The 144,179-nt window shown below is 41.2% G+C and overlaps 1 long non-coding RNA gene across 1 annotated transcript; it reads right to left on the bottom strand.

Moving 5' to 3' along the window:
• Positions 1 to 38,368: 38,368 nt before the first annotated feature.
• On the bottom strand, positions 38,369 to 136,926 carry LOC140896559 (uncharacterized). The gene is made up of 3 exons (XR_012154576.1): positions 136,704 to 136,926; positions 135,529 to 135,768; positions 38,369 to 38,539 (listed from the first exon to the last, which is right to left on the bottom strand). It is a non-coding gene; the product is annotated as an uncharacterized lncRNA (long non-coding RNA).
• Positions 136,927 to 144,179: the final 7,253 nt, after the last annotated feature.

Genomic DNA, 144,179 nt, shown 5'->3' with positions numbered 1-144,179 from the left:
GAGCTAAACTGAAGCCCAGTGCCCTTTATGGAATGTGAGCTCTTGCTGATTCTACCAGTTTTTCTTCCACCTGTTTTTCTGCTGTGCCATTCTGCTGGTTTACAGCTTCCAATTTTTACTTTGAGTCTGCCTTTAAAGGGTTTACAAAAGAATTACAAAAATGATAACAGAATCAGCTCTCTCAGAATGGAAAGTAAGCGGGAGAAGTCTACATGATACGCACAGGTCAGCATCCATCAACCAGTCCTCATTCTTCTTGCTATACAAAGCAACGTGGACACCTGTCAAAATACACAGGGTTGTAGTAGCAGACTCTGACTTGTGCTGTACAGCAGATCAGTATAGTCCTGCTCATAATTTTCTTCAGTGCATATTTACACACTGATTTGGGCAAAGAAATACCAGACTCTATACACAAAGAGGAGATTAACACTGAGTTTGCTTTATTAACTTGATTTTAAAGATGTGCTGCAGAATAGGTAAATAATACACTAAGCCCCACTACTGAGACATCTTTGCCATGTTTGCTGTCAAATCAATCTGCAGCTTTGAAAGGCTTCCTATTTACTAAATTTTGCCCATTAGATGCATACCATAATTGTAACATTGGATTTGAGAGGATATATACTGTGACAAAGTTCCTGCTCTACCTTGGTGGGTCTTGCGCTTATTGGAGGATTTGCTCGCCTTGGAGCTTCACGGCAGCCCTCAGCTTGGCCGTTTTTCTGAACCCACAGTCCAGGTCGACTCCTCCTGTGTCTGACCAGGAGTTAGGAGGATGTGGGGGGAACCCAGGCCCGCCCTCTACTCCGGGTTCCAGCCCAGGGCCCTGTGGAATGCAGCTGTCTAGAGTGCCTCTTGGAACCGCTGTGCGACAGCTACAACTCCCTGGGCTACTTCCCCATGACCTCCTCCCAACACCTTTATCCTCATCATAGGACTTTCCTCCTGGTGTCTTGTACACCTCAGTCCTCCAACAGTCCGCGTTCTCACTCTCAGCTCCTAGTGCCTCTTGTCCCAGCTCCTCACACGCACATCACAAACTGAAGTGAGCTCCTTTTTAAAACCCAGGTGCCCTGATTAGCCTGCCTTAATTGATTCTAGCAGCTTCTTGATTGGCTGCAGGTGTTCTAATCAGCCTGTCTTAATTGTCTCCAGAAGATTCCTGATTGTTCTGGAACCTTCCCTGTTACCTTACTCAGGGAAAAGGGACCTACTTAGACTGGGGCTAATATATCTGCCTTCTATTACTCTCCTATAGCCATCTGGCCCAACCCTGTCACAATACTTTGAAAATAATAGATTAGACACACTCACTAATATATGGAGTTGTCTTAATGACTTCTTGAAGTAAAGTGTATGAGAATGTAACATCCATTGTGTGAATAATTTATAATTATATATTTTAATCTTCACATTTATATCTAGAGTCAGTTATCCATGTTTTTCTAGTTTTACTGTAAAATTTTCATAAGTACCTAAGTGACCTACATCCCATTTCAAAAAAGTGATTTAGACACTTAGGAGGCTAAATCTCATTGAAAAAACTCAATCGTATTTAAAAGATTGAGTCATTTGACAATGAGACATAGGCTCCTAAATCACATAGGTGCTTTGAAAAATTATACCTTTTTCATTCTTCGAATTTATGCTCTATAGGAAATGCATCTCAAGTGAACATTCAGAAATCCCGTGAATTAACACAATCACATACACGATATGCTTTCAAATTGATAATTGTTCATAGTAGTTTTTTAAAGGCTTTTTTTCCCCCCATGGAACACTACAGGGATGTCTACACAACAAAGAAAAACCTGCAGCTGGCCGGTGCCAGCCATCTCAGGCTCGCAGGGCTTGGGCTGTGGGGCTGTTTCACTGCTGTGTAGAATTCCAGGCTTGGGCTGGAGCTCAAGCCCTGGGAGCCTCCCATCCACCAGGGTCCTGCAGCCCAGGCTCCAGTCTGAGCCGGAAGTCTACACTGCAATGAAACAGCCCCGCAGCCCGAGCCCCGTGAGCCTGAGGCAGCTGGCACAGGCCAGCCGTGGGTTTTTCTTTGCTGTGTAGACACATAGGTGCTGGAACTAAGTGCTGGGGGTGTTGCTGCCTCCCCTCCCCCCGCGGCTTGAAGTGGTTTCCATTATATCCAGGGTTTACAGTTCGGTTCAATGGCTGTCAGCACCCCCCCTATAAAAATTGTTCCAGCACCCCTATGTAGACATGCCCTAAGTGTATATCATATTTAATATGTGGTCTCTGATCTTCGATATGTCATTTATCTGAACTGCCCCGACAACTGAGATAGCTGTTCATGGATGAGCTATCATGTATTTGCACCCTAACAGATTAGGTATATTGCCTTCCCAATGCAACAGTGCATCCTAATACACTTAGGTCTTTCATTTGGCGCATTTCTCCAGTACTGTGTGATGCATTACAAAGCAATTCTCTCAAAACCACATTATGTTCACTGTCCTGAAGATTGTAAATTTCATGTAATACTTTGAGTTGATCAATTTACAATTCCCACATTTGAAGAAGGTGAGGAAATCTTGGTAATGTATACTACCCCTTACAAGAAAGGCAATTACTTTTTATGTTCAAATCCTTTTTGCATTATGCTGGAGTCTACAATAAATCTTCACCTTTTTATTGTTCCACTTGCCATATATAGCATATCATCACTTATTTATAAACAGATACAATCCTGCTTGAATAGAATAATTATGAATAACATTGAAGGTAAGATTTTAAAAATAAGACCATACCCTTGAAAATAAAAGATGCATGCCTTTGTCAAAAAGACAGGACATTTTAATGCCCTCAGTTTTCTTCCATCCATGTTTCCTCTTAATTGTACAGCAAGATGAGGGTATTTTCATCATTCCTTTGTTTCAAGGGAAGTACAGGGGTCAAACAATAATTTCAGGCATATTATCCATGCCCCTTTGAATCCTCCAATATTTCACAAGTTTAAAAACATTTTTACTGCAATATAAATGCTGTGAGGTCTGTCCTGATTTATGTATATGTCAACACTATGCACTAAAATGAAGAAAAAATTTCAAGGTGGGGAGTGAGATATTCTTAACAAGATTATGTATCTACAGATTTTATGCTTTTTACACAAGGGATCTTTTTATATCTTTAATTTGACTGATTAGTGTTAACACCAGAGTTACAAGGGGACATTAAAGTCAGTCCTTTCAGATATCTCTTTTTTAAAATCAAGAAAAGTTCAGAAACAACATAGATTTAGGGGAGAAGTATAAAAAGATTCCAATCCAGTTAATGAAACCACTGCCAGATAAATCTTTCCAACCTGTAATAAAAACAGCTCCATTTAATTTGTTGGAATGACTTTTCAGTAACAAGAACTGATATTGATCATAACTTCCATTTATTATGGTACGTAATTAAAGAATTAGAGTGAAAAGGTAAATGAGCATTAAGAGATGATCTACTGTAAATCAAAGAAGTTTCAGTTAGTATAAATAAACTTTAAGGCACAAGTACTGTACATCCATGGGGGCTGCAAAAATGTATAATAAATTTTTCCAGTTGCGTCTGATTCCACTGAAACACCTACAGTATAACCTTGTGGGTTCCTAATCACAGGTGAAAAGCAATTATCTTCATTCAAAAGAGAAAGGTTAAAAATTCCTTTACCATTTGACTTCTAGTGACACGAAATTTATCTCAGTTCAAATTTTTAGTGATCTATTATTTTCTTTATTGGTAAAAGACTTGCTTGAGGGGATACTTTATTAAGTGACAATACTGTATGTGGAATTTGATAGTGTTCCAAGAACATTTCTATATTCAGCATCTGAAGCAGAATTCTCTTCTTCATGGCACAGAACAGCTACTGCTCTCGCAGCCTCAGTGGAAGCTTTGTTGTCAGTGATCTGGAAGTTTTACCCTCTGAAGACAGCAAGTTGCAGCTTCATGCAATGGTATAAAATAGTGTCTGCCTCATACACATGGCCCTTCAATTTGTTGGAAATAATAGTGGAAATGAGAACCAGACATTATTATGGTTAGTTTAAAATGAAAGCAATGGCCATATTGAAGCATGCAGAGGCTGTGACCTGGTGTAGAAGTGCAAATACATGACAGCTGTTCATGGATGAGCTCTCTCATTTGTTTGGGCCAGTGGTTCTCAACCAGGGCTACAGGTACACTGCGGTGGGGGAACAGAAGTCTTCCAAGAGGTACAGCAACTCATCTAGATATTTGCTTAGTTTTACAACAGGCTACATAGAAAGCACTAGCAAAGTCAGCACAAACTAAAAGTTCATACAATGACTTGTTTATACTGCTCTATATACTATACACTGTAATGTAAGTACAATATTTATATTCCAATTGATTTATTTTATAATTATATGGTAAAAATGAGAAAGGAAGCAATTTTTCAGTAACAGAGTGCTGTGACACTTTTGTATTTTTATGTCTGATTTTGTAAGCAAGTAGTTTTTAAGTGAGGTGAAACTTGGGGGTACGCAAGACAAATTAGACTCCTGAAAGGGGTAGAGTTGACTGGCCTGGGCAGTTCAGATAAATGCCATATCAAAGATCAGCTACCACTTATTAAATATATGATACACATTTAGGGTACATCTACACAGCAAAGAAAAACCCATAGTTGGCCCATGCCAGCTGACTCAGGCTTGCAGGGCTTGGGCTGCGGGGCTGTTTCATTGCTGTGTAGACTTCCAGGCTCAGGCTGGAGCCCAGGCTGTCAGACCCTGTGGTAATGGATAAGAATCCTTAGAGTGACTTTGTGTTTTCTATAGTCCACACAGAATCTGGTGTTGCTTTTTTTTTTTTTTTAATCAGAACTATGGCTGATGCCCAAAGACTTGCTGAAGGCTCAATTATATCTTCCTAACACATTTCCTTAATGACTGGTAACATCTCTTCCCTCTTTGCTCCTGGTAAATGGTGATATGGCTGTGTAAAGGAGTTGTTTCCCCCCCAATATCAGTCTTGTGCTGGACCAGTGCAGTACAACCCATATCTTTGTTGGATTGGGAGAACAACTCCTAATTCCTAACCAGAAAGCCTCTTAGACCATTCTTCTGCTATTCATTTCAATGTATATTTATTGCATCAGAGCGACTCCAACAGAAACTCTGGGAGATCACCTCAATCCCTTTCTCTCTTCTGGTTTTCTTCTCTACCTACATTTACTAGATCCACTGGTTGTTTCACATTTTGCAATCATGGTTCCATTTTTTACTATTTGCTGTTTATCACGTATAGTCAGCAAATGAACAGCAATCTGCTCCTGTTTCTGATACACAAGAAATTTAGCAGCTAAAATTCCCCGGAGAACCTGGGTCTCAAAGTAGGTTTAAGCCATTCTCCTTCTTTCCTTTGCTGGAAAGCTTCTGCAGCATGTAGCTGTTATGATAGTTTCTGTGCCCTGGAGGCAGAAAAACTTGCTCACTGCAAACCAATTGTCTACAAACTATTTGTTTCATCTAGCCACATTTTCAGAGGGAATTTCCACAGATGGAATTTGTAAAATTCCTTCCCTAGCATATATTAAAGCTATTAGCCACAATTATTAGATCATTCACTATCTTAGCTATCCAGACTTCTTGCTCTAATTCCAGAGGTCTTGCTTCAAATCCAATTTTCCACATTTTTGGATGGCTGCCTGTTCCCCACACACTGTCTCCATTTGAGACCACGTAGATGGTTCATTTTTGGTTCTTCTATTCCCTATCACTATTAATGTGTTTGGTCTAATAACTTACATTTGAGCCAAGTCCACCAGTCCCACACAATTTAACGATCCTATTGTGTATTGAACAACCAAATTCCCATTGTTGTTGTTGTTGATGATGAACTGCCCACACTACCACCATTGAACAGCACTGTTTCCCTTATTTTTTTGCATTATTGTAAATCTCCTTGTTTTACAAAGCAATTTTGACAATATTTCCAAGTGTTCAAAAGTGCCATGAACTGGATTAGAATCTCGTTTTCCATCATGCATACTAAACACAGATCAGCATTTACAGAGATCATGGCAACCAGCTCCCATCTTCCTCGCTAGAGGCTGATTTGAAGAAAGATTCAAGTTCTCTGACCTCCTTTTGCTGATTTTGATCTGTGATTCCAAGTCCAGCTGAGGATTTATAAATTGGTCCATTACTATTTTATCCCGGAAGTTGTCCTTGGTATCTGGATATATCAGAAACATAAGTCTCCTCAGATCCTCTGCCAGTTCCAGAGGGATTTCATTTTGTTCTTAGTGGTTAGCTGTGCCCTGCCCAGTTCAGATCGATGTCTGGCTCTGAACAGCATATCAAGAATACAGCTCTGGATAACTCAGGGTATCCCTATACTGCAATTAGACACTTGCAGCTGGCCTGTGCCAGCTGACTCAGGCTACGGGGCAGACATTCAGGCTCAGGATCCAGCTAACGCTCTGGACCCACCTCACAGGGTCCTAGAGCCCAGACTCCAGTCCAGGCCCAACCATCTGCACTGCACTTAAACAGACCCTTAGCCTGAGCCCCACAAGCCCAAATCAGCTGGCATGGGCCAACAATGGGCTTTTAATTGCTGTGTAGACATACCCTCAGTCTCTTTTCCGAGAGTGAATTCTGCAGCATGATAGGATATGGACCACTTAAGTTGCTTGCTACAACCCACCCCACTCACTCTTCATCTCCCCAGCCATTCATTTGGGTTATAATGTTGAACTGACTCAAATAAACCACTCAGGCAGCTAGCTTCCACTATAATCTCTGACCCTTTTAATTCCTTCTCAAGCTTTTTTAGACCCTTAAGTCATTGCTGAGACTCACCTCTGTTGTCCAATTCCAGTTTAACCAAAGCTTTCCTGGTCCATGATGGTCAGGTTACTGATCACCTCAGTCAGTCAGTTTGTAGCTGGGTTTTTAAAGCTGCCCCAACACAGAATTTATCTCCATCCACGAGTCATCTCTGAGTCCTTGCTGAGAAACCTCCACATGATGTTTTAACTCCTTTTGCAAAGACTCCAGCTCTTGTTTTTCAAATTCTTTTGGCCATCTTTGAGTTCTGCAAACACCTCCACTATTCCATCTTGGTTCAAAAGGAAAGCCAGACCACAATTTCACTCCTTTGTAGCTGGGTCCCACTTCTAAACCCACTGTTGCTCCTTGGCCCAAGCAGTTGGCTCATATTCAGGGCCTAACCAGGCTCTTTGCATTAGGAGCAAAAATTGACATGAGACAGGTATTTCTTTTATTTCCTATTTATTGTCAAAGAATGTTCATGTTTCCCTGAACACAACAGAAACAAGTAACATGAAGCAGCTTCCTTGCTTACTATTTCCAAGCCCGTCTTTCTAGAAAGTCCTGTGCCCCAAAGAACTCTGTACTCCTTTCTTGAAGCCACACCCACCACTGTTTCTCTGACTTTGCACTGCTCTCTTGGCTTGCTGGTCTCTTTCCACCCTGATACACACAACTGCAAATAATCAATTCCCAGGCCCTAAATTTGCAGTCAGTTCCCACAGAAACCCCTCAGCTCATGTGGCTTAGCTTCGGTTCATGCCTTGCTGCATTGGCCAGTGGCTTCTATTATTTCAGCTATCACCACACAAAGGGGAATTTAATTGCAGCTTCATTTAATCTGAATGAAAGTTACTTATAACACCGATTTTAACCAGATCTGTGATTGATGGCAAGCCATTAGCACCTTCCAGCAAAATATCAGTATGCAGTGAGGGAAAAGAAGGTTTGTGGAATGTTTGCCATACATATGGCATAACCTCACAGGCTCCTTTTTAATTAGTTGTATGCAGTAACTCAAAAGACTCTGGGGATTTTTTCCATCCCAACATCAAGAGACAGAAGGGCACACAGAAAACACTGGTTCAGATACCTTAGTCCCAAAATGTCTAAAATAAGAGTGAATATTGACTAGCATAACTTTGATGCCCCCATCAGAAAGGAAGAAAAGAAAAGATCCCTTGAATTTCTTCATGGAAAAAGTTAGTTTTCAGCCATGAGTAATGTGACTAGTAGAGCAACCATCAGAAGGCTACTAGAGACAAACCCCAACAAAAACTACATTTGTGATACCTGTGGATTTATTATTTGAACATATCTTTTCATCTGAAAAATGTTCCAACAGGTCCTACTGATTTTTACAATGCAGTGAGAGTAATTTGGCTTTTCTACCTTGCTGGTTTGCTTTGATGGCCTATTGATTTACTCAAGTGGCTTCCTGAAACATCTGTGGTAGACAGATATGGCACTGAACCATCTGAGGGAGACAGGATTAAAGCTGAAAGTTTGGAAGTGACATTTCATTCAGCAAGATCTGAAAATATTGGGTCCTTTGACAAAAGTATCAGTGCAGCCCAGCAAAAGGGAGTTACAATGATGAGTCTCAACAGGAACTGGAGCTCTTCACTTGGTTTTACCAGTTGTTATATGTGCTGAATTAAAGAGTTTGTTACAAAGACATGGCCCGTGCCTGATCTTGACAACTGCTGTGCCAAAGAATCAAAGAAGAAGGTGGGTGATAAAAAGTTTGTGAGAGATTTATGCTGAGACTGTGGAACTAATCTGGAGAGTTCAAAGTCCAAAGTCACCAGGGTAGCTGAGTAGAGCAATGGAGACTATAGGCATCTTTAGGAAGGAACAGCCACTGTGCATATAACCATGGCCACTGCACTTGAAACAATAAATCAGAGAGAGAGAAAGCATTAACAAGTAGTGCCTAGAACTAGCTGGGACTGGCTGCAGATGTACAATATTCTGCATTTTTAACACATCTGACCATACACACAAATTCACAGAATGAGTCCCAGGTGCCAATACAAAACTAAGCCCTGGTCTACACTAGGACTTTAGGTCGAATTTAGCAGCGAATTAGAAGCTCAAATGTGGCGGCAGCGTGATGAGAGGAGGCAGGATTCAATGCTGAGGCTGCTGCAGGACCAAACCAGAATGTTCCAGTGTATGGTTGAGCTGCAGCAAAGGCAGCTGGAGCACAGACTGCCACTGCTGCCCCTCTGTAACCAACCGCCCTCCTCCCCAAGTTCCATAGCCTCCACACCCAGACGCCCAAGAACGCGGTGGGGGGGCCTCCGGCCAACCAGCCACTCCACAACAGAGGATTGCCCCAAAAAAAGAAGGCTGTCATTCAATAAATTTTAAAGTTGTAAACTTTTAAAGTGCTGTGCTTAAAGTGCTGTGTGGCATTTTCCTTGCCTCCTCCACCACCCCTCCTGGGATACCTTGGTAGTCATCCCCCTATTTGTGTGATGAATGAATAACGAATGCATGACTGTGAAGCAGCAATGACTTTATTGCCTCTGCAAGCGGTGATTAAAGGGAGGAGGGGAGGGTGGTTAGCTTACAGGGAAGTAGAGTGAACCAAGGGGCGGGGGGTTTCATCAAGGAGAAACAAACAGAACTTTCACACTGTAGCCTGGCCAGTCATGAAACTGGTTTTCAAAGCTTCTCTGATGCGTACCGCGCCCTCCTGAGCTCTTCTAACCGCCCTGGTGTCTGGCTGCGCGTAACCAGCAGCCAGGCGATTTGCCTCAATCTCCCACCCCGCCATAAACGTCTCCCCCTTACTCTCACAGATATTGTGGAGCACACAGCAAGCAGTAATAACAGTGGGAATATTGGTTTCGCTGAGGTCTAAGCGAGTCAGTAAACTGCGCCAGCGCACCTTTAAACATCCAAATGCACATTCTACCACCATTCTGCACTTGCTCAGCCTGTAGTTGAACAGCTCCTGACTACTGTCCAGGCTGCCTGTGTACGGCTTCATGAGCCATGGCATTAAGGGGTAGGCTGGGTCCCCAAGGATACGTATAGGCATTTCAACATCCCCAACAGTTATTTTCTGGTCTGGGAAGAAAGTCCCTTCCTGCAGCTTTTGAAACAGACCAGAGTTCCTGAAGATGCGAGCGTCATGCACCTTTCCCGGCCATCCCACGTTGATGTTGGTGAAACGTCCCTTGTGATCCACCAGAGCTTGCAGCACTATCGAAAAGTACCCCTTGCGGTTTATGTACTCGCCGGCTTGGTGCTCCGGTGCCAAGATAGGGATATGGGTTCCGTCTATAGCCCCACCACAGTTAGGGAATCCCATTGCAGCAAAGCCATCCACTATGACCTGCACATTTCCCAGGGTCACTACCCTTGATATCAGCAGATCTTTGATTGCGTGAGCTACTTGCATAACAGCAGCCCCCACAGTAGATTTGCCCACTCCAAATTGATTCCCAACTGACCGGTAGCTGTCTGGCGTTGCAAGCTTCCACAGGGCTATCGCCACTCGCTTCTCAACTGTGAGGGCTGCTCTCATCCTGGTATTCATGCGCTTCAGGGCAGGGGAAAGCAAGTCACAAAGTTCCATGAAAGTGCCCTTACGCATGCGAAAGTTTCGCAGCCACTGGGAATCGTCCCAGACCTGCAACACTATGCGGACCCACCAGTCTGTGCTTGTTTCCCAAGCCCAGAATCGGCGTTCCACAGCATGAACCTGCCCCATTAGCACCATGATGCATGCATTGGCAGGGTCCATGCTTTCAGAGAAATCTGTGTCCATGTCCTGATCACTCACGGGACCGCGCTGACGTCGCCTCCTCGCCCGGTATCGCGTTGCCATGTTCTGGTGCTGCATATACTGCTGGATAATGCGTGTGGTGGTTGATGTGCTCCTAATTGCCAAAATGAGCTCAGCGGCCTCCATGCTTGCCTTGGTATGGCGTCCGCACAGAAAAAAGGCGCGGAACGATTGTCTGCCATTGCTCTGACGGAGGGAGGGGCGACTGACGACACGGCTTACAGGGTTGGCTTCAGGGAGCTAAAATCAACAAAGGGTGTGCCTGTACATCAAGGAGTATTTCAGGCAGGACTGCACGGAGGGTTCCAATAAGAAATGGTGCACCAAAGTTATCGCTGTTATTGGAACAAGGAGGTTAGCCTGGCCTCTGATTGATACATGGCTAGATTAACCTCGCTGCGCCTTCTCTGTGACTGACTGCAGTGTGATCTAGACAGGGGAGGAGGAAAATGAGTCCAAAACAAATCTGGTCTATTTCTTGTTCTGACCCACTCCATCGATCCTTTACATCTTTGGCTGGCAGCAGACAAAAAAGGCGCGAAATGATTGTCTGCCCTTGCTTTCACGGGGGGAGGGAGGGTGGGAACGGGGTCCTGACGATATGTACCCAGAACCACCCGCAACAATGTTTTAGCCCCATCAGGCATTGGGATATCAACCCAGAATTCCAATGGGCAGCGGAGACTGCGGGAACTGTGGGATAGCTACCCACAGTGCAACGCTCCAGAAGTCGACGCTTGCCTCGGTACTGTGGAAGCGCTCCGCCGAGTTAATGCACTTAATGCACTTAGAGCATTTTCTGTGGGGACACACACACTCGAATATATAAAACCGATTTCAAAAAAACCGACTTCTATAAATTCGACCTAATTTCGTAGTGTAGACATACCCTAAGTTTCTAGAAGGAGGGACCTTAGTAATGTGTAAAGCACTATTACATTAGAATTAAAATGTAAAAATGAAAACCAAAGCTTTGGAATAAATATTGAAAAGAGCAGACACAACAGTAATTAAATGTAAATTAATACAAAGGTAATAGAGGGGAAACATTCACTGCTTAATGGATTACAAGTTACAACACACAGCCCTCAATATTTACTCTCAAATACAGGTCATGAAGTTGAACTATGAAACAACAAAGGACACTTCTTCATTGAACTGAAACCATTTTAAATGTCTGCTTCAGAGCTAGAAAGTGAACACAATGTGACCAATAAAATTTCTTGGACCCAAATCTTTGCTGCCTGGCACTCTGCAAAGTCCTTTGCATCATTAAACACAGAACTCCATCAGAGCAGGATATCAATGATTAACATCCCCTTTGTAGTGGTGTAGGTGATTACATAAGGAGCAATGCAACAGAGAAACAGTGTTCTCATGTCTTATTCTGTGGATCCTCAGATATTAAAAAGATATTTAAGAGTATGGAATCCGAAGACTAACAAAAATAAAATCTCGGTCTGTTAAATCATCTCTTGCCTGGTTTTCAAAGATGTTTAGTACCTGCTGCTCCATTAAAATAAACAGGAAATACAGGTGCTCAGCAACTCTCAAAGCCATGCTCTATGAAGAAGCCCTAGTTAAGGTTGCATTGAGATTTACATTTGAAGCAGGAGTCAAAGATTTTTCTTATAATTCTATAATATACTGTGTCTTCCTTTAACTTAAAGCACATACCCTTTGAAAACAGAATTAATTTTCTGAGATTTGCAAATGGGTTAATTAGTTTAAGTGTGATTTTTCATCTCACACATCATCACACAAGCCAGCTTCAATAAGAAATGTTTGTCATGGTCAGAGGTGCAATTCAGATCAGAGAGAGGTTATGTCACCACTTATATTTTATTCCTGAGTGCCCCAAAATGCTTCTGCTACTTATGGCTCCTGCTCGGGACATATACACACCCAACAGCCAATATTCACTTCATGTTCTGTATGCTGTACAGTTCTGGTTCAGCCACTTTGAATCCAATACCCTGCCAGATACACTTTTGTCTTTACCAGAATTGGTTAGTGTTAGCAGGTAACCCCCAACCGATCCCCAGAACTTCCCCAGACCCATGTGCTCTGTTATGTCTAGCCCCCTCGTGCAACATTCAGAGGAATGATAAGATCTGTTTGTTCCTTTAAGGAGACAAAACACACCAGTTTGCCACGTTAACTAGAGTTGATATTCACTTTAGTACAAACATAGCACTGTTGGTTTAGATTAAACATAAAAACAGGTTTATTAACAAAAGAAGATAGGCTTTTAAATGAGTTCAAGTATAAGAGATAAAGTTAGAAATGGTCACAGCAAATAAAAGTGGAAACATGCATCTAAAAGTTTAAAATTTAATGTAGCAAGTTTTGGTTTAAGGTTTTGTTCAAGGTGGCCTTTCTCACTCACAGTCTTCTGAAAGACAGTGACTGACCCTTTCCTTGGTCAGGATCTCTTCCAGAGGCCCAAAAGTGCTGGTGCCTTTGTCTTCTTAGTTGAAAGAGATAACCTGGGGTTCTCTGTCTCTTTCTTTTGTAGTCCATTGAATCCTTGAAGTGGATTCTTCTGATGGATACTATTCAGAGTAAAGTTTACTCAAGCTGTGAGGAAGGTGACAGGGACAGTGGTGGTGAAGACAGCTCCATGCTCTTTCTCCCCCTGCCCCCTTGTGTTTGCTGAAATGCAAATTGTTCTGTTTCCTGCCATCTCCTCTCCAGGCTATCTTGACAATCCTGTTCACTACTTATATGTAAATTGAGGTAAGCACATTCCTTTGTTTAGAATACACCTGTTGAACAACTTTTGCCTAGGCAGGGCTGCACTGGTTTTGAACATGTGCAAATAACATTATACAGCTGGAATTCAAACTTTGCTTATAATGTTGCTACATACATTTCACCATGATATTATTGACCAGTAAGTACTAGTTTCCAAACGATACCTTACAAGGCATATTTTGTACACAGATTATTACAATAGGATAAGGTGTGAATACAGGTGTGCTTTGGGTCACAATGTTGCAAACACATTACAAGACAGTGTCATTAGTCAGATGAACAAAGTTATCCAGGTGTCTATGTGATTGGGCCTCAAGAGTTGAAAGGTCTACCCAGCTCAGTTTTGAGGTCACATCAAAGTAGATGTGTCTGAAACCTATTGTGAATCCTTATCCCAGTCCACAATCCACAAGTCTGTAGTGATTCAAATTCACAGCACTGAGATGAATAAAATGAAGCAGAGCAGATTGGGGTCCTACATGTAACTGTTTGAATGCTGAAGTATAGCACCAATCTGAGCACTGCAATCTGTGCCTTGTCAAAATGTGTTCATTGGATCATAAGAAAGAACAAGGAAGAGGGGAATATGAGGGACTGTGCATCCAGACTTGCACTTCGACTTGTTGAGATTAACTAACTGGATTTTTGGCTTTTGATCCCTTTCTGTGTCTTCCAAATTAAACTTGATCTTTTTATCAATTATGTCCATACTCCATTCTTCCCCTATCATCTTTCCACTGTTTTGGCCTCTTTTTGATTCTGTTGAGCCAACTTAGCTCTATTTTATCTCACTCCCACAAGAGAGCTTATAGTTGTTATTTCATGTCACTTCTATAATCGTGTTAGAACTTTTTGGCGCTATTTTTCTTTTCTTTATTTTTAAAAGTTTTTGAGGTTGATGCATCTTCTACCATGGCTTTCCAGAAAAAGAAATTCTATTATTACTTTTGGTGTGTAAATATTTCCAGCCAAATCCCTAGAGCCTAATTAAGCAAAATAACACAAAAGCACTTCATATACTGGGGCTTCCATGCCATACCACTCCCTTATTTCCATCTTTTGCTCATGCATTGTGACTGAGGATTAAATCCAGAACTCTTATAATTTAAAATATAAGAAAATACATTTTGGAAATTATGTGTCTTTTTCCAATCTCACTCTCCCCTCATTGTTTATCTTAATTATATTTATAACTATTACTATTTTCATAATTAAGGCCCAGGTCCTGCAAGCTGATCTAACTGGGTGGATCCTTGCACTCATGCAGAGCCCCATTGATTTCACTGGGTTCTGCACCTGTGTTTAAGCCCATCCATGAGAATCAGCTCGCAAGATAGGGGCTAGAGCTCTGTAGAAATTTCCATTTTGCAGGAAATCCCGCAATTTTAAAATGTTTTCATTCCAAATAGTAACAAAAACATAGAATTTCAAAATCAAAACATTTGATTTCTATTTTTGTTTTAAAATTCATTTATAATATAAAGTAAAACAAAAATCCAAAACTAAAAGTTGTTTTGAAATGAAAAAATCAAAACATTTAATTCTGAAAGTGCTTGTGCCCTCTCTTTATTTAAGGAAAACAGCTGTGTAAGTTGACTCTCCTTAGAGAAAAATAGGTCTTCCTGACAATGTATAGAGTACAGCCCTTTAACCATCTCCATCCTTAAAGGAGATATAGCATTCTCTCACTGTGTATGAAATTCACCTCTGTGCCCTATTTTGAGGCTTAAGCTCCATTTAAATGGTGCAGAGGCCTTGTGATGGCCTTTGGCACAGGGAGAATTTGACTCTAGGCCTATTGCACAGTTTTTATATGCCCTTAAAGGGAGTACAAATATAAAGAGGAAGAACAGTATTGTTAGAGCAATGGACTGAGGCTCAGGAAATCTGGGTTTAACTCCTAGCTCTGTCATAGACCTTGTGAGCTTGGACAAGTCATTTAGTCTCTCAGTTCCTCAATTCCTTATCTGTCAAATAGGGAATACTTCCTTTTCCCTATTCTATTGTCTGTTTGGTGTACTTACATTATAAGCTCTTTAGGGCAGGGTCCTCTAGGTGCTGCTGTAATACAAATAATTAGAAGTAGTCAGGAATTTTCCATCAAAATGTTTATTTGATGGAAAATGCAGTGTCCATAAATCAAAATTTTCCACAGGAAAACTGATGTAAGCTTCAGCACCATGGACACTGTATCTTTCCATTTATCTTTTAACCAAACTGTTATTCATGCCTTATTCCCAGGCACCGAATGGCTGAATTTTATTAATTTTCCATAAGGAAAAAGCGAAATGAAATATTTTGTTTCATTTTGGGTTAACACTGATCAAAACCTTTTTTTTTTCAAATCAAATCAAAACATTTAGTTTCCAGTCAGTTTGGCATTAATCTGTGTCAACCTGAACTTCTACGTTGTCTCACAAGAGTTGTAGTTTGCCCTTATTCTCCTCTATGGACCCAGCTCCCTCACTGGACTATAGCTCCCATGATGTACCACAGTCTTTTCTCTGACTGAAACACCACAATGCATCATGGGAGTCCCATTACTGTGGTGCATCATGGGAGATGTAGTCCAGCTGGAGAGCCCAGCCCAAAGGGGCATAAAGCAGGTTCCTCATATCACCCAAGAGTCATTGCAGCAGCTCAGATAGACTCAGTCCAATAATTGAGTTGAGCTGAAATGAAATGTTGATATTTCCGAATCAATTTTTTTCAGAAGTTTCTGTTTTAAAGAAAAAATTTGATATTTCAACTTTTCATTCTGATTTGGAGCAAAAACAAATGTTTACAAATATCAGAATTTCCTAGGTTGGAGATAGAAATAACAATTTTCAACCAGCTCTACAAATTAAAGTTGGAGTAGACATCACTATTAAATGTGTTATTATTTAGGTCAGTATTGCTATATTTGTTTATGAACTTTTGATGAGAGTAGGCCCCCCAGTGCTTTGTTCTGAATCAGCATGTCAGAGATTCACTCCTAAAATCATGTTTGTAATTTGTTGTGAATGCTAGTCTTCCTGCTGAATACCACTTCTGCATTTAGCCTTTGAAGCGGTAACATTTGCTCAAGGCAAAACAGAATATAAACAAAGAACAAGTTATATTATCTGTAACCATCTAACAATTTAGTGTCAATTATCTAATAGAGATGGATGTAGGGAACATTGTGGGCAATTGTTTCAGTTTCCATCCTGACCTTCCCTACAGTCATAATCTACATAGTTATTCATATTAAAGCATCTTGTAAGAGAGATAAATGCTAGAACCGTGGGTTTTAAAGTTTTTTCAAAAAATAATTGAAACCAGAACTTCATAAAATTTGAAAGGAAGCTTCATGAAATGCAACTGAATGCCACAGTGTTGCGCCGATCAGCTAGGTAAAATGACAAGGTTTTGAAGATTTGATATAGCTACAAAGTTCCAAGTCTCTCTCATGTCAAAGCAGATTTCATCCATATTTTGAAAGTTGTTTTTCTGGAGGTTTAGGACATCATACTGTATTTTTATCTTTGCCTCTCTCCCTCACACATTTGGCATTTCTTGCACTTGCAAAAGGCTGAGCGGAGAGATGAAGTGATAGCAAAACACTTGCTAATCACTTCAGATCACAGCTATCAGTTATAAACTTGATGATCAGAGTAAATCACACCAAAGGGATCATTTTCTTGCTTCAAAAGCCTGGGCTTGTCCTGAACCTGGGGATGCAGTTTAAGGTGGAGGGGTCAGCGTATCACCTCCCACTAGGGTTTTATGGTCTCGGACAGAAGCTGATGCATGACCTTTATTTAAAAGGACTTTATAAACAAGCACTGCTAAATCCCTGTGAATATTGAAATCCTGCGTAACCTCTGAAATGTAGGAACCACCTTGAGGTCCAGGCATTAAGTAGTGGATAAAGAGCCCTAAATAATTTCCAGTATTGAGTGTGTACTGCATGCCCTAACTGAGCATTTTCTCTGTACCAAAAGAGAGCTACTCATAGGCTCAAGAATATCTCAATTTCACTATTTACATTATCATTGCTCATAGAAAAACATTTTAATTAAATAGTGTTATGGCACTCATGAGCTTTCACCCTGATAGTTAACAAATCCACATACTCCATTTAGAATTAACTTAATCTAACCTCAGCTGTCGCCTCAGGGAAGGCACAGATAAAGGAGTGGAATCAGCACCCAAGGATTCATTTTTACTCCCAGCAAAAACACACATTTACTAGTGGAAAACAGACATCTTAAGAAAAAGACATGTAGCGGAGAAAAAGGAGGGGTTGTTTATTTTATAAACCTTCTTTAACCCCAAGTTTATCTTCTTCTTGATCAGCATGCAACACGCACCGTTCCAATGGAACGAGGAGAGGAAAAACAATACTACAAACCTTTTTATACTGACATTTTTTGAAAAATCAGTGAATTTAAGATGACGGTGTAAGATTTTGTACAAGGAGACAAGCTGGTATCACACACTTCCTGCCAGACCTTGTGCAGTACGCAACAAGAAGGTTGTGCCTGACCCTGTGCTGCTGTCAGCGGGCACAGCTCCAGTGGCTTTCATTACCCCAGCGGAAAATCTGCCCCTTTCCATCTGAAGCACCCCTCCCCGACCCTATCAAAGTGACTGGTGTCCTATAAAATCAGACAAGAAAAACATCCTCACTAAACTACCTTCACACACTTCACACAAGAAGACTGAATGGAGACTAGCCCACTGTTTACTACCAGTGCCCTGTTTTGTTTGTAGTTACTGCATGCTGTTCCACGATAGTTTATTTCTATTGCGAAGCAAAGAATAAATGAAGGATAAAGAGAGTCATTGCCACAAACTTCTGTGGGAGCATACACATTCCAGAGCATACTTTATAGAATAATACAAATGCCACAACTACCATTTCACCATAATTCAGTTTCTAATGTCTCGCAGTAGCTTCACCTCAGCCTTACTCCATTCCTGCGCTTTATTCCTTCCTTCCCAATTCTTACCCGGTCTGTCCCTCCTCCCCTCCTTCCCCTGTTGTTCTGTAATCCAACCTAACTACAGGTTTCAGAGTAGCAGCCAAGTTAGTCTGTATCCGTAAAAAGAAAAGGAGGACTTGTGGCACCTTAGAGACTAACAAATTTATTAGAGCATAAGCTTTTGTGAGCTACAGCTCACTTCATCCGATGCATACAGTGGAAAATATAGTGGGGAGATTTTACATACACAGAGAACATGAAACAATGGTTGTTACCATACAGACTGTAACAAGAGTGATCAGGAAAGGTGAGCTATTACCAGCAGGAGAGCAGCGGGGGGGCTGAGGGGGAAGAGGACCTTTTGCAATGATAATCAAGGTGGGCCATTGCCAGCAGTTTACAAGAACAGTAGGAGGGGAAACAAACAAGGGGAAATAGTTTTACTTTGTGTAATGACACAACCACTCCTAGTCGTTAGTCAAGCCTAAATTGATTGTATCCAGTTGGCAAATTAATTCCAATTCATCAGTCTCTCGCTGGAGTCTGTTTTTGAAGTTTTTTTTATTGAAAAATTGCCACTTTTAGGTCTGTAATCAAGTGACCAAAGAGACTGTAGTGTTCTCCAACTGGTTTTTGAATGTTATAATTCTTGATGTCTGATTTGTGTCCATTTATTCTTTTACATAGAGACTGTCCAGTTTGGCCAATGTACATGGCAGAGGGGCATTGCTGGCACATATATGTAGATGCACAGGTGAATGAGCCTCTGATAGTGTGGCTGATGTGATTAGGCCCTGTGATGGTGTCCCCTGAATAGATATGTGGACACAGTTGGCAATGGGCTTTGTTGCAAGGATAGGTTCCTGGGTTAGAGTTTTTGTTGTGTGGCATGTGGTTGCTGGTGAGTATTTGCTTCAGGTTGTGGGGCTGTCTGTAAGCAAGAACTGGCCTGTCTCCCAAGGTCTGTGAGAGCGATGGGTCATCCTTCAGGATAGGTTGTAGATCCTTGATGATGTGTTGGAGAGGTTTTAGTTGGGGGCTGAAGGTGATGGCTAGTGGCATTCTGTTGTTTTCTTTGTTGGGCCTGTCCTGTAGTAGGTAACTTCTGGGTACTCTTCTGGCTCTGTCAATCTGTTTCTTCACTTCACATATAAAGTGGGTATTGTAGTTGTAACAATGCTTGATAGAGATCTTGTAGGTGTTTGTCTCTGTCTGAAGGGTTGGAGTAAATGCGGTTGTATCGTAGAGCTTGACTTTAGACAATGGATCGTATGGTGTGGTCTGGATGAAAGCTGGAGGCATGGAGGTAGGCATAGCGGTCAGTAGGTTTCCAGTATAGGGTGGTGTTTATGTGACCATCGCTTATTAACACCTTAGTGTCCAGGAAGTGGATCTCATGTGTGGACTGGTCCCCTGAGGTTGATGGTGGGATGGAAATTGTTGAAATCATGGTGAAATTCCTCAAGGGCTTCTTTTCTATGGGTCCAGATGATGAAGATGTCATCAATGTAGCGCAAGTAGAGTAGGGGCTTTAGGGGATGAGAGCTCAGGAAGCCTTGTTCTAAGTCAGCCATAAAAATGTTGGCATACTGTGGGGCCATGCGGGTACCCATAGCAGTGCCGCTGATTTGAAGGTATACATTGTCCCCAAATGTGAAATAGTTATGGGTGAGGACAAAATCACAAAGTTCAGCCACCAGGTTTGCCGTGACATTATCGGGGATACTGTTCCTGACGGCTTGTAGTCCATCTTTGTGTGGAATGTTGGTGTAGAGGGCTTCTACATCCATAGTGGCCAGGATGGTGTTTTCGGGAAGATCACCGATGGATTGTAGTTTCCTCAGGAAGTCAGTGGTGTCTCAAAGATAGCTGGGAGTGCTGGTAGCGTGGGGCCTGAGGAGGGAATCTACATAGCCAGACAATCCTACTGTCAGGGTGCCAATGCCTGAGATGTTGGGGTGTCCAGGATTTCCAGGTTTATGGATCTTGGGTAACAGATAGAATACTCCTGGTCGTAGTTCTAGGGGTGTGTCTGTGCAGATTTGTACTTGTGCTTTTTCAGGGAGTTTCTTGAGCAGATGGTGTAGTTTCTTTTGGAAACCCTCAGTGGGATCAGAGGGTACTCCCGCCCCAAACATGCCATTTGCAGCCATCACACTGATCACTCTGCTTGTGTGTCTGTCTGTATTATCTGTTGTTATTTGTATCCCAGTAGTATCTAGGGGCTCCAGTTAGGAACACTACCCCATTGTGTTAGGAGCTGTACAAACACAGTCCCCACCTTAAACAGCTTACAGCCTAATTGAGAACAGCAGTAGGAAGGAGTAGAGAGAAGAAATAATAGGGGTAGCAATAAGAGTGTATAATGCAGAATTATGCATAGGAAGGTACTAATATCTTGTGGATAGGGCAGGAGGTCAGGCAACATGGGTGCTATTCCCTGCTCTGCAACTGGCCTGCTATGTGACCTTGGTCAAGTCATTTAACCTCTGTGCCTCTGTCTCCCCTGCTACCTGTTGTTCATCTGGTCTATTTAGACTGTGAACTGTTTGGGGCAGGACCTGTCTCTTATATTCATGTACACAGTGCCTAGCACAATGGGGTCCTAATCTCGGCTGGGGCCTCTACATGCTTTTGCAATATAAATAATGAATAATATGATGTGCACACAATTTATTCACAGAAAAATCTAGAAGGCACCTAATGTCAGATTGGAATCAGAAGTTCCTTCAGGACATCAGCCCACCTACAGTCAATTGGTTATTTATGGTCAGCCTCTTGGCAGAAATGGGTCTTGACCAGAGAGAGAGGGGACAGAATAGTGGAAATACATACTAGATCAAGACGGGTGCTCTATACACAAGGGCAGATTGGAAGAAAGTGACCACTGCATTGTGGTTTTGTACCCTGTCTCTGTTACACCTCCGTTGGATTTTATGTTCTTTTCTTAAGTGCCAAACACACTTGGGGAGTTACGAAGACTAACTACAACAGCTTTCTCTGCCCCACTTTGATTTTCCCAGAGGAGATTTATATTAGTTTAAAAATTACCTGATTGATACATAATCAATAATGTGTCACTATGGAATCCATTGGCTTGATTTTTTAATTTCTGGGTCAAACATATGTTCCTTTTCACTTTCAATTCAATGTAAGATGCATATTCTCATCTCTTAGCAATTCATGCCTACCACAGCTTAAGCACTCACATACCATACCATGGCAATGAGTGTGGCAGAAATACTTAGACAGATATATTGCATAGTCTCTTATAAATTAAAACCATATTCTAAATATCAGTCTGTTTTACTCTGAAGTAATCCCTCATCATCTTATGTAGGCTTTGTTTGAAAACGTACCCATGGTTTGGAGAATTTTTAGCGTGCATAATGTGGCCTGACTCTTAAGAATGTTTTGAGTAACATTCAGGAATTCTGGAAGAATGGCCGCAGCTTAGAAAGATTTATATCAAGTGGAGTGAAGCTGAATATTGCTACTCTCATTTTACTTCTATCCTTTTAAGAATCTGATCTAAAATATGTGCCTAACATAGTTCAAAACATGATATCATATGAACTTCCCTATGGATATTTTTACACTCTCACAGTTTGGATTTTATTTGTGTTTGTTTTCTACTTCATTTATAAAAATAGCATGTCCGTTTTCCATATCAGAAAAAGAAGGAAGGACAGAGACAGTTCTACAAAAGGGAAAACAACCTGGGGACAAACTCACAAGGTGCTATCAATGGCAGAACAAAGTATTCATCTGTACGTTATGTAACTTACACACTGTGGGCAAAAGAGAGGAACATATCAGGAGAAGCAACTAACAGAACAATGGGAGAAGGTGAACATTAAAGCAGGGTGATACTGCTCATTACTGATTCACCTTATGTCTTTTATTAATTATTATTTATTGCAGCAGTGCCTGGACCAGGACCCAATCACGCCAAGGGTGACCAGGTACAAACACAGGACAGAAAGACGGTGCCCTCCCCAAAGAATCTATAATCACATGCTCTCTCATTAGCTCTTGTTCCTGATATGTTCTTCACTTTCACTTCTCAGCATGTTAGTAGAGTGCACGAGCACACACGCACATTTACTTCTGAAAGTAGCCATCACTGTTTATAGCAAACGAAAAAGATGGAAGGTAACATTTTCAAAAGCACCTAAGTGAGTTAGGACCTAAGGTCCATTGAAGAGTCAATAAAAAACTGAAAAATTTACCTGGGAGCAAGATTTTATCCCCAACCACCCCTATATTTTAAGCTTTCAAACCATTTGTTTATTAAAGCTTATGGTACATCACAGACTTATTTACCCATCACCTTGTAACAAAATCAATACTCTCATAGCATGGCTGAGGTGGAAATGGCTTTACAGTCATTTGGATTTCAACTTATCAATTCTATAAGATAAGATCAGAGAAACCAGTCTGGCAATAGAAAATACTTCACTCAGCAATCCTTCATTTCTTGCTTGACACCAGTCTAACACAGCTGACCTATCTCCTTTCTCTACAACAGGCCTTCCCTACTTAGTGAAGTGGATCAGCATAAACACATTATGCCTGTGCTCCCTGCACTGCACTAACTTCCCACCTGCTCCTGGGTTCAGCTCAAGTAACTGTTTTAAAAATCTATAAATGCTCTGTATGGTGCTTGAACCTGGTTACCTTAGAGGCCAACTCTCTCCCTGTGAGATCAGCTGAATATTTTTTTAAACCAATACTCCTCAAATGCATGATCTTGAGGAGTAGGAGGGCAAGGAATTTTCAGTGGAAGACCCCCCAGCTAACTCTAGCTGGTGGTCATTAAGACCCTACATTTGTTAGCTTTCCAAGCACACTGCAGGGCAGATCTTCTCAGCCAAGGCTTTGTGTTGAATACACCTAAAGCAAATCAATGTATTTCCTGTCTTTCTTTTGTGATTTCTAAATCATTGGCTTTTGTATTTTTTATTCTTTAACTCGTCCAGATGCCACAGGGAGGAACACTGTAAATTTGTGACTACATAATGAACATGACTGATTATTATTCCTTAAATCTGTAAATAAAAATTAATAACAGATATTTGGGTTCCTTTTCTTAAAAAGTGCACTTATTCTGCAATTAAGAAATGAGATTGGTGGTTGACAGGTCTGGCATTAGGAAATGCCAGCTACACATCTCCACCTCCAAAAAAAGATTTTGGGAGCATGACAAATGAAATAGGAGAAAGAGTTTGTTTTGAGCAGTTCTAATAAAGTTATTAACAGATCATTGGCAAGGTGTATTGTCACAGGAAAAAGATGGCCTATGAGATCATGTTAAATGTCAGAAGAATCCAGCTTCTCCATTTCCACTTTTAAATTTATCTGAAAGTGTTTGTTTAGGCTCCAGTCATGGCATTATCCAGACCCTGATTCTAGCTACTAAATCTTGCACTCCTAGTGTAGGTAAAACTCCCATTTACTTCAGTTTTTCCTACATAAGGACAGCAAAAATTCAGGCTTCAAATGGGTAATTAGCCCCATCAGCAATCACACACCTTTGCCTGCTCATGCATTTAGGCAGTGAGTTTTTTTAGAATAGAGATATGGTTCTATTTATTCCTTTGCTTGACACATGGTATCTCGCCTGTGTAAAATACCAAGTGGAGGGGAATTGGAGAAGAAGTCAGCTTAATGCAGGGTGTTGTAAAATGCCATTTACAGTTATGGCATTATATAGATTCTAAGGTATGTGATGGAATTCACATGGGTCTAGAGTGCTTCCTCATTAAATAGAGTGGGGGCAAGGTGGCTTTATAGCTCTCTTCATCTGCCCTGCATCTAATACTTCCCCTGTATCTCTTCCAAAGTTTTCTTTGACAATGATCATCAAGGAGCTAGCTCAGGAAGCTATATTCAGATAGCTTATTTCATTCATTGGTGGATTTTTTTTTTCTATTTGTTCGTTTCTCTTTCTTTCCTATTTCACACAGAATTGCTAGGAAATTATTTGCCTCTAAGCAGCACATGACATCCAATTTGCACTCATTTTTGCCTGTTGGTTTTTCAGTGTCTGATCTGCACATGCAATCATAGTAATTTGCACACATACATTAGGTATTTGCATGTGCAAACAGCCAGTTAGGCACATGAGTTAATACAGAGAAGACAGAAAATCACAGTGGAGTTAGATTTCATTGGCTATTATAACAGGTGAGAGAAGGTAAGCAGGAAGCCATTCAACCATTAGCTTCTCTGCTAGGACTACCAACAACGGTGCTAATTACAGTGGTGGTGTTGCTGTACACGTACAACTGGCAACTCAGAATAGGATAAAGACTGTATATTCATTTCACATCAGTCACAGGATTAAACCAGCTCTAGTACATATGCTGTTATAGCTCGTGATTAAAAAGTTTTGTACTTATTAAAAATAATTTAAGGCAAGCACTAGCCTTTTTTTAAAAATGAAGCTTTGACCTTTAGGGCCAAGTTCATGCAAGAGTTGAAACTGTGTGCCTGAGCACAAACTAGTCCTTACGGCCCAAACTCTTCCCCAATGCCAGTTTTGACATCAATTTTAATGGGATCAGGAGCAGGCCATTTGCCCCAAAATGACAAAAGTAGTTTGTTAAACAGAACAGATTTATTTCATATCTGAAGCGTAGCAATGGGGCTACAAGTGTAGATAAAGGGGGAGCAGTTGCCTGGAAAAGGTTAAGAGATCTCTGTTCATCAGACAACTGAGTGAGATGTATAAGGCCAAAAGGGGAGAGAAGGAAAGGGACAGGTATGTCCCCTTTCCCCTGGCTGGAGGAAGCAAAGGAAAGGCCTCCAAGAACTGTAGCCAGCCTGTGTCAGTGAGTTCTTTTATTTTGTGTTATGTATATGTTTTGTTTAAGAACATAAGAACAGCCATACTTGGTCAAACCAAAAGTTTATCTAGCCCAGTATCCTGTCTTCCGACAGTTGCCAATGCCAGGTGCCCCAGAAGAAATGACCAGAACAGGTAATCATCAAGTGATCCATCCCCTGTCACCCATTCCCAGCTCTAGCAAACAGGAGCTAGGGCCATCATTTCAAATGGTAAGCTGTGCCCTGAGGCAAGGGCCTTTAAAGGACACAGGTGTGGCATTTACTTCCTTTCCAAGTCTCGTGAAATAAGGTCCAGTGAAATAGGCCACCAGCTTAAAGGCTGCAAAACAGCATCTCAGTCCACTAACTTTAAACCAGAAAAATCTCACTGTAGCTGAAAAGATAGCCAAACAGATTTCTTTCATTAGGTTTGATAGAAATCATTTGCTTTGGGGTTCAGGCTCGTCTGGGAAGCCTCAGCCCTTAGCAAATTTTAATAGACATGGTTTATTACAAATCACTGAAGAGAAGAGTGTGTAATGGAAAGGTTGACTCAGCTTTAACTACAGTAATACCAATGGTCAGAATAGTATATTCATGGGACTGAAAGACTAATCTGCTAGAATGAGAATTCTGAAGATCAAGTGGAGCGTATTCAGGATAAGGCTTTATTATACTGTTTGTTGTCAGCACATTGTTCTTCACATCATGGATTTCCTAATATGGGCTCAGTCCTGATTCTGCCATGAACACAAAGTAACGGGAAGTGTATTGTTGGACAGGAAGGAGATTTTGACTCTCAGAGGATCTATATCTAGCCCAATATACATCACCTGATGCACTAGTACAGAGGTTCTCAAACTTTTGTACTAGTGACCCCTTTCACATAGCAAGCCTCAGAGTGTGACCGCCCCCCTTTTAATATATTTGACACCATTATATATGCTGGAGGCAAAGCAGGGTTTGGGGTGGAGGCGGACAGCTCACGACCCGACCCTCCCCCCCCGCCATGTAATAACCTCACAACCCTCTGAGGGGTCCCAACCCCCAGTTTGAGAATCCCTGTGGGAAAGAGAGTGCAGATCCATCCATTCCCTTCCCCTTCCCTCTCATTCTATGGAACATGTTTTCCCTCCAGCACAGAATGACAGTAGGTGTAGCTGGCACAAGGGAGTAATGGGCAATTTATACCCTCTCCACCAGCACACAGAACAGACTGCAATCTAGCCCTTGGGGTGGGAGGGAAGAGATATTTTTAAAGCAATATAGGCCGATTTTTCAAAATCTGGTTCTTCTTTTGCAATCAAATAGTTTAGTTTTCCCCAGCATTTGTTACTTGGGCATCAAAACTACCTGAAATGGAAGTGTAATTAGAGGCTTAGGTGGCCAAGTACATCTAGTGGGGCATGTAACTATCCTTGCAATTATGTATGTTGTCATTATTTGCACTACACACAGACACCTGCAAGGCCCACTGTTGGTTCACACATTTGTATTTTTAAGGGCTAAGAGCCATAGCAGACATGAGACCAATGAATGTGGTTTAGATTAGCTCTTCACTTGAAAATAGGAAATCCGCAAAACTACATCCTCAAGTCTTTACTCAGGCAAAATGACCCCTGTTATCAGTATGAGTTTTGCTGCCAACTTTGGTCCTAAATTAATATGATTTAAAAAGTCAAATTCTTAGATTCTGACCCTGTAAAGAGCTCCACAGGAATCCACCTGGGCAGTGTTCATTGAAACATCTTTTTTCGCAAGGGGATTAACTTTTAGATGTTGTTCAGAAATGAGCATCAGTATAGGACAAGAGAGTGGATAAATAATGCCAGTCCTATTGCATGTTACTTTATCACCAATTCTCCCCAGGTACCCTGTTCTATGTGAAACACTGATACTTTTCTAATTCCAGTGTGCCACAATGCATCTTGCCATTGTTAACAGATGACTGATTGGCTCACAATCTTCTAAATGATAGAGCTGCATATTATTTACTAAAAAGAAAAGGAGTACTTGTGGCACCTTAGAGACTAACCAATTTATTTGAGCATAACCTTTCGTGAGCTACAGCTCACTTCATCGGATGCATACTGTGGAAAGTGTAGAAGATCTTTCCACACTTTCCATAGTAATGCATCCGAAGAAGTGAGCTGTAGCTCACGAAAGCTTATGCTCAAATAAATTGGTTAGTCTCTAAGGTGCCACAAGTACTCCTTTTCTTTTTGCAAATACAGACTAACATGGCTGTTACTCTGAAACCTGATATTATTTACTGAAGCCCTTCAGTAACACTATTAAAAATGGATCAGGGAGTAATTGTTTCCCTGTGATTAATTTAATATAAATTGGTTCATTTGCCATTCATCCAGAAAATCCTAATCACAAGGAAGAGTAATTTTCTCCACTCCCCCACCATCATCATCCATCAGAGCATGAACCATAAATATATCTCCCACTAACCTTGTTTGCAGTAATATCAATACTTTCAAACACAAGTGATGGAAACGCTATTACCTGAGACATTAAAAACTGCACTGGACAGGGAACTGTATATATGGGAACAATTTTGTACGAGCAGAAGGATGGAGAATGTAAACAACCTCGTCCATAAATTCATTACTTTTGCTGTTAAAATAATACTTGATTTGTACTCAGCCTTTAAATACAAAGGATCTTTGTAGATCTTTGGATTGGACCAAAAAGCATTAGTTCTGGGGACCCGTGCAAAGGAGGCTAAAAGCTCAGATGTGCATGGCCCTAATCCTGATGCTGCTCTGTACATGGCCATTCCCTCTTTGCTTATGTTAGGCTTTAACAGCCACTGAAACAACCCCTTTTTGCGAACGGCAAGTGGCACATGAACCTCTACGTCAGCTCTATTGCCCTGTAGGATCACCCTTGGAATGATCCTCCCTGGGCCAATCACACCAGGTTTACTAGATTACGCCAGCACTGCACAGCAAAAAGTGTTTGTACCACAGCTAATCCTTAGTTTCATATTTTTCATCATAGACGCTCTAGTAGATATCAGTACTTGGTAGTCATCTGCGTCACACTCCAGATATGATGCACATACTATGACATGTTGCTCTCAGCCTGTGCGAGGCACCCGAGTCCGAGTCCTGCAGTCTTTATGCAGGTGAAATTCCCTGTCATGCAAATAGGAGTTTTGCTGGAGTAAAGTTCCATCAAATACCGCAGGATGTGAGGAATATGAGAGATGCAGTAAAATGTGCTGAAATTAAAGTAGTGATGAAAGGGAAATAGAGGTTATTGCTGCTCTTAGAACATGTCACAGGCATATTTCCATTTTAATAAACAAGCTAAGCCTTCTCTCTCTGTGACTGAGCATCACACACAGCTCAACCTGTCTACCTGGCTGATCTAAGTTTTGAGCACTCAGTGGGAAAATTTGACTGTTTGTCTGTAAGTAGATATTTTACACCAACTAAAAAAGGAAAGCCACTGCCAAGATCACCATCTACCATAAAATACCTTTCATTAAGCCCCATCTCAGACTCAAACAGCATGGTTCAGATTTTCTTTTAAATGTTGGTTACTCGCTCAAAAACCTCTCTTCTGTATTCATATTTCTAGGATGTTTTTCAGTCTTCCTACGCATTCCTTTTGTTCGCGTATAACTTAGCTGGATATGCATGTATGAAAAAGTTGCTGCAGGTGTCTCTTAGTTCTTCATAAAGGACTCAGTCCCCAACCCTTCAAAGTCAATAGGAGTGTCATTACTCACTTCAGTCGTTTTGGAAGCAAGGCCAATGTGTTTCCCTACCTCCTTCAAACTTTTTAATTTAAATATTGGTGGCTATGATGCACTGGACCTCAGAGTAGCACCCTGTAACCCCCATATTAATCATTTGTATGTGGCTGTGATATTTCATACAAAGCATGCCATGTAAGATACCATATGAAAGGTCATGATCTGCTGAAACTCTTTGTTCTGTCAAAATATGTGTATTGTTAATGTATATCAAATTATGAGATTTGGCTTTATAGTTGTTATTGAAATACGTTGTGAGTTTGGGAGACGCCCACTGCTAGTTTTTCAGTGACAAAGGTGGTGACCCACAACCAAACAGGCATTAAGCAACCATCACAAGCCATTGACAGAAGGGAATTGTAAACAAGAGATTTACAATTCTGAGAGAGACAGTTGCACAAACTCCACACAATGAGGACTCAGCAAGGCCCACCAGGACATATCTGAGCCAGTATCTTTCCTGGGACATGAATTGAGGGTATGAAATAAGGGACAGCAGCGTCATGAGACCACCTCTCTCCTCCCCCACCTACTCTGAAGGCAACAAGAACACTGGGAAGATATAGACTTTGAATGGAGGAGATTGGTCGCAGACTGAGAAGGAAATTAAGCTTGTGTATTAAGAACTGTAACCTGCCTGCAATGTGCAATGGTATAAGAAAAGTTGTTTGATTCAAATCTTGCGTAGTCTGAAAGTTTAGGATTTAAAATGCGTATTTACTTAGGTAAGTTTCAGAGTAGCAGCCGTGTTAGTCTGTATTCGCAAAAAGAAAAGGAGTACTTGTGGCACCTGGCACCTGAGAGACTAACCAATTTATTTGAGCATAAGCTTTCGTGAGCTACAGCTTATGCTCAAATAAAATGGTTAGTCTCTAAGGTGCCACAAGTACTCCTTTTCTTTTTACTTAGGTAAATATTTCTGACCTTCATACCTACCACTTACTGTAACGTAAAATCTATCTTTCTGTAGTTAATAAACTTATTTTAATGTTTTATCCTTTCCCGTGAGTTTTTGAAAGTGCTTGAGGAATCTGCTCAGATTACAAAGGCTGATCCATGTCCATTATCCTTTGGTGAAGTGGCGAACGAATTAATGAGCTTGCATTGTTCAAGAGAAGGTCTTGAGAGCATAAGATGGTAAATTACCGGGGTATAGGGCTAGGGGGATTTGCTGGTGTTTCCCTAGGTATGGTTCATGAGAGCATTCATGTAACTTAGCTGGATGTGTCCCTGCATGCTGTTGACTGAGTGACTAAAGCACCTGGAGAGATTTGCTGCTTTTCACTAGTAAAGCATTGTGAGAGACAGCCCAGGCTGGAGAGTTAAGGGAGCACAGCAGTCCTACGGTACCCCAGGAATCCCATCACAGTGGCCATGAACTGAAAAACACTAATATGTCAGCTGATATTGTATTTTTTTTGTTATGTTTCAGGCTTTTAACTTGCTTCATGACAAGCATGTCATTTTATTGAAACAACATCTCAGAGAGATGTAGATGGACATATTTCTGAAACATGTTCCATTGGGTTTTGTTTTGTACCAACCCATTGCCATATAAGAAACAGAAGAAACCGATCTCTCTTTTTATCTCAAGATTCCTTGTCATCAACAAGGAGCACAATAAACATACAGGGTGAAATTCTGGCCCCATTTAAATCAATGGCAAAATTTCCATTGACATCAGTGGGGCCAGAATTTCATCTACAGTCTTCAGTTGCATACTATGGCCTTTTTTAACTTGACTGAAACACTAGAAACCTCTCTGAATGCTGGTAATCACGGACCAGGAACATGGTGACTTGTGCAATCTATCTGTGTGATAGGCTTAGACCAGAACCAAATATACCGGATCCTGGGTCTACAAGTCTGGACTTCATGGTTTGAAAAGATATGCATGCACGCGCACACACAAGCACACTTTGAACCATTAAACATTGGATATTTGTAATCACTTAAGTCATCTGATATTTAAAAACAGAATTCAAACTTATCCAAACCCTTCTTCCATCTCCAGTGTGATTGTAGAGGATGCTGCCTCCTGCAGAACTAGTGCAGATCTGCTAAATGGGAGAACGGGCTTGCCAAATTCTGCCCTCTCAGGGATGCTCCACCCCATATACCCAGGAGGGGAGTCCGATGGGGGCTCTCTTGGTGCCAGCATCCAGCAGTCAGTAGAGTGCAAGCCAAGGTGAAAGTTGAGGCAAGGGCAGTGACTCCAGTGTTAAACAGACTCACTAGCCATTGTCCATGGATTAGAGTTGCCTTAGGACTGTAGCAGCATCTGTACAGCAGCTTTGAGATGAAGGAAGATTCCTTTCCTCACCTTCACAACCCCCCATGCACCAGGTTAGGCCTTGCACAGGAAGGATAGGCCCTAGAGTGTACTTTTGTTACTTGGAATAACAGGCCCATCTCCTGAGCTGATGTTAATAGACATAGCTCCATTAACATCACTTGAACTATGTATATTTACGCCAGCAAAGGATCTGGCTCAATGCAATTTCATTTTAAAAATATCCCAGCAAAACACATTTGTTTAAATGGCAATAAGTTACATTAAATGACTGTACGCTTGTTTTTACAACAATTTTATACGGAAAACTGATTTTAATGTTAACTGTAGGGGTTCTTCCCCCTTTTTCTTACTCTTTTCTATTTCAAATAACTACATTCACACAGAGAGACAGCAATGGTGAAAACTTGTTTGATCCTAGCTGTTGCTGAGGTCCAGTACAGCACAACGGGAAATCAGAAACTCCATACATTGCTCTGTAGCTGGTACTAACCAGGTAGTCTCTTCTTCCTTTCAATTTACTCAAGCTACATCTCTAAAATCTGGTTCACGTACCAATGGAAGTCTCATTTATGACCAGTCAGTAGAAAACTTTGTAACGTGTGGATGTGATGTCAAATCCATGACTAACCAACCTGTTCTCTCAGTCAAAAATCTTGTTAATTATTAGATGTGATATCATATCCAAGAATAACACCATTTTGATTGACAGCTCTGAATAGGAAATAATAAACAGAAAATATTTGAAACAGCAATGACATGCCTTAACATAATACTTCATATGTACTAGAGTTAAAAAAGCCAACAACTAGGTGACATTGCAGTACTTGTATGTAGAAGTTCTAATGACAAACACTTCAGATTTTCTCTCATTTTGCAATACTAAGAGAACTCTATGGAATTATGTCTCTGTGCCACACAGCTTATTTAAGGTCTACGCTCCATGTAAAATGCGAATTATCAGTGAAGAAATATCTTCTGTTTACAGCAGGCATTTTGTTTTTAAACAAACCAAACAACTATAAAGCTCTGTACAGTAATTGCTATCCTGGGTTCTCTCAGAACGATGAACTTGCAGGATTAGTGGCCTGACTGATTCTGAGTTTATATCTAATTCTATTATGATCAGTTCTAGTTACTGATACATAAAGGTGGCCTGATGACCATAGTATACGAAGGGAATATTGGATCCTCAGCTAGAGTGAATTGGCATAGCTTCATTGAAGCCAGTAGAGCTGTGTCAATATACACCAGCTAAAGATCTGGCCCAAAGAGTATGTTGTCACAGTTCTTGCTCGGGCATAACCTCACCTCTGTTACAAGCTATGTATTTGCACCCATCTGTTCTGTGCAGGAGAGGGGAATTATATGTGCCATTGGCATTGGAGATAGGGAAGAGGAAGTGAGAATGTCCAGCATAGTGCATAGGAAATTAAGACACATATACAGCTCACTTCTATAGGTCCATACATTACACTTAACTCCCTATGTATTGCTCTGAAATTGTACATGCAGACAAAGTCTCTGCTGCTATCTACAATTAAGTGACTACCTTTCGTTACTACCATCCAAATTACTTTCTGGTAGTTCAGTTCATCTCTAAAATACAATATCCATTTTCCTGAAGTCACTGAACTATCACGTTTATTGCACACAATAAGCTATTGAGAGTGTATCTGCGTAAGAATGCACTACTCATTTCTTGGATTTGCCATCCTATGATCAGGTACACAATCACAGAAAGGAGATTGTGCAACAATAAATTGTCTTGCTGGGTTTGGTTTTGTTAGCCAGAAGTGAATGAGTTTTAAGTTCACTTATTTATGAGTTGCAGGTAGTCCACAATATAAATCTATAACTAGGAGTGAGTGTTACAGATATATTTAAGAGTGCACAGTGAAGATTATATGCATCATAATTCAGTGGCTTTCAAATTTGCTGCTTTACTGCACACTCTTTTAAAGCTGAACCTCTCACCTAGTCCTATATCATCAGTGCCCCACCCTCCTTCCATTGCTTTAGCTCAGTGGCTCTCAACCAGGGGTACGCATATTCCTGTGGGTACGCAGAGGTCTTCCATGGGGTACATCAACTCATCTAGATATTTGCATAGTTTTACAACAGGCTACATAAAAAGCACTAGTGAAGTCAGTACTAACTAAAATTTCATATAGACAATGATTTGTTTATACTGCTCTACATGGTATACACTGAAATGTAAGTACAATATTTATATTCCAATTGATTTATTTTATAACTATGGTAAAAATGAGAAAGTAAGCAATTTTTCTGTAAGTGTGCCAAGACACTTTTGTATTTTTATATCTGATTTTGTAAGCATGTATTTATTAAGTCAGGTGGCGGTATGCAAGACCAGTCAGACTCTTGAAAGGGGTACAGGAGTCTGGAAAGCTTGAGAGCCACTGCTTCAGCTAACACTTCTCACTGCCTTAGTGATACATCAGATGCACATCATTTAAAGTCAATTAATTTGTTTTTATCTTTTAAAGTTGTAAAGCTTTGTCAGAAGGCAAAGAGAAAAAATAGAGAGGTACATGAACTCCACAGTGTCACTTAGTCGCTTTCAGAATAGACCTGTACCTTTAAACAAAACCATGTAATCACATGTTATAACTGTTTTGAATGACCAGGAAATCCTGAGGGGTCTTAGTGTCAGTAATTGCATTCACACACGTTTTCAAGCTGTGAACGTCTCCAGGCAGTTGGTAAGGAAGAATGGCATTGAAGTCAATGTTCGTGAAAACACCATTGTCTTGGGTGGAGCCTGACCTCCCGTATTCTTTGCCTTTCCCATTTCCTATCAGAAGAATATGGCAGGCTACAGTCATCATAGTGATTTTCAAAGACAGACTGCAATGTTTCTATAGTGCTCTGGCTGGCTAGCTACCCAGAAGGTCTATGTGACTCTGGGGCAGAGACTGTGTTGCCCTATAAGTGAGCACACTGTTTATCACAGTGTTCCTGCTTACTTTCCTGAGCTGCTCTCCCCCTTGCTGTCTGGGTAGGCCCTCGAAGTTTCCCTGGTTCAGCTGCACCTGGGCTACTCACAAAATTTATCCAAAAATCTTTATTTATTCAAAATGAAATTACCTCAAACAAAAAAGCTTGATAGCAAAAGTGCTTCCTGGACAGTGCTTTCCTGGGCAGCAGGGGCTGGTTTCCATCCCTCCGCCAGAGCCTCAGAAGATGACGCTGGGTCACCCCTTTCCCTCCTGGGCTTGAAGGTCCACTGGTAAATTGTCTCTCTGTTTTATCTGCCTTCACAATGAGAGCAAAGAGCTTTCTCCTCCCTCCATGGTTTGTGTCTTGATTGACTGGGGGAGAGGGGAGCCTTGCCACACCCTACACTACAAAACTCCTGGCTCCAAGCCCTTAAAGAAACAGTCATCTCTTCTCTCCAAGACTCATTCTCCCCATTTCCTCTCTGTGATGGGGCATTTTCCCCGCATTGGCCGTGATAGGGTTAAAACCCAGCCTGGAGGGCTGCAAGGAAAACAGCCAATTAGAGCAGTGGCTGCAGCCAATTAGGCAGCAGCTGGACCAGCCATTCGGGGCCCAGCCAGTCCATATAAAAGGAAGCTGCAGGCCAGAGCTGGCCAGTCTGCTGCAGAAAGCCCAATGGAGGGGACCAGCTTCCTAGAGGACTGCAGAACTAGTACCATGAACAGGGCTGCTAGGACATGCAGGCCCGAGGCCCTGGGAAGAGGGCAAAGGAACCAGTAGCAAGAGCCAAAGGTGCCAGGGCTATGGGGAAGTGGCCAGGGAATTGAGACAGACTGATGGAGAAAGAAAGGAGGGGCAGCACGAAGCTGCTGTTTACAGGGTCCCTGCGCTGGGACCTAGAGTAGTGGGCAGGCCCTGGTCTCCCTCGCACACACCACTTGCTGCTGAAGAAGTGGCCAGTCTATGGCCTGCTAAGCTGCTGTGAGGAGCATCTAGACTGCTGTGGAAGGAGTCTCCCAGAAGGGAGGACCCAGATTGTGACACAGCCGGAGGGCTGTGCCACAAAGCAGAGGCAGTGAGACTGAAATTGCCGTGGAGACAAGGACGGGAGAGCTACCACCACCGGAGGGCACATCCACTGACCAGAGCTAATCCTGAAATGGCCAGCAGGAGGTGCCAAGGCGGTGAGTGACCCCGTAACACTCTCCTTCCATGTCTCCCCGAGATGTCCCCTGCCCCAGGGTCTTTGTTTGGGTGAGACTACTTGGAACGGGGTAGCCTGGACACCCTCCTTACCCTAACTACTCTTCTCCTTAAAGGGGCAGTATACACTGTTAAACTCTTCAATACAGATAAAGTGCTGATGGAACTACTGACTAGGGATGGGACTTTCAGAAGCATTCTGCATTGTCTAAATGCCCCCTCTTGAAGACACTGGTACAACTGTGATGGACATATTGAGAGCAGAATTAAATCAACACAGATCCCTAGGAACATCCCATCTTTCCAGATCTATAGGGTCTGAAATATTATTTTACCCTCTCTACCTGCTCCCATGTATAATAAAGAAAGTAGGGGTGTAATGGACCTGAGGAAAGAATTCAGGCACTTCAATTCCTATACATAAGGTGACCAGATAGCAACTGTGGAAAAATGGAATGGGAGTGGGGGGTAATAGGCACCTATACAAGAAGAAGTCCCATAAAAGGCCCTGTTCCTTTTAAAAATGGAACATCTGCTCACCCTACCTATACACTGTGTCTGATAAGTTTTGAGATTTTTCTCGAACTGTGGCTGCAATAAAGATCTCACCCCATGAACCTTTCTCCATCTGCATTCAATGACAAGGATAAAACAGTATAGTTTTCTCTAACTTCCTTGGAATAGTTTTCCATAGCACATGTACACTGGTCAAGTCTATTTCAAGGGATCTCACAAGAAATACCTGTCTAGAAGCTAAACCTATATAAATACAAAAAGATTTATCTTTTGGAGATGGTGCTAAGGGCACGACTACACTTGCAGATATAGAGTTAAACCCGCCTTCGGAGAGCGCAGTAGGGAAAGCGCTATACTCTGTCCACACTGACAGCTACAAGCGCACTGGCGTGGCCACATTTGCAGCAACTGCAGCAGCATTGGGAGCACTGCATTATGGGTAGCTATCCCACAGAGCACCTCTTCCCATTCTGGCGCTGTGGCTTGTGGGAAGGGGGCAGGAGGAGTGGGGCACTCTGGGGCCTATCCCAATGCCCTGTGATGCATTGGTTCACATCCCAGCAATCCCTGTGCTTCCGTCCACATTTGGCACCATCTTTCAACATTTTTTGTACTGCGAGCTCTGTCTTCCCTTTCAGTCTTCAGGAATGGAGCCTGAACTGCTGAGGAGTATGCTGATGAGTCTTGCCAGCACGTCACGTTTGGCAGTCAAGTTATTCCTTATGATCCAAAGGGACAGTGAGGGCTGCAATGATATTGACTCAAGTAATGCATATGACATGAGTTTGATTGTAGCATTCACGGACATGCTCACCACCATGAAATGCCATTTTTGGGCTCAGGAAACAAGCACTGAGTGGTGGGATCACATCATCATGCAAGTCTGGGATGATGAGCAGTGGCTGCAGAACTTTCGGATGAGAAAAGCCACTTTCATGGGACTGTGTGAGCAGCTCGCCCCCACCCTGCGGCGCAAGGACATGAGATTGAGAGTTGCCCTGCTGGTGGTGAAGTGGGTGGCTATTGCAATCTGGAAGCTGGAAACTCCAGACAGCTACCGATCAGTCGCTAACCCATTTGGAATGGGAAAGTTGACCGATGGAATCATGTTGATGCAAGTTTGCAGGGCCATTAATTGCATCCTGCTCAGAAGAACCATGACTCTGGGTAATGTGCATGACATTGTAGATGGCTTTGCACAAATGGGTTTCCCTAACTGCGGAGAGGTGATAGATGGCGCACACATTCCAATTCTGGCATCAGCCCACCTAGCATCCAAGTACATTAATTGGTAGGGGTATTTCTCTATTGTTCTCCAGGCACTTGTGGATCACCATGGGCGTTTCATTGACATTAACGCAGGCTGGCCCAGAAAGGTGCATAACTCACGCATCTTTTGGAACACTGGTCTGTTCAGGAAGCTGCAAGCTGGGACTTTTTTCCCCAGACCAGTAGATCACCATCGAGGAAGTCAAAATGCCCATCATGGTCCTTGGAGACCCCGCTTACCGTTTAATGCCATGGCTCATGAAACCCTACACAGGGAGCCTTGACAGCAGCAAGGAGAGGTTCAACAACAGGCTGAGCCGGTGCAGAAGGACTGTGGAGTATGCTTTGGACCATTTAAAGGGCCGCTGGCACTCTGTATGGGAAGCTGGACCTGGCCAATGACATCATCCCCGTGGTTATAGCCACATGTTCTACCCTCCATAACATTTGTGAAGGGAAGGGTGAATGATTCACTCAAGCATGGAACTCGGAGGTTCAACACCTGGAGGCTGAATTTGAACAGCCAGAGAGCAGGGCTACTAGAGGGGCCCAGCACGGGGCTGCAAGGATTAGGGATGCCTTGAGGGAGCAATTTGAGGCTGAAAGCCACCAGTAATGGGAGTGAAGTGCAGTGGTTCCAATGTTAGTAGGAATCTGTGTTTGCTACGCTGACTTGTAGTGCCTGTTTCTTTCCTGGGCTACGGTATCTTTTACTTTATGCAATAATGTTTTCAAAACCCAAAATATCCATTTATTTAAAAGAAACAACTACTTGGGGAAACAAAGGGCAAGGGGGTGGGGTGGGGAATGGTACAATCACAGATTTGCGTATGTCCTGTTCTCATATGCAGCCTTCCTGTCTGGAGTGCTGTTTCATGAGTGCTGCACTTCAGGATGGCTACACTGCATGGTGATGGGGGTTGAGTGCAGTGGGTAAGGGTTGTAGTTGTCAGGGCTGGGTGGTGAAGCTACAGGTGTTGGAGGCAGCTGGTGTCAGTAAGATCCCAGATGTTGGGGAAAGTGGGTTGGAGGTGACATGGGAGCACAAGGGAAAGTTTTGGGACAAGGGCTGTGGGGGGGGGGGTAGGCATGGTAATGCTCTGCTTGCATGGCTACGAGCACCAGGATAGAGTCCACTTGGCGCTTCATTATGCTTTGCTTTACTGCTAGAGCATTGCACTTCTGTGCCAGCACTCCTCATTCTGCTAGCCGATCCTCCTTTCACTATCCCACCACTCCTGGACTTTTTTTTATTTTCATTACTTGCATGCTGCATTACTTCATGCAACATGTTTTCTTCCTTGCTTCTATGTGGCCTCTTTCTGATTCTTTGGCGTCTTTTGGCAGGTGTTAACATGGACGGCTGAGATCTCAAGGTTGCAGCTGTAAAGGCAAAAATGCAACACTTAACAGAGGCAGCATTGTTCACACCAGACAGAGCAATGATTCCCCCCTACTTAAGGACAAGTACAGTCTACACAATAGCATAATTTGCCCATCCCAAAGCGAGTGCACATAACCCACAGGAGCCCCAAAATGGTGAGTAAGCACAGGGTCAAGTGTGACTGATTGTTTCACGGCTGTACTGTCCTCTGGGTTTCTGTACCTTGGAGAGCCAACAGCGGCAGGGGCCCCCTATACTGAACACTGTCCCCACATTTTCCACAGGAGTTTGTCCTGGAAGATATCACACTGCTGAGGGTGACCTGGGAAGCAAGGGAGGGTCTTCTACTGCAATGCGGCTTCTGCCCTAGCCCATATGCAGCAATGGTCCCCCCACCCCTCACGGCACAGTGGCGCTGACATGTTAGCCTTACTGGGACAAGGACCACAGTGGCTCTCCCGAAAAACCTGTGCAAGCACATTTCCCAAGTTCTGGATGAGACCTTTGAAGAGATCACTGAGGCTGATTACCACCATGGGAGAGAGCACATCACTGCCCTATTCCGCATCTAGCCCTAACCCTCCTCACCCCAAGAGCCCGCACTGAATAACTTCCTTCCCAAAATAAAAAACACTTAGCAGGAACCTCCTCTGGTTTTTGTCCTTCCCCAAGCACCTGCTGCCACAACTGGCTACCTTCCTGTTGCCTTGAGAACAGCTCCCTGCTGTATGCAGGTAGGTCTTCCTCCGCCTCAGCACCCTCGCGCCTGCTTTGCCCCTCCTCCTCCCGCCTTGTTGAACGAGGCTCTGAAGTGTCCAGACTCGGAGTGGAGGTGGGGTTGCCCCAAGTATTGCGTCCAGCTCTTTATAAAAACGGCAGGCAGTGGGGGCAGCACCAGAGTGGCGGTTTCCCTCGCGGGCTTTGTGGTAGGCACTCTACAGCTCCTTCACTTTAACCCTGCACTGTAGTGTGTCCCAGTCATGGCCTCTTTCCATTATGTCCCTTGATATCTGCCCAAAAGGTATCATAATTCCTACAGCTGGAACACAGCTAGGACTGGACAGCTTCCTCCTCCCAAACACTGATGCGGTCTAGCACCTCTCCATTGCTCCATACTGGGGCTTGCCTGGCAGGTTGAGGCATGGTCACCTGGAAAGATTCACTGAGAGCACTCCACACCTGGCTGAGCAAAGAGGAAGGGGAATTGTCAAAATTCCCAGAGAATTTAAAGGGCGGGTCTGACGGTTGGTCACCTGAGGGCAGGGCAGTAGAGTTCAAAGTGATGACCAGAGTGGCTAGAACAGGCATAGTGGGACACGATCAGAGCGTGCTAACAGACCAGGGCATGCACACTGGTGCCTCAGCACTCCAGCAGGGGTGCACATAACGTTATTCCACTCGCCAAGGTGGAGTACCAGAAGCGCTCTAGCCATGGAGTCAGAGCGCTCTATGTGTCTTGCCTGTGTGGACAGGTAGTAAGCTAGGGCGCCCAGGGTTCCTTTAATGTGCTCTAACTTGCAAGCGTAGCCAAGGCCTAAGTATTTATTTTTAAGCAACAAGGTTCCCATGTTGTGTTTTATTGTTTTAGAATATTTCATGGTTTATTCATAGAGGTTATATATTTTACCATCTATTATCTATCCTGGATTCACTGATACCAGAGAATCAGTTTACTGACTTTAGCTGGAACACACACTGGGGTGGTATCTTTCCTCTAACACCCCAGAGCACTCTGGATCTTGACTTTAATATCAAAAAAGCACAAAGTACAGGGTTTAATTGTTAAGTTCTTTCATTTTGAGTGATTTAAAAAACAAAAAACTCTACACTCAATACATCTGTGGGCACAAAGTTCCTGTGATCTGTTTTAGGCATTATGTCTTCCTATGCTAAAAGGAAATAGAGATACACAGAACAGTCTGCCAAGACAATAAAAATCAGGCTGCAGAGAAATTCCAGCAAAAGAAATAGGAATGCAAAGTATTAGGGTTTTTTTTTTTTAACCATAGATTGATTCCAGGAGATAATATAATTCCTTAGTATCTCACAGTTCATTTCACTAATTTTATTTTCTAGAGAATTTTTTTTGTTCCACATAAAACAGACTCAGTGACATCTCTCATTTCATGTAAAAGGTTTAAGTCTTAGCTAAACGTTACTAAATCTTATTACAATTTTAATGAGCTGACATAGATATAGCCCATGTTTTATTCATGACTTTAGGTAACCACAAACAGAACCAGGTTGCATTCAGGAACTAATGGGAGCCAGTCATCATTCAACCCAATTACTGGAAATACCACTATCAGAATCATTGTATGCACTAGCAGGGATACAAATGTGTCAGCTAACTATATTTTCAAATTGGTAGGATATTGCTTCCACCTTTTATGCAACCCTCTTGGGTCTAACAAAATTGGCCAGAAAATATCATCATGAGTACAAGTTTTCTTACAAGATTTCCACTGGGTTCCAGTGCATTTGGAACTGTGTTGTAGCCATGTTGGTCCCAGATATTAGAGACAAGTGGGTGAGGTAATTTCTTTTAAATGGACCAACTTCTGTTAGTGAGAGAAACAAGCTTTTCAATTTATACAAAGCTTGTCTTCAGGTCTGAGAAACTATCTCAGTCTCACTAAGTATAAGGTTTGAACAGACCGTTTTTAGCATAAGTAGTTAACACATTTCAAGGTACCATTCAAGGTGAAGTGACCCATTAACACCCATCCAGTTATAATCATGAAAGAAAGGGGGAAGGGGAAGTTACAGATTGTGGGTTACAGATTGTAATAAGCCATAAATCCAGTGTTTCTCTTCAGTCCATGATTTTTAGAGTCTAGCAAACTTATGAATTTTAGTTCCCAGGCTCATCTTTTGAGAACGTTGTGCAGGTTTCCTTTGAGGATGAGGACTGGTAGGTCAGATATAGAGCGATCACTTTGTGAAAAGTGTTTACCCCCAGGTGATAGGATGTTTTGTCTTTTATCATGTTCCCATGTGAGCTCATTGGAGAGCACAGCAATTGTCTGGTTTCACCCACATAGTTGTTATAGGGCAGGGATTGGCAAACTGTGGACCATGGGTCAGATCCAGCCTGTCAGGGCTTTGGATCCGGCCCACGGGATTGTCACCCAGGTAGTGCTGCGGGGCTAAGGCAGGCTCCCTGCATGCCCTGGCCCCACTCCACTCCCAGAAGCGGCTGGCACCACGTCCCTGCGACTCCTGGGAGAGGGGGTGGGTAGAGGGCTCCACGCACTTCCCCTGCCTGCAGGCACTGCCCCCTGCAGCTCCCATTGGACGGAAATGGGGAACTGCAGCCAATGAGAGCTTCGGGGGGAGGTACCCGCAGGCAAGGGCAGTGTGCGGAGCCCTCTTGGCCCCCCCACCCCCCAGGGGCAGCAGGGACGTGGTGCTGGCTGCTTCTAGGAGTTGTGTGGGGCCAGGGCAGGCAGGGCCTTCACCCTGCTGCATGCAGCTGCCACCCTGGAGACAGTCAAGGTAAGCAGCAGGAGGTCAGAGCCTGCACGCCCAACCCCTTCCTGCATCCCACACCCCAACCCTCTGCCCTGAGCCCCCTGCCACACCCCACCCTCCTGCCGAGCCCCTCCTGCACTCTGCACCCCAACCCCTTGCTCTGAGCCCCTTTCTGTACACCCCTGCTCCCACACCCTGCATTCCCTCCTGCACTCCAACCCCCTGCCCCCAGCCCTACATTCAATTTCCCCACCCAGATGTGGCTCTCAGGCCAAAAAGTTTGCCCACTCCTATTATAGGGGCATTTAGCACACTGCATGAGGTATACCACATGTTGTGGTAGGCATGTGTAGAGACACACAACCTGTGCTTGCTGATAGTGGGTGGGGTGGGCAGAGTGCGGGCAGCTGATTTCAGCAGTGTTACTGAGCATCTCAGTACAAGCCAAGCAGCAAATCTGTGTGGCGGGGGGGGGGGGGGGGGGCCGGAAGAGAGGGGAACAATCCTCCATGTTGTCCATCCCCCCCCATGCATCACCTCTGTGCAGAGGCATTGTATTTATGGCGTGTTATAACAGCCTGTAACCCACTAACAATCCCCGCCAGATGCTTCAACTTTTCAATGACTGGAGGGGCATTAACAGGCCACTTCAGCTTGAAAAGCTCTTCTGCCAAGAGAGCACTGCCCACACCAGTGCTTGGGTCACTGTAATTCACGTTGCTCAGGGGGTGGTTTAGACACAACCCTGAGTGACGTAAGTTATGCCTCAGTAAGCGGTAGTGCATACATAGCCTGAGTTTTCCAGACCTGAAGAGCTCTAACTTCAAAAGCTGGTCTCTCTCACCAGCAGAAGTTGGTCCAATGAAAGATATTACCTCACCCACCTTGCCTCAGAAAATATTCTAACATTCTTTGGGATGTTTCAGAGAGGCTTGACCGTACTTAGGCCTCCTAATCTCTATGGATTTTTTCTGGGTGTATATTCACCAGAGACATTTGCTGGTAATGTTTTGTATGACCCGAGCTGCCATAATATAAAGGGAAGGGTAAACCCCTTTAAAATCCCTCCTGGTCAGAGGAAAAATCCTCTCACCTGTAAAGGGTTAAGAAGCTAAAGGTAACCTCGCTGGCACCTGACCAAAATGACCAATGAGGAGACAAGATACTTTCAAAAGCTGGGAGGAGGGAGAGAAAAAGGGTCTGTGTCTGTTGGTATGCTGCTTTGCCGGGGATAGATCAGGAATGGAGTCTTAGAACTTTTAGTAAGTAATCTAGCTAGGTATGCATTAGATTATGATTTCTTTAAATGGCTGAGAAAAGAATTGTGCTGAATAGAATGTCTATCTTTTTTGTAACTTAAGGTTTTTCCTAGAGGGGTTCTCTATGTTTTGAATCTAATTACCCTGTAAGGTACCTACCATCCTGATTTTACAGGGGTGATTCCTTTGCTCCTATTTACTTCTATTTCTATTAAAAGTCTTCTTGTAAGAAAACTGAATGCTTTTTCATTGTTCTCAGATCCAAGGGTTTGGGTCTGTGGTCACCTATGCAAATTGGTGAGGATTTTTACCAAACCTTTCCCAGGAAGTGGGGTGCAAGGGTTGGGAAGATTTTGGAGGGAAAGACGTGTCTAAATTACGTTTCCCAGTAAACCCAATTAGAGTTTGGTGGTGGCAGTGGTTATTCCAAGGACAAAGGATAAAATTAATTTGTACCTTGGGGAAGTTTTAACCTAAGCTGGTAAAAGTAAGCTTAGGAGGTTTTCATGCAGGTCCCCACATCTGTACCCTAGAGTTCAGAGTGGGGGAGGAACCTTGACAAGAGCTATTTCGTATTTTTTTGCACTGTATTACAGTACACAGTAAAATAAAAATGTTGCTGATGGATCTGACACTACAGGGATTCACTGTCCAACATGCCCATGTCAGAAGTGGGTTGTGCAGGTCCACATAGGCATTTGCCATTGAAATTCATCCCCCCTCATAACAGGCATGGCTCAGGGAAATTCTTTGGTCTTAGGAACTTGGTTTTAAGAAGAGATTTTCAAGTGCATAGTCCACAAAAGGAAGATACTTGTGCACAGGAGAAATTAGCTGCAGCCTCTAAAAGAGGAGGTATTGTTGCTGGGCTGGGCTGCTACTGCTTAAGAGTCCAAAAGAAGGTGTGATTTCTCATAAAGAGGAGTCTCAGATCTACACTTCAGTCACTTACTCCAAAACCCCACCAACAAAAAAAAAACCCCCACATGTAGCCATGACATTTCATATGCATAGGGCATTTAATGTACTTTCTGGAACCTACACAAATATGAGGCAACATGGTGCTCAGCTGAAAATTATGAAAACCACAAGTAGGCACTCAGACTTAACAGTAAAATCTGGTATTTAGACACCCAATGAATTTGTGACAAGGGGAACGGGGACTCAGTCCTTACAACAATGAATGGAATACAAACCTACTTTGTTATATATTATTACTTTGGCACCTTTTAAGGTCCTTTTAAGTCAAATCTACTACTTGTCACTATTTAGAATAATGAAACAAAACCAGGAGCAATCACCAGATAACTCCAGCAGAAACTCCACTCCAATACTCCATCTTCCTTAAACTACTGTCCTATTTACACCTCACCCACTTCAGATGCCTGGACCAAAAAAAAAAAAAAAGACTGGCCTTACAGTTTGCCCTGAAGATGAACAATCCCCCCCATCATCTGGAACCAAGGGCAGAAACTCATTCCACAATTGAGAGCTCCATATGAAAGGGAACTCTTTGTTTAACAGAGAGCTTCAACTTGAATGCCTCTGCTGAACACAACTGTGGCAGTCTGATGCAGAGAAAGAGAGGGTCTACAAAGTAGGTAGATCCCCAAGTCATTTAAGACTTTCTAGCTTTAAAAAAAAAAAAAAAGCACACACCACAATTTCTACCTGCATTTCAACAGCCAACTAATACAGATCACAGCAGCACTAGTTTCATCTGATCTGTATGAGTCTGTTTACACTGCAATCAGAGGGGTGACTGCAGCATATGTAGATTAAGCTAACTCTGATCTTGCTAGCTCCAACAATAGCTGTCATACCATGGCAGCATGGGCTAGCCGCTTGAGTTTACATCTAGGGCTGGGGATGGGGTGGGGCTGTACAGCCTGTGCAATACAGCTAGCTGTATTGTTATTCAAGCTAGCACTAGATGGAGACATACCCGAGTTAGTGTTTATGTGCTGCCGTTACACCTCTGATTGCAGTCTTCTTAGCATACGTGCAACATGTCTTAGGAAGCACGTGACCAGGATTCATCACTGACTTTGGTCCACTGGTTGCAGAGGTGAAAGTAAGCCGGTACGCCCCGGTATGGCGTACCGGTGAGAGCCGGTGTGCCGTACCGGGACTGGCTTTTCCAGGGGGCAATTAAAAGCCCTGGGGTAGTGGTGGCGGGGCTCTGGCGGGGATTTAAAGGGCCCCGGAGCTCCAGCCGCTGCTACTGCCCTGGCCATTTAAATCCCTGCCTGAGCCCTGTTGCCGAAGCCCTGGGGTAGTGGTGGTGGGGCTCTGGCGGGGATTTAAAGGGCCAGGGCGGTAGCGACTGTTGGAGCCCCAAGCCCTTTAAAGCCCCACCTGAGCCCTGCTGCCTGAGCCCTGGGGTAGCAGCGGCGGGTCTCCAGAGTGGATTTAAAGGGCCGGGGTGGTAGCAGCGGCTGGAGCCCTGGGGCCCTTTAAATCCCCGATGGAACCTGGCCGCCGCTACCCAAGGGCTTGGGCAGCAGGGCTCAGGTGGGGATTTAAAGGGCTCAGGCAGCCGCTACCACAGCAGAGCCCCAGACCCTTTAAAGCTCTGCCTGAGCCCAGAGCCGCAGGGTAGCGGTGGCAGCTGGGAGCCCCCAGGGCTCCTCAGTGATTTAAAGGGCCGGGGGCTCTGCTGTAGTAGCGACAGCTGGAGCCCTGGGCCCTTTAAATCGCCCCTGAGCCCGAGTTCCTGCCACCTCTGCAGCTGGTAACTCAGGGGTGATTTAAAGGGTCCCGGGCTCCCAGCCGCCACTACCGCAGCTGGAGCCCTGGCCCTTTAAATCAAGATTTAAAGGGCCTGGAGATTTAAGGCCCTGCCTCTTCCAGTTAAGGTCATGCCTCTTCCGGTTGAGGCCATGGCCCCTGCTCAGGATGCCGGTGTACCAGTAAGTCCTCTAACTTACTTTCACCCCTGACTGGCTGGATCATTTACTTCCCTGGCTTGGGTTGTGTACTGACTGGCAGTGCGACATGAACACTGATACATGCCCCCCTCAGATTGAAGTGTAGACATACGCTAAGATAAAACACTTAGCAAACAGGCTACCACATTCTGCACCAACCTCACTTTCCAGTTGGAAAAAAGTGTGGCCCCATGTATGCTGCATTGCAGCAGCCTCTAAAGGGAGAAGCTATCTCAATCTCCTGTGAGTTGCAAATGAAAAAAGCCATTCTACCTACAGCTGCAGTATCATCTTCTAGCTGGGGATGTAACTATATACGAGATTTTTTTTTCATCTGATGGACATTTATAAATATTGCACTCAAAATAACAGTTAAACACAGCAAAGTTAAACACAAAGTGAATATTTCTCACACCATGAATGAGGGAAAAGGACTGCAATACTTTTGTATTAGCCTCTGGCTTGTCCACTGGGGCATGCCACGCCTGAAAATCCATTGGACAACATTGACTATGGCCTCCGTGGGGCAAATTTTCACCTAATATGATCAAAAGTATCTTTTTTGAAGTCAGCAAACTTGCACAAACGTACATTAGGTCTGTATTTCACTACATGGGCCTACCTGGTTTGGTTCTGATCAGCAACTTTTTTTTGCAGGGAACAGTAACTCTTAAACTTTCCCAAAGAACAATGTGACAGAATTTAGCTGCATTATTCCAATTTACATGACTTCAACCTCAGGCACTGCTGTGAAAGTTTGGGGGTTGTGCTTTGACTTTTCAAGTATTGTTAGCCTTAACATGACTGGCAGGAGGACATACAGCTGAGATTTTTTTAATATGCCACTAGGATTGTATTCTCTTAACTTGATTTATGCGACGTGCAAAGGTTCCAATTTATAGAAATTCTGCCAAAAATTATACACTAGCCTGCTAATGGAGTGCAGTCTGAGTGATTGCATCGTGGTGATGTTGCATCCACAGGGCACTTCCAAGTACAATATGCTAACTAATCCTACCAGTAAAAAAATCACCCTTTTGGTTTTATATGCTCTGTTCATTAATTTTATTATGGGCAATGCAGCTAATTAAGTATTCAGTTGAGCAAAGAGTGCAGTCACCTGGCTCTCAAGGAAATAGCACTGCAATGGTCTACACATACTAAACACAACACAACACAACCCTAGGAATCATAGGAACAAGAATCAGGTTTCAGAGTTAATATCACAGGGCATGAGACTCCTTCAATTAAATTCAAAAATTCCTACAGCAGCAGGATCAGGGCCTTTTAACCTGAAGAGGAAAGAGAATGCTTTTTGGAGAAGGCAGTGAAGTGTGCACATTTCATTGCTCCAAAGCACTGCAGTCAGAGATTAGAAGTTTGAGCACAAATGCATGTGTGTCAGATCAGTAAACAAACATTAGTATTAAAGTATTAAAGTACAACTTGAATTATGAATAGGAGGCAAATTATTTTTTCCCCACTTGTGCCATCTGTGGCTAGGAGTCCAAGTCTAGAAGGTCTCTAGATGTTTCATTCATTCTCTCTCTCACACACACAGTTCTGTACAGTTCTTATATGTAAAATATTACTGCAACTGAGTAGGGTGGGGAAATGGATTTCTGATGAAGTCTTTGTATCTATTATCTTTTGTGCTGCAGGGGAAACAAGAGAAACAGATCACTTAATAAGATGAAATGTCAAGAATACACAGGCATCAACAGAAGTTGTAGTCTCTGAAGAAGGAGAGGTAATACACTTACTGATATGACAAGCAAAGGATATGTTACTGCGGGTAAAGCAATAGCATTTTTCTCATTGATTTCCTTCTGCTCACATCCTTAAGGTATGTGAAATGTTAAGCAGAACTGGTAACAGGCACATACAAATGCATGAAGGTTAAAAATGGCTAGTGTAATGAAGTTTTACAGATTTTAGAAAATCTTAATTTTAAAAAGAAAAAACCTATTTTGTCAGACTGTTCATACTAACTTCTTTCTGGTTTTAATCACTCTAGAAAACACCTTCAGAAGACTTTCCCTAGCAAATCATCTAGATTTAGGTCTTATGTTGTAGTACTTCATTTTCTTAATGTTTTATTTTATTTATATGTTCATTTTCAGTGGCGCCAAAGGAAAGTATCAACCATCATACCAGTTATAAATGTAGAATGTGACTATTTTCTATATAGACTCATAAGTGCTATTCCATTTCATAGCTCTTAGAATACAGTTCCCTTATCCTAGAAGGTAGATTCCTTTGGAAGTATCTTTTTCCCCCCACCCACCCCAAAGTTACTAAAAAAGCTAATGGAAATCTCTGCTTTTATTGAAGGAGCAACTGAGCTGATTTAGGGCAAATGGAATTTCTTTTATTGTCTCTAAGCTTTTGGTCAGGTTCATCATCATTCTTTCCTTTCGAAGGAAAGCTACACAGTTAGCAGTGAGGCTGTGTGGTAATGAGGGGAAGAATCATCCCTGATTAAGGCACTTTCTAATTCAGGAGGTTTATGTTCAGTTCCTGGCTCTGCTCCAAATTTCCTTTGTGACCATGATCAAATCACTCATGCTAGTCAGTCAGCAGCTGCAAATAATGGCAGGTCTCTGAAGCTGAGGAAGTTAGGGTTAGATGTATAGTGGGCATCCTTAAAAAAAAAATCTGCCAATTCAAGCAGCTCTAGGATTTGGTCCTCCTCACTGAAGTGCAGATTGACTTGAAATGATGCTAAAACTTCAAAATGGATAGGACTCCTAGAAATAGCAAGGTAAACTTCATACTTTCTTTAGGGAAAAGCTAACCAATACTGGAAGTAATAAGGTAATGTCAGTTAGTTATCAAAAGCATCTTGCACTGTAGTTTTTGGATAGGTGGAGCAGACAGTTGTATGATAAATACAACAAATCACATGAAATCATTGCCACATATATGGGTCTCTGGATTACAGTTACAGGGTTTCTTTGACAGTTTGTTGTGGGCAGCAGGCCAATAGAGAGAGCAATCTATTAAGTGTTCAGACCCCAACCTCTTATTGACTCAAAACACTTATTATTGGCCCCCACCTCAAGAGCAAATTTTTTTTTAAAAAACGAATCCCTGAATAACTGTATGGCTCCAACGCATTATTAAGGATCTCCAACCTATCCTGAAGGATGACCCAACACTCTCACAAATCTTGGGAGACAGGCCAGTCCTGGCCTACAGACAGCCCCCCAACCTGAAGCAAATACTCACCAACAACCACATACCACACAACAGAACCACTAACCCAGGAACCTATCCTTGCAACAAAGCCCGTTGCCAACTGTGCCCACCTATCTATTCAGGGGACACCATCACAGGGCCTAATAACATCAGCCACACTATCAGAGGCTCATTCACCTGCACATCCACCAATGTGATATATGCCATCATGTACATGGCAGAGGGGCATTGCTGGCACATTGGTCAAACTGGACAGTCTCTACGTAAAAGAATAAATGGACACAAATCAGATGTCAAGAATTATAACATTCATAAACCAGTCAGAGAACACTTCAATCTCTCTGGTCACGCCATTACAGACATGAAGGTCGCTATCTTACAACAAAAAAACTTCAAATCCAGACTCCAGTGAGAAACTGCTGAATTGGAATTCATTTGCAAATTGGATACTATTAATTTAGGCTTAAATAGAGACTGGGAGTGGCTGTTTCCCCTTGTTTTTTCCTACCCCCCCCCAGACGTTCTGGTTAAACTTGGATTTATGCTGGAAATGGCCCACCTTGATTATCAGACACATTGTAAGGAAAGTGGTCAGTTTGGATGAGCTATTACCAGCAGGAGAGAGTTTGGGTGGGGGGGGTGAGAAGACCTGGATTTGTGCTGGAAATGGCCCACCTTGATTATCATACATGTTGTAAGGAGAGTGATCACTTTAGATAAGCTATTACCAGCAGGAGAGTAGGGTGGGAGGAGGAATTGTTTCATGGTCTGTGTATATAATGTCTTCTGCAGTTTCCACAGTATGCATCCGACGAAGTGAGCTGTAGCTCATGAAAGCTTATGCTCAAATAAATTGGTTAGTCTCTAAGGTGCCACAAGTACTCCTTTTCTTTGTGCAAATACAGACTAACACGGCTGCTACTCTGAAACCTGTATGGAGTCACTTCACAACTACAGGAGCAAAGCCAGAAACCAGTTATCCAGGCCAAGGTTATTACTGTGCACGCTATCCAGAACTCTCTCTCTTCCACACACAAATCTAGAAAGGAAGTTAACTAGAGACTAGCTTTTCCATTTGATATCAATTTGTGAGTATCCAGCCCTACTGGTTTAGTGCGCAGGACTAATCAGAAACCAAGACTAGAGCTGGCTGAAATTTTGCTAATTCATATCAGTTTTGCCAAATTGTTCGTTTAAAAAAATTCAAAAACATTTGAAAAATTAGTTTTTCCATTTTGAAATGACTTTGTTGCAAAATTTCCCTTAATTTAATTTTTAATTAAAACTGTTAAAGGTCAAAATCAATGTGTTTTATCCAACTCAAAATGAATTTTTTTTCAATCTTTCTAATCACTGAAAATGTTGGTATTTGGTCAAACCCAAGACAACGATTAAAAAAAACCCACACATTTAAAAATTGCCAGCAAACTAAAAAAATCTGTTATTCACCAAGCTTCACTCCGGTCTCCCACTGACTTGATCAAGATGCTTACTCACTCTGGACCTCAGCTGACTCCCCTGTAAAAGGGGGATAATGGTTACCTATCTTATATGGGGGTCTTATGAAGTTCAGTGATCTGATTCTACACATATTTTGGGGTCCTTCGGATGAGCAGCACTACAGAAAGGGATCTCAGCTTGTTTCTTTCAGCCACAGCATCTGGTTTATATCATTTTATATTTTCAAGGAAAAGGGCTTAGTTTTTCATGTTCCATTTTCATTTTCTTGAATCAGAGGCCTGCACTGTAGCTATGGGATACATGGGACTTGAAGGCCAACTCTGCCCCTCTCTATTCAATTCTCCCTGCTGGAAATCCCGATGGAGAGAGTATGGCAGTAACCAAGCCTGAAGATAATATTTTTGTTTCAGATCTTATTTACATTTAGATGTCAGTTAAAAATATTTTTAGCCTGGAAACATCTATCATTTGACCTTGACTGTGCCCTCTCTGTCTCCTAACAGCAGTTCACTCATTGGAGTCTGAAACAGAAATATACTGAGGAACAGTGATAAAATACCAAAGTATGGATACCAATAACACACAAAAATCAACAGGCCATGATGGTTATGAATATGTATTCAAGCGCAGCAGTGGCAATATTAATTTAAACATTTTCATGGGAAAAACAACTTGAAATTAATCTCCTAACCAGTATATCATACATATTAACAAATACAAATTTAGAACTAATTTGAAAAATTTGCATTTTTGCCCTTAAGAATCTTTTGTTTGTATGTAATGTCAAGAAATAAAAGAAACTAAGATCATTTTTAGAGGGGCTCTCCACCTAATCAGTCAGCAGCTACATCCCAATAGCACCCATGCAGCATTCATGAGGGAAAGGACATGGACCCATTTTCACATCAGAATTTTAATTTGGCGTTTCTACAGAGTAAAATTCACCTTTCACTGCACAAAGTCTGGGTGACTAGGCTCAGGCTGAAGGGAACTTCATGGGGCTGGGGCAGGGTGGGGGAAGGCTGAAATTCATGGACATAATCCCAGCCTTTCTAAGCTGACTAGACAGATGCCACACAACCTCTCTATAGCCACAGAGCTGGAACAGGAGCTGCTTCTGCCCCTCTGCACAAACTCAAGTGTGGATTTTGGACCACAGGATCCAGATGGACCATTTAACTTTACAGACATATCTTTTCATGGCAGCATGTCCTCAGATACATACAACAGCCCATACAACTAGAAAGTCTAATGAGCATGGTTGGAAAACCAGTAAATTCCCTGAAAACATAGTATTCCAGTCCGTGTGGCATTATAATGTGTATACCACAAACAGGCAAAAAACAAAAGCCACTACCACAGTAACAACTGCTAATGCTTTCCTGATATGTAGTAGGAACAGTTGCTGGACCTGAAAGCTGTCTAGCAGTTCCTGAGCAGAACTACAGCACTTTCTGTCCACTTTGCACTTGCTTTGCAAAATGAAACTGTGCAAAGGCGTAAATAGCAACTGAGGTACAAGGCAATGGGGAATCAGTCCTCTGACTTTTGCATAGTATCATATGTTCCATATTACATGTCCAGTGCCTCCAAGTTTTGTTTAGCTCATGCCCTACCTGTAGGATCATATTTCAGATGCCGTTATTTTACATAGCACAAATACATGAGTAGTAATTTCACTAATACATGTAGCATATCATGTAGCCTACGCATTCCTATGGATGCTGTTTGCTAGACTGGTTAGGCCTGTCTCCTGACCTCATTCCAGGCAGTGTAGCATGCAGTCAATGAAAACACGTGGGCCTTAGTGAACAGCTCAGAACTCAGCTTACTGAGTTCTTCGGTGACTCCAGTTTCCACAGCTCCTCTAGAAGTTTTAAAAAAAAAATAGAAGAAATTCAGTGAATGAATGGCTCCATCCCGTGGATACCCTCAGTCTAATACGATGGCTTATTTTCCATCATTAAGTTCCTTGTGTCCCCTTTAATGTGAAAATGGCATAAGTCAAACAAAAAGCCCTAAAGGTCCAAGCTTGGAACCGGATACGCTGACAAATGTTCCTAGAGACATTTAGGGTTCTCAGCTTCCTCGGGAGGCAGTAAAAACAATAGTTCTGTTCTCAAGTTGCAGTGGGGGAGGTTTAGATTGGATATTAGGAAAAACTTTTTCACTAAGAGGGTGGTGAAACACTGGAATGCGTTACCTAGGGAGGTGGTAGAATCTCCTTCCTTAGAGGTTTTTAAGGTCAGGCTTGACAAAGCCCTGGCTGGGATGATTTAACTGGGAACTGGTCCTGCTTCGAGCAGGGGGTTGGACTAGATGACCTTCTGGGGTCCCTTCCAACCCTGATATTCTATGATTCTATTTCTGCCACACTCTGATGAATGCTGTACAACTTTCTCAGAGGTTATCCTAAATATAACACTACCATAAATGTTACAGACCATGGCTCAGCTGTAAGAGGAGTATATGCATATCTGTTTCTGTTTATGATCACAAGTTTCCTTCATTCCTAAGGCTTTGGTTTCTCTACGGTCATCTCTAGCCAGATCATTTCTGAAATGCAGTGGCCATGATTTAGGGATAGCACTAATATACACAGATGCCCTATATATGGTGTTCCCTAAAATCTGCCTGTTATGTCTCATCGTTCTTGTAACCGTACCAGTTTCAAAAGTTTGTCTTATGTATTTCTTTGTTTGGTTCTCAGAAAGAGGGAACTACTCGCTCTTTCTGTGTGATTCCTGCTTGTTTATTGCACCAGCTGTATAAGCTATCAAAATAGCCTAAAGCAATAGACTAACATTTCAACCAAATCTTCAGAGATGCTTTAATCTGCTATTATGTTTAGTTACTTGTCAAGAGTGTTATCTTCATAGAAGCATGACATTCCTTTTATGCAGTCCTACAGACCCTATCCTAATGTCCTCATGGCTGTAGATAACAAAGCAACGGGAAGCGCAGGTAGAGATCTCCACATACAGCACCTGGATCTAAATACCTCCAAATTCCCGAGTCAAGAGATGAGGAATCTCTTTCCAGACTGTTATGAAGCAGCCTGGTGCAACAGAAGTATGACTGAGGGACTGACATTTAAGGGAGATGCTTTTTTTTTTTGCACAAATATTTTTTAGCAGGAGTTAAAGTGTGTAACACTGAGACAGGAGAATCCATATGAGCATATTTCAATGTAATTTAAAGCAAGGTTTCTTAAAAAAACTATTTGGGAGAAAGGGATGATGGGAGCTATTGGCAGAAAGAGGTGAGGGAAGGGCATGAGGGGAGCAGGAGCAGTTTTGGGGGACAGGAGTTAATGGGGGGCACATGAGCTGGGGGACTAGTGCCAACCAATAGCCTCCTTCCCACTCTTACAGGTTCTCTCGTGCCCAGCAACTGCAAATCCCACCCCCCCGACACAAGCACTCCACTGATTACCTCTAGATCCACCCAAGCTGTCTCTAGCTCACCACAAGAACGTGCCCCTTGTTGGTGAGAGGTATAAGTATTAAGGCTCAGCATCCTCTACACCTGCTGCCATTGGCTCCAGGAGCTCTGTATGGAAAGTCTAGTTTCACCAGCACTCAATCCAGTGTCTTGTAAATGATGTTTTGGGCCATATGTAAATTTGTAAATACATAATTAGCTGATCATATAATTTGTATACATGTCATACATGGAGCTGCTCAAACCTTGGCAGCTGAGCATAAACTGAGGCCTTTAATGGACTAGAACTTAACTAAAACCCCAACAATTTCTTCATGTTTCTAGTGATTTCTGCCAACCTCTTTTGGCTTCTAAATATTAGGTTAGTACAGGCCAGCGGTAAATCACTATCCCTTGTTCCCCAAGCCAGGAAGAAGCAGTGAAAGGACTGTCTCTCAAAAGGTGTTTGAATCAAAATACCTCTTAGGGCTACTCCTGAGGTGGGGCTTATTTTCTAGCCCTTACTTAGGATGGTGTCTAATGTTAAAATCTAGCCTTAAGTGACCACTAATGTTGGCCATCCTTTCGCTTGACTTGAAATTTGACTACTAACGTCATTTGGTAACCTAGCTAGGGTTAATGTATGGGTGGAAGAATCAGCGGCATAGTCACTATCATGTCTAGAACTAAAATGTTATTTGCAGCAGAATACTGTCGGCAATACTTTCATAAATGGCAATAAGCTCTGGTGTGGGAAATCCTCCTTGCCTTACTCAGACAAAGTCAGTGTGGGCTCTACTTCCTAACAAATACAGGAGCAAGCCCAAGATAGCTGAATTCTCATTGTATTTTTATATGCTCTGAAGAGGAACTCAAACCTGTTTTTCATCCACATCATGTGCTACTTTGCCTACGGATGCTGGATAATTTCTAGAATCCTGGAGAGAAATAGGAAGTGGGTAAACATAATTTACTCTAGTTGCTTAGTTATAAGTGACACAAAGGACACTGGTGTTAAAGAAGTTCAGTAGTGATTTAGAAATAATATTGAACAGATCTTATGCACTTCCCCTTTCTTCTTCTTTTGTGCCATTTGTGTATGTACACACACACGTGCTCTTCCCCCTCCTGTTATGCAAATATGAATGTAAATAGATGAGAAGTTGGAGCTATTAGAGTTACAATATACTTGAGAAAGAAGTTGCCTGTGTTTTATCAAAAGAATGAAAAAAACTTTACTAAAAAAATCTGTAACCATGGGAAATGAGTCTTAAGTGTGACAATTCTGTGAACTCAACTCTCTTGTCAAACTGCACCATATGGGCTACAAGGTACAGAGAGCCACTCCCCCATTGCATCCATGCAGGAGCCATGCAAAATGATTACCTAGGGCTCCATTAAGTTCTATGTGAGATCCCTAAGAGTATGTCTACCCTGCAATAAAACACCCACAGCTGGCCTGTGTCAGCTGACTCGGGCTTGTGGAGCAGTAAAAGTGCAGCGTAGCTGTTCAGGCTTGGGGTGGAGCCTATGCTCTGGGACCCCACGATGGGGAAAAGTCCCTGATCCTGGGCTCCAGGCTAAACCCAAATGTCCACATTGCAATTTTATAGCCCTGCAGCTTGAGCCCCAAGTCAGCTGACATGGACCAGCCATTGGAGTTTTATTGCAGTGTAGACATACCTCAAAGTAACTTGCCTAACCGTGCTTCCCAGCCACCAGATAGTATGGCTAGACGTTTGGGGTTGTGACCAAACCACCTTTGTCTCCTGTGTCCCTGCTATTGTTTGACAGTAAGCAACTTGCTTTTTGGGCCATGCCCAGGGAAGCCTGCTGAATGGGAGATGCCTCAAAGACTGCTTAAGTTATTCTGCCTTGCATCTGTCCTGCACACACAGAAAGGTTCAAGGGACCTCTGCTCAGCTACCACAGCCCCATTCTGCCCCCTGTGCAACTTGGGGAAAAGGAGCAAGAATTTAGTCCTAACATCTTTTTGGTGTGTAAAATTAACTGCTCCTTTGTCCAGACAGATTTACCTGAGCTATATCCCTTCATATGGACAATCATCATCAATTACTTGTATTACTTTAGCAACCCTAACAAAACGCCAGGCCCCATTCTGATTGGTACAGTATCACCTCATAAGACAATCCCTGCCCAGAAGACAGGCAGAGAGTATAGAGGAAAACAGAGGTGAAGTGCTTGCCCCAGGTCACACAGCAAGCCAGTGTCAGAGGTGGGAATAAAACCCAGGTCAGTACCCCATGAGGTCCCCAATATGTCTGTGCCTATTGGGCCTCATCTCTCCCACACACACTCCCCCCATGATACAATTGAAGGCAAGATTGCAGCATGCATAGACATACCTAAGCTAAGTTCCATCCAGGTTTGCTGCCTGAGTACTTACCCAGGCTCCCTTGAGGGCCTGTATTCAGGCAGCTAGCTCACGCTGCTGTGACTTGACTGCTGTTGGTACCTCAGCTACCGAGACTGTACATACGACAGTCACACTCCTGACTGCAATGTGGACATTCCATTGGTCACCCCAGATCCTCTCTCAGGGTACGTCTACACTACCTGCCAGATAGTGATCGATCCCTGATCGCTCTGCCGTCAACTCCTGTACTCCACCGTGGCAAGAGGCGGAAGCAGAGTCGATGGGGGAGCGGCAGCAGTTGACCCCGTGCCATGAGGACGTGAGGTAAGTCAACCTAAGATACGCAACTTCAGCTACGAGAACAGTGTAGCTGAAGTCAACGTATCTTAGGTCGATCCCGCCCTTTCCCCCCCACCCCCAGTGTAGACCAGGCCTCAGCCTCCTTACATCTCTTTTACAAACTTTCTTCTTCTCTTTCCTACCTTGATGTTCCCAGAATCACTGCTCACTATGGATTTAAATGGGGGTTTGTAACAGGGTCAGCACCCACCTTTCATGCATGCCGTCTTTTCCCTGGCCAGTAGTGCCTGCAAACACATTTCTTTTCACACCCACCTCTCGTGGATGGCCCCCTTTCTCTCAGTTAGGTGTGAGCCTGCTTTTGTTCTTTCAACGGGATGGCACCTGCCTCTTGCGAGTGCCCTCCTCCTCCCATCCAGTACTTCTCTCAGCTGGTCTTTGGTAGCTCAGCCCTCCAGCCAAGCTATACATGCTGTCCCCCCTTCCAGGGTGTACAGCCAAAGTTCTTTCTCAGCCCTGTATGGGGCCACAGCTCTAAGGCTTCTTCCCAGAGGCACTGTCTTCTTCAGCCACCCAGCCAGTGCCTATCTCGGCACCCTGAGCTGGTGTCCTTTTCAGCAGCCCACCCTGGAACAAGACCAGCAGGGCCAATCTCAGTACCCTTGCCTGCCCAGGTCCTGGGCTCAGTCCCCTAGGCTTAGCCTGCACACACTGACCTTTTCATGGTCCTGCTGCTACTCTCTCCAGCCAACCAGGCACCTGGTCTTTGGCAGGCTTCCCTGGGCTCAGTTCTGCCTGGTGAGCTCTCTGCAGTGAGCTGCCTGTGGCCTGCTGCTCATCTAGCCAGCCAGGCACCTAGACCTCCCTCATCAACCTCCACACAGCAACTGAAAGCTCTGCTCTGCTGCTTGCCTTTTATCTGGCCATTCTGGCCCCTTATTGGTCACTCCAGCAGCCCCTCTGATTGGCCACTCTTCTGCGGCCACTCTAGGTTGCCTGGAGGACTTCTCACAGATCTATTCTGGGACAGGGTGATGCAGGGCCACAAGGCCTCTGGCAGGTGACCTCCGGACCTAGTCCACCCTGCCACAGAGTTTATCTAAAGTAAGGAACAGTGCTATCTGGACACCATGTAACAATCAGACAAGCTACTCATACCTAATTTTAGGGACAGATTTTATACTCAAAATTATTTTAAAAAAATATAATTGGGCAGATAGATACTCTGACCTTCTGCATAAGTACCAGCGAAATAAATGTGTTAATGTTAGTTGCCTAAACCTCTGCAACAAAACAAAACAAACCCTACGTTATCTCTGGGTGATGAGGATACCAAAAAGTCTGGGTAAACTCAGTCCTGGGCATTTCTCAAGTTTAAACTAGTGGCATGGACATATCTGGTTGAACTGGAATATGAATAGTTTCCTGTTAGAAGCAAGAACAGCCGTTTCTTTCAGGGTTGGATCTGAGCCATGGCTGCAGGGCTTGACTTATCCCATTAGGAAGTCGGGGGCGGGGACGGACGGACTGTTTTGTCATTTTATTTTTAAATAAAAATAAATAATTGTGCTCCATTACTTATAATCCTGAAAAACGTTGATCAGTATTAGACTGTGCACTGCGTGAATGAAATACCTGCAGTTTCATAAGATCACAAATAACTTTGCTCTTTAAAGCCTTGCTGAAAAAACTTGGCACTTTATTCATCTTAGAATCCAATTCTTATTTTACAAAGTAAGTACGCAAGTAGTCTCTTTTGTTTAAATGGTGATTACTATACCATCTTCGAGTAAAACAGTTTAACAGCAATTTCAGGGTGTGCATACCATTTAATAGTATTCCCCTGAGAATGGAGTATATTTGGTCACATACATAAAATCTATTATTTTGAGTGAATGAACAAACACTCTTTATCTGAAAATCCATACACAGCTACCTCAGAATTTACATGTGATGCGTACATATGCAACACACACAAAACACAAATATAAATGTGAGTTTTTATATTTATTTTATATATGGAGGGGGAGAGGGGTTGAGATTTTAAGATCTTTCCCATTTGCAACTATTATTCCCTTAAGTCTAACGGTAAATGGAAGGAATCAGACAGACAAGTGTTCATCAAGTGAAGATCATGATTTGACACTTCTCTAAGTACTATACTGAATTTGCCAGCCCTTAGAGGCTTTGTTACAGAATATGAAGCAATATAATATGTATTGAGTGAGGATGCTGAAACTCAGACTGCAGTTTATTTTAATCAATATTTCTCTTTTGATGCCACTGGCTCTTGCATAGCGCTCATCTCTGACAGCCTTTGACGTGAACAGCATTAATAAATGTTGGCATTTAGGATGATTACTCTCTCAGTACAAGCATGGACCAGCCAGACACTGACTAATCCTGTCATTCCTTCTGTCCGAGCTGCTGCTGCTTCTATCCTGTTTGCTTGCTGCTGCTTAGTTTTATCTTTAACTTTCAGAACACCAAATATTCAGGATTAGAAAACCTGACATTCACAAGATACACAATGTTATTAAACACTAACAGAATCTGTAAAAACTGCACTGACAATGATAATTAGCATGACACATTCACCACTAATGGCTATGCAATCACCCTGAAATCATCAGACCCTCTTTCATTCCACTCTTACTAGACCACATGCATGAAATACAGAATTCGAAAAGCATCTCTTTGGGCTAAACTGTGACTTTACCACAAGCTGTGTGTGTGGTCAGTACATTGTTCCCTGCACTGCTCCCAAGAAGGTGCAGCAAACTGTATCTCTGAGAAGCATGATCCTCCTCCTGCTTCCCCCTTGATTTGGAAGCCAATACCAGCAGCATAGAGACACCCCCTTGTAGGCTGAGCTGCACTGTCTGCCACACTGAGGGGCATGGTGGGATGCCATGCCTCCACCCACTCCCAATGTTCCTGTTTCCAAGGCAGGAGATGAATTAGTGGGTTTACAATATCCACTTACTCCTGAATATCTGGTCCCAAGGTCGTGGTTTCTCATGCAGGGATATAAGGAGAGAGAGGCCTGTCTTACTCTCCCATTTTTAGTTTGTTTGCAACATGGGCCTCCTGGAAGACTAGGACACCAGAGTTGGTCAACTTTAACATTTTCTCCAAATAGTTGCACTTGGACCATCAGAGGACTTTAACATTCGATTGACAGATCTCTACCCAAGAAGCACTTAATGGACAATGGATCTTGGAAGGCTCCAATCCACATAAGAAGTCTACATGAGGACGTTCAAGTTAGCATGTGAACCCTGGCTGCTACCTGTAAGTTCTGCGTCATGCATGGACATGTGACTTGCCCATGTGACTCCAAAACTCCTTCTTGTAGCTGGAATTCTACACAGGGGAAGGGAGGGGTATACACCCACAAGAGAAAGTCTATTTAAATCCCTGGGAGACCCCTCCATTTTGTCTTCATCTAGCTAAGGAAATAGCCTCTCCACTTCCAAGGATACCTGAAAGAAACTGGAGCAAAGGACAGTAACTACAGGGGGTGTGAGTGATTGCTGGACCAAGACTAGAAGGAGACTAGTCTGTAAAAGGAAGCTTACTGGAACTCCTCTGAGGGTGAGGTTTTATCTGTATTCAGTTTTCATACTGTATTAGAAATAGACTTGCGTGTTCTATTTTATTTTGCGTGGTAATTCACTTTGTTCTGTCTGTTACAACTTGTAATCACTTAAATCCTACTTTCTGTATTTAATAAAATCACTTTTTACTTATTAATTAACCCAGAGTAATTAACCCTAAGCTGTGCATACCTCTCTATTAATGTTATTGAGGGCGAACAATTTATGAGTTTACCCTGTATAAGCTTTATACAGGGTAAAACGGATTTTTGGGGGGTTGGACCCCATTGGGAGTTGGTCATCTGAGTGTTAAAGACAGGAACACTTCTTAAGCTGCTTTCAGTTTAAGCCCAAAGCTGTTAGGGGATGTGGTTCAGACCTGGATCTGGGTTTGCAGCAGGCTAGCAGGTCTGGCTGAAACCAGGCAGGACATTGAAGTCCCAAGCTGCCAGGGCAAGAAAGCAGGGGCAGAAGTAGTCTTGGCACATCAGTTGGCAGCCCCCAGGGCATTTCTGTGATCCAACCCGTCACAGCCACTTTCACCACGACTATGGAGAATACAATCTCCTGCATTCCCCCAATGCCAAAGACTTTTGACCGTTTTATTGCACTCCAAATCTCTACCACAAAGAAGAGCATCCCCAGTGGACACAGGTCATCGTACATTCCTTGCTGGACTGCAGAGAACCAATAACTCCTCCACAAATATAACGAGTGCAGAGACCCAGAAAAGCCCTCCTGGCATCACTGGATCATCATGCAGCAAGATGGTAATTGTGGCTTGAATGTGTAGAAGGTCTAAATTTCACACACTGGAGCAGATGCGCCTAGAACCTGCTGACACACCGGGGGGCTGTAAACCCCATACATGCCACTGGGCTGCAGGTGAAAGCCAGTGCCATATTTGCAGACATCAAAACAGGTAGTGGACAAACTAACACAGACAAGTCCAGCATCAACTCTGGCAGGTGTTGTCCACCTGCGTTCCCTCATCCCAGTGGTCTGGACCATTCACCAGTAAGGAGATTGATACAGCCATGAAACTGGGAAAAGCAGCGGGAAAAGATTATATCTATCCTGAGTTCCTATATAACCAGGGTCCAGTAGCACAAAAATGGGTGATGCAGCTTTTTCACCAATATCCTAGAGACCATGAAATCCCATGCATGTGGACAAAAGCCAAGGTCATTGCGCTCCTGAAGACTGGAAAACCTGCAGATCACCCTTCTAGTTATAGGCCAATCTCCCTCTTGAGCACCATCTACGAGGGAATGGAGCATATGCTTCTGAACTGAATCGGGCTCCGTGTGGATGCCAGCCTATCCAAGGAGCAAGCTCGTTTCCGATTGCACAGAAGTTGCTGCGACCAGGTCCTGACCCTAATTACAAATGTCAAGGTCAGATTCCAATGAAAACTCAAGACTGGTGCTGCCTTCATCAATTTGTCAGTGGCAGATGGCACAGTCTGAAAGGATAGACTGCTACTGAAACTGGCCAAAGCGATCCCCTGCATGTGGATTCTCCAGCTGCTGAACACCACATGCTTAGCAGCTGGAGGATGTGCGTATACCTTGGAGATCAAACCAGTAAGCCTCACACTTAGAATAATGGGCTACTACAAGGCTCTGTACTTGCTCTGACATTCTTCAATACCTACATGAGTGATATGCCTAAAACAATAGAGCAGAAGTTTGCATAAACCGATGATTTGGCACTTACAACTCAATCCTGTAGCTTTAAAGAATTTGAAGGAACTCTTATACCTGACCTTAAGCTCATGGGGGAGTACTTCCAAAAGTGGCAGCTGAGACCAAATCCGAGCAAATCGTTAGTCTCTACTTTCCACCTTGACAACAGAATTGTTGAGTGTGTGGTAAAACCTGTTCATTATGACCCAAAGCAACATATCTCAGTGTGATTCTTGAACGTACACTCATCTTTCATGACCACCTCAGGAAAGTAGCCTCAACATGATCCAAAAGTTAGAAGGAAAAAGCTGGGGATCAACTGCCCTTGTACTGCAAACATCAGCCTTGGCCCTACTGTACTCAGTCGCAAAGCACTGTGCAACGGTGTGAACAAGAAGCTGCCATACCCAACTTGTAGGTAGGCAGCTGAATCAGACCATGTGAATCATCACAGGAACTTTAAAAACAATGTCTCTACCATGGCTTTCTGTATTAACAAACATCAAATCTCCAGCTGTCCTATGAGATATAGCCACATAATGAGAACTTAAACAAGCCAAAGAGTATCCTGAACTTCCCATCCAGCAAGTTACAAACAACATACCCCAATTATGCCTGAAATTGCAAAAACCACTATGGACGTCACACAACCACCTCAGTTCTCTGGATCCTGCCAGGCAATGGCAAAGTGTCTTGACCTCATCCACCATTCTAAACAAGCACATTATCCCTGCCCTCTTGGTTTCAACTTGCCACACAGAGTCTGGGCCTCATAGAACCACATGCAAACAAAGCAAGGAAGATGCAGCTACTTGATGTACAAGTGGAAAATCAAAGACTCCCCTGCATGTGACCATGATAAGAACATCCAAAGCATTGAACGTATCATCATGCAGTGCCCCAAACATGAATTCAAAGTTGAAATGGATGATACCCATAACCTCACAGAGGCCTTGAAATGGCTTATCGATAGAACTGGTAGAACTTTTCTCTTCAGATGCATATGTGTGAGTGAGACTTCCCCAAAGCAGATACATAAGTCAAGGGACAAATTGAGACCTTGGACTTTTAGTAGTTCTCCCACCCCCTCCCCAAGGCCCATCAGGAGCAAACTCATGGACTTTACCATCAAAAAATGCGTGCTCTTTCCTTTTCAATTGTCATTAAGAATAGTCATTTTTAGTTTAGAAATACAGTTAATACCTTATTAAATATTATAGAAAAATGTATGCAAAAGTCAGTAAGGCTTCTGGAAACTTATCTGTGCAGAGACACATCAGTGAGTTGGGAATTCTTAATCTCTTCATTAAAATCTCTTAATTTGTTGGATACTAAAATCCCTACTGTAGCACTGTACACAAGTCATTTCATCCAAAATCCCAGCCCAAATTTCTCATTTGCCTCACATTAGTTTATTTTAGCTTCAATTATAAACGCATATAATTGTGACTAAAAATGTGTTGCTCTTCCAAAAATGAGTTCTGGCACCTCATGGCAATTTTTTATCTGACGTTACAGAATCATACATATTAATGGAGTAAAATAACAAATTTAAATATTGTGGGCAACCAAGACAGTACACAGTAATTAGAAAACAAAAAAGTTTGGTCGTTGTTAATGTACTGAAATAGAAGCTATCAATCTCATTTACACACCGGAACAAGTCTCTTCAATTCAGGGTACACAGAACCCTATCCTGGCCTTATTCAAGTAGTACCTTTCTCTAAGTAATATCATGCCATAAAGGTGAATAAGAATGGCAGATCAGGCCCAATGGTTTACTGTAATTACCGTTGACGAAAAGAATTAGAAACTATTTTGGTTCCAAACTTTCCGAATCAAGTCTCTAAGGCCAAATACTGCTTTCAGATGTGCTTGCTCAGCACCCAGTGATGTCAAAGGGAACTCCTGCATGCACATCAGAAGGGGCGCACACAATATTGTGACATCATTGATCAAGAAACATATAACGGAGACTGCACTCTGTTATATAATACTCAAGTTCTGACACATTAATATCCAAAATACAGAGAACAGCTGCAAAAATTAATAGGTTACAGGGATTAATGTCTGAGGAAGGATAAAAAGAAGAAGTTAGCTTGGTTAGCCATTAAAACAGGGTAAAAGAGCAGCAATGGGATGAAAATTAAGAAAATGTAGGCTGAATAAGTTTGTATATAATACTTTGCACTTGTACAGAGGTTTTAATCTAACAAGTTTCACAAATATTCAATGAGCTAATTCACATAACACCCTTGTGAAGTCACTCCCATTTTACAGACGGAGAAACTGAGACAGGGAGATTGATGATTTCTTCAAGGCTAAAAAGGAAGTCTGTGGCAGAGCCATGAATAGAATCTGGATCCCCAAATCCCAGTCCTATGTTTTAGCCAGAAGACAAGCGTCTCCATTCCATAAAATATCAGGAAAACCTTAACGATAGTGAGACAATTTTGGACTAAACTTCCAGGGGAAATATCAGAAAACCTCATCACTTTAGACATTTAAAATTAGACAAGATAAAGCACGAAGAATGAAATCTTGCCATGGCAATAAGCTGGACTGAGTCATAATGCTTTTCCATCTCATTACTATGCTTCTTTGTAAATGCATGTGGTATACAAAACAAGCTGGTGTGGCCAGCCATCTGGGAGGGTCTCAACCCCTCTGTACAGGCAATTCTGGTACATATTCCTGCTACACGTAGTTCAGATCTTACCTTTACTGAGTTATATCCCTTTTTCAAGTGATGTTTTAAACCACTTCTCTGGCTACAGCTGTAAGACAAAGCTAGCTGCCTTCTGCTTAAGGGAAAATGAGGTTAGTAAAACTATCCAATATATTTGAGACAAAAAGGTCATAAGGTTTCCTGAGAAGACAACAGCTGTTACACATCTAGTTTTTGATTATTTTGAGAGACTTTAAAATTTCTCACCCATTTTTCTAGCAACATGCCTAGAGGAGAAAGTTCACTTGTGCATGCACACACAAAATCCCCACAAACCTACATTTCATCACAAAGCCTACCAAATGATATGACTAAGAAATTAATATACTGTACAATAGACAAACACTGCAGAACCTCAAATTGACAGTATTTGTCACAGTAGTGAGCTACAATAACCTCTGGAATATACACTAATGCATACAAACAAACCTATCATCAGCTTTCCAGATTTAACCAAAATAGTTGGTATTGATTTACTGAAAGCTGAGGTTGAAATCACAGAATTCCTCTCAAAACTAAGAAAAAACTAAGTTATAAAAAACAGTTTTCTCATTGCCAGTTTTAGCATAAAAAAATATCATACATAGCTTTGCATATTACTGTGTTCCTTTCTGTTTGCTAACCTATGCGCATGCAGGTGATAGATTCCAAGATCTGTGTGTGTTGGCGTTACAATTTTAATCCAGAAAACCCAGTCAGACCAATGGAGTTTGCATATGCAAACCATCAACTCTCTTTGCCAACCAGCAACTCTGCAGGCATATTTTGAGATCTCTTACACCTGTGTGCACAGACACTAGTATACAGGCAGCATGAGAAACCTCAAAATGAGACTGGGTTCAGTCACCACTGAAGATCAGGGTATATTCTTTATTTTCACTTTGCTATGTGCTTACAAACACAAGGGTGTGAGCTGTGATGCATTGAAGACTGTGTTGGAATTGTAAGCTATCACAGAGTGAAGAAATTCCCTGGTACTGCTTGCAGGTTACTGGGCTCTGTAGTGAAGCTTGGATCTGGAAGCTGTCAGTCTGGAAAGTGCAGCCTAGAAAATGAATTGATCCTCTCTGCCTTAGCAAGCAGCCTGCTTTCTCTCTCTCTCTCTCTCTGTTTTTGGGTTCTTGTGTGTAATTGTTCTGAATTGCAACCTTCTGGCAAAAGTATTTATGTTTTCATTTAACTTCTCTATGTGTATGCTGTGAACATAATACAATTACTTTAAAAAAAAAAGAGTCTTTCTGACCAGTGGTAATCCAGGATAAAAATACAACAAACAAGGGTGAGATGACTGCTCATGGGGAATAGAATTGAATGAGAATTATTATTGTGTAGCTATAGAGAAGATGATTCTCTGCCTCTCACTGAATCAGGCCTTTGTACCCTTTAGGTAGAGTGTCCTGGTACCATGATCTTTGGGTAATGATTAATTGCAAACATAAAGATCACTTGGCATCTCATGACCAGATTTTCAAGACAGCTCAGCACCCAACAGTTCCTGGTTAGCCACCTAAATAAGTGGCCCTGTTTTAAGAAGAGAACAATTGTCCCATTGTTCACAACAGGAGCCACTGAGTGCTCAGCACTTTTGAAAATCTGGCCACTTCATTTAGGTGCCTAACTCGCAGTTGAACTTTTATTAAAATCTGGCCTTAAAAAGTTTTATAGTCACAGTTGGGATGAAGGTACACATTCAAAGGATATCTTTCCTGATCACCTAAGTAAGACATATCTATCTTTTTGCAGCTGAGTAATAGCCTTATAAATTGAAATATCAAATATCACTCCAGATGCATTTGACTATCCTTGAAATAAAAATCTTATTAAAATCTGTCACAGTAAAAATTTCAGATTTATCAAATGGTGTGATTAATTATTCAGCATATCTGCAAACATGGATTTTTAAAAAATATCTAAAGCAATATAATTTACTATAGAAATCAATATTTTAACCTCATCATTACCAGAAGCAACCTAATTCTTGTTGTACAAGACTAAAGTAGTCTTTATTCTGGAGCAAATTTTTGTGGCGGAGTTATAATCCCCCACTTAAAAACAGGGGATAGTTTTAGAATGGGGTCACTGATGAAACATGACAAACCATTTGCAAACAACTTTGCTGTAATAGTAACACACTAATAAATGAATGGATTATGTGAAAAATAAGAAGCACAGTAATATTTTAAGTGGCCTAATGTGAAATGTATTCTTAACACAGCTGACATTTGTCTTTTGTTGTTGGAATCCATGCCAGTCACTGGTAATTAAAATCTCAGGGGGCTTAGACAAGGCTTCTTATTGTATTAGGCATTGAAATTTATGAAGAAACATGTTCAGTTACAAAAGATGACAAACAAGTACAGCAAAGGTATTCTGCCAGGCAGAGGTATTTGAACACAAACTGTGTAATGGCACTGTACCGAAATTTACATACCACTAGGCCAGGTGTGGCAAAGCAGCTCTCTCACTGGGTTAGCACCCTCTGCTGATGGTCACTCCAGCACTGTGGCAGTTTCTCTGTCTGGTAATTAGGCCCTCCAGTGGGGTCAACTTCTTTGGTCCACCCTTTCAAGGTTCCAAATTGTCCCAAACTAAAAGTCCAAAAATGTCCTAAACAGAAACAAAAAATTCCTTCCACCCTCTCAGGGGCTTTTCCTCAGCCAGTCCTCAGCTCAGCCTGCTGTCCCCTTGCTGCGCTCAACTACACTTATAGTGGGCTTGTATGCCACCTTCTTTGGGACAGTTGGCAAACCCAGTACCACACCCTGCTCTGGACCCTGTACCAATCAGCTAGGTCTTCTCCTTTACCTGTACTGTGGTTTTCCCTGGGCCACTTTCCTGTGTCTCTTCTCAAGTTCCCCACTGGATCTCCCAGTCACTTCCCTGCTTAGTCAGAGTCTCTCTCAGGCCTCTCTACCTGGAGACCTTTTCTTCCTCACTCTGAGAACATAAGAATTGTCATACCAGATCAGACCGATGGTCCATCTAGTCCAGTATCCTGTCTTCCAACAGTGACTAGTACCAGATGACTCAGTGGGAATGACCAGAACAGGGCAATTTATCAAGTGATCCATCCCCCATCATCCAGTCCCAGCTTCTGGCAGTCAGAGGTTTAGGGATACCCACAACATGGAGTTGTGCCCATGACAATCTTGGCTAATAGCTATTAATGGTTCTATCCTCCAGGAACTTGTCTAATTCTTTTTTAAACCCCATTATAGTTTTGGCCTTCACAACTTTCTCTGACAACAAGTTCCACAGGTTGACTGTGTGTTGTGTGAAGGAGTACTTCTTTAGACTTGTTTTAAGCCTGCTGCCCATTAATTTCATTGGGTGACCCCCAATTCTTGTATTATGTGAAGGAGTAAATAAAACATCCTTATTCACTTTCTCCTTCATGATTTTATAGACTTTTATCATGTCCCCTCTTGTTCATCTCTTTTCAAAGGTGAACAGTCCCAGTCTTTTTAATCTCCACTCATATTGAAGCTGTTCCATGCCCCTAATCATTTTGTACGCTTCTCTGTACCAACTCTTTTTCTAATACATCTTGTTTGAGATGAGGTAACCAGAACTGCATACCGGCTTCAAGGATGCCTTTTTGTCTCTAATTACCTCTTTTACTCAGTTGTTTAGGCATGGTGACATTTTTTTTTCCAACCTAGCACTAAAAATTTCCCAAATCTGGTGAAAAATTCTGAGCCTCTGGGAATTTACCAGTTTGGGAAATTTTTGGCGCTAGCCAGTGCTTCTATATCCTGGAAAATTTCCCAAAATCTGGGAATTTTTGAGTAAAATGTTTCACCTTGTGAAATTGCATGGCAAATTGGGAAACTGCAGGGCACATGCTGTTAAAAATTTCCAGATTTTGGGAAATTTCCCAGGATATAGAAGCACTGCTTTCCTGCAGCTTACTTTCCCACACTGAGCTTTTCCCCTGACGACTCGGAACCCTGCAGGAGCCTTCTTGCTCTCTAAGTCTGGACAGTCAAAGCTGGAATCTCCTTGGGTTTCCCTCTTTACCACAGCCACATTCTGCTCTTCATGGAGAATTGCTTGATTCCTCTCAGGTGGGGCTCATTCTGTAATCAGGTTGACTTAGCTGCAGGCTCTCCAAGACAAGCCACCCTGTGACAGGCACAAACCCTGCTTTAGACATCTCAATAAATGTTCTACCAAAACCAGACAATTGCCATGAGAACAGTTCCACTAATATAATTCTTGGAGACAACAGATAACACATTTAAAAGGATGATATTGTTTACCATTCTTTTAAAAGTGAGATAAAACTGCTTCACTAAAATGCGTAGGCCCTTGGAGCCACTAAGATGAATATTTAGGGAAAGCTAAAATTAAATAAAAAATACATTCATGCTGTCATGTATAAATTGACAGAAAGCTGTGCTGGTAGTCAGCAAGTGATTCCTAAGGCCAATGCCCATCATGTGGCCTTGGAGAAAAAAACTGTAGGGAGGAACCAACCAGGCTCAAGCCAGTAGGAGCAGCCACAGAAGCAGCCAAAAGCAGGAATTGCTGCATTTTTGAGGGGTGGGGGAGAGAGTAAAATGGGGCCCAGCTGGGGTCACCCTTCCTCCCAACATCTCTTAGACCCAGAACTCTTCAGGGGAGACCCCCCCACACACACACACTCTGGGGAAATAATGGAACCCAGGTCATGCCACCTCTCCCCACAACTATGTAGATGGGGGGGGGTAACTGCAGGGAGCAACCAACCAGACACTCCAGTTATTCGGAGTAGCCACAGAAGTAACCAAAGAAAGGACCTTCAGAGAACTTCCTCTACAGCCTTGATTGGACATTCTCCATCTTGTGCTGATTGGCTGTTCGCTCCAACCCTCTCCCTACTCCATCAGTGTCTCTTACCATCTTCTCCCCTGCCCTGCCCACCTTCCCACATTTCCCTTCAGTGTCCCCTTTGCCTCCCAGTTAGCTGATCCCCTCCTAACTAAGCCCACCACAATAAACAAACAAAAGGTCTTGGAACTAATGTGACTTTGCTGCCATCACATATTTCACTCTTCCCACCCCATACCCGTCTTGTCTAGGTAGATCTCTGGGGCAGGAATTGCCTAGTCCTCTAGGTTTGTACACTGTCTTATAAAATGAGGCCCCACCATTCTTGTTTAATCCTCAGGCACTGCCATAATGACTATGATTACTAATTCTGGTCCATATTATACAACTGTTTTCTATGCACAGTGGTCATTATCAGCAACATTTCAGCAAAAGTCCCAGGTCCAAAAGAAACGCCATTTCCTGCCTGAAGAGAAAATGGCACACAATGGAGATGCAAATATTGTGAGCCTGCATTGAGATACTGCACAGCTACCCACTTCAGAGGCAGCTCTGGGAGGAGTGGAGTATCAGGAAATACATTGCCGTGCAGAGGAAGTGTGCATACTGCACTATGCTTTAGGATCTGCAACCTGCTTCTTCAGTTCACCCAACCAACTTCAAGATCCAGTGATGAAAGGGGAAAGGGATGCATAATCCTTGCTCCTCTTTCTCTTTTGGAGCCTGCTCTTTCCAGGCTGACAGCTCCCAGACTCTTATTATTCTAAGCAAAAGTTAGGATGATAATTAGACATATAACATCAAACTCCTTTAGCAAGGATCCATTGTATTAGAGCTAAAAAAGAAGGGAACTCAATACAGTATGACAGCTGCCCAGAATAGCAGACCAGGGATCTGATTCTGCATGGTGTGCTGAGCTCCCTCAACTATCAAAGGCAATGGGAGTTTAGGGCTCGTTGTATCCCATAGAATTGGGCCTCAGATTTGGGAGAACTAAATAAATAAAACAAAGAAGGAGGCAAGTTAGTTGTAACCTAGTTTCTGAAAGCAACATCCGACACTTTATTTATGGAGGGCAAGGGGTGATGTTATGAAGCTAGACTCCTATGTGCTTTGAAAGTTCTTGCAAAAAAGCATCCCTTAAGTAGGGCAGACGGAGATAACCAAGGTTTCCTACTGCTGAATCCCTAGCGATGCACTCAATATAGGTCTAACTTTATACGCACTCTAACATCTGACTACTAATATTAGAATTCACACCCTCATACAAACAGATTAAATGGTATTCCAATGATTTATAGTCTACCTTTAAGCAAAATGCCACAGTTTATCATTATATCCAGAAGACTCTTACTGTCTACAAGTTTGGCCAGTATTGCATTTTTATTTATTTCAGAACCAGAGTACGAAAACAACCTGTGAAATCCAAATAAATAAATAAATGAGCATCTTTGACCTTTTTTTTCCATTTCAAAATATCAAAGTTAGCCATTTATCGTGGTTTCAATAAAACAAGCTAGGATAAAAGTGCGGCACAAAGAAATAAAAAAAAATGAAAATAGTATTTATTCTAAAAGTAAGAGTTTAGTTGTGTCACTACATTTTTTTTTTGCTATAAGAAAAATGTTACCAGTATGATTACAATCTCTGTGGAAAGTGTGTGTGTGTTGAAATAATGAAAATATATGGAGCTAAACAGTATGGTGTGCTGGGTAGAAAGGCTGACTTAAGGGCTTTGTTATGAATCTGTTTTTCCTGCTGATTTTGAAATCAGTTCCAAAGACATACTACCTTTTAATAACATTTGCTATGCTTGACAGATGCTGGCCATTAAAGTTTGTGTTTATATGATTTGATGTTACCTTGAAGTTTGCCAATTTGTTCTATGACTGACTTTGCACCGGACCATAGCAATCTTACTTACGTTGAATGCTACTCTACTCTGCATAATTCCACTCACTTCAATAGGGCGACTTGTGTAGTAAGTTTCTAATGAATTTGGGTAAGGGTGGTACAAGTATCACAGCACAAAACTGCTATTTCAAGTAATTCTCCATTTTAAGTTTGGATTCTGCAAATATGGCAACAAAATACAGTAGAACTTAGCAGCTCATTAGATATTGTACTCAAATGAAGAGAAACAGTTTCCCTTGCATCAGAAGGACACTGTTCTTTAGTTTTCAAATACTGTACCTACCTACAAATAAAGGCCATATCATCCATTGTTTTGCATGCAGAATATCAGTAGAAACCATGTGCAGTTTTGCATGTGGATGAATGGCAAACTCACTTTCTCCAATTTGATAAAGAAAGGTCTGATAATTTTCTTTCTGCTGTGATTAATTATGCTTTTCCTACATTTATTTTAAGAAATAAAAAGAGAATCCAAAAAAGAGGCTGGGAGTGATCTTTAATGCAGTCAAGGACAAGGACAACAGGAATAAAAATACTGTTTATTTATCAGATGTTCAACAGAGAAAGGAAATGTTGTAAGCAACACTCAATTAAATAGAATTCAAAGAGAGTTAATAGCATCTGTGTCACAGTATTGTAGTTCTAATTAATCTCCTGCACTCTTTCCATGTTTTATGGACGACAGCCATATCATCTGTGATAGAAATGGTGATTAGACATGGTTTGCAGTATTCAAATTTGAAATACACATCTCAAGAAGAGGGGGGAAAAGGAGACTTGCCCATTTTTCATAAGATAATTGAGACCTACTACATCCAAACAATACTAGATTTATATTGCCTAAGTTTGCATCAACACAGACTTTTCGTGCTATTATAAGCAACAGGAATAAAGCCAATCATTAGATCTCTGAGCTTCATTCATAGCCCATTTGAATCAACAGGTGTCTTTCAACTGACTTAAGTGGGCTTTGGATCAGGCCATTACAGGAATGAAGGGCATTATGGAGCTTGAGCTTCATCTTGTGTGCCCTCTGCATAGGGAATTCCCTACACTTCAAGTAGAGTTCTGTGAGCCAGAAAGACACAGGACAGGCACTGCAGTGTGCAGTTCCTTTCTGACACTAAGAAGCATGCAGTGTCAGACACTTAAGTACTCTCAATTTCTTTAGACTGTTTGATTAGCTGACATTATTCACCATTGAAAATCACAGGAAAATCCTAAATTCATTGTCTCCTCACCCCAATTAACCTAGACTTGAGTTACAATTTTAGGATAAAGTCTCATTTTCAGGATTTCAACTGCTTGATTCCAAAACTGCATTGAGAGCCTTGTTAGGGATTCCTGGAGGTGCTGTGAAGAGGAACTAAAGGTCAGACTACAGCACACCCTGTACTGGGTATTGACAGAGCAGGAGAAACCATCATCCCACTTTTGCTTTTGTGCATGGGCTAGTCACGTAAAGCAGCAAGAGCCTTTCCAAAGGAGATAGGGAAGGAAGGGGCTCTGGCAGGCCTATGTCCAGAACCGGCCAGCAAAGGCACTGGCTTTTCCAAGGGTCTAGCAGGAGGCATTCTGACCAGAATGCCTTGGAACTCAGACACACTGGGCATGAACCACTAGTGCCTTTTCTTTAATGTCCAAATCCTGCAATTCATACTCAGTCCTTGTTAATGGGAGTTCTGCCTGTGTAAGGCCCACAGGCTTTTACCCAAAGAGAACAATGATGTCAAAGTATCAGAGACAGTGAGAAATACAGCTCCTCCAGACCATAATGGGAAAGTATACAGGTCTAGAACTTCAAACTAGAGCTGGGCCCAAATCCAGACATGGTTTTTGCACATGTTTCTCACCACAAACCAAAACCAAGAATCAGAAGATCCCAGAAGCTTTCTGATTTCACACCCCTATCTAAATTTTGGATTTGGGGCCATCTCTACTTAAGATTCCATGTGCTATGCTAACAGGTGTCTCAAGTTTCTAGATTCTGAAGCTCAGAACCTGCTATGTTAATCTACTTTGAGGCTTTCCAGAGGCATCAGCTGAATTTAATGTTTTTTTTAAGCATCAGAGGGCTAGTAGCTGTGTTAGTCTGGATCTGTAAAAGCGGCAGAGTCCTGTGGCACCTTATAGACTAACAGACGTATTGGAGCATGAGCTTTCGTGGGTGAATACCCACTTCGTCGTTTTTAGTGTATGGCATAATCTCTCACTGTGGTCTGTGTAGTATGTAAATAGCAAAGAATTTTTCACCTTCATTCATGTTAATTTGGTATGATGTCCATCCGTTTGCATGTGGAAAGGAAGATGATATCTGTCTGTACTTGTGCAAGTTTCTTCATGAGTGGGTATTCACCCACTGAAAACTCATGCTCCAATACATTAGTTAGTCTATAAGATGCCACAGGACTCTTTGCATGTTTTTTTGGTGACTATTTTCAATCTGAGCTTTTAATGACAGAAGATAGAGGCTGTTACAGAGCAGAGAACATTGGAGTTTTCAGGTGAGGAGGAAGCAATCTGAGGCAAAGAGCACATATGAAGTCAGAGATTCTAGGCTGTATTATGGAAGGGAAGGAATGAGTATCAAAGAAGGGAAATGAGGTTGTGATAAAACCTAAAGGAGGTGAGACTGGTGGGCCAAATGGCCTACCCTGCTTAGCATTGTTTCCTACTCTTCTTCCTACTTAGTAATGAAACACTGATCCAAATTTAGCAGTTATCCTGTTTCTAGAGAACTGTGAAACAAGACTGAATTTAAGAGACATTGAATCAGGAAATGTGTAATATGTTAGTATAGATTTGTCCCAGGTGTTGGCAGTCAACTTTACAGTTATCTAACAACCAATATTACATGACCTTTTCATGACAGTCTACACAATAACTCATATAAGCCTTGGAGCTTTCAGATTCCAGCACTTTTTTAAATCTTCCACTTCTAGAACAATCATAATAAAGTTACAAAACATCTGACTTTGAAAATAATACTGAAAGGCAGACTACTCCGACAATAACAATGACCGTAAGTAGATAGATTGGTAAGATAGAAATTCAAAAGGACATCCTCCTACTCAGGTAAACCTGACCATTTATTTCCATTATCTGTCTGAAATGATTTTTTGGTAACTGCGGGGAGGGGTTCTCCCATTGGCATAGGTGGGTTAGTTTGGCTTAACTGTGCTGCTCAGGTGTCATGCCAACTTAATTTTCTAGTATAGGCCAGGCCCTAGTAAGCATTTGGTAAGAGTTCATTGTTCAAGCTCTAGGCAGTTTATTGCTCTCCAGATGTTATTTCATGCTAATTTTACACACACAATATAAAAAGTAACATTTTAAATTGTGTGAAGCCATTTTTCCCCATTAAGAGGACCTACTGTTGGAAACAGGACCTACTTTTAGTCCTGTTTCCTTGTGGCAATACTATTGGACTGATACAATAATAGCATTTTCAGTAAACATATTATATATACACAATTTTTTTTTCCATTGCACACAAATGGACTAGAACATAGTCACTAGACTGATCCCTCTCATAGAGGGACCAGGAATATGGACCATGAAATTCCACCAAGTTAAACTCAAGAGTTTCTGGTGGAGCTATTTAGAACCACAAAATGGGCAGGGGCTATGCTGCAGTTCCCCAGAAAGGAAAGTTCCCCAGAAAGGAAAGTGCAATGCTGCAGTTCCCCAGAAAGGAAAGTTCCAGTACCCTATACACATAGATGTCCAGGGGTGCTGGAACAATTTGTATAGTGGGGGTGCTGAGCCATTCAACCAAACTGTAAATCCTGTCTATAATGGAAACTACTTCAAGCCAGGGGGTGCTGCAGCACCCCTAGTTCCAGCACCTATGTAGGTGTCTCCCTTGAGGGATGATCCCTCCATATTGCTCTACTTGTCTCAGTTTCTCTTGGGATTATAGCTGCTTCAGTAGCCATTACAATGACTCACTGGCAATACTTAAAGGAACATTATCTCTCTATTATGTAGTTTCTTGGATATCCGCAGGGGAATCCAAAGATAATGCTGTGGAGAGTAGTCCAGCCCTGTTTCCAGGCTTAATCCCAAAACAATAAGGAGGGAAGATCTACAGAGATATAGGAAAGGAGTCTAAAAGGGTCCTAGGACATAGGATGATGCTGCAGCCCCATAGTTCCACTTTCTCTGACTCTCTTCAAGAGAGATCCACTAGATTTAAGTCTCCTCCATTTGTAGAGGTGGAAGGGAGCATCAGGCCCACTATTAGTTAGTGATAAGGATGTACAGCAGTCAGCTAACTAAAAGTGCCACAAATCTGACCTTTTCTCTGTACAGACTACTAAAGCTCTTTTCCAGGCCCCCCTACATTGTTTGCTACAACCTCCTCCTCTGTGGCTGCCCTGATACCCACATCACATCCATATAAATACAGCTGTCAATATCCTCTTCCTTGCTTGTTGATATGTCCACATCACCTAGCCTCCCTGATTCCTTTCACTGGTTTCCCCTTGTCCACTGCATCCAATTTAAGCTTAATTTTCCGTCTTAAACAAATGGACATTCTCTTCCCATCTCTACACCTACCAGAGTATTGCCTCTTGTCTTTTTTTGCCTCATCCTCCTAATCCATTCCATTCTATCTATGATGACAGCTTTCTTTGCCCTCTCTATCTTATTCTTCCAGAACCATCTTTGTACTTTTTTCCCTAGTATATGCTCTCCATGGAATGCTCCCCCTGAGCGGATACATCTGGCCACTATCTTGGGATCGTTCAAATCCCTCTGCAAGACCCACTTTTTCTGCCACAACTATTAGAAGCTAATAATTCCCAAATTGTGCACATAAAGAACAATACAGAAAGTGGAACTAGCTGTGTAAGGCAGCACCCTGACTATTCTGGTTGTGTGTGCTGCATTCTTTTGAAGCCACCCCCACCCTCTGTTAACTTGTCTTTAAGACTTGTACGCTCTTCGAGACATGGAATTTCTTATATGTTTGGAAAGTGCCTACCATATTGTAGATGCTATTGCAACAATCCATAGAAGTCATAATAAGAATTTTAATATTAATTGCAATTAAACGAAAAGGACACGAATCGCTGAACACAAATTAGTCTTGATGGAAATGAACCTTTTCAAAATTGTAAATGATTTCAGATTCTGTGGGCAGTATTACTGCTGCTAATAGCTCAATCAGTGAAGGATTTAACACTAGAAACGGTAGCATTATTGCTGAATGCAATCAGTTTACTGGGGTCTAGGAAAAAAAAACATGCTTCATAGTGGCATACAGAGCTGCAAATTGGGGTTGCCATCTGTCTAGAGGTAATCAAGACTGTCCTGATTTGATGAATGTGTCCTGCTCACAGCAAGGGAAAAAGCAATTGTCCTGATTGTACACAGAATAAACAAATCTGATTTCCATCAGGGAATGGCCAAGGACCTGAATAAATATAAGAGGCAAAGTTGGAAATATTTTACTTAAATTTGGTTGGTTTCTCCTGCACCCCCATTATTGACCTTAATCTTCTGAGGTGAAAAAAAAATCTCCTATTTTTATATCAGATATGTGCAGGTGTACACACACCCTACCTATTTTGTCGAGAGAGATCAGCTGGTTTTCCCTGTACGAGGGTATAAAATGGGAAATTACATTTATTCAGTATTCCGACCCTGCCGTATTTCTGTGAAGCATTCAGAAGTTAGGCATTTGCACTTTCAAACAGGAAGAGATAAGAGACTTGTGGAAAGTGAGTAGCATGAAGCCCATACTGCATCATACATACATGCATCAGTTCTTTGGACTCTAAACTTATTCTCTGGTATAAAATTTGTGTTCTGCTGACAGGAGTCATTGATATGCACAGAATCAGAACTGACCGCTTCTTTAGTTCCTCTGCTCCTGATTCATTTTTACAGTGTAAGAGCTGCAGCAATTCAAAGTTCCAATGCACAGATCATTCCTTCTCTACACAAGAAAAATACAATCTCTGTAGACATAACTATACAGTATCTCTATAGCATGGCTTTTACTGCTAGGTACTGCCAGCCTTCCTGTGAGCTCTCTAAATGCCCGTCTTACCTTTCCCTAGTTTTGTTGAGAGACCTAGCACTTCTGACAGTTGTGGTTCTCCAGAGAGCCAAATGTTCAACTAAAGTATCATATGCTCTTAGGTATATATCCCAACAGCACACGGAATTCAGCTTAGTATAGAGAAAAAGGCTTGAGGCCTCCCTGAAGAACAAGGATTGAGCTAAGGAAGCATCCATCCACTTCCAAAGCTACCACAATGTTGGAGTGAGGTCTTTGGGCTTGCCTAATGGAAGCCATGTTAATGGTCACAGGACAGAATTACTTGAAACCTAACCTGCCATTGATACAGCTGCCCAGAGGAGAGGAAGGGGGCTATCCAAGTATAAGATGGGGGGTTTTCTCACCAGCCCAGGAAGGAACCAGTGCCACAGACAAGTCTGTTTTAGGACTTTGACTCAGGGCAGTTTATTGTTCAAAACACAAAACACACACAAGTAACATCAAAACAAAGCGATTCCTCTGACCAACACAGGCTGCAGCCCCCACAGGCTTTCCCCTGGCCTCTCTCAGCCCCCAGAAAGAAGACACATTTTCCCCTTAAATACCCTGTTGAATCATGTAACAGACAGATCACGTAACCCTTTTCTAGCTGTTTTACCCTAACTTGGTGTGACAGAGAAACCCAAGAGAAGAAACTCCGGATGAGGACGGGGGCACAAGGGCAGGAGATAGATAGATTTAGGTCCTGTCGAGGGAGGGAGTGCCACTACAATGAAGTGCTGCTACAGAGCGGGTGGGGGGATGGAGCGGAAAGAAGAGAGGTAGCTTCAGAAAGTTTAGATCATTCATATATGCTTTTAATAAGTAATCACGATTGGATCGTTACGTGAACTGAACCTCAGAAGCATGTAAGATTCAGCCCTTGCTAGCTAACAATAATTACTGTCCCCAGTTGAAGAGTTAACTTCCATATCTTTACGACATTGACTTGTTTCAACATGAATTTCCTTTCTTTAGTGCAATAGTGGCTCAATAAGGCCAGCAAGGATGATAAAATAATCTTAGCAAAATTATATATAGTGCCCTGCAAGAGTGACAGAACTATGATTGCAGCAGGAAGAAATGCTGACAGGAAGAATGGGAAATGATTGGTAGCATTCACCAGGGCTGTAGAAGAGATTCACAACACAAGAGAAACCATCAAGTCCTAATGCATTCTGCCATGTTCTTCATGAGGGGAAAAAAAACAATTTTACCGTTTCAGTTTCACTTGTTCTGACCCTCAACAAATCAGTTCACACGAACTAAACTACTCTGCATACAGCAAAAAACAAAATCATTGTGTCATAGAAGGAAGAAAGGGGTGTTAATGTTAACGGGTCAGTTCTGACTGGGATATCTTTTTATAAAGTGATCACTTATACCCAGGCACTGTACACACACTTACAGCACAAGGAATTTGAGGAGGGAAGCCATAGCTAATTGGTAAAATAAGAGACCAAAAATTGTCTTTTTTGTAGCAATGGTTTTCCTAATTAGTTGAGAAAGAACATAGGAAAGTGGGTTGGTGAGAGGTCTGAAGAGGAGGAGGGGGTTAGTAATATGTATGTGTGATGAAAGAGGGCAAGATGGTGGTAGAGAGCATAAGAGAAGAGAAGGGAAAAAAGAGTAGGATTATGATCCCATTAAAACAAAACTAAGGGAAGGGAAGAGAAGACAACCAACACCCCAGCACTGGACTCTGTTGTGACCCTTGTTGTCTGACACACTCACTTTTTTGTCTTCTTTAAAACAAAGTCATTTGAACTTTTATAATTCTATGTATCTATATTAAAAATTAGTAATTAAACTATGAATATATCTGGGAATAATTCATAACCAATTTATGCAACATATTTTGCCTCTTTTGCTGTCCATGAATGGGCCATCCGGATCACAAGTTTCTATTTATATATTTTCAATAAATATCATCCCAATAATTCTGAAAATATCTTGGTCTGTACTTTATTTGCAAACTCAGCATTGGGAGTACATGCGATTGTAAAACTTGTTGTGGTTGAATGGGATGAATTGGTCACATTGTAATTATTCATTACCTGACTGGATATGTATAATGTACATCCAGGTTTCTGGCATGAATACACATTGTAAACTGACCTGCCATGAGTATTCTGCAGGATTCAATTAAAATTAAGTGTTTCCACAATGTTTCCTGTCAGTTAACTTAATCATTGAAATACTCAGCGACACATAAAAGGGCCACAAATTCACAGTCACAGCAAATTGCTTATTAAGTTTGAGGAAATCTTCACAGTGTTTGCCCAAATCCTATTACAGTTCACCTATAATCCTCTCACCCATTCAGAAAAAAGAAAAGGAGTACTTGTGGCACCTTAGAGACTAACAAATTTATTTGAGCATAAGCTTTCATGAGCTAGAGCTCACATTCAGAGATACCCTTAGCAAAGGAACCATTGTGAATCTTCTGTGCGTGGGGGAGGTAGGGTTTCTTGGGGTAGGGGAGGCTGGTGTGAAAGTGTGGGAGGGCTTCCCGGGTGGCAGTGAGAATGCATGTGCATGTGTGTGGGGAAGATGGTGTCCTCCACTAGGGGAGGGTGACAGAAGGAGTTAGCAAAAGCAACTCCATGGCACAGTGGGAAGTTCCTCCTCCCTGCCTCTCCTCCCCAACATACAGCCTGTTACCTGGTTGCTAGGTTTAAGATTTGTCCATAAATGCTTGTGTATAGATTCTTTGAATGGCTCTTCTAACACCTGATCCAGTGTTCCTGTTAAACTAAAACACCACAGTAATCCTTGGGAAACTGTAAAACGATGATAATCATAACTTTTCCAAGCCCCATCTTGCTCCATTTCAACAGCAGGAACAGCAATATAAGAACCTTTTTAAAATTGTCATAGTAGTGTCTGTTGTATTGATCTCAGTTCACATACGTTTTTGTTTTGTTTTGAATGTTGCATTGCAATTCAAAGCAAAATAGGGTCTATTTTACTATGTTTAAATGCTAGAATTGCTGTCACATTTTTATCAGCCCAGTTTATTATGGTTATTGTAAAGGTGTTAAAGAGATTCATTCTATGGTTTATTTTTCTGCTTATCTTTATTAAAAGCCACAATGCATAGGATACCATAGACAGCCATGAGAGGAATAGCCACAACACTAAAATGTATCCGAAATATGAAATTCGCCTTCCATCAAGCAATAATACAGAAGGCTGCAGCTGCCTAACCTCATAAATCCCATTGAAAGTTTATAGGAGTTTATCACTTTGCGTGACAATTCAGTTTATTCAAGTTTGAGAACTTTGCATGAACATTTAATTTAAATTCAAAGTGAAATTTTCAAGTGGTATCAAAATGTGACAAAAACCAACTCCTATAACAAAAAATGTAAGACATTAAACAAGTGCGGGTGAGTCTTGGTTATAAAAAAATAAATACGGAGATTTTGTCAATTAGGATCAAATAGTATCAGCACACTACAAAGAGCGCTCCTATAAATATACTTTCTAAACTGTCAATGAATAATGTAAATCCCTTTCCCAATTTGGCAGGTAAATTCCCAATTAAATATGCAAAGCCATAAGAACCTGCTTATTAACAAACCCAATTCCCACTGGATTAATCCTGTTCATACCAGCATAGAAATAACAAAATCAAGACCACAAAGTTACATGGATAATAATTGACTACGATTAAATCATATTGGTGCTTTGCAATTGATTTTGGTGGATCTAGATATTCCCGTTGCTTTGTAAATCTATAATCTTAGATATTCTCTTTCCATTCGCCTCTTCTATTCCTTCTTTTTCTATCCTCCTCCCTCCAAAAAACATGATTTGAATTCCAAGGTAGTTCTTTTTTTAATGGTTGACATTAAATACATTACAATGGTAAAATCATGTTATCTACAGTCCCTGTTTCTGTTCTTTGGACAAAGAAATCTCTACATCTTTAAGAGGCCTGCAGCTAAAACATGAATTATAGCTTCTGGGACATCCAGTCCCATCCCACATGCACAAAAGAAACTAATACATGAGATACTCAGAAATGATACACTTCAAAATTATTGTAACGTGACAAAAGCCATTAGCTTGCATCAAAGTCTCTATAGGGGTTTCAGCCAATGTAATCAGGTAGAGATAGTTTGCATTGTTGGGTTGTCAATATCAATTTAGACCACCCACTGGTTCTTATTTATTTTTTTAATCAATGATTCTGCATCTTTTTGCCAATATTGTGCAGCTAAATTCTCTCTAATATGACAAGGCCTTAAGGATTTATAGACATTTTGTAGCAAATTGTTATTCTAGTAGGGGTCCAGCCACAATCCACACTGGAAAAATGTTGTAAGAGAGATATCATCAAAGTGATTCCTGGCTGCTGAGATAGAAATGAACACAAATCATTTTTAGTTATCATCAAAAAGGGGAGTGGTGGTGGTGGTGGTGTTTAAGTCATGATCATTTATAAGAAAGAAAGAAAGAAAGAAAGAAAGAAAGAAAGAAAGAAAGAAAGAAAGAAAGAAAGAAAGAAAGAAACTCAGTCCCACAGCAGTGTTAACAGTTTTGGAGGACTGTAAATATCTGGCTTAATATGGCAAATATAAATAACTGTTAATTTATTAACATAACATAACATTAACACAGGACACAGCTGGTCTCTTCATTATAATTAACACAGCTGGTCTCTTCATTATAATTTTCCAGGTTTTCATCAAAAGATCAAAAGACCCAAAATCAAAAACTGTAGATCTCCCCACCCCGCCGCCGTGGAAAAAAATCTGTTTTGTCAAAAAGGTCATTTTCTGCTGGAAAAAAACAGTTTGACAGAAAATTTTCCCAGCTCTACAAATAATGCAGAAAATATGACATTTGGTTTTAAAACAATAGAGGTTGTTGTATCCAGCTCTGGTTACCTCACCGCAGAAGAAATGTCAGTGAGATTGAAATGTCCCGAAAATGCTTAGTGATCTGCTGTGTTTTGCATCCAATGAGAAATAGCAAAGATTAGGGCTATTCTACTTGGTAAGAAGAAGAGTTAGAAAGCTGTTCTTTTATACCCTGCTCCGTGATACAAGAAGGAATTACTTGGATGAGATTAAAGTGAGTAAATTGAGGTCCAATGGCCCAGATCAATGCCTCTTACAGTAAAGTCCACAGCAGGGAGGAGTCAGGGAGGAGATCTCTATAAAAACACTCTCTTGCACTGCCTGCCAAGGAAGCTAGGGTAAACCTCCAGGCAGCAAATAGCATTGAGTCCACATTCAATTCTCCAGGAACCCCAGTGACCTGTGGAACACTATGGCTATGTAGCTCTGTCTCCTTCTGCATCAGAATGGCCCAATCAGAAGGCATACAGCAACATTATTTTACCTTTCAAATTCACCATCACAAAAGATCATTGTGGCAAATATGAAGGCTGAATTTAAATGAAAGTCTAGATGGTATGCTATTACCAACATTTGCCAGTCTAGAAGCTACAGTAGTGACATGGATAATGAAATCTCATATTTCGGGCCATAGAACGGTAGCCTGCAGGAATCATGAAAGACCTATCCTGTATGTTGTCCGACCCATCCTGTGCTCTGAACAATTAGCTTGGTGAATAGTGAGAGTTTAAAGGCTTCTTTGTCTTCTCACTTAAAATCAAGGGCAACGCTACTGAAGTCAGTGGAATTACACTGATGTAGAACTGGTGTGGGAGAGAGAAAAATCACAGCTTGCCACCTGCCTAGCTGTCATGAGGTTGCACTTTACTATTTACATTAGGGAAGAGGAGAGACTAGCAAGAGGCTAATAGGGTGGCTTTATAGATTTGGGCTGACACTTTTTCCCCACACAAAAGGAGCATCATGGGAGAGAGCAAAAGTGCTCGTCACCGAAATGGAGAATCAGCAGATCAATGCTGGCATCACTGGCTGAGCAAAGGTAGGAGTTTCCCTTGTGATGAAATTAAAGGTCATATAAGTAGGGTGGGGCTAAACTGCAAATGGCTTTGAAATAAGGACAAGAAGTTTGTGTGTGATTGAGTGGAAGAAGGGGAGCCAGTAGAGGGACTTACAGAGAAGAGTGACGTAGTCAGAGCAAGGACCCAAGAAGATTATTTTAGCAGCAGAATTTTGAATAGAATTGAAAGGGGTGAGGTTGGAGAAGACAGAGACATGGAGATTACAGTATTCAGGACATGCCATGATCAAGGCTTGGACAGGGGTTTTGGCAGTATGGGCAGACACAAAAAGGTTGGATCTATGTGATACTGGGGATGAAGAAATAGCAAGATTCGATAACAGTCTGGATGTGTTGGTCAGCAGAGGGTTGAGTCAAAGATGAAGCAGAGATGCTGGGAGGGTGAGGATGTCCACCATGACGGAGAATGGAGGGGATAGAAGAAGTTTTGCAGGAAAGAGATGAAGTAATAGAGATAATGACACAAGAAAAGGAAGTGAGGAGGAGGAAATAATCAATGGGTAACAAGGTTAGAGAAATCAAGGGTCAGGTTCTACCTTAATATATACACACAGTCCACTTCCACTGTGTTCAGTATCTTCAACAGCTTACAGAATTTATAAAATCTTAAATTAAGGGACCATTTTGCACTGAACACATGGTCCCATATCAAAGACTTTATTTTTTATTATATGCTGCACTTGCACAGGAGAATCTGCTACCAATACTTGACAATGGTAATTTATCCCTGTAATTATCCAATATCTGATGCTGCTCATCAGAAATCCCTGTACTGCAATCAGCAAGAGGACCTAGGAGATTTACTAGCTGATATTGCACCTCTTTTTAGAATGATTTCAGAGGTTCACTACTTTTGTCTGGCATTAACACCAAGGGAAGCCGAGCAGATCAGAAGTCTCTGTAAAGTAACACTATTAAATGTACAGGCATTACCAGGGTGCACTGAAAAAGACTACAAAACTGCCCACCATGTAGAATGTCGAGCAACAAAAGACTTAATTGACACAATTATTAGACGTCTGAATAGCATTTTTCAACAAAATTTAGGTCATGAAAGAGCATAAATTCCCAGCAATTTAGGTTGACTTTTCCCATAGTTTTCAAAAGCAGAGCTATGTCTTTTGACACAGGAGGATATGAAACAAGAAATGTGGTCACTAAAAGTAGAAATTAATGGAGTAAAAATGTGATCAAAATATTTATATTGTCTGTACACTTGCAACTTGCCTCTAAGGGCTTGTAAATGGAGCAATTGGGTAAATGGGTTAAGGCTGGCAATATCAGGACCACAGAAATTGATGTGCAACTGTAAGCTTTTTTTTTTTATCCTTCTAACACTCATAAGGCAAAGGGGAGAGAAAATAACTGATTTTAAAAGAAAATAAACTGACATGATTGGTGGGGATACAGAATTTGCAGTTCATTTCCTTTCTTTAATTTTTAATAATTCCAAGGAGTGTGGTCTAACTGGGAGTCAGCAGATCCAAATTTCATATCCATCTGTGCCACAAACTTGGTGTATGGCCTTTGTAACTTACCCTCTCAGCTTCTCATCTGTAAAATGACAATTCCTTACTTCACAGGGCTAATGTGGGAGGCATAAACAGTCTATTTATCAACGTTCCTTCAGACCCCTGGATGGTGGGAGCTCTGGAAATTATATTTGTTCCTTGGTTACTCTGATAGCAAAGTAACAAAGGTTTGGCAACAGATTTGACCACAGGTTATTATGAACACAGGTAGGAAGCAGTAAAAGTAGGAACAACATTAAGCTTGTATTCTCCCATTGCATGATTATTTATAATCAGAGATATTCTTCGTACAAAACAGATATGAACCTGAGTCACAAAAGTCATATCCAAATCCAAGCTTCCCCAATGTGCAGCACTGGGGTTGGAGTCAGTGTTTCATTTCGTTTCATTTCATTCCAATCTAGAATGGAAACCTACAAGCATGAAGTTGAGAATATTGCCTGGCTTTCCTTTCACCAAAGTAGTTCCAGTGGATTTTTTCCTGATTTAGACAGGTGAACGGGAGAATAATCAGACAGTATAACTAAATCAGAAATATTAGATACTGGTAATAAAATAAATTTATAGTCTGTGGGGTAGATACTCTGGTCCAGCCAAACTTCACCCAGCAAAGGACTGGATGGAACTAAGGGACTGGGAAGGAGAAGATTGGCCCTAAATAACCATTGCATCATGTTTCCATTCCCCACTCCCAGGGTTCCTAGGATCAGGCTGGTTCCTGTGTAAAGGAGAGCAGCCTAAATAGCTTCCCTAAAGTGATGTCCCAGCAGCTGGGACCTATACAAAACAGAGGGGAAATCTGAGAGGAAAAGGTAGTATTTTTTATCCTACATGATGACAGGCTAAGTAGAATTATAGTTGGACCTAAGCTGCAAAATTCAGAGCCTGTTCAGGGTGCTTTGCTTGTACTCAGACACTAAAGTCGAGTGAAAAATTCAGACTGATAGTCAATCAGATTCTGAATCAGCTTGCAATATGTAATTTTAAAAGATGTTAGTAGGTGTTTGGATGTTTGATTTGGAGATTTTGAAACCCATCTCCATAATGAAAAAAGAGCTGCTTGTGAAAGCTGGAAAAGATGGAAGTATAAATGGAAGAAGCAGAATACAAAGAAACCTTTTCACTTGGCTGAAAAGAGGGTGAAATCCTGGCCCCACTAAAGTCAATGGCATTGAGTGTTGGGGTTCATGATGACTGAAAATGGTGGTGGTTCTATTTTTTGGTGATATATTGGTTCTTGTTGATGTCAGTGGGGTCAGAATTCCATCCCTAGCCCAGGTTATTGCTTTGATCCACATGAAAGTAGTAGACCATAGTGCAGATGCATTAGCTGATACTCGCTTGTCACTCAACAGCCGAAGGTGCAGCCCATGCTGAATTTGCATGTCTACCTGAAATGGATTAGGTCCACAGCCACGAGCTGAAGCTAATCCCATTGTAAAAGTTATCTTCTTAAACCTTCCGGCTGAAAATTAAAATGTGGAAACACAAATTTAAAATATTAATTGAAAGGCAACAGAGCAGCAGAGCAGTTGTAATTTACTACCTAATCTTTTAGACATAAGGAAGACTAAGAACAAATATAACCAACAACATTTTCAATCATCATGGACCCCAACACTCCTGTACAATTTGTGTGGGGAGACTAAGAGAAAAGGATGGTGTTATGCACCCAACACTTACCATTGATTTTCTAATACAAAATCTTATGCCCTTTTGAACTTTTAAAGTTTAAAGAAAAGGAGTACTTGTGGCACCTTAGAGACTAACCAATTTATTTGAGCATGAGCTTTCGTGAGCTACAGCTCACTTCTGATCTGATGAAGTGAGCTGTAGCTCACGAAAGCTCATGCTCAAATAAATTGGTTAGTCTCTAAGGTGCCACAAGTACTCCTTTTCTTTTTGCGAATACAGACTAACACGGCTGTTCCTCTGAAACCTGTCTTTAAAGTTTAAATAACTAGACAGAAATATACTCTGATTTTTAGCACTGTTTGGCTATCACTCTTCCTAATGCACAGGACATTCCCTCAGTCTTCTTGTCTCTCCAAAATATTGATGCAAATCACATGGGTATCATTCAAAGCAAGGCTGGGTCAAGGAGGTTACAAGGAACCACTTCCCATAGATCAGCTTTCCATTTCTATCTTAGTGCTGATAGCTTTTTTAATGGGTTTTGTAAGGTTGGTTAGCTTTTAGGTTTGAATCATGCATGCAAGTTAGTTTAAGCTTAGGCCTTCATTCTGGCCAAAAGAAAGCTTTTCAGATAACCAATGAACAGCACGGAGCAGTGCTGAATCCACCATAGTTATATGATTTCTAAATTCTATCATCTGTCTGCCTGTCAAAAGCAGATCAAGTTTCCAAAGTCCCTTTCCTCCTATTTTTTTATTGTTTACTTCGAGGAAGTGGATACTGCTTTTTTCCCCTGTAGTTGCAATATGAATAACATGTAGGGCAAGATCCTGCAAACCTCTGCTTATACTTTTAAGAGCAGTCCCATTGACTTCGGTGGTCCTTTCTCATGTGAATAATCAGACCCAATCAGATGACTAAGGATTTACAGGATCTGCCAATTAATAACAAGAACTAGTTCTTATAAGCTCTTGTCATCAATGGACCTAAAAACACTTTACAAAGATCAGTATCATTATCTTCATTTTACAGATGGGAAACTGAGGCACAGAAAGATAATCTTGCCCAAGGTCACCCAGCAGACCACTGGCAGAACTGGCAATAGAACCCAGGTCTTCTGAGTCCTAATGCAGTGCTTTTTGATATCCATATGTTATAGTAATTATTCTATAATTTAGTAACAAAGTACAAGTAAATAATTTTGAAACCCATTTTATTGTTTAAAAACAAAAGAGAAACAAACAAACAGTTCTATTTTGAACACTTTGAAATGACGACGTCAAAATTTACTCCCAAAATAGATTGTTTTTTGGGGGGGGGGGAGGGGAAGGGGCCAGCTGTAAGTCACCAATGGTGCAAAGTCACCTTTGGTGAAAACAGTTTATGAAGGGCCATATTGTGAGCCCTCTAGGGTAGGTCTAAACGTGGATCGGGGAGTGTGATTCCCAGCTTGAGACCTATCCACACTACCTGCTAAAAATAGAGTGTAGCTGTGGAGGTACGAACTGGGGGACGGGCTAGCCACTTTGAGTATGTGCCTCGGGTCTCTGACAGGCTTATTACTTAGATGAGTCATCCCATGAGTCAGAGCTAGTTAAATGAGTCATCCCAATAAAATCAGTGAGTTTACTTGTATAAATTAATGCTCAGTTTGTATAAGGGATTCACAATCTGTCACAAGGAAACTGGAAGTGTATTCCCATGAAATATTAAAGCTTGCCATCTGCCAGTACGTAAAGGAGACCAGGCTGTTGAGACACTGTTTGACCCTGTAAACCTTGGCCAGTGGAAATTCGCGATGGGTAAATTAAAACATGAGCTGATGATGTATTTGATGGAGATTGATTGCTTGGGGGGGGAGGGGCACAAGGGAGGAGAAACATTTTAAATTTTTTTCTTCGTGTTACATAACAGAGTACTGTATAAACTCTTCAGATTTCTGAAGTTCTTATAAATGTCAAAATAAAGAAAATATGAAAGAAGGGAAAAGAGAAAATTAGTCCAATACAATGCATTTAAAAATAATGGTCCAGATCTGTAACTCCATTGAAATCAATGGGTCTATAACAACTAACACCAGCTGAGGTTCTGGCCCAGTGCTTCTGAACTGCATTTTGGTCAGATTCTCTACTTCAGCCAACATTTGCACAGATTAGCTTGAGGAACTTGTTAAAAATTAAATACCAGAGACAAATCAAACTTGTTCTGCATTCCAAGGATCAGGATGCACTTAGCCTCCCTTCCAATTCATAAGGCTAAATTCTACACTCAGGAGGGTGGGAGATGGGGAGAAATTTCTGCAGATCTCAAAGGTATAAACAGCCTGTAATCTGCATTTTTATCATTACAGATTTTGATGCGGGGCGAGGTCTCTGGGGCTACTTCTAGCAAACACAGTCAATATTTAATTCAATATATTTAAATGCTTTTGTGACTTTTTCGGATTCACCAACCTAGTATGAGCTTAGTCTTTTTTTTGGGGTGGGGAGGGGTGGGCTGGGCTGGACACATAGAAGGCAATATTGCAGCCTCAGTGGATCATACATATCCACACAGCCATAGCAATCACAGAACATGGGGGGGGTGGGTAGATTCTGAGTAACCCTGAAAAGGTGCAGACCCTTCACTCCTTTCCCTGAGCTCCAGGCTGCATTCCACTGTCTGAACACAAAGGCTATTTATGGTTAATGTCAAAGGGAAAGGTAGAAAGGTAAAAGCACACCCACTTTATAGCACCTACCAGAGCAAGGCAAACACAGGAAGTGTGTGATGCACCATTTTAAAGCATGCAGCAGGGATGGCTCTGACCTTGGTCCTCCTTGAGGCTCTGTATCAAATAACTATGTCAGGTCTGTGGATCTTCAGCTACTCTTGCTCCTAGAGCCCATCAGTTACGTTTACTGTCCAGTGCAAACAGGTAAGTGAATACCATCATCCGTACTGGGTCAGAGTCTGGGAAGGACCCTCCAGATCTGCAAGCCCAGTTTAGTTCTAGTAAGTAAATGGAATTCAGTTCACAATATTAAAGACCTAACTACCTGGTTGATCCTTCAATTAGTTGTAGGTGAAAAACAAAGGACACATTGGGTGTGTCTACCCTGCAATTAAACACCCAAGGTTGGCCTGTGGCAGGCTCACAGGGCTTGAGCTCACAGGGCTGTTTAATGGCAGTGTAGATGTTTGGGCTCGGGCTGGAATCTGGGCTCTGGGATCCTCCCCTCTCATGGGGTCCCAGAACCCAAGCTCAACATCTACACCACAATTAAACTGCCCTGCAAGCCCAAGTCAGCTGACACGGGCCAGCCGTGGGTGTTTAATTGCAGGGTAGACCTACCCACTGAGGCCCTTTCCAACGTTAGAGCCTATCACAGATAAGATAACTGTGTATGGCATAATAGTGAGCATAATCCATTCAGGGTTTTCTGGTCCTCAAAGACTGCACTCTTGGAAATTTCACAAATCTTCATGATATGCTAAGTAGGTAGATTTCATATTTGGATCTATAACATAGATGAAAGATGTATGTGTTTAAACTGAATGGATATGAATCTACACCTCTGTAGAAGGCCAGGAGTACTGTTTACTCCAGAAGTAGCTGTAATGAATGGCACACAATAAGTTCACAACAGACCTTCCTGTTTTAGGCAACAGCATAGCAAAGAAATGTGTAAACTGTTTCTAACTCTTTGCACTGTTGGTCAAAACTGTTCTCTCCCTTTTTCAGATTTGCCAGCCCGTAACAAGGTAGCGGGACCTTAAATGAAGTTTGGTGTAATAAGGAGGGCGGGGTTGTTCCTAGCAGATAGCCAAAAGGCAAAAGAGAGTTCAGAACACAGAGATAACTGAAGACGGAGAGCAGCAGAGGAAGAAGCCTGCTAGCTCTCTGAGAGGCGAGAACTGCAGCCACAGGGCCAAATAGAGCTGAAAGATGGGGTGAGCCTGCTGAGGTTTCCAGGCGTGAGCTTGAGCCATGCCTGCTAATGAAACAGGATGGAGAAGCAGCCCAGTTAGGGAAGCTAGGATGAGGCATGGTGAAAAACACCAGAGCTGAGTCTGGAGTGAGGCCTGGCAAGAGATGCCAAGAGCCTGAGAGCCTGTGTAGGGTGAGATACCAGAGCTTTATTTGTTGTGTTGATGGACTCCTGGGAAGATTTGGACTGTACCTGGGGAAATCTGAACTATGGTTGTGGGACTTTTGTAATAAATTAACCCTGCAACGGACTATTTGTAGTCTGAATGCTTGAATGGAGTTACCAGGACTCCAGAAGGAGGAAATCTAGGCAGGAGGCTGCTTGCAGGGGCATCCTGAAGGTCACAGCCCAAATGTAAGAGCCGTATACATTGAGACCCATGTATTTTGTGAATGGCAGAACACTAGTGGATTGATTTTTCTTTTTTAATCATGGAAGCGTTTGACAATGGAGCTCTCTGAAAGTTTGCAAAGGATCCTCAGGCCATGCAAAATTCAACTGGGAAAGAGTTTCATTACAAAAAAAAAAGGACCCACAAAGAGAATGGTGGGTGGAATGGCTTACCCCCTTATTAGTTTGGTTACTAATTAAACCCATTTCCAAAAAGCCAAACATGGCATATCTAATTCTGTTCCTACATTTTTATTTATTTATTAAATCTAACCTCAAGACAGTCCTTGAACCATATCAGTAGGCCTTTTTGTTTGAAATAATTTAGTCTGTCTGGTTCTCTTGCACCTGTTTATAACATTCATTATTAAAAACAACTTAACTTACTTTCCTCTACTGTTAAATCCCAAGCAGGCACAAATTATAGGTCCAATTTCACAACAAGCCCTAACTATGGAAGATGACAAGGGGATATATTTAATCAGTTCATCTTCCAGCTAGGCTGGGCAAGCCCACTCCACCCGGTTCCACCCTCCCCTGGAGCTCCATTGGCTTGCTCTGAGTACCCCAGCAACATAAAGGATGCAGACACTTGATGGCTTTGAGACAGAAAGGAAGTCTATTGTTCAGGCCTTAAATGTGTAACACTGACAAATTCTCTCTCTTTTGACATATGCTTTTATATTTTACAGTTTTGGTGATAGTAAGGTAAAGTGGGATCTCAATATTAAACAACCCTGCTGCCATTGGTGCTTGCCACGGTCACAGATGAACCAGTTATAACATGAGCACATAATATGTTTAAAACACTGTTCCCAAACTCAGTTTAAAGATGTGTGTAGACATGCCCCTTATGGTGTAATAACCAAAACTGGCACTGCAGTGTTCCATGGCTGGAGAGCAGTCTGTTAACAGCAGGCAGAGCATTAGCAGAGGTGGTGAAAGTATATATCTCCTTTGATTCAGATTTACTTCATAACTAAAAATACCCACGTGGGATCATGAAAATGGAACCAAAAGAAATGCTGCTGAGAGCAAAACTTCGTTGCTTTTCCCTTTGTTTGTTAATGTTAACATGCTGAAGACTGGGCTTTTTACTGAGAGGAAGCCAACAGGAGAGATAAGACTTCAGAAATATAAAAACACAGGAAGAATTTGACATGACAACGCTGTACTGGTAATTTGTAATTGAGAGATCTTGCAGTGAGGTGCACCGAACAGTCTATTTAAATCATTGCACAGTGTAAAACTACAATATGTTAAATGGCCAAAATACCTAAAAACAAAAACAAAAAAACCCCACCTATTTTCATTTTATTACCTTAATGATGTAGAATTTTATATGAATGAGACAGACTTCTCCCATTCCATATTGACAACTTATCCCAATACACATTTGGCATCATTACACTATACATCAAACTAGCTCCCAGATTTTGTTGTCCTATCATGCCTGGTATAGCCTGGCCAAACGACAGCTATCTGTGGAGTTGAGAAGGACGTTTCCCCCAGATCAGATTGGCAGTGACCTTGGGGGTGAGGGTGGGTGGAAGGGTTTGGCTTCCTTTGCAGCAAGTGGGTGCAGGTCATTTGCCAGCATTATCTGGGTATATCTCATTTAATCATTTCCCTGTCATTGCAAGGGTCTCAAGCACTGGTGCACCTCAAGTCCCTCTAAGACTCTCCCTGTGGCACAAAATTGTGTAGTCTCCTGTGAGTTGTAATACTTTGGTCTCATTTTCAGTGGTTGTGTTTAGTGTGTGGGTGTTGAGTGGGGTTGGTGGCTGTGATGCAGGAGGTCAGACTAGATGATCAGGTGGCCCCTTCTGGCCTTAAACTCTATGACTACAACTTTAATTTGTTAACTGTAGCCTCCTGTATGCTGGAATGAACATGAATGGCTTTCTCAATGCTTCCATTCTCTCCATGAGCTACTTCACGGGAGATGTATGGTATTATAGTAGTAAAGTATTTAGCCTGGTTACAAGGCTAGCAGCCTCTTTAACTGGTCTCCTTGAGGGCAATCCCCTCATGTGTTAGGGCTTTTCCATTCACCGGTCTTGGGTTGTAATCCAGCAATTCTCCCACTCTCAGATCACTTTTAGGGCTTCAGTCCCCATGAACAGGGTATGGTGCTTTAATTCATGAGGCCAACTTGTAAACATTTAGTTACAGTGTTTACAATTGAAAAATACAGACTGAACTTGTGTGAAATTGACAGGTGTCATTAATTAATATAGCTATAATAAATGTATAAAACTGGCTGTAGGTTCAATGGCCTGTTGTTTTCAGAGAACACAGGTCCTGCAACAAACGAGAGAAGTCAACTGCTTTGTAGCAGCAACTATTTGGCACAGTCAGTGGGCTGATAAATTCAACATAATTATACATTTCTTCCTCCTTGATGTAATGAGGAAGCCATTCTGCTTAGTTCAGCAGAGTCCGGCTCTGAGGGAATAAAATTTTCAAGTACATCAGGGAAAAATCCATCCCGGGGTATCAAAGGAAGCTGCCAAACGAGATAAGAAATTAAGTACAGTACTCATAGCCATTTGTTAGTGTTTTAATGATTCTCTAGTTAATAGTTCCTAATAGAGCTATAAGGAAGGGAGGCAAATATTTTTAAGACTGACTTTATCACTAAAAGGAAAAAATTGTTCACTTGTGCTTAATGACAGAAGCTATCTGAGGATGAAGACTTATTTGCTCACTGAGATGTCTTAGGTGCTGTATAAACAGCTTAGAGAGTGTAATAAAGATACAGAAAGATCAAAGTGCATTATATGATGATGAAAGAGATTTGCAACAATTAGGCTAGGCAGTATTATTTCTTCCTTTATCATAATCTCAGAAATAAAGACAACAGTAGTACAGTGATTTATTATGGCCTTCGTGGTCACTGTAATTATTGTAATAAAGATAATGGAGTATAGATAGCTGAAAATAATTACCAAAGTGTAAGTGGTTATTAATGAGTAATAAAAGTTAGTCAATTAAGGAGTGAGAAAAGGAAAATGGCAGCTGATACTATTTATGTAGATTCTAATTTTGGTTATTGTGTCAATGAAGCCACATTAAAAACATTTTTCAAATGTAAAAGGAAGGAAATTATAAAATTTACTAAAATAAATCACATTTCTAACATGGAAGTTCTTTCAACAGTGGCTTGGTTAATGTATTTGACAGCACTTTATGCCTTCACCCTGCCATACCGTTATTGGGAACCGTTTATAACATTCCCATTTTGTCTGTGAAAAGACATTTTAATTGAAAAATCATTTGCACATAAAATTATTATCATCAGTTCACATTCTACAAAGGGGCTGCATTATGACCATAAAACAATTTGTAAGTGGATTCATTTTAGCCACTAAATCACTTTACATTATGCTGTGAACAGAATGATTAAAGCAGGTTAGCATTTTGTTGGCAAAGCAATTAGGTTACTATGCATTTCATCTGCACAGATACTTATAATGGTTAGTGCGTTTATCTTGTTGACAGAACATCTATACGTATTGGACAGAATGCATTTTATTTTGTTGATGCAATTCATTTTATTCACAGAACACTTTTAAACTTAAGCCAAAATTTTGTTACCAGGACAGATTTAGCTGTAAAACAACATTAATCTTGTCCACATGAGCAGCAGTCAGAATTTGTTGGTAGACAACTTTAAAAAGCTTTAAAACAAAACCCCTGGGAACAAACAGCAAAGTAATCTGGAGGGACTTGATCAGGCCCTCTGCACAGGAGTGAATTTCTCCCATTGATGCAGCACAGCAGGGAAATCAGACACTTATCTACAATTTAGCATTAGCTAATCACAGGCCACACTAGTGTTCAACGTATCATAGAACACTGTTTGAAGAACAACCTGTCAGATGGTAGTTCATTGTAATACCAAATATTGGCCATCTAGGCCAGGCTAGCCTTCGCTGCATCTCTTCCAGTCATGACCGTTGGAGAGTTGGCTGAATGCCTCCCAGACCCCACTTACTTCAATGCAAGGATCAGGAGATTTAGCAAAGGGTGCCCCAATCTCTGCACAACATTGAGTCACACATAGCCCACTTCCTGAGACCCATCCCTATATCTATCTCCTGGTATCTCATCACTCCAGCACAAACTGCCTGCTTGACAAAGTTCAGACAAACAAACAGAAGAGCATGGGTTATTGCATCATTCGCAAATGACGCGGATATTTTCCATGCCTCTAGAAAAAGGAAGCAAAAGAGAATGCTGGAAATGAGGTGGCTGCCGTTTGTCCTGTTACAAGAGTGATATCTGTGACAAACATTTTTTTAAAAACAAACAATGCTGGTGTGGGCATTCTCCTCAGGGTTGCTCAGTCAGTGCAGTTTTCAAGTAGGAGTTTCGGTAGTGTAAGGACTGCATGATTGGGCCTGAAATGCATTTAAGAAATCGATTTATGTTTCATAGTTAGAATGGAAGAGCATTGAGATGGCCAGTTCATACATCTCCAGATGTTGAAAAGTTCTTATTTAACTTTCAAAAAAATGTGCAAAAGGCAAATATTTACTGGAAAACTGGCTTCATTTTAAATATTTCACAATTAAAAATTCTCTTTAAAGTCTTTAGTCATACAAAAAAAGAAGATTAGTGGGCATACGTTTAGAAAGGAGGGCTCCCTGTTTCATTAGCAAAGAGTGAGGGTTGAATGTACACTAAGTTTAACAAGCGGAACTCTATTAAACCCTGTGGACTGCGTTGCTTCTAGCCAAACTCCCTGCTTTCCTATCAATCACAGTTCCTCCAGGGAGCATTGGTTCTCTGACTCTAGTTTCATTGATCATGATACTCCATCCCTGTTTCACAAGCATTTTATATGAACATTAAAAACAAACACCACCCAGAAGCCCTCCCCTCGTCTTTTTCTCCAGAGTCTTCTGGCACACATCTGAGTTGGAGTCTTGTCTTTACCACAGACTCAGTTGGTTACGAGAAAAGGAGGACTTGTGGCACCTTAGAGACTAACAAATTTATTTGAGCATAAGCTTCCGTGAGCTACAGTGCATGCATTCAGTGGAAAATACAGTGGGGAGATTTATGTACACAGAGAACATGAAACAATGGGTGTTATCATACACACTGTAACGAGAGTGATCACTAAAGGTGAGTTCTTACCAGCGGGGGTGGGGGAACCTTTTGTAGTGATAATCAAGGTGGGCCATTTCCAGCAGTTGACAAGAACGTCTGAGGAACAGTGGGGGGTGGGGGTGGGGAATAAACATGGGGAAATAGTTTTACTTTGTGTAATGACCCATCTACGCCCAGTCTTTATTCAAGTCTGAGTTAATTGTATCCAGTTTGCAAATTAATTCCAATTCAGCAGTCTCTCCTTGGAGTCTGTTTTTGAAGTTTTTTTGTTGAAGAAGTACAACTTTTAGGTCTGTAATCCAGTGACCAAAGAGATCGAAGTGTTCTCCGACTGGTTTTTGAATGCTATAATTCTTGACGTCTCATTTGTGTCCATTTATTCTTTTATGTAGAGACTGTCCAGTTTGACCAATGTACATGGCAGAGGAGCATTGCTGGCACATGAGGGCATATATCACATTGGTAGATGTGCAGGTGAACGAGCCTCTGATAGTGTGGCTGATGTGATTAGGCCCTGTGGTGGTGTCCCCTGAATAGATATGTGGACACAGTTGGCAATGGGCTTTGTTGCAAGGATAGGTTCCTGGGTTAGTGGTTCTGTTGTGTGGTGTGTGGTTGCTGGTGAGTATTTGCTTCAGGTTGAGGGGCTGTCTGTAAGCAAGGACTGGCCTGTCTCCCAAGATCTGTGAGAGTGATGGGTCATCCTTCAGGATAGGTTGTAGATCCTTGATGATGCGTTGAAGAGGTTTTAGTTGGGGGCTGAAGGTGATGGCTAGTGGCGTTCTGTTATTTTCTACATAGAGTGCTTCTGCCAATGTGCACAGGCTGAAATTGTGGAAAAGCAGCATCACTTGCCCCATAACTTCAGCCGTGCAGAACACAATGCCATCCACAGCCTCAGAAACAACTTTGACATCATAATCAAAAAGGCTGACAAAGGAGGTGCTGTCGTCATCATGAATAGGTCGGAATATGAACAAGAGGCTGCTCGGCAGCTCTCCAACACCACTTTCTACACGCCATTACCTTCTGATCCCACTGAGGGTTACTAAAAGTAACTATACCATTTGCTCAAGAAACTCCCTGAAAAAGCACAAGATCAAATCCACACAGACACACCCCTGGAACCCCAACCTGGGGTATTCTATCTGCTACCCAAGATCCATAAACCTGGAAATCCTGGACACCCCATCATCTCAGGCATCTCATGGCACCCTGACAGCAGGATTGTCTGGCTATGTAGACTCCCTCCTCAGGCCCTACACTACAAGCACTCCCAGCTATCTTCGAGACACCCCTGACTTCCTGAGGAAACTACAATCCATCGGTGATCTTCCCGAAAACACCATCCTGGCCACTATGGAAGTGGAAGCCCTCTACACCAACATTCCACACAAAGATGGACTACAAGCCGTCAGGAACACTATCCCCGATAATGTCACGGCAAACCTGGTGGCTGAACTTTGTGACTTTGTCCTCACCCATAACTATTTCACATTTGGGGACAATGTATACCTTCAAATCAGCGGCACTGCTATGGGTACCCGCATGGCCCCACAGTATGCCAACATTTTTATGGCTGACTTAGAACAAGGCTTCCTCAGCTCTCATCCTCTAATGCCCCTGCTCTACTTGCGCTACATTGATGACATCTTCATCATCTGGATCCATAGAAAAGAAGCCCTTGAGGAATTCCACCATGATTTCAACAATTTCCATCCCACCATCAACCTCAGCCTGAACCAGTCCACACAAGGGTTCCACTTCCTGGACACTACGGCACTAATAAGCAATGGTCACATAAACACCACCCTATACTGGAAACCTTCTGACCGCTATTCCTACCTACATGCCTCCAGCTTTCATCCAGACCACACCACACGCTCCATTGTCTACAGCCAAATGCTACGATACAACTGCATTTTCTCCAACCCCTCAGACAGAGACAAACACCTACAAGATCTCTATCAAGTGTTTGTTACAACTACAGTACCCACCTGCTGAAGTGAAGAAACAGATTGACAGAGCCAGAAGAGTACCCAGAAGTCACCTACTACAGGACAGGCCCAACAAAGAAAACAACAGAACGCCACTAGCCGTCACCTTCAGCCCCCAACTAAAACTTCTCCAACGCATCATCAAGGATCTACAACCTATCCTGAAGGATGACCCATCACTCTCACAGATCTTGGGAGACAGGCCAGTCCTTGCTTACAGACAGCCCCTCAACCTGAAGCAAATACTCACCAGCAACCACACACCAAACAACAGAAACACTAACCCAGGAACCTATCCTTGCAACAAAGCCCGTTGCCAACTGTGTCCACATATCTATTCAGGGGACAACATCACAGGGCCTAATCACATCAGCCACACTATCAGAGAGTCGTTCACCTGCACATCTACCAATGTGATATATGCCCTCATGTGCCAGCAATGCTCCTCTGCCATGTACATTGATCAAACTGGACAGTCTCTACGTAAAAGAATAAATGGACACAAATGAGATGTCAAGAATTATAACATTCAAAAACCAGTCGGAGAACACTTCGATCTCTTTGGTCGCTGGATTACAGACCTAAAAGTTGCACTTCTTCGACAAAAAAACTTCAAAAACAGACTCCAACGAGAGACTGCTGAATTGGAATTAATTTGCAAACTAGATACAATTAACTCAGGTTTGAATAAAGACTGGGAGTGGATGGGTCATTACACAAAGTAAAACTATTTCCCCATGTTTATTCCCCATCCTCACCCCCCACTGTTCCTCAGAGGTTCTTGTCAACTGCTGGAAATGGCCCACCTTGATTATCACTACAAAAGATTTCCCCCGCCCCTCCTGCTGGTAATAGCTCACCTTAAGTGATCACTCTCATTACAGTGTGTATGATAACACCCATTGTTTCATGTTCTCTATGTATATAAATCTTCCCACTGTATTTTCTACTGAATGCATCCAATGAAGTGAGCTGTAGCTCACGAAAGCTTATTCTCAAATAAATTTGTTAGTCTCTAAGGTGCCACAATTACTCCTTTTCTTTTTGCGAATACAGACTAACACGGCTGCTACTCTGAAACCTGTCAGTTGGTTACATAGTCTTTCAGATAAATTGATTTCCTCAAAAGGTGACCACACTGGACGTGAGCTCTCACTGTCTCCCTATCACTTGATTCTAAGTCCAGTGAAAGCTATCTCCCCAGGGATTTGGCTTCCGATGTTTCTCTATCTCTCCTTGCTGTGATGATCTCTATCACCATAGGTGGTCTCTGGGTGTTGTGTTTTCTGTCTTGTAATTGCCTCCTGTTCCTTTGTATCACGTGTCCCTTTGATGTAGTCACCTCCTTCCATCCATCTGGTTTACTTGACACTCATGCATTAATAACCACTTTAATTTTTCCTTTGTGTTAGACATACTCATTTTTTATTTCCCCTCAGAATATTTTCAACAGATTACCAGGCCTACAAACATTTTAGAGAAGGGGTGTGTCTGTACATGTAGGTAGATGCCCTTATGACTTCAGTGAGTGGGGAGGGCTCATGTAATGACACAGCGTGTTAAGAAAGGGAAGAAAATACAAATTCTCTTTGTGCCATGAGCTGGCATCTAATTTAATGTGAAAATTTTAGTTAGTGTCCCATTTTGTTCCACGACAAATCACTCTTTCATAAACCAAGGTCCCAGTTCAGTAAACAGTTAAACATATGGTTAACTTTAAGATGTTTGTAATTCCATTGCCCAAATTAAGCACATTTCTAAGTGTTTGCAGGATCAGGGCAAAAGGCTGTAAAATACCTTTTGGAGCAATGCTTAGACCGAACATAAAGCATGGAGTTCAACCTCATTCTCCATTTCCTGATGTTAAATTGACTTCAAAGTTTTATTGTTAGAAGACCCCATATGCCAGGTGTAGCAAAAATAGTGGCAATTACCTGGCTACCATTAGTTAACAGTTTTATGAAGTAGTATGACATGCAGTGCAGAAAAATGCAGTAACCTTCCTCTTGGTATGGCACTGATTCTAAGGAGGGGCTTTGGATCATTAGTCAGCATTGTTGCCAAAACTAAAAGAAGAGGAGCTGATATTCTTCTGAAATTTTAGCATCAATTTCCTTTTTGAAATACATCTCTATGCAATAACAAATCTGGGATAACCCTTAGAAAGATTTACTGGTCACTCAGAATTAGACTCTGGCCCGCGGTGTCATAAATGTGGTCCCTAGATAACTTATATAAAACCTTGATTAAAGGAGAGCGCTAGCCAGTCAAATACTTGATAAAAAGTAAACTCTCATGCACATTAAAGGTGTTTTTCCAGTCTAAATCCAAGTACCTAAAGACTGAGCATAAGACACATATGATTTCATAATAAATTCCCTTTTAAAGAACTGCAATTATCCCTTCAAGAGAAAAGCCATAATCATAACCTGAAAACAAAAAATCTAATTTAAACAGGCAAAGTGACCGCACTTTGAGTGACCTCAAATGTTTGCAGATATATATTTAACTGTAACCTTTCTTTTCAGAGACTGAGATTCATATCAGTACAAAGCAGAATGCAATTATAGTAATACACCAGTGCTAGAAGATCAAAAGAAAATATGGGTTTTAACTATATTCCAAAAGCTCATGCACGTTAGAAAACCAACATTAATTTACTTTTTCATAGTATTAGAGAAAAAGAAAAGATTCTGTAGTGCAAGAAAAAACCCCTATACTTCTATAGTTCAATGAACTCATTAATTATTTAGCACTACACTGGTGGAACATTAAGGGTGCAATGGATGTTGGCAAACAGCACAATATTATAATAGTATGTATTTCACAGGATGGTTCTATAATAGCTAAGTCGATTAATGAGAGTGCAACCAGTTTTAAGACCTCACATGAAAAATAACACAACTGCAAAATGAAAAAAACACTCATCATTTAGGAAGTCACTTCATTAGAAAATAACCTGTGATGGAAAGGACGGCTCAGGGCACTGGAAGTGGGATTTAGAGCCTTTCTCCTCTAATTTACCAGCTCAAAGTAAGACTAGATCACTAGTGGCCAGAAGTCATTCTTAACAGATGTCAATCTAGTGACATGTGAAATGACTTGATGGTCTAAGTCTACGTGCTAGTGAACAGCTGTTCAGATCACAATTGGCAGAGATGCCCAGGACTGAAAAGACATGAAGACTGATTTGCTCTTTCACCGCTAGAAGTGGTCTAACCAAAAAAGAGTTGAAGTACGCTGGTAATATGCTCTGAAGAAGTTTGCATTACACCACTTCCCATCCCATTCTAATGGCGTAGACAAGAGCGGTCAGTCCAACCTTTCATCAATATTAAATTCACTAAAAATGTGAACATAAACTAAAACTTTCATTGCAACCAAGCAAACTCCATGGCCAGATTGACCATACTATGACTACACTCACTGCTTTGTCTTAAGCCTGCATGGCATTTGTCCTCTTTTGGACCCATTCATTTATCCAGTTTTGGTTATGAGAGTCACAGGGTTTCCACTGCATAACCATTTGTCCCATAATAAGGAGCAAGAGCAGACCCAGATCATCATCCCATTGCTCCATGTTTTCCACCCACTTCTGCAGCATAACAGTGAGGAGAGATGTGAACAGCACTAATACTCGTATCCACCACAGCATACATGGATGCTTGGCGCCGTATGAGGAGCATGCATGATTATGTACACAATCCAAGTACTTGAGTGTAGACATAGGTTTCGTGTTCTGAATAGCACTGTTGGGAATTTTCCGATGTAATGATATTTTGTTGTTGGAAAATGCCAAATTTGTTCAAATAGAAACTGTTCGTAGGTAATGCTGGTTTTGACAATTTTTTTTTACTCAACATCTTTGGAAAAAAAGGAAGTTTTGAAATTGTTGAAATGTTTCATTTTGATATTTTTTAAACAAAAAAGTCAGGTTTTTGTGATTCAAAACCACTTTTCATTTTGAAATGTAAACTAATTATAGAAGGAAAGATTCAAAATGATCAAATCAATATGAAATGTTTGGAGTGATCTGATCTATAACTTCCTTTTTGAGGGGTGGGGGTCAGGGGGGAAAGATATTTTTAGGGTAGTGAATATTTGAAATTCACTTTTTGTCCTTATTTGGGATGGAAAATTTTCACAGGACAGGAAAACAGTTTCCAATCCAGCTTTGGTTCTGAGTCACTTTGAATAAACATTCATCTAACCAGGGCAGTGAAATAACTTGACTGTCTCAGTACATTCTGTGCTGGATAACTGAGCAGCATCATATTAGACACAATCGTTGGCAGAATCAACACAGAGATCAAGGACTGAAACATAGGTAAGCAATAAATCCTGTTTTTATTTTGCAAGGAAATACTGGAGTCCAAGCAATTGCCTACTTTGTCTGAAGTCTTCATATGGTGGAGAGTGTCAGGATTACTAGAGGCAGAGAATTTTAGTTATGTCTTTAGAAAACAAATAATCAAGAAGTTTTTATTCAAATAATTTTAAGCCCAAATTAATAAGACATTGTAAGTATACAGTTTGCCTCTATTATGCTGAAATATTCTTTATAATACAAAATATAGGAATTTCATATCACCTGGTGAAATGGCAGTGTTGCTCTTTACAGGGCATGGTGTATGAACCGTTGAGTTCTTTGATGGATGCTGAGTTCAATGCGCATGTGACAGTCCCATCCACAGGTAGAGCATACCCGCACACTAGCAAAGCTCTGAATCCAAGCAGCAGATTCTTTCCTCCTCTGACACTGGTCATCACAAAGCTTGATCCAGTCCGCCTCACAATGCCTCACTCCATCTACAAGCTGACTCCGCCAACCAGAGCAGCATTCTGCACTCCTTTCCCAATCATCCACAGAGATTCCAAAGGATACTAAGTCCTTGCAAATATCCCGAAATCTGTGCAGTGGTCGGTCTCTCTCTTTCTAGACCCTTTGCAAGCTTCAGAGTACGGTACACTCTTTGGGATCCTGTAATCCAGCATTCGCTTGACATATCCAAGATGCCTGTTCTTACTAATCAATATTCCCATGAATGACATACCAGCACAATTTAACACTTCCACATTTGCCACTCTGTCTTGCCATCTTATTTGAAGAATTTTACGCAAGAATCTGATATGAAAGCTGTTTAGTCTTTTGATATGTCTGACTAACTTATCCATGTTTCTGAGCCATATAGAAAAATGGATAAAACACATGTCTCATAAATACAGATTTTCACTTTAGTTGACAATTTGTTATTGTTCCAGACTCTGTCTTTCAAAAAACCAAAGTTCCTGGCTGCTTTACCAATTCTACTAGTGAGCTCAGCATCAAGATCTACATTGCTGATAACAGTAGAGCCAAGGTAGCAACAACATCCAGATGAATACCATCTAAAGTGATATCTGTAACTGGTTCTGAAGACTCTTGGTGCATGATAGGTCTTCTTCAAGCTTATTGCTAGCTCAGAGATTGTGCATGAGTCAGAGATTTTGGTAACAAGATGTTGTGCGGCATCAACACTGTGAACCATGATGCTGCATCATCTGCAAACAACAGGTCCCTTACTTTCACCTTCTTCACCTTCATCTTAGCTCTGAAACTTGTAATATTAAAAAAACCTCCATCATGTCTAGTGCTAAGATAGACACCCTCTTGAACATCAAGGAACACATGTTGAAGCAAAAAGAAAAGGAGTACTTGTGGCACCTTAGAGACTAACCAATTTATTTGAGCATAAGCTTTCGTGAGCTACAGCTCACTTCATCGGATGCATACTGTATGCATCAGTATGCATCCGATGAAGTGAGCTGTAGCTCACGAAAGCTTATGCTCAAATAAATTGGTTAGTCTCTAAGGTGCCACAAGTACTCCTTTTCTTTTTGCGAATACAGACTAACACGGCTGTTACTCTGAAACATGTTGAAGCAGGAATGAGAATTAAGTATGAAAATGTGGGACCCAGTACGAAACCCTGCTTCCCTCCACTGATGATGTTAAACGAGTCAGACTCTTTGTTTTAATACATTACAGTTGCCTTCATGCTATCCTGTAAGGATTTCACAAGGTTTAGCAATATAGGTGGACAACTCAGCTTCTTCAGAACAATGTAAAGCTCTGACCGACTAACCGTGTAAGAGACTTTTGTTAAATCTATAAAAGGCATGTACAGTGGAATACACTTCTCTGTGCAGCTGTCTCAGAGAAGACCAGAGCGGAAGCCACACTGGCTCTCGGGATAGATTCTCTCAACTAAAGTTTGAAGTCTAGATAGAAGAATACTTAAGATTTTTCTCAGAATGTTAAGAAGAGAGATACCTTTCTGATCATTACAATCACTTCTTTGTTTTTTATTGAGTTGGATGAAACAAGCATCCTTAAAATCTTGTGGAACAGTTTCTTCCTTCCAACAGAGTAACAATACCTTGCGCAATCTTTGCAGCAAGTCTTTGTTTGCACATTTGTAGATTTCAGCAGGTACACAGTTAGATCCTGAAGCTTTGGTTTTGGGAATCTTTTGGATGCTTTGTTCATGTTCCTCTAGTGCAGGTTTGGCATCCAGCAAAGCCATAACTTCAAACCCAGGCAATTCGTCTAGCACACGATGGTCTACTACAGACTCCCTTGAGTATATCATTCCATAGTGTCAATCCAGCTCTCCAGTTGCTTCCCTTTATCTGTTATGATTGCCACCCAGATCTTTCAGTGGAACTGTCTTGTTCTTTATATTTGCCTTCTATTTCTATCTTTGTTCTTTGCCATCTAGGATGAAGAAATATTGTTTATAATACAGAATATAGGAATTTCACATCACCTAGTAGGCTCCAATAAATGAGCTCTTGACTAGGAGAGATAAGACATGATGAACAAAAGTTTGATTCTGCTTCATAATAACTTTGTCACTTCGGTCATTTAGCTTAAAGTCAGAAATGTATCTGCTTCCATGATCTAAATACATGTTTCTAGCAAATAAGTATCAGTCAGATTTGTTTTGAATTATCTACATTTTATGCATATGTTAGTACAAAATTACCAAACTAATTGGAGCAATAGACAAGCATCAGACAGGCAGATATAATAGCGCATTTTTATTTTCTATCCAGTTCATTTTATTATCCAAAGGAGTTGCCTGTAGCAGTGGCTTTCCTATTAAGGGAAAGGAACCCACAAAGTGATTTCATTTTTGTGACTCCAAAGCCTTTGATAAACTGACAGCAGCATCACAGCTCTCCAAACACATTCCATTTTCATTAAATGGCTAATCTAAAACCAATCAACCAAAACACATAGAATTACTGCACAGAATAAGAATGTTTTACTCCTCACCAAGAACTCAAATTAAAACAAATCTACAATAACTACTCAGGTATAAGTGGCCTGCAAAATGAGTTTTTCTCTAATGCACTCGGTAAAATACTGAAGATGTTGTTCTCAGGGTTTTAATCTTTTATCTGTTGACTAACATTTGTCCCATGAAAATAAATCAACTGCATTATTTATTGTACATTTCTGAAAACTCTTAAGGCTACCCAAACCAAGAAATGGAATCAGACAGCTCTGTCCAATGAAGTCTGACAGCTCTACCACTGAAATTAATGCAGCATAATGCATGCATGTTTGTTTAATCCTGCCTTTCAAATTACTTACTGTACAAAATAATAGAAGATGAAAAGCCAAATCTTGTTTTAGTAGCATCAACTTACTGCTGCTAATTACCCAGAAAAATAAAATATTGCACCCAATAAATTTCAACATGATCACTGTATTAATGCCCAGCCAAGTTGACAAATTTCCAAAAACATCTTGAAATGAATGTTCAAGATGTAATGATTACTATTATGAGTTAGCAGATTGAGTTAAAAAGTAGGCTTCCCAACAGTCTCTAACTCAACCTGTTAACTTCTGTAGCAAACTGCCTTGTCTACACTAGGATAATAATTCAAGTTAAGAACACACTTTTTCCCCTATGCAACAAGTCTCTGTAGTACAAGAAGCAGCTCTTTGAGGTTCCCCATCCTGGTAAAGGTGGTCAAAAATATTGAGTCAAAATTCTAGATTTTAACAAAACACAGATCACAGGATAACATTTTCACAGAAGTTTCATCTTGCTTTTTAATCAGATCTACTTCCTGGTCAGGCCATCAGAGCAATCCTTGTTCTCCATCGTGACAGGGCAAAGAATCACTCCATTACCTTTTCAGCACAATGGCCTAGCTAAAAACAATAAGGTTCCTTTTATAGCAGGGGATCTAAGTAGTCAGAGTCTGTTCTGGAAAGGAGGAGAGAGCGCTGGGGCTGGGATTTTCAATTCAGGGCTCTAGCCCTGTTATCTCAGGAAGCTCCACTCCTCCTCCCCACCAGGAACACCAATTCCTCTTGTCTTAATGAAACACTAAGTCTTATGGCTTTCCGTTCCCTAGACATCAGCTCCACCCTGCAACTTCCTGATAGACCACTGTTCTCAGCTCATTTTACCAAAGCTAGCCATGACAGTTCCTAGAGGCTGGGCTCTTCCCAGATGAACCACGAAGGGATTGCACACCTTTATTAGATTTAACCCCTTCATGGTACAGCTAAGAAAAGAGCATATACACTGTGCCACAGTGACCAGTCATGCACCTCAAACAGACGGGGCTAGATCTTAAGCTGGTGAAAATCAGAGCAGCTCCACTGACATCAATTCACACCAGTTGAGTAAGTGGCACAGAATCTCGGATACATGAAAAATAGTTCATGAGCAATCAATTGGCTGAAATATGTTCACACAATCAAACAATGATGAATACATTTGCAAAAATCAATGTCAGTTTATGAACAACACAAGAAGAGAAGACATGGCAAAATCTGCCTGACTGCTGTTGCAGTGAACAATCTGTATATTGCAAAGAAATGGAGGTTCCAATAGTCTATTGCTACAGAAAGTTAGGAGTTCCTGGTTCACGCTCCTGTGGGCTGAACACACCTCTAAATAAAAAGATACTCCTCAAATCAGCAGCTGCTAGGGCTGTGTTAGCAAAGCAAACGGGCTGGCCTATTTATTGCATGTCTCTGTTGCATGCTCCGCTGTGTCTATGTTACAAAATGTTGCTGTAACACTGACTTTTCATGCAGGAAAAATGACCCTCCAGAGCCATGTCAGGGGGAGATTCTCAAAGGCAACTAAGAGGAGTTTCAATGGGTGTTGACTTTCAACTGGAGTTGGAGGTCTAACTGCCCTTTGTGACTTAGAAAAATATCCCCCTTATTGTTTCTCATTTGCTAGGTTTTTGATCATGTAAAACAAGCAGCAGCAGCATATTTTGCTTTCACTTCACAAAAATATTTTGCCCTTCTAAATTAATATCACATAAAGGCTAAGACTTTCTCCCTTCTATATTTGTTACTTTAAGATTTCCCCACAGCAAAGTGTTGCATAGTGTGATTCTACTCTGAAAAGTGACCACAATTCCTCTAGTTATAACCCTTTGAAGCCAGCCCTACCTGGGAAGGTACATATGTACTAGTTCAAAATCGATTCTCCAAAGACCAACACAGACTCAGAAAGATTTTTTGATAAATAACATGTGTTGAGACTGACTCAGGGCCTTCTTCCTGATCCAGAAAATGGACAGGACATCAGGTTCATGGAAGCCCCCAATCTGTAAGGAAGGACTGGAAGCACTTGTCCTACTGAGATCTCATAAGACTGAGGGCTTGTTCTGAGCTGAAACTGTGAGGAATTTGTAACCATAAGGAGATCCCTAGGGTGGGGTATTGAAGGCTTTTCCTGCCAAAGCCCATGTTAGAGAATTAGAATGAACTCTGGTAAAATTATTAGCATGCATGTAGGTTCTTTTATTGTTTTTAATGTGGTTTAATGCTCTTTACCTTAAGAATAAAGTAGGCTTGCACAGAAAGAACTGTGTGGTAACTTATATCTGTAGCAATCTTATCAGTCTCTGAAGAAAAAGCAAGCAGGTCTATTTAGGCAGACTGTGGCTGGAAAACACACGGTGAAGGCAGGGAATTGTTTAGCCTGGACATACCCTGGTCAGAACGGAGAGAGATGCAGGTCTCCACCCAAAAGAGGCAAGAGCTGGGGAGCCAGAAGCCAGAGATTAGATGCTCTTGCTGAGCCACTGAGTGGAAATACAGGTGCAGTTGCCCTGAACTGTAACATTGGGTCCACAATGGGCTTGGTCCTATGTGCCATTTTCACTGTGCAGTAGAAAGGGTGACATCAGAAGCTGAAATACATATCTAAGATAAATATCAGTGTCTGTGCTTAGCCCACTTCTTTTTAGGTCCTTCTTTCTCTACCTTCCTTCCTTTTGCAGATGCATTTTGATGTAGCTTAAATGCTATTTTCAGTTTATTTTCTCTGAACTTCCTTTCTTGGTCTATAAAACATGGTTTTAAAAAAATTGCATATGCTGTTTTTGGCCTGTTTGTTCCTCCTTCCTCTCTCACTCTTATGGACACTTTTCATTGCAGCTGTAATTTCCAAATCCTCATTATTCAGTCACTCTACATTCTTCTCACTCCACCACCAAATATACGAATTGTAAGAAATTGCCAGCACCTTTTATAAACAAACACTTTTGTCAAAAGCTATATTGCTGACATACTCCTGAAGGAATTGTTACGATGAATCTCTAAGTGCTTGTCATATAAATTAAATTTAATGGCTTTCCTGACAATGAGCGTCTACATCATCAGTAATAGAAACTTTCTGCCAGGATCATGTTCTGGTCATTATTTGACCTTACATATGTGAAGTTGATTTGATTTTCCTGGACTATTTTAAATAGAGATTGGCTGCAATCAAAATAGCAAAGACCTACTCAGATTCAGGGCCCTTAAATTTTTGACTGCTTCTTGTAGGTTTTCCAGCCACCTCGTTGCCACTAAAATTTTGGCGAGGCCTTTGGGAAACAATCACCATTCAGACATGATCAGGCGGGGATAGAATATGCATCCCCTCATTACAATTCAACACTGGTGCCACAAAATTAAGTTAAAAAGAAACCAAGAAAACCCCCCAGAGATGCACTGTATGTGGAGGAGAGGAGATGAAAGGAGGGCAGCGAGAAGGAAAATAATGCTGCTTCATTCTGCTGAAAATCCTTCCTCAGTGGATCCTTCACCCCAAATTCCCTTCAAATGTGAAATCGGTGTGTGCCGCACATGGAGCTGAACGGATGAACAAAACCAGTGCACAGATGTTGAAGTTCTATTCGCCAGCTACATCAATGGAAAACCTCAAACCAACTGCTCTAATCAAAGGAAGTCAGAGACAGGACCACCTGGGAACAGGAAAAAATATGGCTACACAACACTTCTGTCACACGGGGGTGAGTCGACTGATTTAAATTGACTCCTGATTTACACTATTGTAACACAGAGCAGAATCTGGCCCATTATATGTGTTTTCATATTTTGCTCACTGGGACAGCATCATGACATGTATCTCTCATTTCTAGGACAGTTTCACAAGAACAGCCATAATACTTTTTTATTCTAGCATATTTCAGTATGACACAATGCAGGACCGTCAGTAATATGGTCAAAGAAAACAAGCCCAAGAGCCGCCTCTGAGATGAGGGAACTGAATCCTTGAGTTTTAAGTAAGACAGTAGTCAAGGAATCATATGGCAGCTGGGAGTGCTAAGGATACCATAACAACAGAGTCACAACTGAATTACAAACCTGTTTACACACCAGCAATGAACTATCTCAGTAAATGTTCAGCCTGTTTAGACCAAAAATGTGTACTTCACTCATAAGTAAATAAGAACTGACCCAAACCTTAACCCATCGCCAAAATGGACCCAGTGTCCTCACCCACCACACTCTCTAATAAATCCTATTTAAAGAATACAACTTTGATGCAATGGGATAAAATGCTGACCTCCCCTTTTTCAAGGGCATGGGGTGCAGAGTTCAGTTCCACCGTGCACAGGGAGTGGGCTGAATTCATTAGTCAGGTAGCGTAGAATCCTTTGCAGGTTCTTCAGTGGTGAGGCTGGAATCATCTCTTTGGAGTGGCTCTGCTCCCACCCACCTGCACAGGAAACTAGATTATTTTCCCTCTACCTCTCACAGAACCACCCAATGCCTAGCTGAGTTGTGCAGACAGGTCAATGTGTAGATGATTTACTCAATTAGGTCTCTTCAGTTAATGCCTTTTTTTATTAAATCAGTGAGGGGCATGTGATATATTCCTCTAGCAATGTATTATAAAACCCAGTTTCCTACATACACAAGGGCAAAGCATGTTATCCTGCAGCAGTTTTCCATATGGGAAATATTCCATTCTTTTCTGAATACATATTTTACATTCATCTAGCTTTTGCCACCCACTATTCCAGCCACTTACTCTACCTAAATCCTGTTTTGTCTGAGATCATTCATTGTTCCTCCCATTTTGGAATCAACTACAAAATTAGTATCTATTTTAATACCAGCAAATTAACAAAATAATTAGCTGTGAACTGCATACCAATTGTCAATTTTTGTCTGTTTGGTTTTAGCCTATACAACCTTAATTTGTCCCCCTTGTACATATGTCCTGTCTTAAACTACATGATCACATACTATTTTCTCCACAGAACCTTTGCTTCATTCAGTGCACAGAATGGACACTGCTCAATTAATGAGCATCTATTCAATATTTTTGTTTTATCCTCATTGTTACAAGAAGTAATTCTTCCACTCCTCAGCACTAAAAAGGCTTGAACTGGAGTAGTGTGTCCAGTTCTGGGAACCATGCTTCACGAAAGATCTAGACAAATTGGAGAAAGTCCAGAAGAGAGCAACAAAAATTATTAAAGGTCTAGACAATGTGACCCACGAGGAAAGATTGAATAAACTGGTTTTGTTTAATCTGGAGAAGAGAAGACCAAGGGGGGGACATGATAGCAGTCATCAAGTACATGAAAGGTTTTTCTAAACAGGAGGGTGATAAATTGTTCTCTTTATCCACTAAGAACAGGACAGAAGTAATGGGCTTAAACTGCAGCAAGGGAGATTTATGTTAGATATTAGGGAAAACTTTCTAACTGTAGAATAGTTAAGCACTGGAACAAAATTACCTAGGAAGGTTGTGGAATCTCCATCTTTAGAGGTTTTTAAGAACAGGTTAGACAAACACCCGTCAGGGATGATCTAAATACTACTTAGCCCTGCCTCAGTGCAGGGAACTGGACTAGATGACCTATCGAGGTCCCTTCCAGTCCTACATTTCTATGAGTCTATGATTCAATGCGTGGCCATACGACTTCTCACTATCCAAACCCTGCTATTTCCAGATTGCACAGTTCCCTGCCTACACCATGAATTTCCCAACAATGCAGACTGTCTCAGCAGGCCTATTTTGCCTTCCTTCATCGGAGGCTCTAAATAGCATAACTGTCACAGTTAGTTACCACACAGCTCTTTCTAAGCAAGCACATTTATTCTTAAAGTAAAAGCATTACAGAGAAAACATACCAAAAACAATAAAAGAATCTACTTGCATGACAATAAGTTTACCAGCGATCACCCCAACCTTAACAAGTGCTCTGGCAAGTGAACAGTCCTTCAAATCCCACACAGAGATTTTCCTGTAGTTACAAGTTCATAACGCCTTTTGCTCCAAACAAAAACACTCAGTCTTATGGCCCCTTGGTGGGCCGTAGTTCTTCCAACCCTTCCATAAGGATTCGGGCCTCCTTTGACAGAAGATTCTGTACATTTGTAGGATCGGAAAGAGGGTCCCACATTAGTTTAAACTCAGACTACTTAGCCAAAAATCCTTTCTTTGCCTATTAGTCTCTGGAGAATGCAGTTTGAACTAGTATATGCAAGCCTCTGCAAGTGATGGTGCTTCTCTGGAGGTGCTGCAACCTGAGCAAATTTGCCAAACAACCCCCACTGTTCTCGATTCCTGGAGGAACTGTAGCCACCCTTCCTCGTGAAAATACATACAATCTCTGTCCCACAAGGATATACAAACCGTTCATTTCATACAATGGACTCCAGATATATCAGACTTAATTCAATAAGATCCAATCCAATCCAATGAGGTCTAACTCAATTCAACAACACTTGTCCAGAACACCACAGGAAATTGCCACATCTGTCACAATCAGCACTTAACTTTATATGGGCACAAAAACTGAGAGTATTTGGTTCATGTTTACCTGCAATTATCCACAATCTGTAACAGTGTAGACACAGTAAATTGTGTTTGATTAACTCTCAACTTTTCTATGAAGTGCTTATATATAACCAGACTTGAGTATAATTTGCAAATATTATCCCACTTCTAGTCTATAAGGAATTTGTATGAGCACAAGATTGTGCAGCTTTCCCACTGATAAATTCAGTAGCACTACAGAGCTTCCTACTATGCCAGCCGTATTAAGCAGGTTTTTGTGGGATTTCATTTGGGATAAAAACCTGTGCTGGTTTAAGCTTCTTTTAGACTAAATCATAATTACAGATGTGAGAAGCTGAGAAGATTCACCTGGCAGGCAAGCTAACATTAGATGAAAAAAGCTTGCCAAGCACAGTCTCACTGGAGACTGTAACAAACCAGAGTTCTGACAGAAAATGATATTTTGGAATTCAGCCAAACTCCCATTCTCCATATCTCTGATGATTAAGGCTAGACTAAGGTCTGTTGGCTCAATGGCTTGCCTTTCACTCACTCCTTATTGTGAGCCTCTTGGGCTGGTGTTCAAACCTCTGAGCAGCTTGTGGCAGATTCCACAGGTAATCAAACTAGCCTGATTTCCTTCCCCAGGTCAAATCAATAATTGCAACAAGTACATTCAACTTTGCAACACAACTGCAACAAACTGTGGGATCCTAGCTAATTATTGTTCTGCATATTTGTTTCTTTTAGCAAGCCGCTCTAGTGAATATTGATTAACATGACTCCAGATGTGCTAGCTGCCAAATAAAGCCATGATGCTCCTCCTACGTGAAACATTAAATGTGGCACTTGCAGCAGTTGTCTATATTATGGTACGCACACACTCTCTCTCTCCCTCTAAAAACACAATTCTAAAATCAATTGAGATTGTTTCAAAAATTCCACTGAGCTAGTATGGAGCTAATATGATCCCAATGTAACTCTAGAATTCAGTAGCCACAAGAGCATGTCAAAATTTTTCCATTTGTAAATGCTAATTTCACAAAATCAACACTTTTTTCAGGAACATCTATTTCATTAAAATTTTCATGGGAAATTATCAAAATGTTTCATTTCCACTGTACTAGTTGTGTGGGAAATTTTAATACAAAGTTATAATTCAAATATATATCAGGAAGCTCTTTATGATTTGATATGTGAAACATGAAAACTCAGTTTCAAGCATTTAACTATCTTTCAGATGAAAAATTGTTAAAGCTGATGTTCACTACTAGAGTACTTGGATGAAAATTGACAGGTTTCAGAGTAGCAGCCGTGTTAGTCTGTATCCGCAAAAAGAACAGGAGTACTTCTGTCACCTTAGAGACTAACAAATTTATTAGAGCATAAGCTTTCATGGGCTACAGCCCACTTCATTGGATTCACAGAATGGAACATATAGTAAGAATACACACACACACACACACACACGTACAGAGAAGGTGGAAGTTGCCGTACAAACTGTAAGAGGCTAATTAATTAAGATGAGCAATTGCAAGTGTTCTGTTTGGTTCAGATGTCAATGTATTGCATTCTATGTAATGCAAGATCAATATACTTTATGATCAAACAATATTTTAAAAATATATACACTGGCACAAAATAGGAAACCATTACATTAGGTTGGTCCTAAATGTTTCAATTCAGAAACTATGGCCGCAAAGCAAAAACTATTGGGCTAGAACCCTAGTGTGACAGAACAATACTCAGTGCAGCTGGCAGGGGGTAAGGGGACATAGATGACTTTTATTCAATTTTCTCCCCCTTCCATCCCCATACCTGGCAGCTGCTGGATCTGAACCATCCCCTTGGCACACGTTAGAGCAGGCTATTATGGCCCAGGATGTAGGCAGTCTGGCCTAGTAGCCAGAGCAGGAGTCAGGTCTAGTAGGCAGAACTGGCATCCAGGTAGGGGAATGAAGCCAAGGGTCAGCACCAGAGTCAACTGTCAGTTACCAGAGCCAGGGATCAAGCCAGAGTCAGAATCAGGAATCAAAGCTAAGGGTCAGAGTGGAGGTCAGATGCCAAATGCTAGAACCAAGGGTCAAGCCAGAGTCAGGGTCAGAAGTTGGAGGCTAGGCTGGAACCAGGACGGGTAACTGAGATTGGAAACAAGGTAAGGGCATGAGGACAGGCCAGGATCAAGCAAGGACCAGGAGCACAGTGCGAACAGGAGCGAAAGTTGGGGTTAGGCAGGAGCCAGAAGCGGAGAAGGAAAAAGGAACAGGGTTGGGCAATCCTCCAATCAGAGCTCCTATGGGTGGTGCCTTGGCTGGGGCTATAGCCCTAGTATCTTCTCAGCCAACCAGGTTTCAGTAGACATTGCAGAGAGGCCAGGATGTGGTGGCTTTCTGGGGACTCCCAGGCCTGGCTTCAAGAGCCAGGACATCACATAGTCTTAGGGCTCCTCTAAAGTTCACTGTTGGAAAATGGTGCCCAAGAGGCCATTCTCTGAACCAGAATTTCCAGAGTGCATTATACTCTGGTCCTGCCCTCTCCTGCCAAAGACTCAGCCTCAGAATGCCAAGTACAGCAGGAGAAGATGTCACGGGGCAAAAATGGTTACCCCATGTAACGATTAAGATGCGGATTATGTGAAATGAAGTGGTAGTCTCCATCCTGTTACTAATGAACCAGTGTGTACGTATCATGCCTTTGTTGGCATCTTAGCCAAAGGCAACTTAGTAGATCTGGTCAGAAAAATTCTGACAAACATTTTCTCACTGGAAGCTGTTGATTTGTCAAAACAGAAACATTTAGCAGAGATGGTTTGACTTCTACGACGCGCCAATGGAACCTGCCTGCCAGGCAGATTTCAGAACCTGCCAGGGTTCCAGCCTGCCTGCTGGACTTCCTCAGCATTGGGGACCACAGCTTCCCCAGTCTGTGACTCCAAAGCAGTCCATTACGTGGACAGCTCAGAAAGGGGCTCCACTGCCTTTCATACAGAATTTTGAAATTTTGGGTGGCAGGAGGAATGAAACCAAATTTCAAAACATTGAAATCCTCCATGAAACAGAATTACCTTTCTCTGCACAGCCCTGTAAATAAATCTTTTACATCTTTAAAGTGGTTGCCTACAGGTCAAGGCTGGGGTACATTTTTGGGGTAGTGTGAGATAAGGGAGTGTGTGAGAAGCTGCTAGTCAATCATCCTCCATGAAGTCTAGTGTTCTATAACTTTTGGAAAAAATTGACGTGTGATTCTAGGCTGGATTCATCAGTCTATCTTTCACTGAATTTAATTTTTCTAATAACCTTTAACTTAAAAGCTTGAATACTTTATATCAACGGATGTCGCAAGTACATCTACTGTATATGTACTGTATATGTACTGTAATCTGTGTAAAAGTACAGGCAGTTCTATTTAATTTATATCATTTTTGTTTCATTGAAAGATTTAAACAGTGTCATAAGGTCCTATTAACTTAAGTGCTCTATAGTAAAGATTCACTTTATTGGGAATAATGAAGAAAGACTGCCTTTCACATAATAGTCAGTAGATAGTGCTTTGTGCACTCGAGTGACAGTCAAGCATACAGTCATGAGATGGCATTATATAATGGGCTATGATCTGCACATAATTACCTTTTATATATTTTAAAGGTATGTCTTTACCTGTCACACTCTGGGTTATATCTCTGCCTGGACGTAGTTAGTTTTATACTAGGATTTCTTTCTTACATGAGATAAAAATCAGATAAGCAGCATTTGCAGCCTAAGGTTATTTAACACATGTGCAGCCTACAGTTATTTATCGCAGTAACTGTCAAAATCTGGGTTCCAGTGGGTGGTCCTTAATTAAATTATTGAAAGATGTGTCATGTCACAATGGCAAACCAGAGCATTGCTAAAAGGGCCAGGCTTATTTGCATATCGCACCTAACCTTATTTTAGACCTTCTTCAGGGCAGAGACCGTCTTTGTGCTTGGAAGACACTCAAACATTTTGGGTCCTACCTCAGTCTAAATAAATGATAATAAAAATAGGCAAACCTCTAAAAGCTTAGAGTTTGGCTGTTTTACCAGACCTTATCTGAACCTCCTGAATATGCAGAATTGTGATGGAAATCTCACAAGCAAAGAATTTCTAGTGAGATTCCAGGTACTGTCTGTAGTATTTAATATACTCTGCGGAATCTGACCTGTAAGGAAGAATCTACAGCCCTTTTTTTTTTTTTTTTTTTTTTGTATAACTGCATCAGCACTTGCATGAGTAACTCTGCTCATGCTTCTGGAAATACTTATTTCACACTGGACATGCTCAGACTCTTAACAGCATTCAGCATAGCCACTTTCACACTAGCATTACAAATCCTATTTGTACAGCTATGCACACGTTAGTTACATGATACCTATCCTTATATTTCCTGTTTCTAGTAGGGCAATAAGTACTATTGGGGTCCAATCCAGTACTGAATCAAAATTTCCCATTTAGGTCAACTGAACTTCAGTGGGAGTTTTTGCCCAGACAGAGTGCACAGGTCAGCTCTAAAGCAGTATTTTCGTGGTATTTTGGACTCAAGAAGGGCAGAAAATGAGGGTCAAGGATAAACTAAGGCAAATGTCAACTTTTAGGCAAAATTCATGTTGACTTTATTGTTGACCTGATCTTTCCAGAAGTAGCAGCTTCTAAAAGTGGTTCATCACTACGTGGAGTTTGGAATAGGATGAAAGGACATTTTTAGATCTATGGTGTTGCTAGTATGAAGTTTGATTGAGAGGCACTAACTACCCAAATGAGGAACTCTTTAAGCCTCTTTATTTTAAATTTTTAACTTTGTATAATAAGGGAGGAATCATAGTCCAGGGACTGGGGCACAAAATTAGGAGTCAGAAGACCTGGGCACTGTTCCTGGTTCTTGCACTGACCTGCCGGGTGACCTTCCTTGGGCAAGTCATTTCACCACTATGCTTCCACTTCTCCACCTGTAAATGGAGATTATGATACCAGCTTTGCTTTGAAAGGACTCTGAAATCTATTAAAGAATGCTATAATTTTTAGCATCGTCTATTTTATCCTAGAATTCTATAGTTATATGGAGCTAATTCATGGCAGCATCTCAAAGAACTCAGTGAATTTGACTCCTCATCTTCTTTCTTTCTTGTACAAGGAACCCTCATTATCTTCATTATATTCCTAATATGTTACTTATAATTGCTCTGTGGTGGCAGCAACAGTCACAGCGATCTAGCTGTTTGTACATTTGTGAATACAAAATCAGGATAATTAAAACTACACCTTGGTGAATATGCTACCAGGAACATTTCAGTTAGGGGAAAAATTACTCAGCATTTGGGCTGAATTATTTTCCCCTATCAAGTTGCTATTCATATTTAATTCTGTACTATTCTACTCAGCAGATGCCACTGCATTTCACTATGAAAGTACCTTTGCAAAATATCTGAAGGAAGGTTAATATTAGAGCCAGATCTTCGGCTCATGTGAGGTAACCTGGCTGCACTGAAGTCAATGGAGCTACACCAATTTACGCCTTCGGAGGACATTTTAAAAGAGAATATCTTATCTTGGGGTTTTGTGCTGCCACACATCAGCGTAGGATTTGAGTGCTTTCCACATAAAATAGATTAAAGAGGAATATACTCTACCATATTGTTTAAGAAATCCATAGAGGTGTTCAGGATCAAGGAAACTAGTAGTCATAAATAGGATTACTGGTACAATTCTTATTTCTCTAGAAAAACACGTTTTTATTTAAACCAGGCAAAAAGTCAAGCATCATCCCTCAGTGGAATGTAAAAAATGTAAAGGAACAGAATTCTGGATGCTTTTATGTCGATGCTCAAAAACTATGCTAAATCACTCCTTAGAAAAATGATTTGGTGTTTTTTCATTCAATCACTTATTTAATTATGAATAAAGTGCACAGTGCTAGAGCTGTGAAAAGCACAGATACACTTGGAGGCCTTAAAGGGTAAATACAATTATGCATTGTAATGAAACCTAGCAAAGATCTTTTCAGCCAATGGTTCAAAGCACTCAGATATGCTTTTGGAGAAGCATAAACAATGCAAAAACCTATAATTGCAATGTCAGTCATGGTGTCCATACAGAATACCAAGTACAAAATCATATCTTACTTGATTTATTTCCAGAGCTCTTTGGCAAAATAAGAAACAACAAAGCTAACTGCGGGAGCACAGTGTCCTCTACTGGGGAAACTGACTTTGATTTCTTACCTGAACATAAAAGAAACCCTGTGACTCTCAGAACCAAAACTGAACTAGACCAATCAATCATTGTTACAAAAATCCCATTTTTCACAACACACATAAAAATAGTCGGAGATAGAACACCATCCTAGATATTGCTTCAGTGACTTTAACATTTCCTACTTGATTAATGGCTCAATAGCCATTACTTATATAATTCACCATAAGTGATCTTAAAATGCTTTACTTTCTCATGCACACTGTCATTATTGAAAAGAGACGATTGAACCATTTGTCAAAGCTAACTAAAAAAGCTCTAAGCAACAAATGTCCTTAATCATTTTTTTATCGCAATTCAGCTATAATATGTGCCATCTGTAATTTCAGAATGGAACTAGGACTGCAGCATAAGTCAATAGCTCCATTTGATTACTGGATGTTATCAATTCAGCTGCAGGTCTAAAGAGGCTTCAGATTGTTCTGTGGAAAAAACAAACAAGGAATTTCATACCAATAGCTAAGGAACTAAAACGTGTACATAAAAGTCTCCCATTTTAAAACAGAGACAGCCAAACTGCAATACAGAAAAAAGGATTCCACAACATACACAACTGAGTGATACAGTACAATAACATAAGCATTGCCTCTTCAATATTAAAGGAAAATACAGTATGTTTCAGATAAAATGAAGTAACCAAATGGAAAATCGAAAATGACAAAGAAAACAATAGATGCTTTAAGTTTAATTTCACAGATGACAAAAATGGCTTTTTATGTCTAAAAGAATCCAGAGTCATACCCTATAGCAAATGTGAATGTTAAAATATAAGCAGTAGGAAATACCTCTTTTCAACAATGTCTTATGTACACACAAAAAGAAAAGGAGTACTTGTGGCACCTTAGAGACTAACCAATTTATTTGAGCATGAGCTTTCGTGAGCTACAGCTCACTTCATCGGATGCATGCCATGGAAACTGCAGCAGACTTTATTTATACACAGAGAATATGAAAAAATACCTCCTCCCACCCCACTGTCCTGCTGGTAATAGCTTATCTAAAGTGATCATCAGGTGGGCCATTTCCAGCACAAATCCAGGTTTTCTCACCCTCCACCCCCCCACACAAATTCACTCTCCTGCTGGTGATAGCCCATCCAAAGTGACAACTCTTTACACAATGTGCATGATAATAAAGTTGGGCCATTTCCTGCACAAATCCAGGTTCTCTCACCCCCTCACCCCCGTCCCAAAAACCACACACACAAACTCACTATCCTGCTGGTAATAGCTCATCCAAAGTGACCATTCTCCCTACAATGTGCATAATTAAGGTGGGCCATTTCCAGCACAAATCCAGGTTTTCTCACATCTCAATTTATTTGAGCATGTAGCTCACGAAAGCTCATGCTCAAATAAATTGGTTAGTCTCTAAGGTGCCACAAGTACTCCTTTTCTTTTTGCGAATACAGACTAACACGGCTGTTACTCTGAAACCTGTCATTATGTACACACAATTATCCTACTAGATCTAAGCCATATGATGTATGGGCTAAATTTTACTTTCAGTTAACCAGTGTAAATCTGGGATAACTCCACACTAGTCAATGGAGCTACTCCATATTTACACTCGAGTAACTTGGAGCAGATGTGTAAATTTACATTAAATAACTTCTTAACTTGAGTTTATATAAAGAAAAGTAACTGTCCAAATGAAAAATACTGCACTTTTATAATTTACCTGTTCATTTTATTTATATTGTATTACATTTCAATAAGAATTTTGGATTAAATAATACCCAGGGTCCTGTTAAAATGGCTGTAAATAAAGTAGAAATATTGACTACTGATGTGGAGCCAAAAATCTCCATTAATTTGTACCCCTTCAAAATCCAAAGGTACAACCACAAAGTTGGATGGGGACCTGGAGTGAAAACCCATAAGCCCCATTCTGAGAGAAACATTGACAAGATAGTAAAAATTGCTTGTACCTCTTTGTAATGCCATTGAAGTCATCAGGATGTAAACCATCACGATGTAAACCAGTGAAGAATTTGGCCTTTTGTGCACCAATTATACCTCAAACTGGTGCTATTTGTGGTAAATTAAAAGACATGAATTCTCTCCCTTTTTATGGGTATTCCCTGTTTAAAATCTGAAGAACATGAACAGTCAGTCACTTGCCAGATTTGATCTGACATTTTAGAGATATAATGCACTTTCAATATTATAAGCAAATGCAGCAAGATGGTGAAACATCACAAGAACTTTCCACTCTGGAAAGCTCAATCTCATGGTAAACTTTGGGAGAATGCATCTTCCTGACAAAATATAGTCTACACTTGTCCTTCCAGTTTGCAAAAGTTTTTGTTTTTTTAACTGACTTTTGTTAATTCAGGTGGGTGCGGTAATATCTTTTATTGGACCAACTTCTTTGAGTTGGTGAGAGTGAAGGAGCTCTTCTTTAGGTGTGGGAAAGGTCACAGAAAAATACAAGGTGTAACTGATTGTAAGGCAGCTTTCTGGTTAAGTGCTTATAACCAACAGTCTCTATGATGGAAAGATTATATGAAGAATTATATTTCACTGAGCAAATTTTCCACTTCCCCAAATGTAATTTTAAATATTTTTTCAATAATATTCTGTTAAAATCATCTGGACAGATTCAAAGAGTTGTCATGTTTTAGTTTTGACAGAGGTACTACATCCTCTACTCTTGTTTCAAGATCCATTTGAGATAAAATAGGAGAAAGGTATACAATTGCTAATTCTCTAGTTCCATAATGACAGGTTACTATGCTCAGATAAATTGGTTAGTCTCTAAGGTGCCACAAGTACTCCTTTTCTAATTCCATAAGACTCTATGTGGCCAAACAACATTATACTATCGGACTTTTGGCTGCATGGGTCTTTGTTTTTCATTTCCCCTGTCACAGTGATTTGGCAGGCTTTGTTCGACATCTGGCAGAGCCGCTGTGTCATACATCACTAGTCAAAGTGTTCTCTCGGATTATTTATTCTCTTCACAATAGAAACCTTCTTACACTGGGTCTGCCTGACATCAATGAATTTGGACAAATAATCATATTTGTACAATGTATTGAAGCTGGAGTTTCACATTTGTTCTCAGTCTAGATAGGTTATAGCTGACTATTTCTCTGCATGTAAATCTGGACAATGAAATACTAAAGTCCACAAAATCAAAATAACCTCATTATCAATGATGTGCAACCCTGTGCAAACCCTCCTTAGAGATTTGTTTACGGTCGATGTTCTCTAAACTCAAACCACCAATAAACCTACCATCCTATCCAGAAACTTATTAAGGTAACCTAGCACTTAAGTCACAACTAAATCCCATTACATTCCCTTAGGTAGGTGCATAAAGAGAATTTCAGCACAGGGGAAACAAACCCAAGCTTGCAAACTTGAGTGATTTAAAGCTAAAGACACACTGAGTTACCTAGAGACACATTTGGCTTGGGCAAATGTTTGGGCACCCAGCCTCTAAAGCCCACTTCCGCTCTTTCTGTACTGTTCTCCTCTAGCTGGTGAGTCTCCCACTCAGGCTTGTCATTTCTGATAGGTGGGATGAGTCAATGGGCCAACTATGAACCCCTTTCTGCACTGGCCCACAGTGGCATTTGTACCCCTACGTTGTCCCATGTGCCTGTTGAGAGTTCTCTGAGACAGGGGATGTCTTTTCACTGTGTAATTGTACAGCACGTAGCACAATGGGGGCCTGGTCACCAAGTGGGACCCCTAGGTGCTATTGCACTATTGTAATTTCAAAAACCTCTCTTTTATTGGCAATGTACTGAATGACCCTCTTAGCCTGGCAAAGGGAATATTCAGCAGAGATTTCTGAAGTGGATGAAATTTTCATCATTTCATTTGCAGTTCATCATTTTAGTAATTACACGAGGCACGAAGGTTATGGACAACTGCTGAATGGCAAAGAGATGGAAATGTTTAGTATCTGAAAGTTTATTCCAGTATGAAAGGAGTTATATTCCTGTATATTCCCACATCAGCAGGATTCTCCCACCCTCTGTCTCCCTAATGTACAGGGCTCTGGGATACCATGAAAATGCAATTAAATGCAGGGAAAATATACATCAACTATATTCCACTGACCACACCATTTATATTTTTCTTGCCTTTCTTTTCTTTTTCTATTCTACTCCTCTGGCCCTCTATTTTGCTTTGTATTAGGCAAGCACCTATTGCATTTTGGGAACTAGTGCTATTTCAGCAATAAATAATGAACAGATAACTTTAATCTTCTCTTCACATTCTCTGTCCCGATAGTCCCTTCTTTCCATCTACCCCTCTTTGGTTGCCTTTTACTTCCTCTGAAGAGGTACACTGCTCTCTCTTTTTATGAATTTTGCCAGATAGACGTAGTCTCTCATTTCCGTCCTCCATAGTCATTTTTCCTGCATCATGCAGGGAGGCAGAACTTTTCTTGTCATGCTGGTTTAGTGCATTATGGCATGTAATAACCTTTGGTACCAGTGTCTTTCTCCTGCTTCTAAATTTCACATGTGAAAATGGCCATTTGGCAGAAATTTCATAAAGCAACATTTCTGCATCTACAAATGTGGATAAAAATTATATTTTTGCATGAAATTCTGTGAATATGTTTTTAGAATCATAGAATATCAGGGTTGGAAGGGACCTCAGAAGGTCATCTAGTCCAACCCCCTGCTCAAAGCAGGACCAATCCCCATCTCAATTATCCCAGCCAGGGCTTTGTCAAGCCTGACCTTGAAAACCTCTAAGGAAGGAGATTCCACCACCTTCCTAGGTAACCCATTCCAGTGCTTCACCACCCTCCTAGTGAAATCCCATCCTCTCTCTCAGTTCCAGGGCAGTCACCTGGCACAAACACACCAAAAGCCATGAATAAGGTGCTGAAAAACACCTGGAAATGTGGGCTATTCATGTCGAATATTTATGGACCTATGTACTTACCACTTCCAATGAAATCTATTTTGCTCACAGTAGGACTACAGGGTCAGATTACAGAATCATAGAAGATTAGGGTTGAAAGAGACCTCAGGAGGTCATCTAGTCCAACCCCCTGCTCAAAGCACGACCAACCCCAATTAAATCATTCCAGCCAGGGCTTTGTCAAGCTGGGCCTTAAAAACCTCTAAGGATAGAGACTCCACCACCTCCCTAAGTAACCCATTCCAGTCCCTCACCACCCTCCTAGTGAAATAGTTTTTCCTAATATCCAACCAAGACCCCCCAACACTGCAACTTGAGACCATTGCTCCTTGTTCTGTCATCTGCCACCCCTGAGAACAGCAGAGCTCCATTCTCTTTGGAAGCCCTCTTCAGGTAGTTGAAGGCTGCTATCAAATCCCCCCTTACTCTTCTATTCTGCAGACTAAATAAGCCCGGTTCCCTCAGCCTCTCCTCATAAATCATGTGCCCCAGCCCCCAATCATTTTTATGGCCTTCCGCTGGACTCTTTCCAGTTTGTCCACATCCTTTCTGTAGTGGGGGGTCCAAAATTGAAGGCAATACTCCAGATGTGGCCTCAAATAGAGGGGAATAATCACTTCCCTCAATCTGCTGGCAATGCTTCTACTAATGCAGACAAATATGCCATTTGCCTTCTTGGCAACAAGAGCCCACTGTTGACTCACATCCAACTTCTCATCCACTGTAATCCCCAGGTCCTTATCTGCAGAACTGCCGCTTAGCCAGTCAGTCCCCAGCCTGTAGCAGTGCATGGGATTCTTCCATCCCAAATGCAGAGCTCCCCCTCCCCTTCAAAAATCATAACTAACACTTGAAAGGGACCTGAGCTGCAAATTTCAGACCTACATCCAAGCACCATTAAAGTCCAGGCATATTTGTATCTGGTGTTGTAGTTTAGGCCTATCTTGGTTTAGAAAGAGCAGAGAAGTGTGTATGGGTGTGTAACTGTTCAGAATACACAGGTTTTCTGAAGGTGGTATGCGTCTACTCAAGAGTCTTATTAATAGCTAAAGTGCAGTTACTTATTAAATAAGAAATACCTTTCTGCTAAATTTTTGACTCTGGTTATCTGAAAAATAATAGTTTCATAAGAGAAAAGGAGGTAGCCCTTTAGCACTGGCAGATCCAATGTTCCTGATGCTAAATGCTAATGCACATTGCTTTAGTGTATAGCATTGGGAAATCACAGCACCAAAGCAGTCTCTTTCTATGAAAAGTGTGAATGATGAATGAGCCTGAATGATGGTTGTGTCTGCACAGTGAGCCAGAGAGAGCAGACTGCACACTTTCAAAACACCAGCATTAAAATTGTGTGTTGGCAGCACTGAGACAAAGGCGAAGAACACAATTTACAGCAACAAGAGGTTGAAGGAGTGAGGTGCAGCACAGCAAACACTTTATTATGTGCCCTCTATCCGCAGTGCATAGTAAATGGCACAGTGAATGAAAGCATCTAAAATGTCCTTCTCAGGGTGGTGAAGTTTTGTCAGATCAATCCCTCCTCTGAACAGTGCTTGAAGCCTGAAGCTATTCAAAACTAAAACCCTTTAGGAAACTTTAATGCGCCTGGGATTGGGGATAATACCTCTTCACTGTCCAACTTTTTGAGTCTAATCATCAATTATTTTGGTAATTAATTGATCTTTAAATATTCATGGTAAATAGGCCCAATGGCCTGTGATGGGATGTTAGATGGGGTAGGATCTGAGTTACTACAGAAAATTCTTTCCTGGGTATCTGGCTGGTGAATCTTGCCCATATGCTCAGGGTTTAGCTGATCACCCTATTTAGGCTCAGGAAGGAATTTTCCTCCAGGACAGATTGGAAGAGGCCCTGGAGGTTTTTCGCCTTCCTCTGTAGCATGGGGCGCGGGTCACTTGCTGGAGGATTCTCTGCTCCTTGAAGTCTTTAAACCACAATTTGAGGACTTCAATAGCTCAGACATAGGGATGAGGTTTTTTGCAGGAGTGGGTGGGTGAGATTCTGTGGCCTGCGTTGTGCAGGAGGTCGGACTAGATGACCATAATGGTCCCTTCTGACCTTCGTATCTATGAATTACTTTTGCTTAGATTATTGGCTCATATTCCCAGCTTATGCATTGCCCAGATAATTCAATAATACCTGCTACATACCAGTACGAATACCATACAAGTGCTGTAGTCCTTCCCGCCTCTATGCCGCCAACCAGGAGGTTATAGGTCTCTTCCCTCCAACATTGGGACACTGGCACCTTCAGCTCCAGCGTTCCAGTTCTGGGAGGTCACCTCACACCTGGGTCCACACCTTCCAGCACTGGAAGGGCCTGACCTGGTGAGAACCCCTCACCCCAAAAGCATTGGCACCAAAGATAGGAGACATGACAAATTACTAAAACATTGTTAGATGCTCAGTTTTTAAGTGGCTGGTGCTGGGCACCGGAGAACTGGTGCAGCACTGTGCTTCATTGACATAGTGTAGTTCAACAGGCAGTAACAAGGGGAGGAGATACTTGCCACTCTCTTCATAGTTTTCCAGTTAGGGAGGGTCCCTCATCTGAATTCCTCTTGTATGAGGATCCTTCAGCCTCCACCCTATATGGAGCCAAGGGAGGAGAGCCAAAAGGAGCAGAAGGCAGAAAGAAGTAGCTCAGAACAGACCGAGTGGGGCTAAAGATCTGGCCCCAAACATTTTAATTAAGCTGGCGTGACTTGAAATAATATTATACACTCCTTTTTTCCATCTGGGTATGAAAGTCATTAAGATGCCATTCTCCATGTTATTTATAATCACTCTCTGCATGAGATCCAGCCAAGACATGGGTAATATTTTATGTTACTCAGCATGGCTATGAATGGAAAACATAAGGACGCTGCACAACATTATTCATATCCTAGGAATAGGGTGGTTTTCTGTTGCTGGGTTGTGGGGTTTGGAGGGGAGGGGAAGGCAATTTGCACAGCTAATTTGTCTGCACTACATGATAATTAAGGAGAACATTTTAAGGCTCTGGTATAATTCAAAAGATGGTTAGTGTCCTTACCAGGCCAGGTGGGGGTCAGTCTTTGCTGGACACTTCTAATTCACAGAAGCATTAAAGTATTTTATGTCACATTTAGCTAGTTAATGCCTAACAGAGATGTGCAGAAAGGCTATGCTAGCCTTTAATGGTATGTTTAACAAAGCAGGTAATGGATACAATGGGATTTCACTGCATTTCATTTTAAACAAGCTAAGAGCGCTGATGAAAAACCCCCACACTGAGGAGCTCTTACATAATCTAGATCTCCAAATATATTGGAACTTTTTATACAAATCTAGATTGCCATCTGACATCCCTTCATTTAATGCTTTAGTTTTTGCTGGTCACAGATACTGTTCTCCCATGAAACCAAGAAGTCATACTGATAATTTTCATGTGGTTTAAGCGTGCATGTTTCAAGTACTACAATTTTAGTCATGATTCTGAAGGTCTGGTAAGCTGCACATTTGGATTATGCTTTGAAACTGTTCATCTTATGGAGTGTTCCTTCTTCACAGCATATGCTTTATGGCTGCTACCTCTTCAGGTTTTTTATCTGCTTACTGTTCCTATGTATCAGTAAACCAGATTTCCTGGTCGGTACTTCACAGAGACACACAGACAGCTTATTCAGAAATCCCTTACGTAGATCTGAGTAAAAGTATAGATATATATTATATGAATTACTTTGACATATGAAAGAGTTAACTTTTGGGTCTTGAAGGACTCTTCCAAGTATCCACAATGTCAGGTATGCTGCTGTAGGATGTATACAAAATGTGACACATTTTTCTATATGTTATTTTCCTGGGCAATATTACTACATCTGGTGGTGTCATTCAGGCTGATCAATGGACTAAGGCTGCAGAAGAGGAAGCCACAGAACAGGATTATATTCCAAATGATTTGCAATTCAGTAAGCAATACACCCAAACAGCTACAGGGCTTGGAGTGACCTACTAGAGCAATCATTTACAGACTGGTGATGTTGGGGTTTTCTTTATCTAATCTAAAGCTCCAGTCCCTGGAAACAAGGACTGAGAGCAAAGAGTAAGCCACCATTCCTCAGCTTCCTTCAGTGGGAGCTGCTTTGGTATCTAGGCCAATGACCTCTCATCATCCTAGCACAGCTGCCTGTGAAAATATAAGGGATACTATTCCTTTATGGTAGTATCTGTTGGTAAACATTAAACCTTTTAGTCCTTTTCTTTCTGTATATTTGATTCATTGAGATATCAACTATTCTTTAGAACCTTTTATTAACAAAGAGTATGTTGAATTCTAAGGCCCAGAATACTGGTTCTTGACCTGTACGTAAGTAACCCTATTCAGGGATTCTATGAATTAAACTGTATCTACTAATCCGTGGCATCACATCTATTAAAAAACTCCAGATATTGTTGGAAACTATCCTCTTAACATACATTGCTTACGTAAGCATATATAAACCTGGGAACCTGATTGTTAAAGCAGATGTTTCCTATCAGGGAATCAACAGGGAAGAACGATTATGGGGGAAGAAAGACTCAATATTATCTTGAAGATATTGTTAGTTCTTTCTGCTGGAAAATGTATAAGAAAAATTGGGGCCAGAGGCCTGCAGCTGGCTGACTGATTAGCCTTACCTGCTACACCTGGGAAAAGAGCAGGAACTTGATTGATCCTTTATAAAAGAGGGCAGCAGGAGGAGTAGAGTTTCAATTTCTTTAAAACCTAGTACTACAGGCCTCCCCCTGAGCTCACTTCCCCCCTACTCTTCCACTCTGTTGCTTGCTTGCTCGCTCGCTCACTGACTGTCCCCTCTGCCCCTGTTCCCCCCTCTCCCAGGATTCACATGCCACCTGGAGAGCCAGGCTGGGAGCTGACTTGGAACCTGCTTGCCTGCCCATGAGACAATCCCGACTGAGAAGCGGCTGATGTGAGTTGATGACTCAGCCCCCCCACACACACACACAATGGTCCCTCCCAGTCCCTATGCCCTGCGTCAGGCTGGCAGTCGCATTTGCAGTGACCCCCTTCTGGCAGCCCAGCAGGCAGTAACCGGACTTTTGGTGTCTAGTCAGTACTTCTGACTGGACACCCTACAGGTCCTGTTTCAATTGGACTTTCCAGTCAAAATCCAGGGACCTGGCAACCCTAACTGCAAGAGATAGAAATACCCTCTAGAAAGCTGAGGGGCTGTGCTCCCAATTGCCCCAGGGAGTAAGCTGGCTCAGCAACAGCAAAACTTGGTCCAGTAGAAGGTGGGCACTATAAGACAGGCCCTAATCCTTTACAACATTGCATAGGAAAGAGGCTTGGAGCAGTCTTCATTTGTTAGCCCCAGCTTCCTACCCATAGCAGCAGGACTGGACTTTCACCACTAAACATGCCACTCCAAATATTTACATGTACAGTACAACTGGATGTGCAAAATAAAAAATAGCAATGTGTATTGGATAGGGGCACTGGACTGCAAGTCAGGAAACCTGGGTTTGATTCTTGGATCTGTCACTTGCCTGCTGTTTGCAGTGTTGTCATACCCATGTAGGTCCCAGGATAGAAGAGAGACAAGGCGAGTGTGGTAACATCTCTTATTGGCCCAAACTTCTGTTTGTGAAAGAGACAAGCTTTCAAGCTCCACGTCACTAACTTTCTGGGTTTCATTTTTTTTACATTTGTAAAATGTGAGATATTCTACTGCCCTCTTTTCTAAAATGCTTTCAAATCTTTGCCTGAAAAATGCTATATAACAGCTAAGTACTGTATTATCATTCTATGCATTCAATTGAATGCCTAATTTGCAAACACAATTGTCACACTTGTTTGCACATTGGGCAATCATATGTGCATAAGTTCATTTGTGCAAGCAATTACCAAATTGGTTTGTACAGTATCAGTCAACATTTCCCCCAAAGGTTTTCAAATCTAGCCGTAGATGAAGTCCAATACCCCAAAAAACAATCACCTTGTAAATAATATAGTGAACCATATTGGAGAAACATCTTACATTTGATTTTGATGCATCATATAAGCAGCCATTTTATAGATATAGCACCATAACAATGATGTAAATTTGAAGTAAGTGCATATATTAAAAAAAGCCAGCAAGGTTTAAAGATTCTTCTATGGAAGAACAAAATAACCAAATATTGTTTGAGTTTCCAATTATTTCTTTTTCTGATCTGAGAGACCTAATGAAAAAATATCCCAAGTAAGTACATGTAATACTTTTGCTCTGAATTAGATATCAAATTAAAAAGGGGGGAATATATATAATGTTATTTTGATGTTAAATGGCCAGTACCAAGTGTCCCAAGTAATTATACCTGGGCCAATCCACCTAATCTATCTGAGTGTTTATCACCACTGTACCAAGACATCATAGGAAAAGCTTAAATATAGTAAGAACTCATATACCAATGTAGTAGATCTAGTTCTCCCTCTTTAAAAAGCTATTTCACAGAGTAACATATAACCAAGTAGGCATGCTAATTTGCAAAAAAGAGCAAAACTAATATGAACCTTTTGATATATTTTAACAATTTGGATAGATTGCTATATGAAAAAGACATAGTCCATAGGCATAGACATAATAGTCATGCAATAATTACGAAAAGAATTAATATTTTATGCAACAAAACATCCAATCCAAAGAACAATGCTGCCTCTATTCCACTAACCTTCCACTGTGTTTGTGTGTGCTCTCTTATAAAATGTACATTATTTATATTACTAGCAAATCCACTCATGCCAATTCACATCAATTATACACCAGCGCTTATATCTGATTGATATTAATAGAATAATAGTAATGTAGGGCTGGAAGGGACTTTGAGAAGTCATCTAGTCCAGCCCTCTGTGCTAAAGCAGGACTAAATATATCTAGACCATCCCTGACAGGTGTTTGTCAAACCTGTTCTTAAAAATAATCTCCAATGATGGGGATTATTCCACAGCCTCCCTTGGAAGCCTGTTCCAGAGCTTAACTATCCTTATAGTTGGAAAATTTGCCCTAATATCTAACTGACATCTTCCTTGCTGCAGATTAAGCCCATTACTTCTTGTCATAGCTTCAGTGGATATGGAGAACAATTGACCACAGTTCTCCTTACAACAGCCCTTAGCATATTTGAAGACTGTTTATCAGGTCCCCTCCCTCATTCTTGTTTTCTCAAGACTGAGCATGCCCAGTTTTTTTAACCTTTCCACATAGGTCAGGTTTTGGAAACATTTTATTATTTGTTTTATTATTTATTATTCTCTCTCCAATTTGTCCATGTCTTTCTTAAAGTGTGGCACCCAGAACTGGATATAGAACTCCAGCTGAGCCCTCACCCAAGTAAAGAGGGACAATTATATCTCATACTTACATAGGACACTCCAGTTAATACATCCCAGAATGATATTAATCTTTTTTACAATTGTACCACATTGTCGGCTCATATTCAAGTTTTGATCCACTATAATCTCCAGATACTTTTCAATTGTACTATTGCCTAGCCAATTATTCCCCATTTCGTAGTTGTGCATTTGATTTTTCCTTCAAGTGTAGTACTTTGCACTTGTCTTTACGGAATTTCATCTTGTTGATTTCAGACCAATTCTCCAATTTGTCAAGGTCATATTGAATTCAACCCTGTCTTCAAAAGTGCCAGCAATGCCTCCCAGCTTGATGTCATCTGCAGATTCTATAAGCATACCCTCTATTCTATTATCCAAGTCATTCATGAAAATATAGACTAGTACTGGACCCAGGCAGACCCCTGCTGGACCCCACTAGATACTTTCCCCTAGTTTGACAGCAAACTATTGATAACTATTCTTTGAGCGTGGTCTTTCAACCTGTTTTGCACCCACTTGATAGACATTTCATCTAGACCACACTTCCATAGTTTGCTTGTGAGAAACTCACGTGGAACTGTGTCTTACTAAAATCAAGATATATCATGTCTACAGCTTCCCCCTATCCACTAGGCCAGTAACTTTGTCAAATAATCATTAAAAGTCATGATTTGGCATGATTAATTCTTGTTTATTACTTACAGCCTTATTATCCTTTACATACTTACAAACTGATTAATCATTTGTTCCAGTATCATTCCAGGTATCGAAATTAGGCTGACTGGTCTATAATTCCCTGTGTCCTTTTTAAAGTTAAAAGTATTATGTTTGCCTTTCTCCAGTCTTTTGGGACCTCACCAGTCCTCCAGGAGTTCCCAAAGATAATCACTAATGATTCTGAGATTGCTTCCACTAGTTTCTTAAGTACACTAGAATGAACTTCATCAGGCCCTGCCAACTTGAATATATCTAACTTATCTAAATATTTTTAACTTTTCCCTATTTTAACTAGCATTCCTCCCCCCTTATTGTTAGCATTAATTATGCTGAGTATCTGTTGACCTTTAACCTTTTTAGTGAAGACAAACTAAATAGGCATTAAATACCTCAGCCTTCTTGATATTACCCATTATTAGTTCTCTTTCCCCAACAAGTAGTGGATCTACACTTTCCTTTGTCTTTCTCTTGATCCTAATGTATTTACAGAACATTTTTCTAATTGCCTTTTATGTCTCTTGTGAGATGGGACTCATTTTGTTCCTTAGCCTTTCTGATTTTGTCCCTACCTGCTGGCAGTATTCTTTTGTATTCATCCAGAGCAATTTGTCTATGTTTCCACTTATCTGTAGGATTTCTTTCTAATTAACAGGTCATTGAAGAGCTCCTGATGGAGCCATATTGACCTCTTACTATTCTTCCTATCTTTCCTTTACATCAGGATACTTTGCTGTTGCACCTTTAATATTGTCTGTTTGAGAAACTGCCAGCTCTCCTGAACTCCCCTTTCCCTTAGATTTTCTCCCTATAGGGCCTTGCCTACCAGTTCTCTGAGTGGGATCATAATTGTATAATATCATGATAGTCTCTTTTAAAAACCCTTTAGAATCTTCTTTTTAAATAGAAAAAAAAATCATGAAACAAAATGAAAGACCCATCCCTACTGCTCTTCATTGGAAACACTTCCATGGACACCAGAGGCAGCAGAACAGTGCCCTCAGTCTTTGTGTTTTTCCTATACCAATGCTCAGCTCAACAAGAATCTCATTTGAATAGGTCATTGGGCCTCTGTCACATTATCTTGTAGCATCTCAGCCTAGAACCAGCCATAATTGTTCAGTTGGTGCATTATTCATTTTCCAGAAAGGGGTGAAAACCCCAAAAGCTTTGCCTGTGTTGCATAGATGATAAAGACATTTCAGCTGGAATAGAATTCATAAAAACGTTTTATGTTTGATTCTGCTAATGGAGTGAGAGTGCCATCACTCCCGTCTACTGGTAGAATAAGGAAAAAGCTGCCACAATCATTTAGTTGTAGTCAAAGTAGTGCCACAGTGATCCCCTAAGGCTGCTTTCTGAAGCTGGAAATAAAGGATTTTTTCTCCCTTGATTTGTTATGCCAAGAAAAGATAATGCAGCACATTCAGTTAACATTTGTCACTGAAGCACATTATCCCTCCAGGAGTAATATGGGGAGTAGCACAGACCTAGTGTTTCAAATTAACCAGGGATAGGATCAGGGCCAGCTCTACTGGTTTTGCCACCCCAAGCAGTGCGCCGAATTGCCGCCACTGCAAGCGGCTGAAGATAGAAGTTGCCCCCGCCCCCTCCTGGGGTTGTGTAGGAATTTTTGTTACCAGAATGGGGTCATGGTGTACTAAAGCTTGAGAACCCCTGAGATAGAGCATTATAGTTAGGATTTCTGTGATTATTTTTTGGAAATTCAGTTTATTTTACACATAAATAAATATTCATATGTATATCTTAATCAATTCGGCTGCTTCCATGATCTCATTTTCTGCCGTCCTATCTATTCACCCTTCAGAAACATGCTTTCTTCTCATTTTGTCCACCAAGCACTCAATATCATCTGCTGTTCCTCTCAAATGCAAACATCCTTGTTTTCTTGAGCTAACAGTACCCCTTAGTGGTTCTGTGCTATCTCTCTGCTGTTAAATGTGCCTTGTTAAAGACTTCCTCTTGTATTCCCATTGGAAGGCCAGAAGTGTAACAGCTGACTCATCAAGGTAGTAAAAGGAAGACAATTTTTTAAGGTGACTTTGTTCAGAGTTCAAATTTCTATTGGACAACTTAGTCCCACTTTACAGCATACAAAAAGAATGCAGATATTAGGATTTTTCAACATTAAAGCACTACTTTAGCTACACCGCTGACATTCTATAAGATGGGAAATTGTAGCTATATGAATGAAGGAAATGAAAAGCTTAATGGTAACCCATGACAGGTGAATCTCAAGAGGTTTGGCAGTATGGTTATGTTCAAACAAGCACCCAGAAATGTAGGTACTTATCAGAGGTCTGCAAATTTGGGCTCAATCTCATGAGAACCCTTTCTGCTGTAACATTTCCAGCCTTATTCTTCTGATCAGTCTGGAAATACCATGGGAACAATTTCTGACTCCATCCCCAGACAGAATAAAGAATTAAAAGGGATGAGAAAATGCAATATACATATTTTAAAACAAATTTGTTGAAACAATAAATGTGTTCCAATATCAAGTGTGGATTCAAATTTGTTCCTATTTTCCCTGACTGATTTTTCACATCCATTTTGTTAAGTGAAGTTACGTGCTTCTAGGAGTGTACTAGCAGCTGCTGCTATCAGAGTTAAAACGGTTTTGAAACATTTTCCACTTTAACAGCAACATGCACATTTTTTTAAACGTGCATCATTCTTTCAAAATGAAGCAAAAGATGAACTCTCACCTACACAATATACACAAAACTACTCACTGTATTACTCAATATATTAAGATTCAAGCATGAAGTTAGAAATGCTAAATAAACCTTGAGTTATGTTAAGGTATCCAAAGGTTTTGGTGGATCAGTAAGTTATTCCTCATGCATCCTGTAAGATTTGGGGCAATATAAATCCTACTAAAAACCTGGACAGCTTAGTTATTCAAATAAATCCTTACATTGGCAGGTGGTAAAAGAATCCAAAGCTTGCTTTATTTTCAAGGAACCGCAGCTTAGTGTCAGGAATTTCTAAGTACAGGCTAAATGAACCCCGTTGTATAAGCATTCCAATTAGTTAGGGCTGTTAGCATGTAAAGTAAGGAAGAGCGCTCCAAAAAGTTTCTAAAGCACTATTAATGCCAGTCTTGCAAACATTCAGAGAGACAAACTCCAGAAGCAATTTTAGTTGAAGCAGAAAGAAGGAGGCCACAGGAGACTGTGCAGCAACCCATGAGTTACTTGTGCTGTATTATTTTGATAATTAAGTAATAAAATTTAAATAAGTGCTATACTAGGAACCTACTGAAATGAGTCAGGTACAGTATATGACAGGTCTCTGACCCTAAGGGCACCTATATTTGTGAGCAGTAGACCCACCTTTAAAAAAAAAATTTCAACTAGGCACAAATGGTAAGGGACAGTACACAGACAAAACCAAATAAAAATATTCATCTTTTAATAATGACAAGATTAAGTGCCTATCTGTTTAAAGTAATTCAGCTTGTTCTTAGAGGTGGCCTGAAAATTCTTCTCATATCCCTGGAAAAGTTCCAAGATTTCAAAATTTTTCTGTATAGTGAATTGGGACAAAGTCAAAATCACAAACAGTTTTGTGAACAGATAACCCAAATAAATTTTGGTATGGGGCAATCAAAGCATTTCATTTTTATTTCAACCTTTAAAACATTATTTTACCATAATTAGCTTACATTTTGAAACAAAAAGTCACTTCAAACTGAAATAAAATCCCCTATTTGTTTAGAAAATCTCAAAATGGAACCCTTCAACAATTTCAAAAAATTTTCCACAATTTATGAACCAAGAAATTTGTGAAAACTGACCTTTTACAGCAAACACTTTCAGTTTTAACAAAACCCATTGCCATAGTCTTCTGGGAGAGGTGCACTTCTTTCTCCCTCTGGGTCCACCACTTCATAGCCAGTTAGTTTTCCTCTGACTCTGCCATGAGTTCTGCAAACATCTCATCCCGAGTCTCTTTTTCTTCCCCTCAGGTCATCCAGCCTGTCAGCAGTGCATTAGAGGCCCTGTCCTTGATGTTCTGGCTGTTGCAGGGGCTGTGGCTGGGGGCAAGGGTGGGGGACAGTTGTTTATTGTTCATATCCCAGACAAGTCATGATGGCTTTTTTTAGTATCAATATGTGACCTTATCTCCCTGACACTCTTCCCATTCTTGGGGAAACCTTAGAGATAGGTGGCCTGCGAATGCAGAAGATGCTGAGTGCATTTGGATTTCAGTCTACTCCAGTGCTAATAGCATGAAAGCAGATACAGTAGTCAGGCTATGTTCCAGGTTTGTTTTTGCAGTTTTGTTTGTGTGCTGGACCCATTACTATGGTGTTGGAGTGTAAATCTTTTTGACATTCCCTTTAAGCTGTTCTCACTCTCGATGATGTTATGCTGAGGCGGATGAGTAGGAGGCAGAGAATGGCCTTATTCAAAAAGGCAAAGGGCAGACCAGTGAGATGCTGTGGAATTATTCACCAGGATGGTCCCCACAGAGGCACTGTGGGAGTAGAAGGGCTTTGAGACTATACCAGGGTACACAGGTGTACAGCTATTCCCTGTGATGTGCAAAACAAAATCCAGCTATTTCTCAGTCCTAAATTCTGCTATAACTACCCTGAAGACATGAAGGAAGTGCAGAGAAACACAAATTGGGTCCTACAATGGTTGTCAGCTACCATGCATGTTACAGGGCATTTGTATCTCAGTGGGCAGCAGAACGGTTTATGCCTTGACCAGGTGTGCAGTGTGCATTTATACCTCATGGATACTACAAAAGTTCTGTTCCTGTGAGCAACAGTCTCAAACTGTTGTATTTTACACAAATGAATGCTTTCATTATTTGAATCCACTGTAGGAGGCTGGGGGGGGGGGTACAGACTGTCACTGCCCCGTATTAGAGGGTACCCTTTTGAAGCAGTACAAGGGGAAGGGGATGGGTCCTAGATCACATCCACCAACAATAGTAAAAATTGTAAACATAGGTTCTTACATGCCAAAATTCCCTCCAGGGGATCTGACTCTTTGGCCGCAGCCTGGGTTTCTGGCTGGGGCTCAGGCTCAGCCGATGCAGGGCAGGAATCAGGGTCCATTGCTGAAGGGCAAGATGAGGCTGGCTTTCCAGCTGGCCATTGTCAGGGTTCTACGTCACAAAGACCCTGGCTCTCAGGAGGAAGCTCCTCTCCAGCATCCTCCTGCTCATCCTCCAATGGGTTTAGCTGGCTGTCCTGGGTGGGAGGGAGAATGCGGCAGCTGGCTCCAAAACAGCATCTGGAATGAGATGTAATATAACTGTACAATCCTAGCCAGTTAAACGGTGGATATGCGTGAGGCATGTTGTGGGGCTTCTGGAGTGCTGTCGCAATTGTTTCACCAGAGTAATGATATAGTGGGATCCAGGAACAAATAGGCAAAATCTGGCTCTGTGCCACCTTTTAAAGGGCCGAAGGGTCATCCTGGAAATTCGACAGCAGGACAGAGCAGGAACACAAGTAAACGGGTAGGTCAGTAATGGTTGATCTGCAATGCACAGTGGGATAGCCATTGGAAGCATGCAAAAAGTGGTGCACAGCAATTGCGTGAACACAAAGAAAAGACTGAATTAATTTAATTAGAAGCAAACCTAGTCCACTTTGCAAGAGGACTCCAGAGTTCTCAATAAATACAGAGTTAATGTGCAGTGACAGGTTGTGTCATGTGTTTGCAAGCCTTTTTAAACCAAATCAACTCAACTTGATGCGGTTTAAAACCCGTGTGTAGACAAGCCCTAATTCTATTCTAAATTTGTACTTGTTACAAAACCTACACCTCCCACCTTTAAGAACTGAATTCATTTCAGGTTTCTCACTGTACCATACAGACTGCATACATTAATAATTTTCATGTTTCTGTTTCAAATACTTTTTGGAAATCTAAAATATGCATACTATTTCTGCTTTCTGTGCATCATCAATTGTATAAACAATTACTTTCCCAAGTTAAGAGAGACACTGGCCACCTTTCTTGTTCTGCAATATTTCCTTCCTTGTCCAGCCCTCTGTAGCCTCATGCTTTTGAGTAATCCATACCAATTGCTTTCCTGTTTCCATTGCTACCTCCAGGAGAATGGCAGGATGTAATTCATTTGGCCTAATAGTGGGCAACATTTTTTGGACAAAAAACTTGCTCTGGCCAAAAATGCAGAATTTTTTTTGACAACACTGAAATGTGAAGGTATGTTGGTTTTACCATACTGTTCATGTTAAACAAAAAAAGTCAAAATATTTCATTTTGACACTTTCAAAATGAATCATTTACATTTTTCTATTACACATTTTTGTTTCAAAGTGTCCTTCAATTTTAAAGTCAAAAACATTTTAAAATGATAATTGAAACAAAATGTTCCATTTCAGGTCAAACTTAACATTTTGTTCAACCTTTTATTTACCATTATTATTATTATTATACCATTATTTATTTACCATTTCCAACAAACTGGAAAATCCATTATTCACACAGCTTTACATTGGTCCACTATTCTTTTCACATGGGGCAACATCTCAGGTTTATATGCCAAGTAACTTTTAGGCCACACAGAAACAGCGTCTGATTTTGTCCCGTGTCATTTATAAGCCCTAAAAATCTTTAGGATTATTAAGGCCAAAATTATAGCAAATCTCATGTGTGAATATGAAGGTATTTACAAACCATTTGCAATTTTCTACAGGGCTAGGTTTTACTATATTCTTCATTTGGGGCATTTGTACAAATGTGTCTGAGCCTTCTGTCTCACCAGTTCTAACTTTTCAAACTGCTTAACTATCTGCCCTGGATAGCAATGAAAATTCTTTCAATCATTTTATACCTCTCCCAAAAGAAAACTTACCCCAACTCTAACATATGACCTATTTTCATGAATAATAAAGTAAAGAATTAATTTAGGCTCTAAGCGATATCATCCACATCTGTTATCAACTTTCAAAACAGATCTCTTAATGACTCCATGGACTCCTTGTCTGGTTCTTTGTTTCTGTATGTAAAGAACATCTTACTATTTATCCCGAATTTTTTTAATCATGTATTTTTCTTCCAGTCCCTGCAAAATATATAAAGTCCACAAAAGCTACCATGAGAATACTGCTGCCTGTCTGAAAAGGCCAAACTCCCCAAAAATCTTCTCTTCCATGTTCCTCTCATGGAGCTGAGTGAGGCAGGGAAGAATCTTAAAACAAGCTGGCCTTTGTTGAATAGTTTTAAAGCTTGACTATTGTAAAGGGCATGAGGTTCCTGCAATTGCAATGGTTGTCTATTTCATAAAACTCACACCATGCCCAAAGCACAGCACCCAATGAGACTAACAAGAAGAAAACTGATAGAAGTTCTACATTTTTGCAATGAAGTCGTGCAAACATTCACTGTCAATACATTAAGTTCCTATTGAGGAAAATGGCTCCTACTAGAGCCCAGTTCCTTATACAGAGACATCTGTACCAACAAGCAGTTTGTTGTTCAAATCACCTTTTTTCAGACTATTGTCAAAAGCTGTGGTGCCTTGGGGCAGGCACAGTGGGCTATGCCAGGACAGACTTCAGCATGGAGTTGGAAAACCCTTCATATGACTGTAGAATTTTATGTTAAATGCTCAGAGCTGGGTTGTGTCTTGTATGCACAACCATGTGTTGGAGGTGATGTGGAGCTGAATGAAGATTTGTGATGTGAGGAGGACAAACAGAAGGAGTACAACTATTGCGCCAACTGTTGAAAGGCTGCCAAGTGAACTCTCCTCGACAGCTGGCCAGTGTATTAAGGGGGGAGAGCGCCTTGGCCTTGCCTCCACCTTCTGGTACTATCACAACAGTACCTGGGTATTGTTTTGCACTTAGAGGAGTAACGAGACTGCAGTTGTGTTCAATTATGTAGCTAGAAACTTTCCCTTTTCCTTCTCTGTTCCCCACTCAGTCAGGAACAGGATAGCATCTACCACTTTACTGTTTATCTAAGAATTACTCCACATCCTAAGCTGAAAAAAATTGTAAAATACACACACACGCACTTATAACCTGTACTTATGTAAACGAAATAAACGTGTAGTTTTGATTTCCCCCAATATAAGGAGGCATGGAAGGATTCGATTTTTATTGGTAACTGTCGGTAAATGTCAATTTCACCATACACACACAAACCAGTGAAAAATATTTCTAACAATAATCATCAATCTACAGATAGACAAAGAAAGAAAATACTTCTTGAGAATTATTAGTTTGATTTAAGGATATTTACTTTGCCTATTTTAACATGCAAAATGTTGAAAAATTGTGTTTCAACAGCTAACCTTTAACTCTTTAAATCTCAGTGTTCACTGTCCTTAAATAATTGTTTGACCCCACCCCCATAATTTTCCACAACTGTGAAAATTTAAATCTCTGCAAAAAATGCTTACAAAAATCAATAATTGTCAACATTTTAAAAAAGGAAAATTGAATTCCATCAAACCTAAATATAAGCAATAGCTAACATCATTGTAAGTACAATGATAAGCTCATATTCTACAAAACAGTATGAAAATAGTTAAGTGGTTACACGAATAAATAATACTGGGGAAAAGTAACATTTTGCTTTTTTATGCCTTAAAAACCAGTGAAAAGATTATTCTTAATAATTTAAACATTTTACCAAAGGAATTCTGGCTTTCTTTGAAACAAAAATGTTTTTAAAGAGGCATATGGTGTTAGGAATGCTTGGAAAATCAAAAATTCAGAATTTGAGATGCCTCTGGTAAAGTTTAGCAGGTGAATTTGAGAGGGTCACAAGCATTTACAGTGCAGTAATTATGTTCCATGACTGCATACTAAAATCTTTCTATATTGTGATAAAAATGATCTAATGCACAAGGTGCTTCCCTCCCTTCCCCCATTTTGTAGAGGTTGACACACACAACCTGTGAATTGTTTTCTTCCAGAGAACTCTCTCTTAAGCCTGTTTCAAGTTGAATGTGGTGAACAGTGCTGCACACAGTACTCAGTGAATTTAGCTCCTTTTCCTGTTTGCAAATTCAGCGAACAGACATTAGCTTCTACATGTTTATTCTTTCTACAAAGTTATTTATGGATTTTCAGCAGCCTTGATTTTGCATGGATTGTTCAAGAACTAGTCACTGTGACTCTTCTTGTGAGTATGCACTGCTGAGAATTGTTCCTGCATATATGACTCCCAGACACACAGAGATTTCAATACAGCTGCATAAACACTTATGATGTTAACGTAGTTGCACAAGTCTTCACACCACTTGCTTGTGTGAATGTTTGCAGAAATTTAGTAAAAGGAATGAAAAATGCTGTAGGGCCAAATGCATAGATTTATTGGAATAATTATTTGTGAATACTTGCTGTACTTGCCTAAGTGTAGTCCTAGGCATCACCATACACTTAAACACTTTGTAGAGCTGGGAAAAGTTTGGCATGAGAGCATTGCAGGTCAGACTTCAGGTCCATAAGCATAACTGTTGTCAGACGATTTAATAGCAATGTCCTGTAATATGTGATAACACAGCACTCCCCCTCTCCCCCCAAATACCTCAACTTCGCTACTAATACATTTGATAAATGCTGAACTGTTAGGCTTTATTACAGGATTCACAGACATATAAGCCAAGATATTGAAAAGTGACTCGTCATTTTGGATGCTTCTATTTTGGGCTATCCAATATGAGACCTTAAGAGGCCTGATTTTTAGCAAGTACTAAGCACCAACTCTTCGAAAACCAGGCCTCTTAAAGGAATCTCAGATTGGATACCCAAAATAATTAATCACTTTTGAAAATCATGTCCCTCCATGCTACATGATAGTTTTTCCCCCTAAGAAAAAGTATATTCAATAGAGCAAGGGCTTAAACAGTCAGTCATGCTAAGTAGTTAGGGACAAATATTCTATAATACCAAAGCCCCTGGAAAGAGTGAAACGGATGAAAGTTCCAAAACATCTATCATCTGTGGCCTCTGCCCATCTATGGTCACTAATTTTTTGTTGTTGCTCTTGCTAATATCTAACAAGGCGATGCAGTAGAAGCATATTAATCTAGGAATTAAGCCACTTAAAATGATCAACAGGGAGCAATCAAAATAGCGCTATAACATTGTCAGTAAAAAGTAGAAGTGAAAAGCATATGGAAGAAAAAGCAAGTGAAATCTGCAATAGCAAGCAAACCAAATAGCATGATCATAAACTCAGACTTGTTCGACCGCCTAACTAGCATTGTTCATTACAGACTTCCATTCAGAGAATTTCATTTTTAAGTGGCTCGTATGTTTTAGATTTAAGTTGCTTAATTTATTGAACATAGCAGGATAATGGTGTCCTCAGTACAATAAATGGAAACATGAGTGGAGTGATCTGCATTAGGAGGATGCCTATCAAATTGAAAAGTAAAGATCTAAGAGACAGTAATTAGGCTGTACTTCAGCATGGCTCTAAATGCTGGCCATTGAGGAAGGCACAAGAGCAGATCCTGAATGCAGGGGAAATGAAAATATAAACCTTATTATGTCCTAGTTTAATACTACAAAGTTCCTTTCCTCCCCGCATCTTCCAGTTCCATTTTATTTCTATTACAGCATGACCCAAAATCCCACGTGGATTGTAACTGAATTAGGTTAGGTGGATTCTAACTGAATAATTAGTGGAAAATAGTAAACACAATTTATGTACTTAATTGTCATAAAGCACCAAAAGTATTTGCAATAACTACATGTATACAATAGTAATTGAAAGCAATTAACTGCAGTCACTTAAAGTGGTCATGCTGTCAGCATCTCATGCACTATTTCAGCTTAACAACTTAAAGAATAGTGTCACCACTTTAATTCTTAATTTCTCTTTTCCAATAAGGAAGACAAACCCTAAATAATGTAACAATTGATATATACTTCACTGAAACCAAAACATCTAGTGGTGCAGACTCCCAATAGCTATCGCCCTACCAAATTCATGGCCATGAAAAACGCATCATAGACCATGAAATCTGGTCTCCCACCATGAAATCTGGGATTGTGTGTCCTTTTACCCTATACTGTACAGATTTCACAGGGGAGACCAGCGTTTCTCAAATTGGGGGTCCTGACCCAAAAGTGAGTTGCAGGGGGATCGCAAGGTTATTTTAGGGGGTTGTGGTATTGCCACCCTTACTTCTGCACTGCGGCCTTCAGAGCTGGGTGGCTGGAGAGCAGCAGCTAGGGGCCGGGCACTCAGCTCTGAAGGCAGCATCCTGCCAGCAGCAGCGCAGAAGTTAGGGTGGCTGCTACTGCCCAGCTTTGAAGGAGCAGTACCGCAACCCCCCCTACAATAACCTTGCAACCCCCCACAACTCCTTTTTGGGTCAGGACCCCTCCAATTAGAACACACTGAAATTTCAGATTTAAATAGCTGAAATAATGAAATTTACGATTTTTTAAATTGTATGACCGTGAAATTGACCATGAATTTGGTAGGGCCCTACCAATAGCCTAACATCTAAGCTACTGGACATAAAGGGAGTGCCATTACCACCACCTCTTTCGTTTTTGTGAATCCAGCCCTTTATTTCCTTTGCTTTATTGTTAAAAAATGTCAGAAACAAGCTGCTTTGTTCAACCTCACATGTATGTATTTAGATTGATTGATTCATCAAAAATGTGGAAAGTTTCAGTCCAGGTCCAACCAATTTTTTTCTGATTTTTCAGATCTGACAGCAAGTGAAAACCCCCACCAGAACAGTTATTTACTCAGCTCCAATCAGAACTCCCTATGGTGCACTCCAGACAGTACCCCAAGTTCTCATACACTATATTCAGTGTGTGAAGAGGGAAATGTTAATGGAGGGTCAAAGATAAGGCACCCTGTGAGAATGGGAGGTAGAGAGGCAGCTGTGGGGGAAGAAATGACGCGCCTGAAGAAGAAAAAGGGACAATGTAAATGGTCTCCTCGCTCAAAGGACAAAGCTGTCCTTTCACCAGTAGTTAGCAGTCCTTTGGGCATATCGCGGTGCAGGCAGGAGCAAGGAGCACAAAACATACATATGTGCTTACAGCAGTGATACAGGTAGTCAGCACTCTTTCAGAGTTTATGAGCCACATGGCCTGTGTTTGATTTTTAGAAAGTACTAAGCACCCAACTGTTGAAAATCAGGCCCCTTTAAAATGTCTCAATTTGGGCACCCAACAACTGTGACATCCAAGATTTCTAGTACTGCTTAAAGTTTAGACCTATAGTCTTAACCGAACCCACCCACTGGCAAATGTGTGTTACAGGTCCCCCGCTGTGCTGATCTGCAGAGAGTATGAATTGTTACAGAGCCCCCGATGCAAACCATTGGCTCTTCAGCTCAAACTACAGCCGCTCATGCTTTTAGCTCTGGAGGTCCCTGGTTCAATCCCTGGTGTGTTGGCTCAGATGGTGGCCAGCACACCTACAGGACACTTTTAACCCACTTTCTGGTACAAAAGCTACACCAGGAACT

Source organism: Lepidochelys kempii, chromosome 12 (assembly GCF_965140265.1).
Source record: "Lepidochelys kempii isolate rLepKem1 chromosome 12, rLepKem1.hap2, whole genome shotgun sequence".
Classification (NCBI taxonomy): Eukaryota; Metazoa; Chordata; order Testudines; family Cheloniidae; genus Lepidochelys; species Lepidochelys kempii.
The sequence above is the reverse complement of the archived record's forward strand: the minus strand, read 5'-3'. Positions and strand labels throughout refer to the sequence as shown.